Below are 144,179 nucleotides of genomic sequence, written 5' to 3'. Positions count from 1 at the left end.
GTTCAGTTAAACAGAAGCTACATTGAAATGAATATTTCATAGCACCAATACAAACAGGTGTGCATAACCTTCCATAACTAATTTGTCAAATATAATTTATGTGATGGCCTTAAGCTAAAGTATAGCAGCCACCAGTAACATGCTTGCTTCTTTAAAAAGTGCTTGTTTTGTATGAAAAATTACTTTTCTTCTTTGTTGGCTTTGGCATTTATTTAACAAATCTTCCTTTCAAAATCCATCAAGTGCAGTACCTGCAGGAAATAAATTCAGTTCTTAGAACAACAACAGTATGGTCCTTGTATTGCATGTGTCTGTTCACATGCAAGTATTTCCATTTAGAATAGACTAGAGCAGAATATATCAGTTGGAAGGTACCTACAATCATCATCTACTCCCACTGCCTGACCAATTCCGGACTGACCAAAAGTTAAAGCATATTATTAAGGGCATTGTCCAAACGCCACTGACAGGCTTGGGGCATTGATCACCTCTCTAGGAAGCCTGTTCCAGGGTTTGACTGGCCTCTCGGTAAAGACATGCTTCCCAATGTCCAGTCCGAAGCTCTTCTGGTGCAGGTTTGAACCATTCCTAGGCATCCCATCACTGGGTACCAGGGAGAAGAGCTCGGCATCTCCTCTCCACTTTCCCTCCTCAGGAAGCTGCAGAGAGCAATGAGGTCACCCCTCAGCCTCCTTTTCTCCTAACTAAACAAACCCAAAGCCCTTAGCCGCCCCTCACAGGACATGTCTTCTGGCCCTTCCATCAGCTTTGTGGCCCTCTTCTGGTGCATTCAAGGACCTTCACATCTGTCTTAAACAGTGGGGCCCAGCACTGCATGCAGTATTCCAGTTGAGGTGACACCAATGCTGAATACAGCAGGATATTCCCCTCTTTTGACCGGCTGGTTACACTGTGTTTGATGGTCCCCAGGATGGGGTTTGCCCTCTTGGCTGCCAGCGCACACTGCTGGCTCATGTTGAGCTTAATGTCAACCAGCACCCCCAGATCCCTTTCTGCAGGGCTGCTCTCCAGCCACTCCTCTCCGAATTTATACATGTGCCTGGCATTCCTCTGTCCTAGGTGCAGAATCTGGCATTTCAACTTGTTAAATTTCATCCTGTTAAACATAGCCCAATGCTCCAATCTACCTAGATCCCTCTGCGAGGCCTTTTGTCCCTCAGGAGAATCAACAGCACCTGCTGGTTTGGTATCATCAGCAAATTTTCTAAGGGTGCATTCAATTCCTCCATCCAGATCATTGATTGAAATATCGAACAGAACTGGCCCTAGAATTGAGCCCTGAGGAACACCACTGCTGACCAGTCACCAGCCAGGTGTAGCCCCATTCACTATAACCCTTTGAGACCTGCGTTTCAGCCAGTTCTTCACCCAGCACATCATGAACCCACTCATCCCACAGTTGGACAACTTGTCCAGAAGGATGCTGTGAGGAACAGTATCAAAAGCCTGACTAAAATCCAGAACAACAACATCCACCACCTTCCTTTTATCCACTAGGCAGGTGACATTCTCATAGAATGGTATCAAATTAGTTAATCAGGACTTTCCCTTTGTAAGCCCATGTTGACTATGCCTGATGATTGCATTATTTTTTAAATGCCTTTCAGCAGTATGCAGTATAATCTTCTGCATAATTTTTCCAGGAACTAAGGTTAGACTAACAGGTCTGTAGTTCCCTGGGTCTTCCCTCACACTCTTCTTGTAGACTGGAATAACGCTGGCTAGCTTCCAGTCAGCGGGGACCTCCCTAGACTCCCAAGACCTTTGGTAGATGATGGAAAGGGGTCCTTCCATAACATCCACTAGTTCCTTCAGTATACTGGGATGAATTCCATTAGGCCCCATGGACTTGTGAACATTCAGCTGATACAGTTGGTACCTTACAATTTCCGTGTCCGCTAATGGAAAGTCACTGTTCCCACACTCATGGGGACTGGGCAGCCCAAGGACCATGCTACACAGGTGAGTGAACCATTTGACAGTAAAGCATGGAAAAAGTACTTCCATTAAGGTCTGAATACCTACAAACTGGCAGACCCCAGCAATAACTTTGTTGGCCCAATTAACTAGAAGAAGAAAACCTTTTCTTACTCTGACCTATGATATGTGACTGGGCCAAGAAGGAAGATGCAACTTCTTAATAGATGCAAGTTCACAGAAAATGTAAAGGTAAATGAGAACTTTTTTCTCCCCTGAAAACCATGTTGATTGCTTAAAAAACGTATGCAATCTACACTAAAATAAACAATCAATTAACCTACTACAATACTATGAACAAACATCCCTGTGGCATGCTGTAGGACAATGCCACAAGTCTTGAAGGAAAGCAATGTCACTGCAGTAGTTACCTAGTAGAAATTGCTTTCGGGAACTTCAGTAGTGCTTTAATGCTAAATACTTCCCTGTTTCCTGGGAAAGAAAAACTATGTATAAGCAAGGGCCTGGCACGGGAACTTACTGAGGAGCACTCCCATCTGTCACCTATTAGTTACAGAGGTCGTGTTTTGAGAGTGTAAGCATGCCACTGAACGCAACATGATCTGAGTCACGGCCATCATTGGAACCATGTTTAGTGATATATCATGTCAACTGACATTTTGTTTTCACACAGTGGTGGGAAACAGCTTCTCAGAATGGCCAGGCCATTCAAGTTAGATTGAAAGATCTGGAGCTGAACATTTACACAAACAGACTATGGCTCCAAATTAAAAGCTATTGCACTGAGTTGCTCTTTAACTTCCAGAATCTAAACCCAAGACCAATAGCTCTTATTTTCTTCTTCTTCAGCTCGTAAGAAAGAAAGAAAAAAAAGTTAGATAGCACCATACCAGAATTAATCTATGACTTCCTACCTATTAAATCCAAGCATGAAGCCTTTCCTGCTGCAACGGTCTGAACCCCTGAGTCTGCATGAATGTAACATATTTGCCACAGGTAACATAAATGCAGCATTAGACAACTATTGCAAATTAAGTGATGGAAAAAAATCAGGCATCATGAAAAAAAAGTTATTATTTATAACTGTAAATTACCAGGTTTCAAAAATATCAAGAGGGACTGCTGAAGTCACACCAGCTGTTTTAAACACATGAAGCTGGAGAAGGCTTGGTTAATAATTGATAAAGTACTAAAAAGAAGGAGAAGAGAGAAATCTGATGAATTAAATAACCAAAAGAGAGAAAAAGAAAAAAAAGAAGAGAGAGAGAGAGAAAAAAAAAGAGGAGGGAACCTATTTCCATAGAGGAATTTTTAAGTAAAAATGGCAGTTATTGCCATTTGACTCATTACAGAAGCCTGCCTGTTAACACAGGCAGACATAACAACTCCTAACATATTTATGCTGACCCAATAAATCTGCTGTCGTTTTCACTCTGGAGTCATGTATTACCAGCTTGCTTCAAGCAATTTGTTTTCAGCAGTCACTCAGTTCAGACATTCAGTACATTCAATTCAAGTCCAGCAAAATTTTGCAAATAAGTAAGGATTCCTTAAAAAACAAACAAAAAAAACCCCAAACTTTATTCATTTTGCTATTTACCTTTTAAACAACCTTCTGTGTGAGTCCATTTGGGCCCCCTCACCTATATGGAAAGACCCTTCAGGCAGCACAAATGCAACTGAAAAATATAAATCAGCTGTTTCTCAGTTGACACACACAAGAGAGGTAGGATTCAGGTCTTCTTGGCACCCTGATAAGGCACTCAAACATCCTTTGCTGATGAGGCAAGTGTTGGTGAACCGGGGGAGAAGAGCCAGTGCCTGGAGCTTCCCAGGCCAGATCTTCAATGCTGCAGAGCTGCCCTCTGCCACCTCTGCCACCAGCTCCCTCCACAGGTCTTACACTGGTGACTTAGTGACACCAGGAAGTCCTTAGATTAAGCTCTCTGCTTGCTTTCTTTAGACTTTATGCTTCTCATGTAGGTGTTTTCCCCTTGGATCATTGCACAGCTGATGATCCTGTTCCAACCACCCTCTCTCTGTAATCTTATCATCCTTATCTCTCTTACTTTCTGCTTATCCTCGTACCCTCTTAGTGGTATCGCTTCTGAGACTGGGCTGTGCAGCTGGGTGGGATCAGAGCTGGATCCTCATCTAGTAGGGTTCCCATCTCAGCAGCAAGGGTGACTGTGAGCCAGGGCTCCTCGTTCGAAGCAGGCACCTTTCCCCTAAACACAGCACACTTTTCTTACAAGTGCCAATGGATGCATATCCACATGTTTACTTCCAGAAATCCTGTCTCCAGTTTTCTTCACTAGCTCAGGGGAAGTCAAAGACTTGGGAGCAACATGTGAATCCCTTGGTAAGAGAATATGCAGTGACAGAAACCAGGCTGGACTGCACAATGTTCTTACTGAGACAGAAGGATGATACCAGTGTTTGAATTCAGGTTTTAGGAACTGCAAAATGAATGACCCAGAAAAAAAGGCAACATTTTTTTGCACAATACAATGGTATTATTTTCTTTACCTGGTAAGCAAGAATAATAATAAAAATTCAGAGCAGCTGTCTGTTTTACAGAGGTCAAATCTGTAGGAACAATACACAGTCGAAATGATTAGAGGTAGGTGTGGCTGTAGTTTCTTTCTACTGACTCATTTGGCCCTCTCAACTTCCTGATTCCTGATTTTGTTTTTTTTTTTTAATGCCTACACTGTCCCTTTTCCTGCATTGTGCATTCTGTTCTATAACAAGGCTCACAAGAAACTTAAATAAGCCAAGAGGAGAGAAGAAAATCAATCACCTGCTAAAGCTGAGATTTAAGAACAACGAACCCAAACAGGCACACTGGTGTAAAAACCTAAATGTGTGAAGAGAGTTCAATAAAGCTAAAGTGCTTCCATGAATTGGAGATGAACTTCCAGAACCTCAGAAGTTTATTTAGGCCTCTTATTACCCTTGAAATTAATGGGAAATCAGACCCTAAAAATTGCTCCATCCCTACATCTATACAAGGAAAGCAGGCTGGGCATAGATAGCAGTCTAAAACTGTAGAAAAATGTAGAAAATGGACCCATTGTTCAATATGATCCCAGGTGGGAGCTGCTGTTTTTTGGCTAGTGATCTCTGTGCTGTTTTAGTATTAATTAGGAAGACTTGCATAAACACAGATTCAAATCTTGCACACTAAAACCATCAAGGTGCATATGCAGACTGCCTGTGAAATCAGAGGCATGGTTTCTTTCTCTGCCAGTGCTGCTGCTCTGAAACGTAGTTAGAGACAGATAGATGCATTCACAAGGCAATGTTCAGGATGATTTCTGACTGTAAGGAAATGAGTAGGAAGCATCAATAGTTCCCTTTTCACAAGACTTTCAGATTCTTAAGGGGAAGGCACAGAAAAGCCTTCTTGGATAAAATAAACCCAGAAAATGAATTTTCTTGAGCTGAATTATCTCTTTCACCCCAGTGGAGATGTCTCAGATAAAGCACCTTAAATGGCACTGAACAGTTGTGCTTAATCAGCTCAGTTCCACCTGTATCTTTTTATCACTATTTTCTGCAGGGAAGTATATTTTTCCATGATTCAAAGGAAGGCAACTTCTTTAATTTGGGCCCAAGCTAGAAATTTCCAAAGCATTAAGACCTTCAGCTGAGAAAAGGAATAGAGGCTCAGGACAAAAAGTTGTACTGAATTTTATGAGAGTAAGAGAGCGACAGAGCAAATCCTTTTATGACCTCTTTTTCAAAAGCACAGTGCAGTAGCTAAGCATTAAATAACAGCTCAATAGGTTTTCATCAATGCAGCAAAATAATTATCTAGAAAAAGTTATATAACCTCCAACAAACAAGGTCAGAGATCATGATATTTTTATACATGGTCTGTAAGATTCTCTCCTGCATGAAATAATTTTTTTTGGATAGAAAGTACTCTTCGCCTTTACAGGACTGGACACAAATGGCCTATTATTTTAGCACCAATTAAGATTCCTCCATGCCAAGACTAATAGGGAAATTCATTATACAATCCCATTGGTTATTCTACTTCTCTGCAACAGGCATATCCGTAATTCCATCCTGAACAACCAAACTGCATCTTTCTTTATTTCAGGATCCAGTTTAAAAGAGTTACTTTTTGTTCTTTAGTCACCATGAGCCTATCCCAATCTGTTCTACTGACTTGTCTTTTCTCTTTTTCCTGGAATGTGTAATTACCACCTTTTTAACAGAAGGTTAAGATCCAGTTAGCAGCCAAAGATCCAGACATGAATTAAGGGCTGAACACCATGTCCTTGTAACAGCAGCTGTGAGTTTCAATTATTAACTCATCACAGATACTGCATTAAATAGATCGTTACTGTTCTCAGCAACCACAACCAAGTCACCATCACATGGCAATTTTAAGTTCACCTTATCTGAGGACAGCTGCTTACCTGGCTCTATATATGACACCTTCCGGGCAGGCACGGGAATAACTCTAGCACAACTTTCTATTCCTTTGGAGTGTCTCAGCTGAAGAGGTTTTATTTTCCTCTTGCTGGGACTCTGCAGTTTCTGACACTAAGTGATAGACTTCCTAGGCAAAACACTGCCTCTCTTAAAACCAGCCGGACTGTTGCAATCAGGTTCAGTGTGGTCAGGATTATTCTGCTGAGCTTTGGGGCTGCCCGTTCAAGTGTGTGCAGAGCAATAGGCGCTGTTGCATATCCCAGAGCTGAAGGACCTAGAAAAAGGGGTTTTTTCAGTCTTGCAGAAGGCCCTTGCCAGGTTTGGGACACCTCTGCAGGCTGCATGGATAATCCCAGTTTAAGTCTAGGGCTGTGAGCCGACTAAAAGAATGTTTGGCTGACATGTTTTGGATGCTGCTTTGACCATCATTTCCCACCACCTGCCTCCTAACCCTGAGGTCCTCACAAACAGGAGCCGCCCTTGGGCTGACAGTTTGGCCACATTGGTAAAGGGTAACATGAAAAATTCCCAAAAACATTCCCCTCCCCCCCTCAAATTTGTCTGTTCACTTGAAGCATAAGGCCAATTGGATTCAAGCTCAGTAACAGCTACAATGGATTTTTTAGCCTATATCTGTGATCCATTTTCCATGCCAGCCGTATCAAAGCCAAATACCATCTCAGTTTGTCAGCAGCTCTCCCAAATTCTTTGAGGACCCTAGATATGACCATCAATTTTTAAATTGTGCTTCAAATTTCCTTGAATATTTTGACATTTCTCTTGTGATGATATTTTCAAGACCAAATAAAACTTCCCTGATCAACTCTTATCAGATCCAGTATGTTGTTACAAACTTTTATATTCCCCCACTTGAATGCTTTTATTGAATCTCTGGTATTACAGCCTTTCTAGTCCTTTTTACTAATAATTTACTATGTAGAGGGGAGAACTGCATCCCCTTCCTCCACTGAGTATTTTACAATCGCTTATATCATTTAGATCCACTAAACAACTTATATAGTTTCATAATTTCCTCTTTTACATTAAGTGAAGCAATTAGTGAGCAACACAAGCAGTCTCACACTCTACAAGGTGACAGCCCAAAGAAAGTTTCGGTACTTTGCATAGTGTAGGACATCATATTCTTTGTCATTAAGGCAGCTGTGAGCTGGTACCTCCCCTGGTAAGTGCTCCAGTGGTGCTGTTGGTAAACAGCTTAGGGTCAGCCCTTTTCCTTACTGTGCTTGCATGTGTATTATGTGCTTGCCTTGAGGAAAATATTCAAGGTTTTAGATCCTGGAAGGACTGAGCTTCATAGTCTAAATGGGGTGAACGGTGACGTGAGGGGCAAGATCTAAGAAAGCAATTTGGTTAACTAGTGAAAGTGGCTAATTCATCTGAGAACTGTTTGTAAGCAATCTACTTGTGGGTGTTTGATTTTTCCTATATTTTTGTATAGAGACATATTGTAATCTCAGTGGACATACAGATAACAAAATATTTAGACTCCTGTGAGCCAAAGCTCTTTCAAGTTAAGAAAGTACCATTTCATATAAAATTTGTCTTTTATAACATTCTAAAATAAATAAGAGAGAGAGAGAGAGATCTCCAAGACATCTCTCAGGGAAACACTATACTGTGATAGTTTCTACAACCAAAATAGTTTTGGAGTTTCTTTGATCGCTTTGGCTGAACTAATTGTATCGTCTGTATTCTCTAGTGGTCACCTCTGTGTGGAAAGGATCTGCTTCTGTTGACGTCTTCCTGCACACCAACAATAACAAATGGTACGTTCTCCCTTGTCCATGATATATATGTTTTTTTGTCACCATTGTTTCTGAGAGGGCAAGGGGAGTGGGCCCTGAAGGCTAAGATCATCTTTACCCAGCTTTCTTTTCAACTCTACTCATAGGTCATCAGCCATTTCAACTCTGCTCACCAGCCACCAGCCATTTCTAGTCACTGCGTGGTAGCCTTCCAAGTCCGATGCCTCTGCTTGCAAGTCCTCTCTGGACAGGCTGTTCCGCAAGGTGGGAACCCCATGACACTGTGCAAGCTGCGTCTCATCTGCCGTGGCGTGCCTGATTCAGCCCTGCGCAGTTCAGCAGCCCCTTGCCATTTGACCTGCCTTTGCCCTTCTGCGCCATGCGATATGGAGCACCACGGGATGTGATCTCTGCTGACACCAAAAACAATTCCACTGATGGCAAACGTGCACCAGCGAATGGGCTAGACCAGTCCTGTTTCTGCAATCTGAGCTGTAATGCCTTGTGAACTGAGGCATCACACATTGTGCCTGGCAAGCAGAGGCTATTATCTGGACCTTTTCATTTCCCTAAAGCAAAAAGTATATACAGTATAGATTCTAGATTTTAAATTATAATTGTTGAGTTGTCACAGTGTGTTAAAATGCAACACTTGTATGCAGTGGAGTAAATAAAAATTATGTAATAAGACAAGATGGAGAATAGCTTTAATAACGTTCAAATATGTACCTGTGGCAGTGGAAAGGAAGCTATTAAAATAGCTCCTGAAAGCAAACACTTTGCAGATACTTCGAGTTGGGAGAAATTATTTAGAGGTTTGTAACAAGTCAGCGTGTGAGGACCATTTGACTTTAAAGCATTGTGAGAGCTAACTCACCCCTTTTGTGCTCAAGAGAGTTAATAATGAGACATTGCACTCTGCTTTATATGGCTTCATGTTTCTAAATATTGCATCCATCAGCAACCAGTTGAGGGTAAACACAATTAAAATAGTGTGTGTATATATGTACACACTTATATAAAATAGTATATATATTATATATGCTTTTGTATATATAGTGTATATATACCATTATATAGTATAATATACTATATGCACTCTATAGTATAGTCTACAGTATAGTATACTGTAATGTACATATAGCATATAGTGTGTATTTATACTATATATATTTATATATCTCTCATACCTCTGACTCAAAAATCTAATTCAGGATTTATATCCTACTACCTTAGAAGGACTGAAGTGAAAACACACTGTGGTGGGTTGACCCTGGCTGAGGGCCAGGTGCCCACCAGAGCCGCTCTATCACTCCCCTCTTTCATTAGACAGGGGAGAAAAGGTACAATGAAAGAAAACTTACGGGTCCAGATAAGGACAGGGAGAGATCATTCTCTAATTATCATCACGAGCAAAACAGACCGAACTTAGAGAGGGAATTCATCTTATTTATTACTAAGCAAAACAGAGCAGAGGAATGAGAAATAAAACCAAAATCTTAAAACACCTCCCCCCACCCCTCCCATCTTCCCGGGCTCAACTTCACTCCTGGCTTCAACTTCCGCCCCCCCCAGCGGCACAGGGGGACGGGGAGTGTGGGTTACGGTCAGTTCATCATGCGGTGTTTCTGCCGCTTCTTCATCCTCAGGGGGAGGACTCATCATTCCCCCGCTCCAGCGTGGGGTCCCTCTCACGGGAGACAGTCCTTCACGGCCTTCTCCAACGTGAGTCTCCTCCACGGGGTCCAGACCTTCAGGAGCAGACTGCTCCAGCGTGGGTCCCCCACGGGGTCACAAGTCCTGTCAGCAAACCTGCTCTGGCGTGGGCTCCTCTCTCCACGGATCCACAGGTCCTGCCAGGAGCTTGCTCCAGCGCGGGCTTCCCATGAGGCCACAGCCTCCTTCAGGTGTCTCCACCTGCTCTGGCATGGGGTCCTCCACGGGCTGCAGGTGGAATCTCTACACCCCCTCATCCTTCCTCCATGGGCTGCAGGGGAACAGCCTGCTTCACCATGGTCTTCACCACGGGCTGCAGGGGGATCTTGCTCCAGTGCCTGGAGCACCTCCTCCCCCTCCTTCTTCACTGACCTTGGTGTCTGCAGATGTTCTTACATCTTCTCCCTCCTCTCTCTGGCTGCAAAAGCGCTCTCTAACTGTTTTTCTCTTTCTTAAATATGTTATCACAGAGGCGCTGATTGGCTTGGCCTTGGCCAGCGCTGGGTCCATCTTGGAGCCGGCTGGCATTGGCTCTGTCAGACACAGGGGAAGCTTCTAGCAGCTTCTCACAGAAGCCACCCCTGTAGCCCCCCCGCTACCAAAACCTTGCCACGCAAAACCAACACACACACGTAGTAACCTGTGGTTTTGTGACCACTCACAGAGACAGAGCAGAGGCAAAACCGAAAATCTCTCCTCTTCCTACGACGTTTCCGTTAAATAAATGAAACATAAGATGGAACACCAGAAGCTACTGATCACAAAGGCAGCAATCTAGCAGCGATTGTTCCACTTCACTAGATCTTTCCTAAACTGTTCCAGCAGTGCCTCAGTAATATGTTCACAGCTAATCAGGGCGAAGTGACACACAGAGCTAACAACCCTTGAAAAACTAGCACTGCCATTTTCAGCAGCTGTTGAAAAGCACATAAAAGAAAGGAAGGGTAAGAAAGCCAAAATTCCTGTTAACCCAGCAGAGCCCACTGGCCCTCGTCCCACGTATCTGCAGTTATGATCTGTGAAACGCTGCCCTGCATCAGGGAGCAGAGCCCATTGTGTGAGCAGGAAGCGAAACCCAGAGCGTGGCGGGGCCGGGGCCACGCTGGAGCGCAGCGCTTGGAAAGCCCTCTTGCCTGAGAGCTGCACAGTGCTGTTCCCTCCCGGAGAAACACACTGCGTTTCAGGCTTCAGCAGCATTGACATCTGCACTACTTCTATCCACTGTGGGCAAAATAACGCTGCTCGCTTCATCTGCCTGAACCCTCTTGGTCATTTCTTCACTACCTCTGACTTTCTGGCTAGAGCAGGTAGTATTGATTTCAATCCACAAAGCTCTAAATAAAATTTGGGCTTTGCTAATTTTACAATTGTTCCTCCCTTTAGCACTGCAGCTTTCCTGGTGCAGAAGACAGGCAAGTGCACCTTTCCAAAAGAAGTTCTACATTATAATCTTGCACGTGAACCTCGTTCCCTGTACAGTCCTTAAATAAGCTAGAATCATTGTTGGACTCAGTGTAACTGGTAAGAAGTATAGGTCCTAGGTCCAATTCAAAGAGAAGGTGGCTGTCTTTAGCAAAGAGCCAGGAATGACACTTCCCAGATGCTGTTTATGATTCGTCACAGTGGCTTAATACATTAAGCTGAGGACTAATTTGTGAAACTGCAGTGGCCAAGTAGTAACTTGGAGAGACAGACTCTACATGTTGTAGAGATGTATATTTCGATGGCAGTTCCTGAAAGCCGTCTAATATTTCCTTCCTAAAACACGTGCAAAGAAAAAGGATTCACTTTTTTATGGCTGTAATACATGGAAGCATCTATGTTGAGGACAGGACTAAAACACATGCTTAAATCCCATCACTCAGATGCTGTTCTGTATAAGAATGTATAAGAATGTGTAACTAAGCCACAGCACATTTCCTCCCTATTTGCCCTCTTACATGTAAACACGTTCACTGTGTCCTTCATCTGAAACAGGTTAGACGGGGACCTCAAGTGAACGCTACCTCTCTTTATCAAGGCACAGGTATCACAATAAAAATCTGTTAGTTAAAATATTTTATAAAAGTTATCAACAGCTTTGATTGCTAACAACCACCTTATATCATCAAAACTTTATTTCAAGTATACATATTTTTGTCTGGATTTCTCTGCATTAGCACTTACTTTGTATCAGAAGTTTAGTCCTAAAGTATGTCTTTGACCATACTAATTCACCTCATGTAGTGGATCACCCAAACAACACCTTTTGGAGGAGACTGAAGCTGAAGCTGTGCCACAAGAGCAGTCAGCTGAAGGAGTCACAGGAGAATTAGTCCGGAATATCTACACTGAAAAATAAATAAGATGGATATCAGGTCTTCAGAAACAATAGTTCCACTCTACAGATTCATTTCTTTGGAAACATGTACTTTGTAAATGCAGTCTCCAATTTACTTGCATCCTATTGGAGTGCTTTTCCAAATCTCCTGGAATAATCAAGTCATAACTGAACGACGTTGTGGCAGGAAGATCTCAGCAAAGTCAAGCCATTGGAATACACTGAACTGGTAGCTTGCCGATACTTAACTGTATGACTTCCCTCAGGATGATACCTGAAACCTCTCTCAAAACTGAAATAAAGTCCTGAATTACATCACATAATCTGGAACAGCAGCCAGTCCTTAATGTATGGTAAGACTTTTCTGGCAATTTACATCCTATTTGTCCCAGAAAAATGAAAGTATTTAGGAAGGATTTTCTTTGTATTCTATTAGGGTATTTGAACAAGTTTCTTCATAAAGTTTATAAATTTATACCTTTAATGGGTGGGATCATGTAGCTGGATTCACATCACAACTACACTTTGGCTTAAAAACACATTTGGATGGAAAATGGGCACTTGTTCTGGCTCCTTGAAGGTGAGGGAGCCCTGATGCCCTCACCCACTGGACCGATCACCCCTTAAAGCATTTGGACCATTTGTCAATTATTTGTCCATAACAGTAGTTCCAAAGGAAGTTTGCACCACTGCTGGAAACTTTCATTGAGCAGATGGTGAGGGGAATGATATTTTTAGCTCGCTTGGCTACAAGGTAAATTTATGCTTTACAAATCTGACTCAGATCTGCCCTGCTTAATTTAATCACTAATGCAAAGCCAGCTGCTTACTATAGCTGCCTTAACTCCAGTTACAGGTTTTATCTGCTGAAGTAGTAATTATAGGTCTTTGGAAAAAGCAAGGAGGAAAACAACAATTATACAGATGGAGAAGGAAGACTTTCCAGCTGGAATTCATATTTATTTTCCCACATCACCTAGCTTAGGAGGTGTATGCAATGCATACACTACTTCTCTCTAGACCTGAGCTTGGCTTTAAACACTAGCCATCTTTCACACTGTATGCTGCTTGCTTTCAGCTCGCCTCATCTCGTCTGAATGCCACAGCATAGCCTGAAGACAGTTTCTTGGGGTAACTGCACTTTGCCAAAAAAACCCGTCCTTTTGTTTTATTTTGGTGGTGTCCCGCCTAAATCTTAACTGAGCTGTAGGGATCAAAATGCACAAATCTGAATCTCTGGCCTGTCTGTAAGATGTGTGGAAGACAAAGGTTGCTGTTTAAGGAAAACACAAAGGAGATTGCTTAGCAGATCTCCCCACTGACTCTTAAATGACAGAGCACAATGTGCCCAGACTACCTGTGGTCAGCAGAAATTCCTAGGCAGGAAATTTCTCGATATCTCGGAGGCTAGCCTTGCTGAGGTACACAGCGAGCACTAGCAGAATGATTGCCAGAAAGGCAATGCCAAGGCTTCCTGCACCTCTCCTGAGACAGGATAGCATAGCGAATGGCTCCTGAAGTTTTCGATCAGATACTTTTGCTCATCCTCACTTTCTGAGTTGTCAGTTACCACACTTACCACCACTTATGCAGTATTTTACCATCTGTCTTTCACACAGTTTCACCCTGGCTTTTTGGGAACCACATGGGTTGTTGACAAGGATTCTGCCTTTTCCAGCTTCCATCTCCCTCCTGCCAAGCACATTTTCCTAATTAAATAATACTGGGCAGTGTACACAAGCAAACAATTACTCACACAGTTTTGATGTAAGCAAGTTTAAGACCACATCCATAGTGGAGAGGAAGCTGGATTTAATCATCACTACTAAAATGTGTGAAGTGTGGGTTCCAAAATTGGTTTTGGTCAACAAACCACAAGCTTTTATTGTGTGGTTGGCTTTCCTGGGCCAGGGCTTGAGTCTAGCTCAATCTTTAATAAAAGGCACAGCTTTTGTGACAAAATGGAAGGCCATCTCCCTATTTCGGACCCACCTTCCTTGCTCTGATCCTTGCTCACAGATGAAGATTGCGTTACCCATCATTTTGACACTGCATTGAAGACACAGCCTCAAAGACAGCCTTAGCTGTCTCTGGGGACTCAATACAATTAACAAGGAGGATGTGTGACTTCCCAAAGACTCAGCAGCAAATAGGTGAAGGAAAATAAATTTGACCCTCCAGCTCTTACGTTGTTTTGTATTCTGTTGCTTCTGATCTTGCACATGCATCATTCTCGCCTGGCCTTGGCACTTCACCCAGCAGCTGGCCACTGCAATCCCCTTGACTAAACTTTTAGCTACAGCAGTGTTTCTGGGATTTTGATTAATAGTTAATTCCCGTGGCAAAAAGTGAATCAAGGAAAAATTTCCCCATAGCGATTAAAGAAGCAGTCCTGCGTGTAAGTGAAGTCACACCCAATGCTAATGGAACAGCATTTGAAACCAAAGGGGGAACCAAATGCCTCAGGCCATTTTATCATCTGAGGTACACAGGTGTAAATATGAAAGGTCTCTGATGTAGATTAATAGGCATCACAGGTATGTAAATGACCTCTGAATTTGGCACATTATGGAACTTACTTGTTCTTAGATCTTAAAATATCCTAAAGGATGACTTTATAACACAGAAAAAACTGATTCCCTATAAAAAAAATACATGTCCTTTTAAAATAAATTTAATTGGAAGAGAAACCTTGGAAATACTTCAAAATTAGTATTAAAGATCAGAGGTTACTTACTCTGAAAAATTCTTACTTCAAGTTTCACTACTTATAAGAAATACTATTTTAAAAAAGAAAGAAAAATAACTAAAGCACCAGACTGTCTTCTCATTTTTCCTAGGCTGCACTGGTGCAATCCTACAGCTCTCAGGAGTGGTAGTCTGGTTTACCTAGGAATGTCTGTCTGGCTTGTTTTTCCTCTTGCAGTACCTGCAGGTCCTTCACAAAGAATAGCATCCAACGGCACATACTTTTTACAACACCTGGCTAGAATTGTACTATGGCAACTGAACTAAATTTTACCACATGTAATAAGCTAAATGCATTCTGTCTTTTGCCCAAGTATGTGTGTTGCATCCCTTTCCCTTTACTTAGGAAGCTTCCCAGCTCAGACCACATGTGGGCTTCTGGGCAGAACCTCACTACTCCTCTAAACTTATGTGAAAAAGATCCTCAGTGCATTGACAGCAGATTCACAAAACAAGGACTCTTCCCCCAAAAGAGCTATTGAATTACATAACTTCTGGTCTGCAAGACAGACCATCCCCTCTCCTCGCAAGGAAAAAACAAAACACCGAAACAGCCAAGATGCTGCAGAAAGGTTTCTGTGATTCCACCATATCTAAAAGTTGTTTATACACACAGAGGTTTTACATCTCTCTTGGCCTTTTCACTTTCCAGCTGCAAGTTAATGGGTGTGAGAACAATGTCAACATGTGCCACTTTGAGAACAATCTTTTATGTAACCCAGATTAAAATTTAACTGGCCTGTTTCACTATTCAGTATGTGCAGCCTTTTCAACGGGATCTGATAAAGATCAGTTTTGCTGGAACTTGTTTTCAAAGCACTTACAAAAAACAGCTTCCCTATCACTGGCACTTGGAGCAAAACAAATCACAGAACAAACTCTGTAAAATCCACTGCATTTGAGAATGAAGTACAGCAGTACTCTGGACAGGCTTAGTACAGTTTTATACGTGCAATAAATAAATAAGGCCAAAAAGAGGCTGGAAGGATTTGTGGTACAATGTCAGTCGCTAATCTTGCTTTAGCTGCACTGTTAATGCTAGTTCCACTTCCAGTCCTGTAAGTAACCTCTTCACTGGCCTGCTAACTGCAAATAGCTGTCCACTAGTAAAGGATGCCTGAAACAGGCTGTAAGTGTGATTGACAAACCTTGCTCAGCTCTATGCTCGCATAATTGACTCTTATCACCAAGGAAGTTCAGCCCTCCAAGCTGCAGCTGAGGGACTAGCGTGGGAGTGAAAAGAAGGGCTGCAAAATCTTCATTTAAATTGTGGAGAAACAGATGATCAGCCTTCAGTGCTGTTAAATCTCTTATCTTCTTTAAACATATGCCTCTCACATACTGGTGGGAAAAGGTGAATTTCTATAGAAAGCTGGTAGGTAATGATATTCTGGATGTACTGTATGTGTAAGCAAGCCTCAAAGATAGCCCATGCATCTCTTAATAACAGGCTGTCATTTCTGCAACAAACAGCTTACTGGCTGAAGGAGTCCACACATACATCAGCCCAGTCTACTGGGAGTTCCTGCGAGCTTCTATCAGCCAAGACTACAGTCCTTGACGTTTCTGTACCTAAGATGAAGTATGCCTATAGCAAATAAGCCTCAGCACAGGTGCATATTTTGATATCAGTCTGTTTAATGTACTTTAGAAGCAAGCCACAAGAGCCAGATACCCTGAGCTGATTATGAATCTGTCCTTCAAGACAAGCATTTAGGTGACATTATTCCAGGAGTTCAAGACCTTCGAACTTCAAATTTTAGATCCTTGCCAAAAACTCTTGAGACATGTTATCAAAGTGGGATGTGGAATTTGGGTATAAAACCCCTGTTAATAAATAATAGAATTTGTGATCACCTACACAGTATTTTGAAACCAAAGTCAGGAATGCACTTTTCAGAGGAGATTATCAAGTTTTTTACCTTGCATGGCACCATGCATACCTGTGTATATTCCTCAGGATTGGCATAAAACTTTACGAATGTGCAGATCAAGAGTACTTACATGCATTAAGCATGTGGTTTGCAAGAGGAGTGCAAAACCTGTGAAAATGCACAGCACATGCAGGCAGTAACCCGTGCCTTTCTCTTATGACCTTTTTGCATCTCCTAATGCCCTGAGAAAGAACTTCATAAAGGGCTTCTTGAAAGGTTATCAGTAAATAAGCAGAAGTTGTACCTTTATTGCTTTTCATAGCAGAGCTTAAAAACATCAGTTCTTGGCTTCTCACAGAGATAGTCAGGAATGATTTCTTCCTTACCTTAAATTCTTCTTGGAAAGCTAAAGATGCCAAATAATTTTGCAAGATAGTGTAAACTTCCATAAAGTGTCAGGTATAGATGACTTTTTAACCTCTCTGCAAATGAGCTCTCTTGAGGAAGGCATAATTTTGGGAAGCATATATCCCTATGGATATTTTTGGAGGTGCTTTTTTACTTCAATTTTAAAGTGTTCATTTTGTGATGTTCAGCATGAAACATTTTGGATTTAATGCACATTTTGTTGAAGCTTGTGGCCTTCAATAAAGATGAAAAGTATTAAAAAAGACGGCTAGAATAAGGTAACTGTTCTTGCTACTTTTTTGCTTGGGAATACATCGGACTAGACATTTTAAATACACCGGAAGTTAAAAATAACTTTATCCTGATTGAATAATTTCCATTAGGCAGCCGATCAGAGCTGAACACCGACCACAGACTCCAGTGGCCGTTAGGTTTGGAGTGCTCGAGTTCGTTTAAATCTGCATCCCTCGCTGTTTGAGACTTACCTTGATTCTCTAGTGCTATCTAGCGGCAAATACGGAAAATGATAAATGCGTAGAAATGCAGCTGCACAGAAGTCAGCACCAAAGGACAAATCCAGGTCCCTCTTCTATGGCCAGTCTGATTTCAAGATGTATGTGTGTGAGCTGGGTACCACAGACCGAGAGCCTCTTCCACAAAGCTTCAGCACCCCCCAGGCTCCCAGGCTAAGTGCCCACGCTGAAACCAGCAGCTGACTGCATAAACACTTCTTTTTAATCTTGAAATACCAAAGAAACACTCATGCAGGCAGTGTTATCTTGATTGCTGGTGGCTACCTCCAGGCCTATTTGTCCCTAAATGGGTAAGCACTTCCCCTTTCCTGTTCCCATTCACTTTTAAACTGGAAGTTCAGAATACAGCAGTTCCAGCCACGTTTCACTATAGAGAAAAGCAGACAGACTGCCAGGTGCCAGCATATACCTTTGTCTCCTTGCTGCTTGTTGCCCTAGATTTTTTTTGCAGAAACATAGAATGGTTTGGGTTGGAAGCAACCTCAAAGCCCATCTAGTTCCAACCCCGCTGCCATGGGCAGGGACATCCTCCACTAGACCAGGTTGCCCAAAGCCCCGTCCAACCCGGCCTTGAACACTTCCAAGGAGGGGGCAGCCACAGCTTCTCTGGGCAACTTGTTCCAGTGCCTCACCACCCTCACAGCAAAGAATTTCTTCCTAACATCTAATCTAAATCTACTTTCAGTTTAAAACCATTACCTCTCATCCTATCTCTACATGTCCTTGTAAACAGTCCCTCTCCATCTTTCTTGTAGGTCCTCTTCAGGTACTGGAAGGGTTCATCTTTATTGGTTCATGTTCTCCTTGACATTGAGAAGGAAACCAATCTAATTAAGGGTTGTCACTTTTGAGCTTGGTCAAAGAGGTTTGCTAGCTTGGACAACAGATTTAAGGTTTAAGCTCAAGTCTGAGTGTCAATAATATACACAGGTACATGAATTCAAACTATCAACTAAGTAAAATTGAGTATAGTTCCTATGTATAAGGAACAGTCCTATGAGCATGAGATCTTGCCATGGGCCTATATAAAAAGCTTTTAGCAGTGAGGAAGTCTGGAGTGTATTCATACTTCATGAGGTGCTCTTAGCCCCACAAACACTGTATCACTATCCCAGACCCAAACATTTGTCATCTTCAAATAGGATTTCATTGTCCTGAAAGCACAAACCAGAATGTACTCCATTCTTAAACATACCAGGGTAATAGAAAAGATGTACACTCACATTAGAAAAACATTAATCAGGAATCACGATGATCACAATCTAATGGAGAAGAAACAGATTATTGGTCTGCTGCAGTTTTTCCTAACATTAATATACATCAAATATTTATTCCCTTTTTAAAAATCCTTTGAGACCTATGGATAAAAAAGGGTTAGAGTGCCTATTATAATTTCTTCCATGAAAAGAAAATTTATGCCTGAAGGAAGGATCTGCAGGCTAGTAATTAGCACTTACACAGTACTATTCCCCAAACTACACATGCATACATAGACGTGCGCACACATACACACACACAAAGCCTCTGACATCCTCCCCTCACACATAACACACACACCCCTCCCCAACACACACACAAATCAAAAGAAATGGGAGCAGGGGAAGTGCAGACAGGAATGGTTTGGCTGCTGGCAAAATAGCTAGCTTTGAAGAGTCTCTGACTTCTTAGGGTGGAAAGAAGAGGATGCCACATGAGAGCAAACAGTAAACTGTTAATGAGTAATTTCTACTAAATGCTAATACTCCATAAATCTGCACTTAAAGACAAAGGTCCAGTTGTATTTTTCTTCCACCTCTAGTGACTGCAATAGGAAAAGTAAAGGCCTTTTTCCAGATGGCAAGAGACAATATACACAGAATTCTGATGGTCAGCTGCCATTTGAAATGAACAAAAGCCAAGCTGTTCCTAGGGACATAAGGCACAGATTTAAAAGGGAGCATGCTTAGTCCTAATAGAAAGTTCAGCTCAGTCCAGGAGGTTCCCACCTTGACTTGAGCAATTCCCTTTCCTGGCCAGGACAGATTTATACTTATTGCAAAGGCTTTGTAAGGCATGCAATTTAACACAAAGGCAATCACTGTTGTTGTTCATAGTTGTGAAAGGGGCTGTAAATGCTTCATTAAGAGACTGTGTCCACAAACATGTTTGTGAAGTAATTAACACGTTTGGTTAGAACAACCTCTGACTCTACATTAACAACAAATTTGAGTGGATTACTTCTCCTTATATATATGCTTAAAAATGGAATTATATGATAGAACTGAAGATAAAAGTAGAACAAATGCAGGTCCTCTGCATAATCTTTAAATTAAAGCCAAGACATTCAAGGCTAGATCTTTAAAAAAACAACCCCACAACCAACCAAAAAACACCTGACTTCTAGGACTCCAAGTGAAGCTCCTGAGATTTGTGGTACACACCAATATGGCAACTGAGGAGAGCCGAGGACGCATCAATCCCATCAGGGAGTGCCCTGGAGCCTGCTTCTCCCAGGGTTTGGTTTCTAACCACCACATCTCTCAGAGGGAGAATACATCAGCAACAGCATCAGAGCTTTTGTCTGCCCAGGACCTAACACTCAGAATTTCTCATACAGACAGAAACTTACAGTTATTATTTCAAAATCTGCTGGACCTTATTTTCCATTAAATCATGACTTACAAGGGAAACTCTGGCAGAGCCCACAGGGTTGTGCTAAGCAGCACAGACTCTAGTGGGAGGCCTGTAGCTAGAGGTGTGCCCCAGGGGTCAGTGTTTGGTCCGGTCTTATTCAACATATACATCAATGACCTGGACGAGGGGACAGAGCGTACCCTCAGCCAGTTTGCTGACGATACAGAACTGGGAGAAGTGGCCGACACACCAGGAGGCTGCGCTGCCATGAGGTGAGACCTGGACAGGCTGGAGAATTGGGTAAAGAGGAACCATATGAAATTCAACAGGGGCAAGTGTAGGGTCCTGCACCTGGGGAGGAATAACCCCAGGCACAAGTACAGGTTAGAGGTTGACCTGCTGGGAAGCAGCGCTGCAGAGAAGGACCTGGGAGTTCTGGTGGACAACAAGCTCTCCATGAGCCAGCAGTGTGCCCTCGTGGCCAAGGTGGCCAATGGTATCCTGGGCTGCATTAAGGAGAGGATGGCCACTAGGTTGAGGGAGGTTATCCTCCCCCTCTGCTCTACCCTGGTGAGGCCACATCTGGAGTTGTGTGTCCAGTTCTGTTGTCCTCAGTTCAAGAAAGACAGGGAACTCCTGGAGAGAGTCCAGCAGAGGGCTACAAGGATGATTAAGGGACTGGAGCATCTCTTGTGTGAGGAAAGGCTGAGAGAGCTGGGTCTGTTTAGCCTGGAGAAGACTGAGAGGGGATCTCATCAATGCTTATAAATATCTAGAGGGTGGGCGTCAAGAGGAAGGGGCCAGACTCTTGTCAGTGGTGCCCAGTGACAGGACAAGGGGCAACGGTCACAAACTGGAACACAGGAAGTTCCGTCTCAATATGAGGAAAAACTTTGAGGGTGACCGAGCACTGAACAGGCTGCCCAGAGAGGTGGTGGAGTCTCCTTCTCCAGAGATACTCAAAACCTGCCTGGACATGATCCTGCGCAACATGGTCTAGGTGATCGTGCTTTAGCAGGGGGGTTGGACTAGATGATCTCCAGAGGTCCCTTCCAACGCCTACCAGTCTGTGATTCTGTGAAATGGTGGAGCCTAAGCCTTCTCTTTACAGGAACTTTTCCAGGACACAGGAATTCAAGCAGTGAACATTCTAGGTACATGCAAAAAGAAGAAGCTGCAGATGCACCTCCTATTATCCAGCATTTAAGATCACCACGAAACAACACTAATTTACTACATTAAATGTGTCACTTGTCCTACCTAAAATTCCCAACTACCAAAAATGAAGTCTCCGGCCCAGACACTAGGTTTAGAGTTGCTTGGATTCCCGAAGAGAATTCTAACATTATGAGCGACATTTTCCTTCACTGCCTGTATTTGTATACGTTCATCAATACCAAGAAAAATGACATAACTGAAACAATGACTGAGTCATTTTTTTAATTCCATTTAATTTCATTTAAATCAGAAGAATAACACCTTATTAACTTTTTGCAGGCACTTTACACTTGGGAAAATGTATAAAATATTGGAAAAAGAGTTCATGTGAAATTACTAAAAAAGCATGACAAAAATATGAACATTATCACTTCTAACCATCTTCTAGTTTTGGTGACAGTAACAAAGGTTAATGCTTTCCCCATATGACAATCTTTATTATCGTCTGTCCTCAGTGGTTTCTGTCACAAACAAGACTTTCCGGTGAAGCTTTGCTGCTTTAACCATTAGGATTATATTGGTATTTATATAACTCATCTGCAACACAGACCTTTCTACTCCTATCATCAGACATATTCACATTTAACACTGAGTAATGAATAAATTTTTTTCAAGGCATAACAAAATGTGTATGTCTTTGACAGTTGCAAAGATTCTCCAAAAACAGAGAACAATCCATTTCCTATTAACTACCCAAGATGCTGCTCCCATTGCTTTTTATAAAATCCCCAATAATGTGAAACTCTGAAGTGCTTGGTGCCCTTAAGTGTTTGGCATCCCTGAGATGACAAAGTACTAGAAAGTTACAGCCTGCAGAGACTTCTAATGTGCCTCAGGATGTGCCCAACAAGAAACTCAGGCTCCCTTATTTCTGGCTGGTGTGCAGCAGTGGAAACCTGACAAAGCATCCTGAAAATGTACCCTGGGGTCTTAGTCCTCACAGTCCTGGTACCATGCACTCTTCTGTAGCTATGAACAGTGAGGAGCATAAATAAATATTACGAAAACACATCAAACTATGACACTCTGTTGCTGACCGGTGCTGAGAGTCTGAAAAAAGGTATGCCCATCCCACAGAGACACTCGTGAAGAGCCATCACACCCTTTCAGTTATAATGCATGCCTTGCTCAAAGTGTACTCTTAACTGAACTGAGCTTAACAAAGTGTAATCTTAACTAATGAACTGCCAAAGGCTGAAATACCAGAAAACATTAACAAATGCTGACAAATTCAAAGCCTCCCATCTTAGACAAAAACCTTTCACTTGTCTATCTATGGGTAACCTGGACATCTAACTGCAAGCACTTAAAATATCCAATATAGCATCCTCAGCTAAGAACACAGGTAAGAATTATTGTGCTCCCTTTATGTAATTATTAAAAAAGTTATATATTTAAACTGCGTATCTGAAGATCAAAAAAATGGACTGACCAGAAAGTAGTTTGATGAGAAAGACGGACTGAAAGCCTGCTTAGTTCACTTTCTAGAAACAATTTGCTACTGCAACTTCACAAAAAAATAGAGTTAAAATTAATAATCCAGTTTGGATAATTCTGTTACCTTCAAGAGAGATGTATACAGCTTTCAGGATTAGTAGTTTATCAGAAATTTTTCTCCTCTTCTACTGAAAAAGGAGAAGCAACACCTTTTTTCTTTTTTTTTCTTTTCCTGCCCATTTCACATGGCCATTTTCAATGGGAGTAGAAAGTTCAATAATACTGTGGAAGATTTTACCACAGGAGAATGAAAACACATGGCAAAAAATTAGGAACCTTGATCTATTTAGGCATCATCTTCCATCAGTAAGTATACTGTTCTCAAATGTTTGAAATGGCTCAGTCTAACCTGACATTGTTAGCATTTTCCCATCATCTGCGGCACGATTTCACAAGCTAACGCATAATCCTGCAACAGTGGCTTTGAACTAAAAGGCATTAAAATCAAGATCTACACAGCTGTTGAGAAAGATGCATGATCTCCAATTCAGAAATAAAAAGGACTTGTATATACTGCAGGTGTTGAATGTGCTATGGACAACAGTGTTCACAGTTTTAATAGTGTTTGTAAAGGAAGTGAAAATTTTTGTGTGTTCTTAGCAATTTCAAGTGATGCCTAAGACAGAAGTGCTCCCTACACATGAATATTTCAGATGTTTTAACCTTGTCTAGTCCCATAGTGAACACAGTCACACAGAAAAAAACACAACCAGAACCAGGAGACTTGGTAGAACTGGGGCCATATGCCCAGCACCTTACAGGACTAACCCCTGTGTTATGAAGGTTGCACTGAATACCAAATGATAAAGAAAACCAAACCTTTTAAGCCTATAAAGTTTGTTACACCTCACGGTCCAGTGCATGGCAGCAACTAATCAGCAGTCACGCAACAGTTTCCCTGGTGTGGGGCTCAGGGGAGATCCTGTGCTTTGAAGCAGCAGCGTGGGTCACAGATAAAAGCAAAGTCACAGACTCCATGGCTCACTGTTTTTACCTCCCCGCACACCTGAAAGAATGCTTTTTAAATAGGCTGAACAATTCAAAAAAGCAAGGCAGCTTCATTATTAATTCCTAGATAGTTTTGGTATCTGGTCTCATGGATTTGCTAAGAGTTTGCAAGGGAAGATAAAATCTTAAAATCCAAAGAAAGCAATTTTTAGCAGATGCTTCAAGGTTAACATAAAGAATAATGCCATTTGGTTTTGTTGTTTATTTTATTTTAATTAATTTTTCACAATGGAACGAATAGTGCAAGCATGCCATTGTAAAGAAACCAGAAATATATCCGCTACTTTGTTTCTTCATCTTGACAGTTTGGAATTTATTCACTTAAATCCTCCACTTAGACACAACAACAGTAATAAAATATCTGTACACTACTTCTGTTACAAATATAGACACTATTTAGAAAGACTTCACATACTCTGATGTAGGCATTTCTCACTCTAACCAAGAAGTATAGAGGAAGAGCAATTCAGTCACATCATCCAGTAACGGTACCGTATGTTTGCTTTCATTTTAGCCTATCACTGTATAACTTCTAGAATAGTTAAAGAGATAAAGAGAGTGGGGTTTTTAGTTAATTCACTTAGACCTAAGTATCAATTTGTTAATCCTGTTTCACAGATATTTCTAATACTGGTTTTGTGTCTCACTAAAACAAATGCTAGTTTTTGTCTCTTACCCTAATAATGGCTTGAACATTGCCTGCATTTTCAGTACAGATTTCTTTTAAATGACAATTGATGTGGTGGGCTTCTTGCCACAATTTTTTTTGCTAATTCACACAAAAGGTCCTGCTGCTAATTAGCATGCCAATTAGCTAGGTATTTTTCTCCCTCAAAAGACTTGATGAATCAGCTAAGGGTTTCAGTGAGTGCAGTTTTTTAATAAAGTTTTAGTGAGGATCCCAACTTCGGAAACTGAGAATGTTGATAAATGTATGGACCACACTACTGCCCAAAGAACAGATCCATGGTTGCATCATGCTTACTAGACACTGTCTTGTGTTTGTGCCTCTAAAATTAATAAACCCAAATCAGTATTTGTGGCCCTCAAATTTCCTCTTATGATGAATGCTGATGCAGAAAGACGTTCACTGCTGTCTTACTACTCACCTCTACTCAGCCTTTTACCCACCCTCAACTCCTAGTTTTAACCTCTTCAGTCTAAGGAGGACTCTACCTTTGCTGCTACTGCTAGTGGCAGCAACACCGTAACATCAGCTTCTTCCATCTCAGTCCCTGTCTGCAGCTAAGTAAACCTGCCCTGCACAGTTTGTTCACAGCTCTGATTCAAGCAGCTCACAGAAAGGTCTGCACTAAGCCTGTACTTAAATTTTGTGCATTGAAAGAGGACAACCTTTGCTTACACACATTTCATATTGTGACTGTTGCTTTCACACCCATGTAGGCTAGAAAATATTATCATCATAAAAGAAAAATCTAGTTCTAATACTGCAGCTGCTGGGCACTCACATTCACCAGCAGTAGTTTCCACTAGCAAATGGACTTTTCAGCCCTGAGCACAAGTCCTCTCCTTTCAAAACAAACACATGCACTCCCCTGCCTCAAAAGGAAAAACCCCAAACCCTCAAACCTAAGCCAAACTAAACCACAGGTTTTATTTTTTTTTGATACACCATGACTTTGGAAATTTAAACACACAAACAGACAAGCAAAAATACTCAGCCAAGTTACCCTCCTGGTTTCTTCGACTTGGGCATTGTGGAATACAAATAACCATCTAAGTCCATTAATCATCTGCCCCCAGATTACATACTTCTCCTTTTCTCAAAAAGTCCGTATTTTGTTAATACTTTCTTTGTTCAATAACCTTATTTCTGTTTTCTGACTACTGCTGCCCATGCCACCCCCTTGTTGACCTGGTGATTTTATAATTTTTCCAACATATTTCAAACATCCAAAGCCTCTTAGCAAAACACTCCAGTTTTGTTGTGTGGTCATTAATGCAAACATTCCTTTCTTTTTTTTTTTTTTTTTGGTGGCTTACAAGCATTCATTACAATACTAATAGCAAAAATATCCATGTCTTTCCATAGTTGACGTAACTCCATCCCAGTGGTTTGACAGTAAGAGAAATATTTCTATTGTATACAAAAATATGGTTAGATGTTATTTTTCTTCAGTATTGTAACATAATCCTATGAAGCTGGAAGAGGAAGAAGACTATATAAACACTTGCATTCTCTTTGCTATGTGGAATGTAAATAATATAGTCTTATTAACCCTAATCCTTTGGGCAGCAAATTCATGACAAAACAGTCAAAGTGACTGTTCCTTTTGTCTTTTTCAGAATAGCAACCGCTTCCTCATGGGTCACCCCTTCTAAACTCTGCCCATTCACAGCAATGATTTGATCCCCTCTCTTCAGGCGTCCATCTTCTGCTGCTGCACCCTGAAACGATACAACACGTAACTGCAGACTCATCCATTTCTTTCTCACCCTGCCACATTGTCCTTATGGTCTGAATAAGATGGGTTCAGTGCATGAAATCCCCTAAAACTGTTTTGATTTTCAATGATTTAACTACAGTCAACTGTAGTACAGCTTGCTAGTGCTGGACTATGCTGTGCCCTAAGTTTCACAACATCTAGAAATCCGATCTACAGATTTTTATATTCTATTAACCCTGTTCATCCAGCTAGTATAACATTTAAACTTTACTATAGAAGTAAGATCTTCAAGACCTGACGAAGTTTTCAGCAACTCGCATAAGAAATTAAGTAAACAAAACCCAGCTCTGTGCTTTGCTTTACCATAAAAGTTTGGGATTCTGGATTCCAGTTTTTTCTGACTCAGGGCTGTTTCCCATGGTAGTCCAAACTATCAAATCCAGGTCAGTACCTAAACTTCTCCTAAGGTTTAGACTGAGTTCAATTATTTTATCTTGGTCTACCTTTCAGACTCTCAGTCAAAATAAATAAACCAGTCCCTTCTACTACCTGAAGAAAAGACACTTTAAACATAAAGCAAGGGGGCTGTTTTTCTAAATAGGTGCACAATTCTAGTTTTCAGAGTTGAAGAAGACTCTGCCATACGCAGAGTCACATGCATTTGGAAAATCTGACTCTTTCTAAGACTACAGACTTCAAATGCTGCAAGCACATTTTGACCAGCATTTGCACTAGGTAAGAAAAGCTGTGAGAAACTGTATCAATCCTTTGGCTTCAAACTCAGGCCATGATTTAAGATAGCAGCTGCTGTGAACTAACTAATAAATGGATTGACTGAACAAATTTACACTTACCTTTGCAAACACCGTCTTTACATAAATGGGTAGGTCTCCATGGGGACTGCCATAACCACCCACAATACTAAAGCCTAGACCATCTGGTCCTCTATCCAGAGTAATAGTCTTGTACTGAGGAGGTCTAAGAAAAGGAAAAAGGGTACTGTGATGTTGTCTGAACTTATAATTTAACATGTAGAATATTCACCAAGAAACATTTTTCCTTTCAAGCTAAGTAATACGTTTCCCTTTCCACTATAACTACAAATGCTTTTATTATAATGAACTGGCTATTTCAGTTCATGTAAAACACTATAATTGTCTAATGCCCTCATTCTTACTTAACGGTAGCTATTTCAAACACCTCTTCCACACAGCTCAGGGCACAGTTACAGCTGCAATGTCCCACTAACAGTGCTTACTAGCGAAGCAGAGATGCAATACCGCTACTTCAAATCTCCATAACAAAAGTCTACTTTAAAAATCCTGTAACCCATTACACCTCCTAAAACACATCTAAAATTAGCCCAAACAGTAAGGTTTAATTGCTTGTCTCCTCCTTTAATATATGACTGTGTATTTGTATGTATGCATTTATAGAGACAATTTATAGGTATATTTCCTCATGTATACTTTGAGTATTAGGAATTTTGAAGTTCCATCTTTTGAGGTAGATCTGTGTGGCTAAGGAGCCCCATTCTCTCTTTTCGTGTTCCTAGAAGAAAAATGCCTCAGATTTATGACAGGAGTTTGAGGCAAAACTTGTTTACATAGCTGTACCTTGCAGCATACCAGAAGCAGTATACCTTGTATACCAGAAAAGTTGGATGCTCTTGATAGCCCAGTGCTAGAAAGCACATTATGGAAACACAGGTACCACTGTGGAAAGGGCCTTGCTAATTAAGTCTGAGGAAAAACATTTTGGGTGTATCAATTAATCCCAGCTACCAAGGCTCAGTGAAACAAACGAGGCTGCATTTACAGAAAAGAAATCAAATCACGTCATAGCTCTATAGAGGGGTAAAATAAAGCAGCACAGCAAATCACATCATGAAAGACTCAGAAGAGGACCTATGGCCTACAGGTCCCATGTATACTAAATGTGTAAGTCATGATTAAGTCAAACAATTCATCCATTATTTGCTAGAATTTCTAAGTTTTTTAGGTTGAGTTGCATCTAAAATAACAGGCTGCAGACTTTGTATATTCTATAGTTACTGACCCTAAATCATCCTGAAAAATGCTGGTTGAAGTTAGTCCCACAAATGAAAGATTGGACGTAGGTGGATCCTGCTGCTGACCAGTTATGACACTTACTTCTCCTCCAGCTACAACCTAGGAACAGAGTTTGTAAAACAGTAAAATGAGAATGCTGACACTAAAATAATTAATTGTAGCAGCTGGCAAAATAGTATTCAGAAAATATTCCAAATGTCACTGCAGATTTTTTTTACCTGCAACTCAATAGTCCCTGAAGCACTTTTTAAGAGACTAACAGCTTGGGAGTGAGTCATGCCCTCAGCAGATGTTCCACAGATGCTAACAATCCTGTCCCCAACCTGCAGAAGAAAATGTAGAAAATCCAACTAGCAATAAGTTTAGTTACTTTCTTTCAACAATAGCATATCTGTGTATTTGCATTTAGCCAGATTTTATCAGTGATACAGAGCAGGAAAAAAGACATTAGCACCTGTTCATGGTCCCTTTTCTCTCAAAGGCAAACCATCTTTGAACTACATAATGACCTCAAAGGTAGAAAATTCAACACAGAATCATAGAATGGTTTGGGTTGGAATGGAACTTTAAAGATCATCTAGTTCCAACCCCCCTCCTGCAAGCAGGGACACCCTCCACTAGACCAGGTTGCCCAAAGCCCCATCCAACCTGGCCTTGAACACTTCCAGGGATGAGGCATCCACAACCTCCCTGGGCAACCTGTTCCAGTGCCTCAGCACCCTCACAGTGAAGAATTTCTTTCTAACATCTAATCTAAATCTACCCTCCTTCAGCTTAAACCCATTACCCCTTGTCCTATCACTACATGCCCTTGTAAACAGTCCCTCTCCAGCTTTCCTGTAGGCCCCCTTCAGGTACTGGAAGGCTGCTAGAAGGTGTCCCCGGAGCCTTCTCTTCTCCAGGCTGAACAACCCCAACTCTCTCAGCCTGTCCTCATAGGAGAGGTGCTCCAGCCCTCCGATCAGCTTCGTGGCCCTCCTCTGGACTCACTCCAACAGCTCCATATCTCTCCTGTACTGGCACCCCCAGAACTGGATGCAGTACTCCAGGTGAGGTCTCACAAGAGCAGAGTAGAGGGGCAGGATCACCTCCCTTGACCTGCTGGTCACACCTCTTTTGATGCAGCCCAGGACACAGTTGACTTTCCGGGCTGCAAGCGCACATTGCCAGCTCATGTTGAGCTCTTCATCAATCAATACCCCAAAGTCCTTCTCCTCTGGGCTGCTCTCAATCCATTTCCTGCCCAGCCTGTAGATGTGCTTGGGATTGCGCCAACCCACGTACAGGATCTTGCACTTGGCCTTGTTGAACTTCATACGGTTTGCATGGGCCCACCTCTCCAGCCTGTCAAGGTCCCTCTGGATGGCATTCCTTCCCTCCAGTGTGTCGACCACACCACACAGCTTGGTGTCTTTGGCAAACTTGCTGAGGATGCACTCGATCCCGCTGTCCATGTCACTGACCAAGGTGCCGGTCCCAGTACTGACCCCTGAGGAATGCCACTTGTCACTGTTCTCCAACTGGACATTGAGCCGTTGACTGCAACTCTTTCAGTGCGACCAGCCAGCCAATTCCTTGTCCACCGAGTGGTCCATCCATTGAATCCATGTCTCTCCAATTTAGAGACAAGGATGTCGTGCGGGACAGCATCAAATGCTTTGCACAAGTCCAGGCAGATGACGTCAGTCGGTCTTCCCTTATCCACCAACACTGTAACCTCATCACAGAAGGCCACCAAATTTGTCAGACATGATTTGCCCTTAGTGAAGTCACGTTGGCTGTCAACAATCACCTCCTTATTCTCCATGTGCCTTGCATTAGCAGATTACAGCGGTTTACTGTATTCAGTGTAAAAAGATAATGATGCTTTATAGAACTGATCCTAGTACTGCTGAAATATACAGCATGTAAAAAAAGAGGTGCATTTTGCATGTTACCTGAAGACAGACAGACTGAAGTAGTAAATTGTCATCAAAGATTAGATGTTGGAATGCATCCTGAAATAACACTGTCCATTTTCCAAGGAGCGTTGAGTCAAATTTAACCACCTCTGGTACAGACTGGATACAGTTTGCACGTAAGTGCTGTATCAGATATGACCTCCCACTTTAACTCAGAACCTAAAAAGTACTATCTCTATCCTAACACAGATAATCGTAGAAAATATGAGAGATAAAACAGACTGCACACATATGGCTGCAGGAATGACCACCATGCTCATCAGTGGAGCTCACCTACAGAATCCATCATTCTGAATCATTCTCTTTACTTTTAATTTTCACAAGCTGACTACCTCTATGATCCCAGATTGCTTTCACACTTCCTTCCCAAAGTTAGTATCTTTCAGCAATTACTTTTTACCATACTACCAACCTGAGTTACTGTTTTGTCAATCCAAACTGCAAAAATTCCTGTCACAGTCAGAAGCATTTATGACTGTATAATCCAACTGCTAATTTATTGCCTGCCTAGAGTAATTACTGTGCATTATCCATGCAATCTTTACAACCTTCTTAACAATTAACTTACTCTGAGTTTCTGAGTCTGAGCTGCAACTCCATTTGGATGCATCATGGCAATAAATATAGGAACATCTCCAAGAGGACTTCCTACACCTCCAGCAATGCTCACTCCTAGTGAATCTGCAGGGGCCTGTTATTGTAATAAAAAAAGATTAGATTTTTCTGGAAAGAAAAACACATACAAAGAATTGTAGGCTTATCTCAAAAAATTACTAAAGCCTGTGTCTTATGAAAATCAGAATTCCTATGTCTCAAGCCATTTTTTAAGCTAATACACTTTGCATCATCTTGAGAAAGTGCAGAGAGCATGATATATGTTGTTTCTTCCTATCAGTGGTAGGTCACCATTTCCTGACATAGTTGTATGTTTTATCTTAACCAAACTAAATATGGAATTCAGCATCAGACCCTTAATGTCAGTGTAGAAAGTCTGGGCAAGGAAAACTGGACAGATGGGACTGATTGTCCCTAATATTATCTATAACCATCTCCTATTATGAACTGCCAAAGACGAGAATTAATCTTTATGCTCCCCCTAGTGTCCTATTGTTGAAGAACAAAACTAGCTGTTTACTACTGTACAACATGCTACTACCTAACTGCAAAAACTGCTATGTAAACTGGCGTTTGCAGACTTTACTGTAGAAAGAGAATGGCTAAACACAATCCATGTAATTATGTGAACTACAGGCAAGGCAAAGTCAAATAGATACAAATATTCTAGACAATCAGAAGCAGTCTGTGACTCAGATCTCATGCTCCTGTAAATAAGGAAGTCAATTGAATTTCACAGTTGAAAAGATGGCAGCTGTCATCTAAGAGCCTACCCATTAAAAATATGTGTGAAGAAAGATATTAAATATGAAAAAATGTGCTTGCAACTTTAGTACAGTTCCCCTGACTTCATTAAAGCTGAATCTGGATTTAACTCAGTCTGATAACAGTAAAACTAGGTTCCATTATCTCTTACTAATCCTTCCTCCTTTTGCTTTCAAAACAGGTCACAAAATGTGATAGCATAAATCAAACTGATTTTACATAAAAATACAGGCAGTGGAGATCGTACAGTCTTGACCTGAAAAGGCAGGCAAATTAATTAGCTATTGCCACATCAATTCCCCTCTCAAAATTACTAACATGGCCAGACTTCTTTTCTGTAAACACAACTATTGATGACATCTACAAAACCGGTTCCTGATATATACCACTTTATGCTGTAACTTACCTTTTTTATTTCAACTGTTCTTAGTCCCTGTATTTCAGAAGCTGCTGCCAAATTAATAAAAAAAAAAAAAAAAAAAAAAAGAAAAGTTGAACTAGTATTTTTAGGAAACTTTTCCATTAAAGTTATCCACACAACTATGATGATTCTAACTTTCTGCTGGATTATTACAGACATACGTTTTAAGAAGATTTTGAAAGTGGCTGTCATTGAATTAATAGGATTAAAATACTTCTAGAATGGGCAGAAAAGTAATTCATTCTCTCCATTTAAATAACTTCTGGAATAAAACTGCTAAGCATGCTCAAATAGAATAGAAAAAAATCTACTATATGCTAGCAATACTTTGGTCAGAAATAACTTTGATCTAAATTTGAGCACAAGGCAGCTATTCCACATCTATTCTAATTTAGCTATACAGTATCTAGACTTCTATGAATGAGAGCTTGACTGAAGATGCATTTAGGATTAAACAGAAAATTATGGCTCAATTTAGAGTCTCAATATCTAAACTGCTGGTATAACAAGCTGCTAGTTTCTTTTATAAAAGGCTATCCAAACATATATATGATATACTGTACAATAACCACCCTGTAGAGTTTTAATGACAATGGAATTGCTTTCAGGCCTATAGTACATAATGACATTTTAGAGAAAGTGAAAGATCTCAGCTACGGTTCACACGTATAAAATACTGAAAGCACCAAAGAAACCTTACCAGTATTCTTCTTCAGACCACTTTCAAAGACTTCAGGTGCACTGGACCCAGAAACTGGAAAACCGAACGATGAGAGACTGCCACTTCCTTCGCTGACCTAAATACAATTTTAGACTGGGATTAGAGAGCAGCTTCAGACACCCAATTGATAAAACTAACCCACAGTATTCAGTGGATTTTGCTGTATTTTACTTTTTCTGTGCCCAGTTAAAGCTGATACAGTGAACCTCCACGTATTTCCTTGTCACTCTAGAGGGCTCCTTGTTTGAAACATCATTAGACCAACAAAGATTGCACGCCTACGACCCCACACAATGCTTTGGAGCACTGCTTCTGAGGGCCAGACTGTGTTCTTACATTTGCACCTTCTATCACCTCACAGAGATCTTCTGGTGCAAATGTTAGCCACAATTATCAAAGTAGGGACAGAATACAAAAGACAGATCTCTATACATACATCCTCATGTGTACACTCATATTCACCCACTCCATCAGCTAAAACTAAGATTAGGCTCTACACTCAGCTTCATTTGCACAATTTCCAGAAAGATTTTCACTATACCCGCAGGGCAATGTAAAGGAACAACATGGCTCCCAGTGAGACTAGTTTGCTGACTGTTACAGACTCTTCACAGAAAACATTCAACATTGTGAATTACTTCTTACTTAAGAACTTAGATTAAGTCTGCCTAGAGCCTGCACATTTTTGTCTTTTTTTGGCATTACCCATTTTGAAGAGAGAATAACATTTCAGTCTTATCCAGTTTTAATCTGTTCACTTGAAACTGTTTAATTATGATTTGTCTTAAAACTATTTATCTTCAGTACTTGATGATCTGCATACCCAGTTTAAAACCAGAGAAAGTTCTAAGGTAATTTGTGAGGTGTCAGAAATATAGTTCCTACTAGAAAGAATCAGAATTCAAATGCGGCAACTGATGCAAGTTTGTAACACTCCACCATCAGACCAACAATAAAATAAATAAACATGAGAAAAGCCAGATGGAAAAGGTACAGGTTTCCTGCTTCTGATGACCAAGACTACAGTAAGAAGTAAGGAGTGGATAAATTCATTAAATTTACTGAAACAAAACTCCACTGCATGCCTAGCACTGCTAAAGTAACAACAAGGTTTAAAATTCACTCCAACTTCTTCTGGTACCGATGAGAAAGAATCAGAGGTCTCCCTGCTTCCAAGGCTGCAGCCATGAAAACCAGACTAGGAAACACAGCAAAGCCATTTCTGGAACACATTTTTGGCTGGATCAGGTCTTTAATAGATAAAACATGCTACAGTGAACATATAAAATGGTTATCAAAAGCTGCAAAGTACTTTTCTTCATCTTGGATCAAGTATGTGGAAAATCATTGTCATCATAAAACCAATTCTTTTTATTTGTTTTCATTATTTAACCACATTTTATTTCTTTCAGACTAAACGGTTTTACAGTTACGCACCTGGCTGCTCTGGGATGTTCTCCTCTCAGAGTGGAATGGACCAGCTTTTATTCTTCCGACCTCTAGTCTTACTGTACCTAATGAACACTAAAGAACCAGTCATTTATAACATATTTCTTCTGTCTACAAGATTAAAGCATATGACAATATTTAAGTCACTTATTGGATGGTGGGAAAAAAAATATGGACAGAGAGGAAAATAATGGGCTAACAACCCTGCAATGAGCACCGAGCAGACAGAGCTCATGGCAGGATCAGAGCCACACAAACCAAGTACACACCATGATATTCAATACTGAGAAGGCTACTTTTTGGATTAACCAGTATTACAATACAGATACGAAAATTCACAAGACTCATTCTTTTACTTTTCACTTAACAGAGTTAAGCAGTTTTGGCTCCTTAACTGTAATGTCAACATACATTTTCAAGATGGCATTTTTCAAGGAACAGTGAAATACACTATTTTCACCATAAGCACTAAAAATAGTCTAACACCTCAAAGTATTAATCATTATTTCTGTTGATATGACTGACAACACGATACTTAAACTGGTAGTTACTCATCTCTTGAAATTATCTGTTACTCTGGATGCATACCAACCTAACTAAAGAAATTTTGGGCAGGAGTTTTTCCAAGCATGTATCTATAGTTTAAGACATCTTTCTGCATCTGACTCCCAACAGGAAGCTGGGTGATATGGACTGTTTGCACATTGGAAAATCATTCTACTACTCTTTAAGCTTTTAATTACACTAATAAGTATTTACACGTCTGCATAAAATGCATGTATTGGAAAAACATTCACCCTGCAATCAAATATTTAGAAAAAAAGACATTAGGCTGATTTTGGAAACAGATAAGCTATCATCACAAACAACATTTAGAAAACTTGACTTCCGAAATAATACAAGTAGTGTCAAATCAACGTATTCAAATTAGAAATTTCAAAATTTTGTTGCTATTTTGGTTTTCCTTCTGTCTTCCACTGGGAAGTTGTTAGTATGAACTCCTGTATCCAAAGAACTTAATATTACATAAGTTTGCCTTTATTTATCATGCTTTAGCTGTATTACCCTAAGAGAGGTTCATTTATTTGTCAGAAAATTCACAGTAAGAAATAAACTAATGTATCTAAACTAACAGCAGGACATACCCATTCAAATAGGGTTTCCATACCTCATATCCTGTTGCTATTCTCTTAAGGGTGACACTAAAAGAGATATTCCTAAACTGCTTTTTAGTTTTTAAATAATGTTGACTTCTCTATGTCCTGGGGAAGACTTGATCACATCTCAGGCAAAACCATCCTTTCCTGCTTCTATGAATTGACTCGTATTAAACCATATGGACAACTCTTACCCAAAATGGAAAATTTAGGAAGTAAGTCTATGTACCTAAAATTACCACATCCTCACATAAAATGCAAACCCACAAATGAGATTTAAAAATTGTAAGGTGTGAAAGTGGGAGTTAATTCTTTCCAACTGAACTTGTGAATAAATCAATTCACATTTACTTTTATTACAGCTTTCTCTCTTTTCCTGAATTCTTGCATTTGATAAATCTGTACATCAAATGAGGGGAAAAAATGATCAGCTTTTCACATTTTTAGGGATACTTAAAAAGAAACTGCAAGAGCAGGCAGAATTCTCAGCCTGACAACACATTCTAGGTCTCATGCTACTTAAAATACATTGGGATCTTCCAAAGATTATAAATAATTTTCTAGCAAAATATGTTTCAGACAGTTTCAGACAGTTCAAGACAATTTGCTCCTAAATCTTACTCTCAGAACTGATACCTGAACTAAGACTGCTGACTGCCTACATGTGAGTGATCGTGCTTTATTCCATTTATACTGCATGAACCAAACAAAATCGTTAACAATAACATATCTGAGGTATTTTAAAAGCCTTATTTCTTAGGACTAGGACAATTAATGACAAGCACTAGTGAGTGGGATGAAGTACTTCAAACAGGACTATATGAATGGTAAGTGGGAACTAAGAATCTTCAATTAGATACTCCACAATGCTTGCCAAAATAAAAGAAACTTTCCACATAAAATGGCATTTTAATTTAGAAGAGATGTTGAAGTCCAGCATTTGAAGAAGAAACACACTGTCTTTACATAAAACAAAGTATCAGGTGAGAGAGGAAAAGAACTACTATCCCAGAAGAGTATATTAATGAGTTCACTACCAGAACACAGACCCAGTTCTGGCATTCTCACTTACTGGCACATGCTAAAAATAGAGAGAAAGTGCTCCTACCTCCCCATTCTACACTCCCTCCCCCCCCAAAAAAAAAAGGAAAAAAAAGCTCGAGAAACTGTTCAAAACCTGGAAAAATATACCTTTGCATGTGAGTGCAAAGAAGCATGGTCGTGTGACTATGTATCCAAGAGTCAGCTATGAGTAGTGGCTGTTAATTTTTTTCCAGTGGAATGGTTTTCCATTGGAAAATGCTGACTTGATGGAATCCTCACCATGCAGCAGGAATGTCTCAAAACCCTGGATGGAAAACAGACAAGCTGGCTGACCACTTGGACTTCCTGCCAGACCACAGGAAATGTGTATCTGACTTCATTCTGATTTGGAAATAGGGGGAGGACATCAGAAGGACAAAATTTATCAAGAACAGAATTTCTGGTTCCAAGAGCTGCAGATAGGAGTTTACTTTGTCAGAAATATCTTTGTGAGAAATCAATTTCTTTTACTAGCTGCCTTGGTCACTGGAAAACGCATTATAGTATATAATGGCTGTAAGGTGACATTAGACATACACAGAGAAAAAAAAAAAGATTAACATTATCAGCTGTGAAAGTAATTACTTTTTGGCACAACTGCTCTGATGAATTCTCCATCATTTAAAGTCAGTTCTGCATATCTTCCCAAAAATGTGAGATAGTTATCAGTTTGTTGGAGAAAATACAATGTTAAGTTTTACGTTGTTCTAGGTAATGGTCTTCTAGTGCCCTATAAACATATTGCACTCTGCACCACCACTACTCCCATTTTGCCCCACCACTACTCCCATTTTCATCAGGCAAAGTACCAAAATCTGAATGCTCTAGGCTTCAGGAAGCTTACATTTGGGTCCACAGCTCGTTCTCACTGACATCTGAGTAACAGTCTGAACTCACTCTGAATAGAACTAAAGCCTTCAAAAAATCTGGATCTCAATTCTTCACTTTTATGCACTTTTTTAATACCTTTAGCAAAGCTGCAACAGCCTCCTGGTTAGCATTTCGAACATCTTCTCCATTCACTGTCAATATCTGGTCTCCTTGCATCAATCTCCCATCTGTATCTGCTATTCCTCCTTTGACGATGTCTGACACAAACACCCCTGTATCATTTCTGCAAACACACACATGGATTTTTGCATTACGATATTGTTTGAGGGCCATTTTTATAGCTTGCTGTTGGGAACACAATAAACTTTGTCTCATTTTTCTGTTGAGTAACACGGGGCAAGCTCCTCCTGGAATGGCCAATTAGCTTAAGCACAAAAATGACATGCACAGTCTTCAAGCCCACAGGATCTGAGCACCAGACTCCAACAGAAACATGTGCATGCCCAGCAAGTCCCAGACATTGACTCTGCAGGTACATTCATACCTTTTCCCAACAATACTCAGTCCAAGGCCTTTTCCAGGCTTCTTTTGGAGCTCTATATTGAGTACATCATACATGTCTTCTTCCTTGTACTGGGCCTCATCTCTGTACACAGTCAGACGAACTTTCTGGGGAGTCTGTCGGAGGACATTTATTGCTTCATCATGTGTGGCATTCCTGAGATCAAGCCCATTCACCTGCAATGAAAGCATACCATGATAAAGAGTGCAGGACCTTCCAGTAGACAAACAGAAGATGCCCACCTAGCAAATGACAATAAAAGTGACCAAAGAAACCACCACACCTCTAATATCTGATCCCCAGCCCACAGTCTCCCATCTTTAGATGCTGCTCCTTCTTCATATACTTCATGGATAATGATTGCTCCCTGTGGATAAATAAAACAAAAATAAATTGCATGTTGAAAGAGCATGCCCTTATTTTGAGCCAAGAGCAACCGAAAATTTCTACAATAATTCATCAGTGATAAAAAAAACAATCAGATGTATGATGAGCAAATTATCAAAATATTTAAGAAGTTTATTCATATTTTCCATTTTAAAAGTGCTTTTTTTTTTTTTTTTCCCCTGAACTGGTATGTTTGGTATCTTTTTATAAATGCTACAGAAACAAATGAAGTAAAAATCTCTTCTACCAGACATTTTAATTTCATTATTGTTATCTCACTTGAGTGACACACGTATTTTTCCAACCAACCAGCAAAGTGTCTGCTCCTCCAACAATGCTCAGACCAAGACCAGTCCGCCCTTTGGAGATATCAATGGTTGTTTCACATCCAGGAATGATGGGACAAGTAGCTGGGTCAGAAGCTAATGTGGCTGGAGTTGAACATCTGCTTGTGTCTAAAACAACAATTAGAGGAAGAGGAGTCAATATTGGAAGTGACTTTAAAACAGCATTTTGAGAGTGCATCGACAGCTCTACAGAAACAGCTGAGCAGCTGACCTATAAAGAATGATGCTGCCAACTCTCCCTTCCCCTCAGACAACTACTATTCTGTAGTTTTAATCCAGTTGTCCTCTTTTTATACCATCAAGTAGGTGGATCACAGCCTGGAAAGCCAAAGAAGCTATTGTATAAAACAGATTCTATTCGGGATAGAATTTAATTTAAACATCTATACCAGCAACTCTGCAATGTAGATCAGAGATAAAGGAAGTACATAGTATGTATTAAACACACAGATTCAAGGATGTCAACCCTGCACTTTCACAACGGGTCAAGTCAAGGTCCATCTAACTAAATATTCCATCTCAGACTCAGATCTGTACCATGAGAAAGAATGTTGAGTATGAATCAAATGTAGTGATACTTCACAAGATCAGCAATTCATGGTCAAGTCAAAGGTTTTATACACTGTATTATATTTAGTGGCCCTCAAAAAGACCTTTTTTACACCAATCTAACTTTTAACTGGCCACTGACACAGCTTTTGGAATCAGTAACTTTCATGGTGTAAATGTATATTGTCACAGTGTAAATACATACGGCATCCTTATGTAGCAATTTACCTGTATATTCAGGATCTTTGGTATGTCACAAATGGATATTTACTTCAGTATTTTACTCAGTTCTGTATCCTTCGAAGAAAAAAAACCCTAAAAATACTAGGAGGGGATATTGCATAGCAACTAAAGGAAAAACTCAGAAACCTAACTGTTCAGATTATCACTTATGTCCTCTGTGCTTTAAAAAAACACCAAAATTACATTTTTTCCAAAAGTTAAAAACAGGGATCTAAATCCTTTTGAGGCACTTTGAGAGGGCATTGATTAAAAGAACTTCCACTGAAACTAACAGAGGACTTGACCATTCATAAATATGCATTTATGTTAGACAAATACTTAGGTAAAGCATGAGCAGTAGGTCCTGCAGGAACAGCAAGCCTCAAACCTAATCTTGGCCTCTGAAAGGAACCAGAAGGGCAATTAAGATTTTTTAAGGGTAAAGATTTTGTGTGAGTAGAGAACAGGTTACTCAACTGCTCTGTTATGCAAGTTCTTCATGTGTACGATGAGCAACTACTCAAGCTTAGTTGGACATAAGTAGGGTAGTCAAGGCTTAAGTATAATAATTCTGTCCAGAAGGTATAAAATGTACATGAAATATATGAACTGAAGAATTGGAAGGGAGTCTTGGTATGCAAAGTTGACCGCATCTAGATAGCTGCATCAGTATTGGGCCAGAAATTGCCTACATAGTACCGCCGGAAACATTGAAGTTGGGTAGAAATCAGGCCAATAGGGAAAAAGTAGGTAGGGATGGGTTGCTTATTTGGAAGGAGTCTGTGCAGAGCAAACAAGGGGCAGGCGCAGCAAAAAGATGGGCTTGGTAAAAGAAAGCTGGGGAATTAAAATAGAAAATCGGGTGGAGAAACAAGAGGAGGGAGATCTTCCAATAACTGGGTTGTGAATCCCTGTAAGTGGTAGTGAAGCCAAGCTGCAATCACAAATCCCCAGGATGCTGCAGGGAGCACTGCTGAAATCTCCATCAGGAGACTTGCTGTGGCAGGGTGGAGATGGAAGGGATAGACTTGGACAAAGCAATAGATTTTACCCTAAAACTAAATGCAGAAGGGAAAACAACAGAAATACCACCTAGTAGGTTCTCTGTGTGTTTCTTAAGATTTCTTTATAGTAGTATAATTGTGTATCAATACTACTGCTAGTAATAACCAATAGAAACATGACTCAGTAATAACTGCAGTGATGTACATATAAATTAACTGTGATGTGCGCATTAGTCAATTATTAGTTTCTTAGCAGTGTGTTGCTTAACCATCATCAATCAGTTGCATCTCGACTCTCCACTCTAAAGAGAGAGAGTCAAACGTGGCCAGTAATAAATGGCAAGACAGTCTCAACCGTTCCTCTCTTCTAGAAAAGATGACATGACTTTTCTCCCTCATTTAAAGGAATGCCTCCTCTAGACATCCATGACAGAAGCACCTGCTGCACAGCCTTTGGGAGGAAGGAGGAAATCCCTCCATCCTCCTGCCTCTACAACAGGCCAGTGGGAAGGCAAGAGGTAGGTCTTTGGTGTGGAGCCTTACTGCTTTATTTAGATGGAAGTACAAGAAAATGCAACTCAGAAGACACCTGAATGTGTACAAAAAGAGAAAAATTGTTTACAAGCTGTGTCTTCATTTTTATGTCACAACCCCAGTGAAGACAGACACACAAGGAGAATCTTACTTTTGGTGGCTTCTGGTTCTGGTGAGCTGGAAGAGGGGATAGCTGCTGGTGCCTGCAGATTCCTCCTCTCTGCCAGGGCAGTGCTGGAAGGGACTGGTGCTGCAGTCAGGCTATCCATCTCGGCAGAGTTGACTGTAAGCCTCACCGCAGTTTTGGATGCCTTCAGGAGACTAATAAACTAAATGATAAAGAGAAAAACTGGTGAAGAGTGTAACTGGACTGTTCAGTTGTGAAACAAAAATAAAACAGAAGAACCATTCTGCAAACTGGAGCTACAAGTCACAATTCTGCAGGTTTTCTTGGTAATGAACAAGAACAAATATCCGTATTTTCGTAAGAAACAGCAGTAGAGTTTCTGTAGGCCAGACCTGGCTGATTTTAATCAAGTAGCTTCCATGCAACTTCACCAAACTATACCAGATTAGAATATGGCACTCTTTCAATGGCTTCTCTGGACAAAAGTCTATGTTTACAGCAATTATTAAAAAAATCAGGAAAGTAGTATTATCTTTTAATGCTTGAGTGGAGCCCAATTCTGATCCCACAGAAGTCAATGCCAAAACATCTACTGATTTAAATAAATGTGCTACTGTGATCCTAGTTCCTCAATCGGATACACAGCTGGAATGAAAATCTGAAAATATTACCTGAACTACAGGATGGCAAGAAGAACACTAGAGTGTAATGCAAAACTTAGTTTAAAGGGATACTGAAAAACCTTCAAAATTAATTGCCGTCTCACAGAAGAGACACCAAATCCTCCTGAGACTTTACATTTCAGTAGAAGTATTTTCAGAAATTACTTATTCAATCTCTGTCTCTTCTTCCAAAGACTACCGACTTCCTTGCCGACAACTTCACTATCTCTTACTCATTTACAGCTTCAGAGATAGCAGCATATCAAAGAGTAAGATGGACGCTCTCCTAATTGCCCTTTAACAAACAGAAAGTGATCTTCTCATGCCTAAAGAATCACTTCTCTTGGTAGCAAGGCAGATGCTAGAAAAAAGCCCTCATTGATTCATTACAGAACCTAAATTGAGTTTGGAGAGCTAGGAGTTAGAAACAAATCTAACTGTCTTGTTATTTAGGAATGGAGACAGTTTTCTGCAAAGGGCTGAAATACAAGACTTGGAATATAATGAGGCCATTATTATAGACACTCCCCAGGTATAAGTACAGTTCATGACCTGATTTACCACTGATGCAACTCATCCATGTAAATTTACACATATTAATTTTATTGGTTCTAATGCTTTTAAAGTATGAAGTCATTATTGAGAGATAGTTCATGACTTTTAACCCATAATTAAGTGCCTCTCAGCCATCAGATCTGAACAACAACAACAACAAAATCGTATCTGTAGCATGGAGATAGATGATTCATGTAAAATAGCAGCTGAGCTTTAAATTCAGGCTTTATCTTTTTCTGCAGTAGTTTCCTTATCCAAACAATGCCTGTGGATATTTGGTTCTTTAAGCCAGCTTTGAAAATGAAGTCAAAGTATAGTCATGAAAACCTCACTGGTTTGTTTACGACACAATCATCTCCTGACACTTCAGAAGCACCTTTTCTACTGGATATCCCACAACAATTTCATCATCCACTGCCAGGATCTGATCTCCAACTTTGATTCGTCCATCCTGGAAACAACATAGAATAAAAAATATGAGCTCTGGATGCTACTCCAAAAAACATTTTTCATTCCCTATTTGGATTTTAAATGTTCTCACACCTTTGCTGCTGCACCATGATCTGTTAAGCTCTTAATAATTACTCCATTACTTGTGTCTTCTTCACTAATGGCAATTCCCAAGCCTCCTTGATCCTGGGGCAAACAGAAAAATGCAAATGGTTAGGTAGTGTTTATCAAAATGTTGGAATACATTCACTAAAGACTAGTGAAGCCTGCAGACCTAACAAAAGTTTGGGTTTTCACAGTGCATCAATATTTTTGTTTTAAACTAATCTATTTCTGAAATAGATTTTGCCAACCTACAAACAGCACATTGGCTACCAAGATAAATCTGAAACACTTCTAAATTCACATCTACTCCTTTGAAACTTAAAAGGTCAGTTGTGATTCAGTCCTTAAATTCATAAATAGGAGTAAGAAACACAAAATATTTGGAAACTACGAACTGATGGAAATAAAACTTGATGATCGAGCTTTAGTTCATTATTTGAAACCACATAAAAATACACATAAGAGTGGAAAATACAGAGGGTGGAAAATGTATGCTCTTCCTGTGAAATTAGTAAATGTTTGTGGCAGAGTGAAATTTCCCTAATGCTTTCACCTAGAATTAAATCATCCAGATACTATCATCTGTAAGATATTCTCCTGGCTAATAATGGAAGGCTAGATGCTTTCCAAGGAGAAAAAATTACCAGCAGTCTGCAAGTCTCTATCCTTATGTTCACTGAATGCAACTGTCTTCTCCATGTCAATAAGCAGGAGCAGCATTTTTCTGCCCTCAGTTGGCAGCTTCACAGGCACAGAACAGCTGGCCATTTTCTCCCAGCTGCACAATTTCCACTAAGTATGTACGTTGTTGCGGGGATTTGGTGTTTATACTCTGCTAATTCATTTACTCTGAACAACTAAGGCAATGATTTTACCTGAGGCATCACCATCAGCTGGTTACCACAAGTTTTCCAAGTAGGACAAGATGTGACATCTTCCAGAGACGCAGAACAATTGGCAAATTTACGTGACGTTAAAGTGACTGACTCATGAGGTTGCCAACAACAGTCATTACCTCAGGAAAACTTTGGCAAGCATTTACAAATAGGAAGAGAAGACCTCTAGAAATCTCTATTCTGACTTCCAGTAAGCAAGAGACTAAGTTTCTTTGCCATAAGAGGGACTCCAATACAAAAAAGCAAGCTAGTGAATACAAATGTAGCTAATGTAAATTTCATTTTCAGCACATACCTTAGGGAGTTCCACATACTGAATGTTTTTACATGAACTGAAGTCAGAACAAGCACTGGAGTTTGTAGTACTGATGTCAATCTAATAGAAAATGAAAACATAGCTGTGAGCAACTATATTCAATATTTTGCATCAAAATAAAGCAGCGCACAAACATTTAAAGTGTGTCCGATCACTTTCTGGATTCATTTAAACTGCTATAACCCTATTCATGGGAATGTTAGATTTACTTCATAGTTTAGATGAACATAAAACAGAATTGAGCACAGCTGTACTAAATTTAGCAGCTTTACTAAAATCTGATTTGTTTTTACATTGGATTTCTTTTTCTTTTGTAGCGTTTGCTAAGCAGACCTGGCACTCCTCTATCCAGACCAATGTAAGTATCTCATTCAAATGAGAGGAACAAAAATTTACTTTACCTCTTGATGTTGAAGAGTCCCTGAAGTACACTGTGACACCTCTACTGACTTTGCAGGGCAAACGGCCATCTGATTTACTGCATCTTTATTTCTACAATAGATCCAGTTCAAGAATGTAGTAAGAAAGTAGTAACACAGCACCATAGTTCTTAGAACAAGTTTAAGTCTAGCGCTTCCTGTTACCTTATTTCTGGCACTAACAATGCAAATATCAAAATACAAAACTCAAGACATATTTAACAACTACTAAGAACTGGGCTCAAAAGCACATCTACCAAAATTAAAACAGAAACAGCCGGTAAAAACATGAGCATATTAAAAATAAACCTGTTTAGACAAATCTTTAACCAGAACTTACCTGATAAAGATTATTTTTACTTTAGATGGTGCACATTTGATTATTGAGGAAGCATTCTGATGAGTCCTTCCATAGAGTATTTGCCCATTTATCTATATAAAGGAAGGTAGCAATTATTTCTCAAAGTATTTTCATTCTCTTAAACTAATTTTTAAGCCTGAAAAAAATCCATTATCCCACATCACTGGCTAATGCAGCAATTGTATTAAAATAAGAGTATTTTGTGTCCTGCTTTTGCTCCCTCTTCCAGTAAAAAATTCCTTATAGTTTGATTTCAGACTAACACCGTAACACTGTAATTCTGTGAGTTTTACTGGGTTGACTTGGCACATCATCTATTTCCACTTGCCATTGATCACCCCATGACTGATATGATGAGGAAGCAGGGCCATGGGAAATTCTAACCATAACAAATAAATGAATCGCCTATATCCAGCAACAAGATTGCTATTATTTATCAAATCTCAGCTCTGATCTAGCCACTTTATACACAGGAGTCTGAACACTGGTGCATTTACAATCTGAAGATCTGACCTGACAATCATTGTCTTCATTTGGCTGAGTAGACTCACTGAAACCCCTTGAAGCTCCTATGTTTCAGATATGATTGGAGGTATCAGTGTGAATTTGCAGAAAATGGCCATTATTAGCTCACATTTTATTAGTTGCATTTGTTCTTGGAAATGGAAAACTACAGTGCAGAAGTTCATTCTAAGAAAGGGGAAATGATTGGAAAAGGACAGCTTGGGCCTGCACAAAGGGAAAATACTACAACACATGCTGAGGCAATACTAATAGAAGCAGAGAAGCAGAAAAGCAGTGAACAGTGTGCAACAGTCGCAAGACACTGAACTGAGGGTTGAGCCTAACAGCAACCACTGAGCTCCCATAGAGGCTGCGTCCACCAAGCACGGTCACAGGGATGCTGAGCCCTGACATTTACACTGGACGTGACAATCCAGATGCGGCACTGCTTTCCACATTTTCCATGGGCTTGTGAAGAACCACAGACAGGCTGTTAGCTGGGGGACGGGGCATGGCCTGCCATAGCTGATGGACAGCTAATGGGAACATAAGGAGCAAGCTCAGATGTCTCCTCTTAGAAGAGGTTGAGACAATCTCTTGGCATCAGTTTGCAGGTTTACAGCGTGGACAGTAAGCAAGAAATCTGAGCAGACTCAGACAGATGTTTCAATGTGTTCTGAGGATACTCAGCATCTGAAACATCAAGGTTTTAAAAACAGACATTTTAACTGATTCAAGAGAATCATCTAGTAAGTAACATTGGACTCTGCAACTAACAGGTCCCTCCATAAGACTAGGTGCACAGCGACACAAATCCCTTAGTTTCTCTCCTAGCCTGCAACTGCCATCCTACATTGTTTACTCTCTCAGTGTCTCCCTCAAGCTTTGTTCAGTCTCATCATTCCCTCCCTGAACCATCTCTCCAGTGCATCCTCAAACACTTCCACATACGGTTTTGAAGTTACACAAAGCCTTTCTGTGAGGGTAATGCTACCTACTGCTATCAGAAAGAATGAGAAAAGCTATAGCAGAGAATATATCTGCAAGTATCCTCAACTGAACTGTGATAATACAAACATATACTTTATGATCATATACATATAGGGAATGTTAGCTGCACATTCAGTGGTTGGGTCTCTCCACAAAGCCATCAGGATACAGCCTGAATGTGTCAAGAGACAGAAGTTCATAATACAAATGGATCTGATCCTGTTTCCCCAACTTAATTCCCATTTTATATGTTACACAACATAAAAATACTCTGATACTGTCACACTTCCAATAGACAGAGAAGTAATTAGAAAGTCTGGAGCGCTCCACAGATTGATGGACTAAAGGATTTCAGTATTTTCCATCGTCTGCAATGCATTGCCTTTCCATGCATCTCCACAACCCAGAAACTGCTGTCATCCCCCATTTTTATCCATTTTAAACACTTTACTTAGTGCTACTACAACCAGGAAAAAAAATCCCAGCTGCCACTATCTGGCATACAACAGAATGAAAATCTACCAATATAATGTCAACTTGGATAACTTGGGGATTTCGAAGTACACTGAAGAACACCTATATTGCAGCAAGAATCTAATATTTTAGTGCATTTTAAGTCAGTATGTTTTGATTTCAGTATAAATTGCAAAAACTCACCTCTAGTAACTCATCTGCAATCTGTAACCTGCCATCTTTGCCAGCTGCTCCATTTGGATCAATTCCCACTATGAAGACACTCATCCTGGATCGGTCTTTGTTACCAGCAAGACTAAGTCCCAGACCTGTCCTTCCTTTTTCCAGCTCAATCATGTGTAGTTCCCCCAGTAGATTTCCATAGCGCTGCATGATCTTTTCTAAATGTGAAAGTGCAGGAAGCAGACGTTGGATTTACATTAGAAAGTTTCACAAGTCACCTACAGAGTCAAGATCAGTGTCCACTGGGCAGTATCTGACAGAAAAATCCCAAACTGGATGAGAGAATTTTAAGTGTACACAATGCTTAAGCTAAGCCTTAGGTGATTTATAACTGTATTTCTAGTTCCTTGTTTTCCTTCTAACTTCGCAAAACGTTTAAACTTCTCTTAAAAAAAGACTTTTCACACATAAAAGCAATAATCTCCCATCTAGTAACACCTTCAGGTAACAGAAGCTATCACATCAATCACTGCCATCAGTTACCTAGAGTACACTGAAATTCTTCAAGTTGTCCTACATGTGAAACAGTGAATTTGAACCACGGAGAAGAGATTGAAGTGCAATGAAGAAGAACAAATTAGTTTTATATTTCACCATGTGAATCTGACCAAGCACACCTGAAAGCTGACAGTAACACTTAACACCTAAACCATGAAGCACATGTAAACAAAGTAGTTCAAACTGCCCCCCCCATAACTTATGCTACGGTGCTATTTCAACACTGAATATTTCAAATATTATCACAAAAGATAAACTTACTCCAGCTGTAACCAAACTCATCCTCCTGCTCCACATCCTCTGGGACCCTGGTAGATGACTGTGCAACACCACAAGTCATTTCTGAAAATGCTGAAGGAGGAGACAGAGACAAGTTCCAAAGTGAAGTCTTTTCTGGCTCTGCATCAGACTGACCAAATGCCTGTGGAGAGTAAGAAAAATGCAATGGCTAAGCAGATGCAGACTCTGTGTAGGGCAAATTAGTACACAAAAATGTTGAAATGGCAATAACTATGGCTTTGAAGTTTAAATACCAAGCAGCTGGAATTCTAAATGAGTTACACAGCACAGAAAGGCTGCAAGAGATCAAAGACACAAACAACCACCAGGCAAGGTAAAAGATAACATCACTCCAAAATGTATTCGGAAGCAAACAGAACTCATAATAAAAGCCCAATTCAGTAAAGTTTTATGTGCCACTTTACACTTCAGAAAAAGTCTCGTACAAAGACTCAAGTGATTTTTTTTAATGCCATATTTGTAAAAGACTTCTACTTCATTTTATTTTTAAGAACCACCGCATATAATTTCTTCCCATGATATGCTTTGGAAGCCAAATAGGAGGAAAGGGAAAGTTAAAAAAGAACTTTGTGCTTTCAAAAATGCCTCCAGAAAAAAGAAAGTAACTGGTCTATTAACTGAAAGGACAATTTAAAAACAAAATGAAACTGACTATAATGCAAGAAATCCACAGTAACTGGACTTTTTCAGTCTTATTTACTGGTTTCCTATAAGCTGCACAGGCAAGATCAAATAAAGGAGCATACAGACTAAATCACAAAAGAGAAAAATACTTTTGGTCGTGATGTATGTGGTCTATTCATATTCACCAAAAGTTAAAACTATAAACAGATGACTACTGCAATATAATGGTTAAACGCCCAAATCCACAATCTGGCAAGCCTCCGTTCAAGTCAGTTTCCCTGAGGAATACGGACTTTGATCAGGGATTTGGCTAAGTGTTTGTAATGTATATAATTTTGCCTTGCTCAAAGTAAACATGTACGCAATAAACTTGTGTCTGAATATCACCATTCTGAAGCTTATGCATGCCCAAGAGACTTTGAAACCTGGTACATCAGATGTTGATGTCAACTACAAAAACTTTAGATAAAAACCAAGTATTTTTCCAACACTAGGATTTTTAGGTGTTGTTATAGCTTCATAATCCTGCTCTCATCATTTCTGCTTTCATTATCTCCATCAGCAAAAATCTGAACACAGTATCTCAGATGGTGTCTATGGGTAACAAAACCACTGAGACAATTTCTTCATCAGAGGCACCAGTGAAATGGATAATAACATACACCTTAGAAGACTTTAATCCTGTAAACTGAGGATGTTGAAAAAAACAGACAGCTACCAATTTAGTCATCCTGAGATTTAAGGAAGGTCCCATGAGTTACCTTCATTCTCTTTATACTCCAAAGATTTAAAGAAAATGCAAATGCCCTACTTCAGTTCCCTCATTCTGCTTCTGCTTGAAAGAGATTCTCCTTTCATTCAGGAACTTGTTCTAGGAGCTTAACTAAGAAGTCATTAAATGTCAAAAGTGTGGGAAGTTTTAATATGGCACACAAGCCAAACATTTATCTAAAAAATGCCATATAAATGCCATATGATATTTTGTTATATGAGCCACATTGATGTGTGCTTCAAATCTAAGACAATGCCATCCCGCTGAGATAACTTGCATCGCTAAACTTCATGGAGGAATTATTAATAGTTTATGCAAATTATACTTGAAAACATGCTAACAGTTACTGGGCGGACATAAATCTCAACTGAAGCAGCAAAATGCTAGCAAAGACATTGTTACCCATCAGAATCAGAGTAGGGTGGAAACACTACTTAATAACATTCAAAGTGATTTTTAATAATTAAAAATTCAGGTATCCACCATGGAGAAAAGCTGGTGACAGACCTCTACCTCAAGGAGTGAAGGAGAGAGCAGTTCTAGAAACACTAATTTTTCAGAATGCTTCCTAGAGTTTTAGCTAGAAAGCTACATAACATACTGAAAAAATGAGGAAATACAGTGTGAGAGCAGACCAGATCAGCAGACCTTACAGTAGTCTCTGTGTTTTAAAACCAAAATTAACATATCACTTTAGTGGTATTCTTGGTAAATGACAGCATCCAAGACCTTTGCACAATTAAAGAAAACATGACCAAAAAAAAGGACAAAAAATTGCTGTCATGGTCCTCTAGAAGATCTATAAGGTATAGGTGTATGGCTGCATCCTGACAGATTAGCACTTATGAACTGCAGCCACCATAACCTGATTGACAAAAAAAATGCTTCTTTCTGTATTTCTGTGCATTTGTACATAAATCTGAACATGTCTGACGTTTAAGGAAATGCTGAAATGAAAGTAAGAGCAAGGTTCCTTTGTGAGAAGGGTGAAAGGGGGGTTACAATGCCATTTGGGCAGAGGCGACCACGTCCTACCTCCAGAACTGTCTGCCACACGTGCACTGCCAGCAGCAGCAGCTGTCCCACGCAGTTTACACACACATAAGACTTTTGCTCCCTGAATCGGGCCACACAGAAAAAACCTAAAATGCTTTAACTCATGAAATACTTTCAGTATGCCACAGCACAGTATTTCATTTAAAATGCAAAGCATCAGACAGTGCATGAACCCATCTGGCTACCAGGGTCACTCTGATCACAGCCAAGCAAGTATTAAAAATGGCAGCAAGTTTGGAGCAGTATCACTTTCAACAAAGGAGGCACACGCAGAGGAAGAAGCAGTACTCTGGAAAGTATCACAGGCTATGTACAAAGGTACAGCACACATAAGGTAGGACCCACTCACTGGAATCAAGACAAACCTTGAATGGTGTGGGAGCAAAAGGGTTAGTTGGGGAACAACGGAAGGTAACCCTAATTGGATTCGATACCTCCTACAGTAACAGAAAACAGCAATCCACATATTACAGCACCTTTGGCAATACACAGCATTATAATAACTCATTTTTGATTACCGATTCATTTTGCTAACTGCAGCAACTTTATTATTAACTCCGTTTATAAATGGACTAAAGTATTTAAGGAATTATTAAGGACTCTGATTCAGCAAAGTTTCTTACTGTACATGAACCTTAGTTCAGCAGAAGCGGACAGAAATGACAAGAGGCCATTCTTAACTCATTGTTAAAAAAGGAATTATTCAGAAACTGCAAAAAACATTAGGTTTTCTCTAAAAATTTGTGCAATCTTTTTCAGAAATACTTTTGAAACTATAGAAAATACAAGCCACCATTTATGTTATGCTCCCTTTCCTCAGAACTGTAACAAACACAAAGACAGATTTCAAAAAACACACATGCAATTATACACCTCATATCATAAATGCTTGTTGTACATTCAATGCATTTGACAACATGGGAAAACAGACAAAGGGCACAATCACTCCCAAGATGTATAACAGCTAGAAATTATTTTATTAAATCAGAAATGCATGCACATAAGAATTAAGCCTTTATTTATTATTGTGTTAGAGATTAACTCTGTTCCCAATATGAATAACATGCAGTAAGCACTAACCACAAAAGACAGAATCTAACTTTTTTCATATTTCCAAAGATGTCAGCATCCTGTTCATGGTGCATTAGAAGAATTTTCAAGAAGCAGAGAGAAAATATTTTCAGCATCATAAAATAAAAGCTGAAAATGGGTGGTTTTTTCATGCAAAAAGAAAAAAAAGAGATATCAAAGCTGGAAAGTCCTAACCACATAAAAAGAAAATTAAGTACATAGCAGCAAAACACCTCACACTGATGAGAGAGTTATGCGCAGGTGGATATTCTAATATACACCACAGGGACTGATTTTGTAATTGAGAACCTACTCCTTTGGTAGCTCTGATTGGATCAGATTTAGTGGTTATGATTAATGGAGCTGGCGTTTTTTTAACTTCTTCAAAACTTTTCTAAATGCATGTGTGTCTGTCTTTTTAATTCACTATACAAAATTTCCACTCTCATCAACACAATATTTTACCCAAATTAGTATACAGGAATTTAAATCCAGACAGACAGTAACAGCAAAGAAGCACACATATAATGTTTGGTGAATCAAAAGCAGTGTGTCATCATCCAACCTTGTCAGTGTTGAACTGAGAAGAATCAGCAAATGGGTTAGTGCTGCTGAAGACAGTTGACCTACAGAAAAGACTGGTCTGCAGGAAAGGCAGGGAAGGGTTCTAAAAGGAAAACATAATAGAAACTAAGCAAAAACATATTTAAACGAACCCTTTGTGACTCATGAAACAAACATTTTTTATCAGTTTGTGCTAACCAAACAAGGTCCGCTTCCTGCACTTTTCTACAGACATGTGAAGGTAAGCAAAACTGTATTTGCCCTGTGTTTGTATCAGCTATGTCACAGAGCACTGAGGAAAAGCACTGACCCTCTGTTCTACCCCACAAACTGCATAAAGTGCAGAATTCAGCAGCATGAACACCAGAAAATTTACTTGCTGTGCTAATTGTACAATTTTGCACAAGCATCTCAGCATTGGGGATACTCTTACACACTAGTTAATTACAAAATTGTGGGTTTCTGGATTAGAATAAACACAGTTCTTTGTAATAATGCAGTAGGTTTAGTTTTACTTTAAAAACCATAGATTAATTGTCATAACCTGATTTACCTCTTGTAGTAACACACTCACAGTGTATTTCACAAAACAGGAGGCTTAGTAATATTAGGCATCTCTAAACAGACTGTATATCTAACAATAACTTTTACAGATCACTTTGTATGCATCTGTAATTTTCTGAATTTATAGTTCAATTAAATTCTCTGCTCTTAAACAATACAAGGTACTTTACTATTATTTAATATCAAAAAAAAGTTTTCATATTTAAACAAATTTAAAGGGTATAATTTGACTACTTATATTCCTTATGCAGCTTTTGTACTGTACCCTATTTTGAGATCAGAACCTGTTTAATAAAGAGGGGACAGCTCTGATTTTGCATACTATGTTGGAAATACTGTTCAATGTATACTTAAAAGTAATTTCTACACTAGGTGTATCCATCTGGCAATTGCCTATGTGTCTTAGGGCTGTAAGTTTAATACTGCTGGAAAGGAAGATGCATAATAAGTGGAAAGGAATGTGAAAGGCTTGCAGCATCAACGGATACATTTTTATCATGGTAATTTAATCCAGATATATGTTGCTGTTTAAACATTTTCTTAAAGAATCTTGGTTTTTTAAATGTTCTGAAAATAAAAAATGCAGCCCTAAACATTTATTCTCAAATATCATTTTGCAAGACAAAGAGTAATGTAATTTGGTAAGACAACATATGTCTTAGTTCTACAGTGTCTTCAGCAATGAGAAAATCGAGCTGTGCATGAACAAGGTTTCTTCACTGGTGAGTCACCCAAATTCAACAGGCAGTTTCCGTATAGTACAAGATTTTCTGTTTCCACATGCGATTCACATTTGATTTTGTCTTTTATGAAGAGAATTTTGGGAAAAGTAATTTGCCAGTTCAATGACCCTATTCACTTTAACCATTACATTTGTCATCTGCACAAATCTTTAAATTGTATCTTGATGAAATTTCAAGCAACTAATATAATCATCACATTTTTGATATAAACAGTGAAATCCTAATAAAAAAGGAAACAGAAATTCAGCCATAGTAATTCAAAATCTTGTCTTTTGTATTTTGTCATGATGGCATAGCAGTTAAAATACTACTGCTAGCTCTAATTCTTATCTATGCAACAGCATTGTATTAATATGGACTGACCACCGTGATAAAATACGGAGCATATGAATTTGCCTAAACAGTTAGGTTTTAAGCAACATGCATGAACCATGCTTTCTTGCACAGTCTAGAACAAGAAAACAAAATACTAAAATAAAGAGTATTCTTCCTTTTACTGTTTTTTTTTTTTTTGCAAAACAAAACGTAAAATAATAGGATTTACTTTACCTTTTTTCCTTTTTTTTAGTTTTTTTTCAACAAACTTGTGTTCAGCATTTTATTAATGTGTCCAGGATGCTAAGGTATCAGAAACTAGCTAGCATTTCATATAGCATAATGCTGTAACCCTACAAATTACCTGGGACCATAACTGGAACAGGTTGCCCAGAGAAGCTGTGGCTGCCCCATCCCTGGAAGTGTTCAAGGCCAGGCTGGATGGGGCTTTGGGCAACCTGGTCTAGTGGAGGGTGTCCCTGCCCATGGCAGGGGGGTTGGAACTAGATGGTCTTTGAGGTCCTTTCCAACTCAAACCATTCTATGATTCTATGATCTTATAACCATGCTGACAAATTAATTCTTAATCAGAAATACCCAGAGCAGTAACAGTATGAAATGCAGATCTGATGTGTAACTGCTTGCTAGCAAAACTATCAACTAGCTTTTCACAGCCTATTTGCATTATTTGGGCTATTCTGGAGTACAGTTAGGCTCTCTAACTACTAAAGCAGCTGGAATGAAGAAAAAAAAGGGGAAGAAACTCACTCATTAGCAACATATCACTTGAAACTGACTGCCGTTCTAAATACATAGTGTTCCCATATTAAATACAGCTACTGTGTGCAGGCAGCTATCTGAGTGACCGCACATGAATGAAGGCAGGAAATTCCCTTACAAGATCTTATTATAAAATACAGATACAAGTTTCAAAAGATGAAGACAATAAATAAAATGCCGTTTACAAAGACCACAACATAAAGCATGTGTACAGTAAGAGCATTTGCAATGTTCCCACTTACAGAGAAACAAGGGTTTGTTAACAATCAATCAAGAAATAACCAACAAGCTGCTTAATTGGGAAATAAAGAGAACAAAGAACTACAATTAAAAATAGCAAAGGAGCATTCTCTAAATAAAAGTAAGTTGTGATAAAGTAATGGCATCATTCCCATCCCAAACTGGCCTAAATATTCAGCAGTGGCAATTTTGTTCACATCACAGCAAATGCGAAAGCCTTACTTTAGGAGCTTGAGTATCAATCACCAACACTCAATAGAACTTTTTCATGCAACTTTACCTTAGATGACTGGCGATAAAATGGGTTAGTAGTTTTCTGCCCACAGGGAGCAGAAGCTGAAGAAGGGCTATAAAGAGACTCTGGCTGGGGAACAAGAGTTACGAGACAACTAGTAAATAAACATGCAGCTTACACAGACTCTACAATGAGGAAGTTTAGTTTCTAGTGATGCAAGCAACTTATATTAAAGCTCAGTAGCTTTTGTCTGCAATGTCCATGCAGCTTAGTGACGGAAAACTTCCGTGTACTTCTAGGTCCTTTCATTAATGTCCAATGAATTTTTTAACAGGTGCTGTATTTCTGCATGCGCTCCTCAGACATGCTGTCAATCTCTAAGAGTTGGTTTTAGTTAAGACTCCTACTCTGCCCCCCAAAAAATTATCTTTCTTGAGGCTTTTCAAAATAGTTTGAGGACGGCGTGCTGGAGGGTAATTCCAAATCCAAATCGATTTCATTCTAAATGGAAATAATACTTAAATCAAATCTTTGTTTCTAAAATAGCTGAGATGGAACTTTCAGGATTAAATATCCCATGCCCAAACACCACCACCTTGAACATTTGTTTCATCTGTTACTATGTATTACATCTCTTCTCATATTCTTTATGCTTACCCTTGGTTTGTTTATAATGCTCTGTACCATAAAGACTACAGGATTGCCTGCCCTCCGTATGGCTTCCACAGCTTGTTCGTGACTGGCATCTCTGAGGTCAACTCCATCCACCTGTAATTGGAAGGCCTCATCTTAACATTGCAAGAAGCTACAAGAATCATGAGTCAGCTTTGGGTTTTGCTTAGGGAACTTCTACTAAAAATCTAAGCCCAAACCTCCGTTACTGGTGGAAAGGTTTCTACTGACTTAGCCTGAGGTCCCTCACACACAGGTTTGAGATTTCCAAGAGCACTGAAAGGACATCAAATAAATATTCTCCATGGTTTTAAAAACAGGTTTTTCAACATTCTTGGTTCAGGCTCCATACGTTTTCCCATAGACAACGTAATAGAAGAGATATGATAATAAGAAGAGATAAGATAATCTGAAGGGAGTAGTAGTGTTTGCCAAATACCCCTTCCTGTAAATACTATCTTGGAATAACCTACCTCACAGGACTTTATGAGGATTACAAACTGAAACTTTTCAGGTGCTGGAGGGTCTTTCATTATGGGTTATTATGTCAGTACACTGTACTTTCTTTATTTTTTTTATTTTTTTTAATACAAGCAAGATAAGACCAATTTCAGCTACTAGGCACTCTCCCAGAAGTTAATTTTTTAGGCTAGAGTTGAAAAGCTTTCTCTCTTCTAGAAGAAAGCATTTACAAAGGATGGCTAAGGACAATTTTTTTGCCTGGCTGCTTTTCCTTATGTCTTTGTATGTATTGGTGTGTAAAACGGTTTGTCTTGTGATGCAGGTAAGAACCATGTTATGGTGAGGTTAGCATCAGTAAAACATTCTCACAATGACACAACAGAAGCTAGAAGCTAACAAAGAAAGGTTATTTGTTAGTGGCAATTCTTGCACACAAAGTTATGTTATGAGGATTACCCCTATCTTTTTAATTGCCTAACCCTCCCTTAAACTTAACCATCCAATGTAAATAAAAAGAAATAAAGAAAACAATCTTGAGAGACAAAATTCTAAACCCATGAGGAACTGAGCAATAACGCTAAGGCTCTCCAACTCCCCATGTCTGAAATACTGTATGCACTAGTAGAGACAAAAGCCTAGATACACCACAGCTTGAGAAACTGAAATAATCCATTCAGAAGCAGTCACATTAACACAACATTAGTTACTTAATTTCACTCACGGACTTCAACTTCTGCAAGCATCACTGTCATTCATAAGAATCATCACCACTGCATTCATAAAAACCCAGGGATGAATGTTTTTTAACTCTATGGCCATCTAGCAAAATTCCACCTTCCAGCTTGTTATACACTGGATACTCTTCCATCCTGTGTAGAAAGTGCTACCTATACGAAGGTATTAATTCAAGATCCTTTATATGGATCTTGCAGCAGACGGTAAATGGCAGTTTAAGTATCATCATGTAAAGCAAGCCCAGTCTGATCCAGAGGAAGCATCACCATCTCCATCACCCTGCCTGTTATGTTCTTACTGATGGACAGTCAGCTAAGTACATGCAGCAGGGTGAAGAGAAGTGCAGTTCCTAATGGCCTGACACTGGAGATGGGGTAATGTCTGACATTGATAATCACCACAGGAAAGACACACTCCTATCAGTATGTTCGGTCTTCAGTATCATTAAGCAAGAAAGTAGAAGTGGCTGCACGACCACAGGATTGGCTAAGCAGCAGAGAAATCTAGATAAATTCCTCTCAGCAACACCACTGGCTACCCTGTCCTCAGGTATGAGCACAATGCTTTTAACTTCCTCTGTATCAAATCCAGTTTTATTCATGTCAGGAAAAAACATCTGTCTCCCTTAATTCCTGCACAAGATGCACAAGAATTATGTGATCTAATTAAGATTTAAGAGGGAAATAAGTTTGCCATTTATTTGCATGATTTGCTATTCACTGGCTATTTCTGTTGCTATCCAATATGCAAAGGTAAAACCTTTTAGCTTCACCAAACTTAAGTTTTTTCCTACACATGCTGGCTTTAAAACAGGCAGGTAGAACTGCTGCCTTTGTAGACCCCTGCTCACAGTCAGTCATCTATGCTTAGGCTGTATATTGAACTTAAACATCACAGATGGTACTGCACACAAACATCAGCAGATGGCACTACACTCTATATGGCTCAAGTGGTGCCAGCTGGAGCAATTACACAGCTGTCAGCCCAGGACCACGCATCCATCTCAGCGGCTCTCGAGATGCTGGGGGTATAGCAAGCAAAAGGCACTCGGCTGGTACCTCCACAATCCGATCTCCGGTTTTCAGTGTTTCATTTTTGCTGGCTGGGCTGTCTTCCAGGATGTGCTTGATAAAGATCCCTCTCATCATTTCTCCATTACTCAGGCGACTCCCCATCCCTCGTCCTCCAACAATGCTGATCCCCAGTGACTTGTTAGGCTCTCTCCAGAGTTCAACCCTGTTGTGATAAAGCAAGGACTAAAATAAACGAAACTCTGTTGTGATTATGATAATGCTGCACACTGAAGACACCTGGATTTGCACAATGGTTTAAAAACATTCAGGAATAACTCCTCCTTGGAAAGTTTTGTCAGGACTTATCTACTGAATTGCTCAGAAAGTCTGTAATTAGATCTAGCATTGTTCGCTTTATTTTGGATTCTAATCAAAACTTCAAAGCCTTCTCTTCATCTCTTCTTACTGGCTCCCAGAGAGTCAGCCTATAAATATAAATTACTAAAGCAATCAAGAAACTGCTAGATTGCAGGTATTTAGCCCAATGGCAGTAAAAATCAACAGTGAATTACTCCTGCAATGCGCAATATACGTAAGTGCAGCAATTCTGTTGTTTTCTTATTCCTCTTAAAATATATTACACGTTTCAAATTTTTTTAATTTCAGATAAGATTTTATACTGTGCAACTAAATCTGCACTTACTTTCTGGGCTGGTTCCAGTTACTGAAAGCTGCATTTTGAAGTTCACTTTCTTCTCCCTCCCCCTCTTCACGTTCTGGAAGCTCTGGGAGTTCCCTGCTGATGAACAGGAATATGCAATTCAGTTTTAAAGAACTCACATAAACCCTAGATTTCACTGCAAAATTTCATATATTGATTCACCCTGCCAGCGTTAGAATTTGTAAACAGGATTCATATAAGGAGCTTCTTTTTCAGGTGTCTGTTAGAATACATATTGTATTTGAGGATTCCCTGTCCACTTGTTTCCACAATTAGGTTGCTATCCACTGACGACCACAGAAGAAAAGACTGCACTTTGGAACTAGAACCAAATCAAAGCTGAAGGTAATTACTTATTTTTTCCAGAATGGAAAAAGCAGCATGCTTTTGGAGATGAATTTCAAGAAAACAAAAACTATTAATCACTTTGAATATTCTGGCCTATAACTGTAATGAATTTTTGAAACTTAAGGAAAAGGACAGCATAGTTCATTCTTTCTAGTATACATTCCGGAAAGACCATGATGCCAAATTCTCATGTTGGAAGCACCTAGTATTTGTGGCAATACTACATCAAATTGCACGGTATTTAAGAGAAGTTTGGGATGAGGCAGTATTCAATTTCCTTTCTGGGTAGATCAAACACCTATAACACAGCCTTGTAAAAATGTCAGAAAAATTTGCTAGCCAAAGCAAAAATTGTATTCTGAACAGCTTTTTATTATAATGGCTGCTGGTGTAAAGAAAATCGTCCATTTTTCAGCTCTTCTAACATAAAACTTCTCTTCCTGAACTGTGCAAAGTGTATGGAAGGAGTTACATCAGAGCCCTCTGGAGAAAATAGTAAGTCTTTTGACTCACCTGACAGTATGTGAAGGAAAAAATTCAAGTGGCACAGGTCCCTCTGTCTGTTGTCCCAAACTGGCCCTGTACTCGTCTAAATTTTCTGCTGGCACATACGTAATACTGCAATAAAATGGGACATGATTAAAGTAGTGTGAGGACTGCTGGTCCTGCCTTTGGTGGGTGTGAGAATGGATATGAGGAAGCTGCCCAAGACTACTTCGTATGGTCATTGACTTCAAAGCCACAATGCTGCTACACTGGGAATACGGAGTTACACGAATCCTTTGTGACTTTGCAACAAATATGCATTTATGGTCAAAACAAGTAGCTGAACAGCACCTAATTTTCTGAGGGCTGGCCATACCATTTTAAGTAAATGTTGTTTCAATAGCAACATGAGTGTAATAGAGACAATCCAGCTTCACTCAAAACAGAGATTCCTCATGCAAAGACAAACACTGAAGGATCTGTGAGGTGTGAAACACCATTACCATCCTAAATGCTGGCTGAAAATGCTTCTAAAAGTTGCCTTGCAGGAGGTTTTGTGCTTTCCCGGGCAGTTTTATATCTATTTTAGGTTTTTATTCTTTTGGTGAAAAATATCGCACGGGTTTGGACATACAAATATGTTACAGCACACTACCAATGCCACAGGGAGCAATGCACTGCTCAACTCCTTCCTCCACCCCTTCATGCACTTCCAGCCAGCTTGGGACAGTCAGTCAGTCATGTTTCACCAGCCAAATGGCATGCAGACTCCTGAAGCCCTGGTGTAACCCAATCATGTTTGAATGCCAGAAACAGAAATGGCCCAATAGACTGGGGAGGGGGAAACAAAGAGAAGGAAAAAAGATTAAGGTATGAAGAGTATTTCCTTAAAAACTTCCCTCTACAGGCAAAAGGACACCATGATCTAAGCAGGGCTACTTAGATGGCTCTCCTTCAACAATGCTTTGTCTTCTTGAAAACCTTTAGCTGTTTGATAAGCAGCTTAGCTAACAGATCCAAGTGTGCCAAGAAATAAGGCTGATGGAAAAAGAACACACAAAAAAAGGCTTTCCTCCCATCCATGAGATGGTTAAAAGAAATATGAACTTACTTCCCCACAGAATGGGACGGCAAAAAAAAAAAAAAAATCAAAATCTTGACCTCTTCACAATGCCATGTAAGCTGCTGAGAAGAGACTCCTTCAGCTCCAAGTCTCTCACTTACTTGAAGCCCTCTCCTACCCGTCACTCCCTGATTGGAGTCCTCTTCTGTTTCTCACTCCCTGACTGCCACTGATTACCCCTCTCATTGCTTTTCTGATGAATGCCCCAAGCAGCAGAAGGCAGAGCAAATGAAATTTTGTATGACTAATGCTGTCTGTCCCAAACACTCTGCCAAAATTATCATAAAGATCATCTTTGTCTTTGGCTGTGCCCAAGCATGTTCACTACCTCCTCTCACATCTACCATATCTAGAAAAGTGCAGAAGATGGTCATTAAGGAGGTGCCTACGGTGCTGAACAGAAGAAACTCTCCAGTTCTTTTAATGGAAATTTCTAAATTCTAATTCTAAATAATCTAAATATTATCACCAGCTTCTTTTCTCTTCCTTAAATCTCCTTCCTCTTCTGCTTTGGCCTTTTTTTCAAACACACAAGTGTTATGTGCTTGACACAGGGTGTTCATTCTGAAGTGCTGAGGAGCTAACATGCACTAGGGAACAAACAGCAGAAGGTCACTGACTCTTATCTGTCTTCCTGAGTGCATTCCAGCACTGGGCAACACGCAAGACACTCAGCAGTTATTCTGTGAAACCCTAGCAGTGAAAAAGAGAGAAGAAAGAGGGAAAAGAGTTTTTGAAAATAATCACTATTAATTCTCAGCCATCTCCAACTCCAAATGCATTGAACTATAGCAAAGTGCTAGCATGATGGTCACAAAACTCTCATGGGCCAAATGCTGCTGCAAAGCACCACCCAGTAAGCCCATAAGAATACCTTGCCTCTACAAAACCTAAGAGATGAGCAAGCTGCGTTTCAATGAAAGATGTGTCGTTCATCTAGTTACATCCATCGGTTTCATTCCAATCAAATTCATGAATTTTCACCCTATAAAAATAAGTAGGAAATAATGTATTTTCCCTTGAAAGACAGCTGCTGTGAAGAAACCAGAATTGCAAGCAATATTTCTGCTGGCTAGAAGGCTTGGACAATCTCCTTTATGCTAAACTGCAGCTGGAAGCTGTTGTTCGAAGTATGAAAAGGAGAACAGCAGGCTCCTAAAAAGGAAACAGACATGCCCAGATTCAGCCTGGATGCAGACAGTACAGTGTGATCGCTGACAGCAGAGTGTCCAAAATCTCTCAACTTGTCGTCCTTTTGGAGCACACGCCAAACAATTATGCAGGGTCCCAACGTCCAACGGTAGTAGCAGTCCTTACCTCATACATCTATGCAACATCAGCAACAAAGATCAGCTAAGGGGGAGGCAAACCATATGCACTCCAACTACTAGCATACCGTCTCTCTTAATTATATGAATGAGTAACTGACATTGTACTGCGACATTCAAAAGGTATGGCTCAAAGGATCATAGAATCCTAAAATCATAGAATGGTCTGGGTTGGAAGGGACCTCAAAGATCACCTAGTTCCAACCCCCCCGCTGCGGGCAGGGACACCCTCCACTAGACCAGGTTGCCCAAAGCCCCATCCAACCTGGCCTTGAACACTTCCAGGGAGGGGGCAGCCACAACCTCTCTGGGCAACCTGTTCCACCCTCACAGTAAAGAATTGCTTCTATATATCTAATCTAAATCTACCCTCCTTCATCTTAAACCCATTACCCCTTGTCCAATCACTACATGCCCTTGTAAAAGTCCCTCTCTAGCTTTCCTGTAGGCCCCTTCAGGTACTGGAAGGCTGCTAGAAGGTGTCCCCGGAGCCTTCTGTTCCCCAGGCTGAACAACCCCAACTCTCTCAGCCTGTCCTTACAGGAGAGGTGCTCTGATTATCTTTGCAGCCCTCCCCTGGGCTCGCTCCAAAAACTCCATGTCCTTCTTAAGTTGGGGGCTCCAAAGCTGGACGCAGTACTCCAGGTGGGGTCTCATGAGAGCTGAGTGGAGGGGCAGAATCACCTCCCTCGACCTGCTGGTCACACTTCTTTTGATGCAGCCCAGGACACGGTTGGCTTTCTGGGCTGCAAGCACACACTGCCAGCTCATGTTGAGCTCTTCATCAATCAATACCCTCAAGTCCTTCTCCTCTGGGCTGCTCTCAACCCATTCCCCGCCCAGCCTGTAGTTGTGCTTGGGATTGCACCGACCCACGTGCAGGACCTTGGACTTGGCCTTGTTGAATTTCATCCGGTTCGCACAGGCCCACCTCTCCAGCCTGTCAAGGTCCCTCTGGATGGCATTCCTTCCCTCCAGTGTGTCGACCACACCACATAGCTTGGTGTCGTCGGCAAAGTTGCTGAGGGTGCACTCGATCCCACTGTCCATGTCGCTGACAAAGATGTTGAACAGTGCCGGTCCCAGTACCGACTCCTGAGGAATGCCACTCGCCACTGTTCTCCACTTGGACATTGAGCCGTTGACCACAACTCTTTCAGTGCGACCAGCCAGCCAATTCCTTATCCATCGAGCGGTCCATCCATCGAAACCATGTCTCTCCCAATTTAGAGACAAGGATGTTACGCAGGACAGTGTCAAATGCCTTGCACAAGTCCAGGTAGATGACGTCAGTTGCTCTTCCCTTGTCCACCAACGCTGTAACCTCATCATAGAAGTCCACCAAATTTGTCAGGGAAGATTTGCCCTTAGTGAAGCCATGTTGGCTGTCACCAATCACCTCCTTATTTTCCATGTGACCTCCTCTTTAGTGGGATACATCACTCCTGAGCTTGGAAGAGGTGACCCTTGAATATTAGCCAGCTGTCTTGGGCCCCTCTTCCCTCCAGGTCTTTGTTCCATTGTACTCTACCAAGCAGATCCCTGAAGTGGCCAAAGTCTGCTCTCCTGAACTCCCCCACTACTGCAGCCAAGGCTATCCCTGATGCTCTCAAACAGCCTTATAGGCTCCTTACAAACATGTCCCAAAACCTATCTTAGGTTGGTAAGCTTCCCTTTCTGCCTTTCCGTGTACAGCACAGGAACCGAGAAGAAAAGAGGCTCACTGCATCATATTTAAAAATGCACCTAAAATTGAGCAACTGAATTACCTAAATAATACCTTTATTTCCACAGATGGAGTCAAATTTAGACAATATCACCAGGAGCTGTTATATATTAGCTCTTTGGAAAATTGCATGATTTCTATTCTAGTGCTTAACTACAGTTCTAATTGCTTAATTTTAAGCACTCAAAGGAACATTCAGTATGTTTTTAACTGTTCATTCTTATCTATAACTAAACTCCAATAATGCTTCAGCTACTTCATAAATAAAACCAGAACACTTACTTGAACTTAGCAAAAAATAGCATAGAAAAGAAAACTAAATTACATAGATCAAATGCATGAAAAGGTATATTCTGTGTAGGAGTTCACCTTTGTTTCTTGCTCCTGATTTCCAAAGTTCAGTTAATTGCAAAGGTTTCCCTAGCTGCTCTTATTAGCTATGCTGTATTACTTTTGTATGACTGTTGTCCTCCTCTCCATCCTTTGCATGTTATTATTGAAATGAAGTGTTACAAAAAACCCTAGCTCTGCTGACAATTACAGTTTTAGGAGACATGTATACCAGAAAGTCATCTTTGCTAAGTGGCTGTCTGTCCTGTTCCTGCCTTCTGTGACACACAGCAAGGTCAAATTGTACTAAAGATCTTGGATTTATATCTGCCAGGACTTTTTTCCCTGTTTAGTAGTGCATGGGCAGACATCCCACAGCTATCAAATCCATCACTTGCTGAATTGCTACTGTAGCTCCCTTCTTGGAGGTCACAGTGAGGTCTGAAGACATTCAGCATCATCCTGAACAGCTCAGCATGTGACTGGGGTGATGAGAAGCCCAGAACAAGAAGGATGTTGGGCTCCTCTGGTCAACTCTGTTGACCCTTGTGCTGTAAAGTGGAAATAAAAATCCACCCAGGCACCTGAATGGTTCATCTGCAACATGAGCTGATGATTACCTTAACATGGTCACAGGGAACAGAGTAAGAGAAACGAGCACCAGGAAATAGGGATGAAGACACAAAAAAAACAGTAAACAAGTAAATGTCTGGTCTACTATTCCGTTGCATTTCTTATCTGCAAGAGAAGTTAGAGTTCAATAATTTCAAGGGAAAGTGTATGCAGGGTTTAATCACTTCCTCTTTTTCATAGCTGTGCAGCTTCAAGGAGAAAGTGATTTGGTCTCCTTTCTTGAGAGCTACAACCACCCTCCTCCCCCCAGAGATATGCACTAGCAATGAAAGCAGCGACAATGGAAACACCAAAGAGTACACATATGAAAATATCTTGTAAACACAACACCACATGCAGTGCAGAGGAACATTTATCACATGCTTGACTGAACAGCCACACAAAACCTTGAAACACCAACAAACCAAATAACGAAGTATGGAAAATGTTCAGGACAAATTACTGTCATTAACGCTTAAGGTCTAATTTGAACCTTTTTATACATGAAGTAAGTAAAATGTAAGTGCCACAGAAAATATGACACTGAGATTAATCCAGATATCAGTACATCATACTCATGTCAATTCAAGCAGTGAACCCTATACACACACACACATACACACATGTACATGTGCTCTGAGCACATCTGGGGTGGCTGTCATAGACGAAATTTAAAAATATTAGCAATATTTTTTTAGAATACAGGTGTTTTCATTCCAGTCTTAGGAAGTATGCTCCAATCCTCAAGTTTAAAGCTACATATACATACACATACACACACACGCACTCTCATCCCTTTTTTGAAAATATATATATACATACCCATATGTGCAGCCCCACAGGCATGCACAGACACAGAGAAAGAGAGAGAGAGAGAGAATATGTACCTATATCTGGATATATCCCTGACATTACTATGGATGTCATAAAAGCATGGAATGATTTTACAGACAAGTTGCAACACAGAGCCATAATGAGTTTGTGAATCGCCAATACTCACACATAAAAGAGGGCCTGATCATCAGCAGGTGCTGGAGAAGATCTAGAATGTGAAGCATACGATGCAGCATCTTTTTACAATGATGTTAACAAATATCAGTCTCATGTTGAATGCGAGAGGCATACTTATGGAGTTAAAAGTGTGAGCTGCTTTTTTTTTTTATTTTTCCTTTTTTTTTTCCTGTTTCACCTCTGCTTCATATGCAACCCCCTAGCAAGCATCTGCTCTTTATTGTCTATAGCAGTGAGTATTAACAAGCATGGAAAATGGAATTGCAATCTATCTTTTATTTCTTGATCAGGAATTCATCCACACACTTTAGGCAGGTGAATTCTGATTCAGCTCTGTAATTATCTGACAGATGTTACAAGCAGCTGCTGCTGAGCACAAAACCCTGGCTATTATTACAGAAATATAAGAGCTCCTGGCAAGGTGGAGTCAGAAGTGAAACAGAATGTATTCTGGTAAGGCCACACATCTGGTTTTCCACACACAAAGGGGAAAAAAATTAAATACCTAAGTCTGAAACTCAGATTGCTGGTTCCTGAACTATTCAAAATCAAATTTCCTTTAATAAAATAAAGCAAAGCCTTTATGTGGCAAGTAAGAACAGCTTTATGTTTTCTCAGCAAATAATATTTGCCACTGAAACACAGCTTTGAAATTAAATGCTTCGCTTAATCACTTCTTGGGGACACCCTGCTACCCAAAAAAACCCTCAATCTCAAAGGTGCCAGCTTTGCAGCCCTGTATGGATAATGAGGAATGATATCAAGAAGGCCACACCTGAGTGCTTGTGCACCCTTGTTTCCTGAGTAAGACACCAAAGAGATTCAACTTGCTTATTTGAATGCTGGCCCTTAAATCACAGATCCTGCACGGTGGTAGATGACATTGGCTCTGAAATGACATCTATATAGCTGTGTATTCCTCTCAGCAAACAGGAAGAACTATCATGAAATAATGCTCCATATCTCAAAATTTCTGATTTGGGACATTACCCACATGTTTGTATCATAATATTTTTTCTGGGATCCTGTATTGCTCCTGAAAGTACAAATTACAGAAAAGTTTAATTATGTTGAATAGTTTTGTATCAAAACTATGTAGGCCCAAAAATATGGTCCTTATTCTTGCAAGACTCCTTTAGAACCTAACAAAGGATTTAGTCTTTCAGTTCTTTGAAGTGCAGAAGCTGGTTTCACTTTAAACCCTTACCATGGGAATGCACCGAAGAGCATAAATATAAAATGAAAGACAAAAATCTTAAGTAAGAATATGAATAGCAACTGCCCCTTTACTGTGAGATCTTTCAGAAAGAGAATGCACTTTTCTCTCGAAAATTTGAATATCCATGTCTAAGACAAGACTTTAGTATTTCCGATATATCTGCAAAAGACTAAAACTACAAAACAAAACTTATAGACACATAGTGTAAAATGCAGCAGCTATAAAAAGATAAGCACAAATAATGAACACATCTGTGTTTGATCATGTAAATACAGCACTAATAAAAGATTCCTCACAGAAGAATGGAGCTGTAGCATTTGTGTATCTAAGCAGACATACACACACATGCATGCACACATACCAACTGATTTCAGTCCTGGCAGTCGGAATTATAACACAGTTTGAAAGCCTACAATCATAATCAATGTTACATTTTATCAACACTGACTCGCTCATATTCATGACAGCATTGACAATAATGTAATTCATTATATGAGCATATCCTATTATTTAAACAAGCTTGCATTAACTCATAATCCTAAATGCATGACAGCTATGAGGCAGACAATTAAACCTACCACCCACAGTGAAGACGCTTTGCCTACCTGTTCCCAAAATGCCAGGTGTCTTCAAAGTTAGAATACTTCTGGGGGAGAACGGAATGCCCTGCAGTCCCTTTTGAACTGACAGAAACCACAGTTACCTACAACCACACTGGGACTGAACTGATCCCTTTCAAGGCCACTCTCTTGAGTAAGTAGAGGCTTCTATTACCAACAGCTCCGTTAATCCCATTTACAGATCTGACCCAATCCATGTTACCACAGGTTTGAGAAAAACAGCTACCAGATTTTTAGAGCTGTAAACAGCATTGGTGTGTCTAGAGCACCGTCCATAAGCTTAGAAACAGCCTTGATTCTAGATGGTGCATGTTAGCTCCACAACGACAACAGCTAGAAAGAATTGTACTTTAAGGGAAAGTTAAAATTCTGTAAATTGAGTGAACTTGAGAAGAAGAAACTTGCTCATCAAGCAAGTGGATGTTTCAAAACTTGTATTAATTACTGGAAGTTTAAAGTGGTACTCCCAAAAGCAGATATTTACGCACTAGAGCAACAGCTCCTTCGTATGTACTAAAAAAACTTGGAAGTGACTTCACAAAACAGACTGTTCCTGCTGTTTGTCACAGATGTACTGAAAATGTTTTAAGTATTACTTCTCTGCATTAACATCATATGTCACACTTTCTGTCTGGCAGTCAAAACCAAAATCTATTATAAAGACCTCCATTAAATGAAGTCACTTGTGCAATGGCCAGGACAGTCCACCTTTGAGAAGAAACACAAACACCTTGAGGAAATCCTTACTTTCTTTAGAAGAGTCATACTAAGAATGCAAAACTCTGACTAATCTCATTCCTTCAATAAAACCAGGCAGGGCAGAAATGATGATGGTTAGTAACAACAGTAACAACTTTTCTAAGAACACCCAAAGCCTCTCACACAAGTGATTTTATCTTTCAAACCCATGAAGCTGTAATCTGAAGGTGAATCTGAAACTGTAACTTAAAGGTAAGTTCATGTTGTAAAAAATCTTCATTTAGAATACTTGCACAACAACTCAAATTTTGATTATTAGCCTCTTCCTACCACAATTCATCATCTAGCTTTACTTACTGTATATCTGGTCCAATGAGTGAATGCCTCCTTAGCATAGCCCGGGCTTGTGCATTGGTTAAGTCAGTGGTTGCTTCTTCATTAATGGACAAGATGCAGTCCCCCACACTAATTCGTCCATCACGACTTATTGAGCCTCCATGGATGATGCTGCGGACTATCATTCCTGAGCTATCCTTATTGGAACTTACCGTCATCCCTATAGTGAAAAACACATGAAACAGTTAATAATAACATCTTTGAGCCTCAGCTCTGAGTGCCAAGAAAAAGAAATGTAACCTGGGGCAGGGAAGGCAAAAGCCAGTCAGCCAACCTGTCAATGTCAGCAAACCTATAAATGTTGCTCTTATTCTCCCTTGCATTTCCTTCTTTCCACGAAGAGACAGCAGTTACAAATCACAATCACAGTATCTTTACTTTACCTTGTGTCATTTCACATACCAGACCCAATATTAAAAAACTAAGACAGTGGAAAATTTAAGCAGAAAATAAACAAAAGAAGGTAATGAAATTGCTTCTGAAACAGCCAAATTTACCACTCTTCTGGATGGTTCACTAGTTTATACACCACATTGTAGTTTTTAGCTTATGATGGTTCTTTTTGGAAAGGAGGTGAAATGATTAAACAGTGAATTAGGAGCATAGGGCCAATACAGCCACAGACTTATTTTCAGCAGAAAGCCTGAATCAGATCCCACTGAGATACTGGCTGCTTTCCTGCTCTCCTAGGTGGGCCATCGCTTAGGTTCATTAGAGCATCCTGACTTCTGTGAAAGCCTGCGAACTCCTGATGGATACAGCCCACTACTTGAGTTACACCAGGATCCTACCTGTGGCACTGCAGGATACTACTTCTCAATGTTCATACACGCCATTTAACTCCACTTCCTTTTTACTAACGGGAAATGAGACAAAGATGTTCTTCCTCCTCCTCCCCCATGGGGAGCCTATGGGGACTTATTTGTGGTGCTGGACTTCACATGTCTTTGTGACTGTTCTTTTACTGTTACTTTCAGGGCACTTGGTGCTCATGAAATCAACCCTGATGACAGCTTCAGGAAAAACTGATCTTCACTAAGGAAATGGAAAGGTAGCTGAAGGGCCAGCATCCTGGATTTCCACTATCTTAATACTGCCAAACTTGTTTGTATTCTTTTTTGTGCACTAACATGGAAGCTTTACTAACAAGATGAAGCCACTTAAGTAAAGAGTGTCTTATAGAGGAATATCTATTGGAGAAGGAGGCAGTGACTACCCCATTACACGTTCTCCGGGTTTTGCATGTAAACATCAGGCTAGCAAGCACTGGGAGTGCAGTTGTGTGTCTGCATGCCCCTACCTTATTGTCCAGACTGTGAGTGGAAGGACGATAGCTACCCAGAGCAAAACCTCCAAGGATACTGAATGAAAAAATCCTAACCATTTCTATACAAACATGGCTACAGAAGGCAGAGACTGAACACTTTACTCTGTGACCTTAGACTTTGGGAGACAGACTGGCTGAACAGAGTTTATAAGGCATCTGTAAGCCTCAGGGTACCCAGACTCAATCATACAAATATCTGCTACATATCCATCTCAGAGAAAAAAATACTGTAACCATTCAAAGAACAACACTAATCTGGATATTAATTTGTGCTTTTTAAGACTCCTTCCAGAAAAAAAAATCTCTTAGTGTTGGCTCCTCACACCCACTTGTAGCTGAGATCAACACAGCTGTCTAAAGTATCAGAAGGTGGCCCTGACTAGCAAGAAACTGCCCAATTTTTAGACACAGGAATACATGTAGCACTCTACCTTGGTATGTGGAAGTCAAGGTTTACCTTTTGGAAAAACTGCAAAATCTATCTTCTTGATGGCACTTTATATTGAACTGATGAAAGAATATAATGTTACCATTGAATGGAGATTTACATTTATGATTTGCTAGTTAATGATGTCAGCTGTGGTCAGGCGTAATTTAAATATGGGTGTATCAGACTTGTGATACAGACACACAATGCCACTGATTTATTGCCTTGCTATTAGAAAAAGCAGAGGTAAACTGCCTGTCACCTACCCCTTAGATTAGTAATGTTAAGCACATCACAGATGGCGTTTACAGGTGCCGCCCGCCCTGGGGTGGTTCCGCCAGCATTTACACTCACATACTCCTTCCAACAACCATCTCTTGACAGATCTGCTCGCAAGGGTTAGTCACTCAGATCTGAATGTAAACACAACTCTGCAATAGACTGGTCTCCATCAGACCACAGGCAATGTACACAGAAAAACAAACTGCCCAGGAAACAGCTGAAATGTGGTTTGAAATTCTGAACCTAACTTTGCTACTTGGCTAAGCCAGTAACAAGCAACAGTGTTACTGAGGCTAGTGTAATAGCACTTTAGAAAAACATCACCCTCAGTTTTTATGCTGACATCCTCATTACAACATATATGAAAGGCTGATGTCACACTTTGAACAGCTACAGTTTCAGGTTCAAAATGCAAATACCACTGGAGAGTTGCCAAATGAATCACACAGGACAATGGCACCTCAGATTTCTTGTTCGTGGGTGCTCCATCCTCTTACCTTTTAAAAATCACAATCAAAAGGTTAGAGCTCCAGCTGTGGCTGGATTTGAAGAGCTGTTGCAAGCTATGGGTGACACCATTTAAAAGGAAAAAAAGAAGGGCCATTTCTCAATTGAAATAATTGATGCAGCTGCAGCTTTCAACATCATTCACAGCTCTTGATTTAGCTCCTTTTGTAAAAATGAAAGTTAAAAGCAGTGCAGCCGTATGTGTAAATTGGTCACTGTACCCAGGCAGCTTCCTAGGCCAGAGCACATACAGACTAGAAGAAAAAGACTACAGTCAAAAGCCAGGAGAAAGCATTATTCACATTCATACTATGTATACATGACAGGCCAGTATTACTTTTCCCGCATGTAGTGTCTGCAAATGTGCATCCTGCCCCAAGTCTGAAATTTGTTTTAGACGTTCACTGCACTTAAAATACTCATATACATACCTGAAAAGCACTGCTCCATTGAGTATCGCAAAAACTTTTAAAACAAAATCCAAATGCCTGGAACTGCACTATGACCTGCACTTTACAAAGCCTGGAAATGAGGTCCGTAAAGGCATTAATTACCCAAGCACCTCATACCAACCAAAATCAAAACTTACACCCACATCAGCCTTGCCTACAGCTTTAAATTTTGGGGAGGCTGATTTTGAACCATATCAGTTCCCGATCCAATTTGGAGGCTGGTTGTATCACGAAGGAGAAGGTGATGTGAAGCAGACTGAGCATCCAGCCTTCAGAGGGCAGTTTATTCCAGGCAGAAGTGCCCACTGAATTACAGCATCACAGCACGGCACCCACCTCTGCACAGCAAGGGAGTCCTGAGTGTTGGCTGTCTATTAACAAGGGGCCCATGGGCTGCTTTGAGGGTTCCTTCTGTGGCAAAGCATTTGTGGAGACACTGCAAACTGCCAGTGCCCATACAAACTCCTGCCCTACCAACACCAGAGAGTCTGAAAGGACATTGCAGTTGGCCAAAAGAAATGGCTCCACCATCCTAAACCAAGGCAAATGAACACACTGGCCATGAACAGGAGGGGAATACCTCTACCTCCCACCACAAAGGCTCCTCCACGCCAGCTCTGGGAACTAGCCTGGGAGGACGCTATCCTTGTGCTCCCCCTCACACTGCCCAGGTCTGCACCAGATACCAAGAGAGGACACTGAAAAATGTTCGCATCTGTTGTGCCTGTTCGCTCCAAAATGTGCTTCTAGTCGGTATGCTCAGAAATACTGAGGCACTTAAGATAAAAATACAAATAGGTAGCAAGGAAGTGAACAGTTTGTTTAGATCCTTTTGATCATCCTCAGAAAGAAAGATCATTTTGTGTTTACATACATTTGAAAGTCTAGCCGGCAATTCTTTGACCAAAGTGTTCTTCTACATCATTCTCACATATTTTTTCCACTATATATGGAATGTATAGACATTAAAAAACAATTTATTAAAGCTGTTCTGTCAACACTTAGGAATGGTTAAATTCCTTTATAAAAAAAAAAATTCTCTCAGTGAGACTGGACACTTTACTTTTGTGTTCACGGTGACAGTAAATAGATCTATTGCCATCACAGCCAAACAGGGCAAGAGCAGCAAAGAACAAGTATCTTGTCATGCTTTCCCCACTAAAAGGAAAATGTTTAGTCTTTACTAATAAAACTGGAAACATGTGAAAAAACAGAAAGCTATGTTCCTGACCAGGTTATAAAAAAAGCTAGCTGCCTTACCTAGACTTGAATTGCCTTTTGCAATAGTGATAGTCTTCTCATACATGTTTTTGACTGAATTTGGAGTTGTGCAACTTCCCTCCAAAGATACTGGGCATCTCTTTTGCGTTAAAAGCGCTTGATCCTAACACAAGGGAAAATAACACCAGTTCAGAATACAGATAAAAATATGATTGGACATACTGACCTCTACTCACCTTATATGAATGCTAGGCACACAATTAATACAGATTCCTTATACAGACATTGGAAAAGCCAGTCCAAAGATCAAACTGCCATATGTGAGGTTTTTGTTTTCATTCAGGTAATATAGCAAATCTACCACAAAGTATGCTTTTAATTTATGAACATCAGTTACACTCTTAAAATTAGTGGGATGAATTCAAGGGCTCTCCAACTCATTCACCACAGATGTCTGACAATCTGCCAGCACTGAAGTAACAAATCTTGTAAGAAATTCCAGCTCTTTTAAGAATTTCTTAATAAATCACAGAAGAAAAAAGAAACACATGTCACGGTGACTGTCATATAAAGGAATATTATGTTTGTGCACTGTGTCATCACAGGCCAGTCTGTGAGCTGAACTACGCAGGCTTGTGCGTGCACCAGGATGCAAGCCTTTCACACCACTCCCTCTTGGCCTCGCAGGCCTGGTTTCCAGTTGTGCACCTCCCCCTTGTGCCCATGCCTCTGGAGAGGTTAACAGGGCATAAAAAAAGCCCCCTGCCCTGCCCATGCATATGCTGTGGTCCAGCAGTGTCTACTGCTGTGAGGTATGAGCATGCTTTTATATATCCCTGTATCACCAGTCTCCAGATGACTATCTTGACACCATAAATTATCTCCTGTTTTGGTTAGGTCTAAATCTCTAAGTTTTGATGTGAGCTACCACATCTGATGGACATTTAAAATCAAAGAACTATACATGGCTGTTGGCCAGTGTCAATTTCTCTAGCAGACTCTATGGTTTAATATAGCCTTTCCATAGTTTTTTTTAATTATTATTTAAAAAAACCCCAAACCAACAAACTTTACTTTTCCAGTGGGATCAAGCTGTGTGGTAGTAGCGAGGCCTGTACTTAGTGCAGTTTCTGCTGTTGTCTGAGATCCAGTCCATGTTGCTTTGTTTTCACCTTCATTTTGGTTGCTATCTGAAACATCCAAAGGCAGAAGATCCTTTTTCATAAACCCAGCTGCAGTTTCCAGGCTATTGCTCACTACAGACTTTTCCTCTTTCAGACTCTGATTCTGATCCATGTTGTACGGATTCTCATCCAATACCTGGAAAACATGTGTAGCATGTAAACATTCCTCTCCAACAGACTGTTAAACACAGGAGATAATGAACAATCAACATTCTTTTGCAGTATAATTAAAAACTACATTTCATGCTAAAATCTTAAACAGAAATTAATCTCACAGAATTTAAACATATTTCTTATAACATCAGTGTCTTTAGTAGATGCCTACCAGCATTTTACTCTAAAATTTAATTGATTCCTCACTTTCTTGTTTTAAAATACCAGAAAGCAATGAAAATAAAATTACTGCTGAAGGACAATTTCTAATTTGGTACCCATCAATAAATCTCCTTTAACTTGAGCAAAGTAACCTCCATTCATACATTCTCAAACTAGACATAACTCCAGCAAGTTATAAAAATTAAAGCCTACATCCAATTGTCTTTCTCAGGTAGGAGAACTCTGCAACACCAAGGTCTTTACTTTCAAAATATTTAGCAAGCAAAGAGCAATTTCAAGCAGCTCAGACAATAAGCATGCAATCTAATCATCAATTTAATCATCCAGAGCAGAAACATATTTAGATATCCTTTCCATACAAAGAAGGAAAACCAAATACTCGGTCAAATCTCAGCAAAAAATGAACATGGAGTTTTAAACTGTGGCAACAATGATATATGATGGTGCAGTTACAGAAGCTTAGCAGTTAGTGCTTTATTGCAAACGTATCCTGTGGTACTAGGATTAAGTTTTCAACATAAAATTTGTTCAGACTTTCAATATTCCAATGTACTGCATTTCAAATATTTTAAGGCATTTCAATAGTCACAACCTTCTGGAAAAAATTTTTCAAATATTCTCTAGCTGAGCTTTCAAAATAAGTAATTTAAAAAACATGTAGGCCATTAGATATTAGAAAGATATATCAAGGACGTAGAGGTTGGACTTACAGGCCCTGTATCAGTATTAGGGATTTTTCTCTGACATGTAATAAATATAGACACAAGAACGTCTACCTCTATCTGTCTTAGCTTTTACCCACCAGTCCTACTAATTCTTCTATTACTTTTCCAAAAAGTGGGGAAAACATGTTTCCTAGGATTTTAGGATATTTTGCAACATTTTGTATCAAGGGCCTTAGAATTAGTTTTTCTCATCTTTCATGAAGTACATACGTGCTTGCACTGTCCCCAGTCATCAAAAAAGGTTCACTCGTAAATAATTGGTTTAAGTAACACATGAGAAGATAAGTGACCAAAGCCTAAATACAACTAATCTGCATGACGTAATCAATGAAATAATTTCCTACCTTTTGGAGAACAGAACACCAGGACTATAATTTATTTAAATTATTTCATTAGGTTTCAAAGAAACCTGTGACATCTACTTTTAAGTCTGTTTGCATCCATTACCAAACCAGTAAAAACAAGACCTAGATCTTACTCAACATTATGCCATATGGCATATATACATATTAGAGTTGCAGCATGTGCCCATTTTTGGTTTTGTTTCGCTTAAATAAAATACAATGCTGTAATTTTTTAAGACAAACACTATTTCAGGAATTTTTAATGACAGCAGCATGTGGCCTCATTAGAGGATTTAAATATTTTTTTCATCACTTGTTTTAAAAGTGACACCAAAGGTATTCAGAACATGTCAAACACCCTGCAGTCAGAAATAACTGAAATACCTCTGCATTCCTCATAGCATCTAATAGCAATTTTTAATTTTTACTGCATTTCACTTGCTTCAAAAGTCTTTTATGAACAGATTTTCTCACTATGTTTACTTTGTGAAGTCACTCAAAACTGCAGAGTATAAAACGTTACGTGATGAGAACTTAATACTCACTCTATAGTGGTGCATAGAGAGGAACACTGAAAAGTCAGGACCATAATCTTTAAACAAGCATCCAAACTGAAGCCATCTTTAAGTCACTGCTGAAAATAACTTAAGACTTTCTAGAGCCTCAATGTGACATATATAATGTAAATCCAGCCTCTATCTCATAAAATGCTTCTCAGTATGCAAAATGCATAATCCATTTAAGTAACAATTACAGAGTTAAACAATGCAATCTGTCCCACTGGCACAGCAGAGATGTGGTCTTCTGTGGATTAGGAGAAAACATTAGAAGATGAATATAGCTTTCCAACCAGTGCCTCATAAGGGCTCAATGTATTCCAGAAGGGATAAAGGGAGTTACAGCAGCTCAGGTGTGGAAGAAAAAGCAGCAGCTACTCTATTCTAAAGACCACAGACTGCAAAATCTGGAAGAAATCCCTACAATGTTGCTTTCAAAGACGACTGCTAGGAGAAGTGACGTGGAAGATTCTGAATTAGCAAAATAAATCTATAGATTACCAAGAAAAAGGAGCATGAAAAACCATGGAGAGAAACTAAACACCAACTCTGATACAAACAATCAAGTCATTATGGGTATGTGACCGCAAGAAATAAGATACTGATCTTTGTAATACTCTTAAAGAACTTACTTTCATTTACTGACTTTAAATAGAAATTGTAAGTAATCAGATGTTTGATAGATAAATATTTACTTTTAATTACAGTAGCAATATGAACATTTCATTCAAGAATAAAGTAAATGAATTAGCAAACATACCAACTACAAAGCATAAAAGCAAAGCTTAGGATGAAAACTTACTCTAGCTTTTCATACCTACAACACTGTAGAATAATGCAGTTATTTTGTGTCACCACTCTTTACTATGCTCTAATGTAATAGCAAGTTTTTGTAGCAGACTGCTCACCACAGCTTTAACACTACAAACATCTTACCAAACTTCTTCTGGCTATACAAAACGCAATTCCAAGCTTTTAACCTTCTAGCTGCATCTCTCTTCAACACAGATGTCTGAAAGACATCAGCATAATCCTAAGCAAAACCGCACTTCAATCTGGTAACAAATAGTATGGTTTGAACCAAGATGACATAAAGCATTTATATCTAGTAATACAGTCTTCCCACACTTATAATTAAAGTTTTTCATCAATAAAACCATCCTCCTTTTTACCTTGGGAGTTGACAATTGAAGACAGGTGTAGGTCAGCTCATCACTACAGGCAGTGCTATGCAGACCTACCATTGAAGACTGAAAGACGTCATCCTCTAGAGAATACTGTGATTCAAATGTGAACTCATCCGACTGATCTGCCTCGCTGGAGTCCACCTAACAACAAAAGCAATTCAATCAGACAGGCTATTTGTTACCTTCACACCACATAAGCCCTGAACACATGCACCTCATCTGCTACATACTGACTGGCACTTTCCTTCTTATTTTTTTTTTCTTTCTCCTTCCATGTTTTACATTGAAGTTATATTTACACAGCACAGTAGGAAAAATTTCTGTTTCCAGTTAGAATTCATGTCGCTACATCTTCAGAGGTTGCAAAGAATATCTGAAGTAAAAGGAGAGTCTCAACTGGAATGAGTTGCAGGGCTGAAGCAGGCTGATGCCTGTTAATAGAAGTACGAGGTGTTGGGAGAATTCTGCTGTACTCCCTAGCATCAAAATTTTTATTTGTTTAGGGTTTTGTTTGTTTGGGTTTTTTTTAATTTTCTTTTACAAGAATTAGCACTGAAGAAATAATGAGCTTCAATTACTGCCACCTGTCAGGAATGTTCCCTCCACGCAACTTCTCATGTTTGGTTATTTTTAAAAGGGTACCAAAAATAATCTTCAGGAAACTGCAGTGCTTTCCAATACATTTATAAGAAACATTTATGACATGATATTTTACAATTTCCAAAATATTTCACATGGGATAACAAGATTAATATGGACAATTGTCCTGTCTTACAAGAGAAATAAAATTTTAAAAAGAGTTCCAGATATGGAGATGGGCAGTAATTTTTTGCTTTTTTTTTCTTAAATGAAACATATTTTTTCAAGACTCATCTACTTTCAAATACTAGAATAAGATTAAGTCCTAAAAGAGGACTTTCACATACTACATTTTTACTGTAATTGCATCTCCTCTGGCAGAGCTCAAGAAAGCAGTGTATGCTAACAAAAATGATCAGTGAGTTCAGAGCCATGACCATACCATGAACTTGTACTGAAGCAGCCAAATGCACCCATCTGCAGAGACGGGATCTAAGTGTTGTTTTTCAGTCTTTGTGGTTAATCATACTATGAATTCATTATGTCAGATTCATAATAGCAACAATCTGCAGTGATTCACCATACTGTTCCTTTTCGGGGTACAAATGATCCATTTTTTATTGTATAAACCTTGAAGACTTAATAGCTAATTCAAACTGTTCCTTTAGTGTATCTTACTCTCAGCCTGTCTTCTGGAAAATGCAGACTAGTGTTACCAAAGCTATGCCCTAAAAAAAAATTGTGAAAAACAGGAACAGACCTGTAGAACCTGAGTGTAGATTTATCTATGATAAACAGTATCTCATGAGTGTACTCTGCAAACACATCTTCAACTGGGTGATTGCATATTCCTTTTTTGCACATTTAATTAGACAGTTGACAGAGTTGACAATTTGACCATATTATTATCTGCCATATATTTTCATTCTTCATAATTTTTTTTGTATAAATCACAGATAGAAGTCCAATTTTTAAATACTTAGGTTTTAATCTGATATTTTCAACACATCTTTAATTACAAGATATTTACAACATATAACCTGGCTTCTTCATACTTCCTTTCAATGAACAGAATAAGGCAAATCCTATTATTAGTACTTACTGTACCACCAAGGTAACAAAGTGCAGGAGAAAAAATAGGCAATCTTATTTCAAAGAAAGTTATTAAAACCAGCTTGTCATTGGCAAATCTGAAAAAATAGCAAACATACTGGATGGAATCAGTAATTCAGAGATTTTTGCCTTGGAAGAATCGATTTCAGGTTTCTGTTTGGTTTTGGGTTTTTTCTAATGAATTAAGTTCTGATGTTTAGTAGAAACTGCTTCCCTACTAATGTCCCTAGAAAATGAGGGCCAAACAATTTCAGTATCAGGCCCAGATAAGTACAAATAACCATGAGAACAAATACTGAGAATATATTTATATTTTGGTTTTGGATGTTTTGTGCAAACCACATTGTTTGCACAAGTGAACAGCTTTTGACCTTGCAAATCTCATAATCACTGATTGATGCTGAAGGCTAAAGAATACTATTAAGAGTAAGCATTGATAGCTTTTGAAGACAGACAACATTCCTCTTAAGGCTGGCTTACATGCAAAAAGAGAGTTCCAAAAACTTTTCAAGGTAGAGAAGTGATGTATTATGCTATATAGGTGAAGAGATTTATTACAAAATAAGCACATGAACATTTCTCTACACAAGGTGAGATTTTCAAAGGGATACTCAGTGCGTGCAAGGAGAAGCGGGTAGCCATGCACTTTTGAAAATCCCAGCAAAATACTTTCCTTTTACCCCAGCAACCAAAATTTCACAGGCCAGATTCACAGTTCATGCAAACAGCCAAAATCTCCAGATGCCAGTTTCTACCACGTGGGGATCCGCCCCAACTATGGTGGATGAGTAATGTGGTGACAGTAAACACTAAAAAATAAGCATGAACAGTGAAAAAACCACCCCTCTCATTACAAAATGCAAAGACTTAAGAAATCTTTGGTAAGTTGGGCCACTAACCAGAGCCAGCTCAGCATGGAAGAGGGCTGCATCAGCTGGCCCCTCCTCAAGTGACTGGGCAGTGTAGAAAAAGCAATCTTCCTTAGCAGAGACATAGCCCTCCTCTGGTGAAAGCTGCAGAAAGAACGAAGCTCTGAGTTGGATGAATGGGCAGGACACAGGGCGTGCAGAGTGCATTATGTGTGGGGGTTTAGAGAGGCAAATGAATTCCAAATGCAGCAAAGAGTTCATTTCAATCACAGTCACGGTGTTGGGTTGGTAAAGAGATAATTATTAATTTTTTTTCAAATTTACCTGAATTGATTCAGCTTCATATCTCATTTTACATTCCCAAGTAATGAAAAAGGCCTATCCAGCTATACCACTGTAGCGGACCGCTACTGTATGCAGTTTGTCTCGACATTGCCGTCGCATCACCATTTCCCTGCACTGACGTCCTGCCTCAGAAGGCACAGCCCCCCCATCGCGGTCTGTGGACGAGCGCCACCATGCGCGTGTGCCACCATGCGCGTGCGTGAGAGCCAGGGCGCGAAAAGGCTTCCTGAAGCAGCATGTACCGTACAATGGGTGCTGCCATGCGCATGCGCAAGAGCCAGGGTGCGAAAAGGCTTCCCGAGGAGGCCACACGTACTGCACGTGCCGCGTGAACAGCACGTACGCAGCCGCAATCTGCGTGGGACCCCATATAAAGGAGCGCATGTGCTCCGGTAAGCGGCGGGGCTTTTTCTCCTTCTTCCTCTTCTCCTCGTGCATCTTCCAGAACCTGCTTCGACAAAACCTGCGACGCTTGGACACCGTAGAGGGAGGTAACGGAACTTCACTGGACTCGGAGTGGTGGTAATTAGTCTCATCCCCGACTTGGTCCCTTCCCCTCTCTATCTCTCTACCTCTCTATCTCACTACCTCTCTATTTCTCTACCTCCCTATCTCTCTCTCTCTCTCTCTCCCCGTCTTTGCCCTTCCCCGCTCTCCCGGTTGTCTCTTCATATACAGTCCTTATCCCCCTGTTCATAAAAAAAATAAAGCTAAAAGGTTGTACGACATCTGACCTCGTTTGTGTCTTAGTCTCGCTCTTGGGATCGTATCGAACCTTCCCCGATATCGGATCGGGACAACCACAGAGCCCTCAGCTTAGTCTAAACTCACTTTCAACTTCTGCTCTTATTAAACATATACTAAAACTCTCGTCAGAGCTGCCACCAGGGAAAGACCCCAACAGCAGAGGCCTTTACAGCCTTGCTAGCCGCAGAGCAATCTTGTTAGCAGGCAGAAAGTCTGCATCCCCTGTCTGTGTTTTAAGATTGTATCTGCTGGGTGGAACAGCTTCAAGAGGACAAGCCATAATTCTGACTATAAACCAGTATTTTTTTCCAATGTAATTTCATTGCAAAGTGCAGTCATCCAGTACTGCAAAACAGCCAGTGATTATTCAAAATGTTTCATTAATTGGCAAGCATAATACATGAAATATTAAAGTGCAAATGCTGAATGTTTACAAAACGCTGGGAACAGAAACAAACTCCCCATGCATTTTCTCTTTTAGAGTAACATCTTCTTAAGTATGAAAATGTTGATTTGCAAGACCTTTTAGGGTGTAACACAGTCTCCACTACAAAAAAAGAATTTAACAAAGCAAGTTAGAAAAGTACCCTATTATTATGAAAAGGAAAGTTTGTAGTAACTTAAACATCAGCCATTCCCTTCAACCCTCTTCACAAAGACCCATGAAGAACAAAAATTTGTTATCTGCATCCACAAGGATTACAAGATTATCATTTCATGAAAAGCAGAAGTGAACCCTAAAGATTGCACTTTGGCTCACAAATACAGTGAAAGGTATCTTCTTTGTATGTATCTACCGATGCCATTCTACTATCTGAATTTTACAGACCAGGGACACGAGTCCACTAGCATCCTTACTGACACACTACCTTGGTAACCCTAAGTCTCTTTCAACCTCATTCTTCTCGTTGTTACAGACTACCTTCTAAAGTCAAGCCTGAAATTATTTATGGCTATACTAAAATAACGAGTTTTAGGTACATGAACTGCAGACTACTCACCATACTTTGAGCATAAAGTGCACAGTCTAAATACAAAGACTGCGTATGTACTATACCTTGCAAAGCAAAGGCATAGGCAAATTCGAGGCAAAGCACAAAAAACTGACTTTATGTCACCATCTCACACATTCAGAGAACCTTGTAAAGTATACCAAATTATGCCTGGCAACATGTAGCCCTGAAAGACTCTACTGGTTGCAAGATGCTTTGCTGTTTTCTCAGCTGCAAGACAGGTGTGCTAGGTCCTGCAATGACTCCACCAGTCATACTACACAGGCCACTCCTACATACAAGGAGATACATGACTATTACAGACAGTTTCTGCATGTTTTGAGCCACCTGGTTGTACCCCAAAGCACACAAAGTGTACGCAGAAGTCAGGATCATCATGTACCAGCTTAAAGGACAAGAAAAGTATCCATTGAATTCCCAAATCCTTACAGGCAGTGGTTTGGCAACTCCTATTTTAACTGTTCCTGCTGGGGCTCCTTTCAGTGCTTGTACCGCTTCCTCCAGGCTGCCATTCTCCAAGTTGATATCATTGACAAACATAAGCCGATCTCCAGGAAGAAGTCTCCCATCTTGCTCGGCCACGCCCCCAGGAACTAATGAGCGAATCACAATCACGGTGTTTGCTGGATCAACAGGATCCTAATTAAATAAAAGGAAGAAAAATATTTCATTTTATTTACCGTTTCATGTTTTGCGAAGCTAATTTTTATGCAGTTGGGTTACTAAAAATTGGAGCTCTGCTCCAGATAAACCCTCAGCAGGAACATACCCTCCTGTCCATGCTGCCTGTATGTTCAAACTTCCACCTATTTTTAATTCTTAAATATGAAAATTATTACTCCTTTCTAGGTGATGTCCCATCATACATCTTCAGCATAAAATACTGCTAAATTGCAGAGTGCTGTTCATACTGTAAGGAGTAATTAGACACCAGAAATTCAAATACTTCCTACTGCAATGACAGTGTTGCAGACTTCATCCTGCCTTACACTATGTGGTCTGGGAATACAGATGGGCAGTGCAGCTTGGGGCAAAGTTAACACGTGCACTCTGGCAGAACAAAGGGCTTATTTTCAATAACTCTCTTATACTTCATGGCACCAGACCGTGCTCAGCTGAGAAAGCACTTTTTAAGAGGCAAGTCTGTGTGTGTGCCTAATTAAATACTTTATGGGAAAATACTAATACAGCAAGCTAATCAACAAGACACAACAAAGTGGCATTTGCTTTAAAAAAAGAAAACTGTTTTGAAGTCCCCATCCTTCAACATACTGATTTTTATAAAAACACTAGCATCAAACACTCAGAACAGCATGTGTGCACACACTTACGTGATACTTACAGAATTACATTCACAAGGAACATCATTACATGTTAATACTTCCAACACGTGGCAATTCATTTGAGTGCACACACAGAAAAAAAATGAGCAATGTAAGAATGTACCAGCTTTACTGATAGGAAAACGAAGAGAAAAGCAAACATCTACATACTCGCGTGCAACCGTAACAAGTTTCCATGCCAAGATGTACATCTAAAAGGACATACACTATCAAGGCAGCAACCAAAACCACTTGGACTTGGAGACTGATGAAATCTAGTGTGAGAGAGGGGCATTGAGGGAGGGAGGGAAGGACACCAAGATGACCCTAACACTTACTGCAGTTAATGCAGTAAGAATGCCACAGAGCAATAAAACATTTCACAAGTTTTCAAAAAACAGATACTTGACTATGCCTTCATTCTTCAGATTATTACACTACACTGCTCTTCACCTTTGTCAGTGTGCAAATGCAAAATACTACTGAGGTACAGATTAATTCTAAGCAGTGCCCTGTGGGGATAACTTCCACCTGGAATGCATATACTCTTAGGGATAAGATCCAGCAGAGACCTGGGAGGAGACTGGGTCCTGCAGCACCACCAAACAGTTGGGCAAAAGTCTACACTGACCACAGGGAGAAATTACTTGACTTCGAACAGATTAAAAATTATCCACTGTGACAACTGTGAACAGGAGGAACATTTGTTCTCGGATGCTGACCAAGTGCAGGCAGGAGACAGACAGTGAGCTGTTCATCAGGACACACCAAAAATCAAAGCTTGACATATCCAGGAATTTTGAAGTCAAATACAAAATGAATGGGGTCTTTAGACACATCCTGGACAGACAGAAGCTAAGCAAGTGATTTCAGAATTCAGTTCTGGATTTTAGTAAATCCTGCTTTAAGCACCTAAGTCCTTTATTGGCTCTTGCCCTAAGCACTTCACTGCAGGTGCAAAATACATGGCTAAATGCCTGAATATTCTGACTGCATCATTCACTGCCTCTGGGGCACCAGCAGACGAGCTTTCTGAAGACTCTAGTATATTATGGATTATCTCTTTTTCTGGACCAGTATTACCATTATCATTAGAACCTGTAGTCTTAATACAGTAAGAAGAATAAGTAATGTAACTAGTGGGATGCCTACCAGTAGTGACATCCATTTAGCTTTACTGTATTGCTTCGTTTCCATTAACATTTACCCTTAAAATACATATTTAGATCATATTGCGAGATCCAAACAATACCAAGTATTTTGTCCTTTACTCAAATAAAGGAGTGCAGAAGTTACCTGGTAGTCCAATATGCTAAATCCAAGTCCTGTACTCCCTTTCTCCAACTCAATGTGCTGTACTTCTGTTTCCCACATCGCCAAAGATGAGCTTTGCTCCTCTCCCTTATGATGACCCTCAGCAGCTATTTCCAAAGATGCTCCTTCCGTGTCCGAGGAGCTAATGAATCCAAGTTCTACATGAGCCTGAGAAAAACAGTGAATTATCACCAATAAAATTTAAATATTTGTGAATCTGCAGAGATAAAATTCTGTGCACAAAGAATTTAAAAACAAAATTAATTTTCTCCTAATACAGAAAGTGCAAACACTCAGCAGAGTTAACAAATGAGTCTGATAAACCTAGCACAGAATTCACATTTCCTTGTAACAAAATAGCTATGCTGCAAGTATACAAAATTCCTCACTGGAAAAAACTGTACAAAATGGAGTTTCTGTCAGACTAAATACTTCAGAAAATTTCATTAATTCATGTATTCAAATATACAGGAAATATCTGTTATTAAACGGTATGTCTAAAAATATGCCTTGCTCTAAACATAGTAGCACTGTTAGGAGTCAGAACATTTAAAAAAAGAAATAGATACACACACATACATACACATGCATATATGTTTTCCTCTTCCCTTGGTTTCATAGAAAAGCTTAGCAACAATAAGCTGAATTTGGTGCCTTGCCCAGAACCCAGAATTAATTGCGTCTCTTTTCACAGAAATGCTATTGCTTTGTATACTATATGGCAGACCACTCCTACACGTTTAGCACATCAGGCTGCCCGGAGCTTTGCACTTACGAGTAACAGAAGTGTGTCTCCAGTGAATGCACACGCAGTTCCGCACAATGCAAACCCAGAAAGCAAAGTTCTAAACTAGATTAAATATATTCGGATTCTAAAGAACATGCAGTTTGCCATAACCCCACAGCCCACCTGCAGAACAGGTGTATAGACCTGTGTCCCAGAATATTTCTGCCCATGACCTACCAGGATTGACATCTTCTGGTTGGCCTAAAGTATGGTTAATGAGTATAATTTACCTCTATTTATCTGGTTCCAAGTCCTGAAATATTAAAATGTATTTCTAACCTTGTACACGAACTTTATATGGCTTTTTTCTCTAGTAAAAGGTCATTTTCTCAGCAATTTTTTTAAGACAAAATACCTTTTCTGTGAGCTGAACCTCAGACAGACTTAGACTCTCCAGTACTTCTGGGTGAGTGATGGGGGGAGCTACTGGACGACAGCACACCATCGTCACCTTAATAGGCAGTTCTTTCAAGATATTGACCACATCCTTGTGGTTTTCTCCAAGCAAAGAGATCTCATTCACCTCAATAAATAAAGAATACATAGTGTTTAGAAGTACGATGAACAAAAATGGGTAAAATAAGAAGCCCAACCCACTAATCGCCTGATTTAAAAACAAAAAACAAAACCAACTAGCAAATGGACATTGTAAACTCTTAATTTCTACTCAATTTGCTGCTCAGAATCAGCACCAAGATAAGTTTTGAACTGAATGGATAGTCTCATAAATTGCATGACACCACCCTACAAACATCACATACTATGTCACTTCACGTTTCTTGCATTCATGTGAATGCAATTCACATTTTAATTCTAAGAAAATGATTTAGAAACGTAAACAGGTGTTTAGTCCCTTCACTGTGTAGGGATATTCTTATGAAATCTCAATGCTTTTGCTAGGTATTCTTTTTTTGTGACTTTGAACCATATCTGAAAAATAGCTATCAGTTGAGAAATGCATGTAAGCATATGTATTCACATAAATATGTGTAAGTACATATGAAGTGACTGCTCAAGCACTTCTGGTTACAGCTGGTATGCAGTTAAGATATGCTACAATCCCAAGTTATAACCTGTAAGAAGCAAGTCATTGCTCAAAAATCTTATTGAATGCAGACTAAGATAACGTAGTATTTTTTCTTACTTCCAGGAGCTCATCTCCACTGAACAGCTTGCCGCTTCGTCCAACTGGCCCCTCCGGTAAGATAGATCTGATGAAATGATGTCCCACTGTAGCTTCAAGACTTATGCCTAACCCACTGCTTTCACTAAATTTGTTAACTACAGCTACCTAAAATAAGATTAAGAAATGGTTAGTTTTGACAGATTTACAGATGTACCTGTTACTTTCCATTTCAATTTACATACAATGAGGTGAATATTCCAGAAATGAGAAACCAGAAATACTGTCATGTGTAATACAGACTTTTAGACTGCAAAAGCATCCAAAGCTTAGGATTTTCAACAATACTGAGGGAAATAACAACTGCAGCTTAAAAGAAAGAATCCAACTTTAACTTCCCAGTAAGATGAAAAGCACTGAGAAGGGAAAACAAATACCAGATAAAAACTAAAATCTGCAGGCCACCTTTAGTGAAAGTTATACAATCACAAAATAGTAAACTAGTCTGGAAACTACCATTACAGATTCACAAAGTGTTATTCAGGAACCACAACAGACCAAACACCCTGACAGAAGTAACACGACTATGTTGCCTCAGGGATGCGGATAGGAAGTCAGTATCACAGACCTATTCTTTTACCTGCCTTTACGTGGTGCTTCAGACTCCCATGCAAGAACAAAAAGAAAAGCCTCTTAAGCACAGAAACTGAAACACAGCCCAATCCAACATGATCTATGCCAGACAGCAGGGAGGCTCAGCATTGCATTTGTGTAAAAATGTGACAAATGCTTGGATCAGGACACAGTCAGGTAAAAACTGAAACTCTTATCACATACCATTCCAGCATAAACATGTGGGAACTGTGTATGACAACAGTATATCTAACAACATATACTTTTGCAGAGACTTCAGCTCTGGCATATAATTTTGAAATAATGTCCTAAACTCAGATACTGCTTTTCAACTCTACAGTAGATATCCCATGCATTATTTAGATCATTATATCAAACAATTCATTCAGCATGCAGAATAGGTAGGACATTTCAAGCACTAGCTTCAAATTCTGGCTAATGAAGGGAGCTTTGAAGTTCACCTTAAATATTATTTTCTCTGATACAAATTTATCCTCTTGAAGGTAAGAAATTTGTTAAACAATACTCATAGGCACAATAACCTAAGAAGCCTGTGATTATTTTGCTAAAATCAATACAGAAAAATAGATTGCTATATTTAAAATTCATCATAAAAATAAAATAATGTCAACAAATTAAGAAGCATATGTATGATTTTTAGAAACAAAGGAACAAATTCAATACAAACATATTTATATCTGTATGTTAGCAACATAATAGGTAGACACATCAAAGGGCATTGAGTAATATTAATCAAAGTTTACCTACCACTATTTCATAATTTGAACCCATAATCCTCTGCCACTTTGCCTTTGTAGCTGCTTCTTCTGTAGAAGTTAGCTGGAAATCTGAAAGTAATGTCTGAGATTACTGTGACAACAAGTAAAACATCCTGGCTACTACTATAACTGATAAAGTATACGGACCATGCAAGACTACATAACCATCCTGTGATGCCAGAACTCTCCTAAATATGACTAAAAACTTGACATGATTTGTCTCACCAGGTTTGGGTTTACCAGAGGAAAAACTTGCAAAATAGTATTAGATCCCACCCCCACAAAACTAACTCTGTATTTTGAAAGACATGAAATTCAGTCAAAAAGTTTGGTGTGCATAGCTGGGAAGAAAGGACAAAAATTTAAACCAGCCTCAGCGTTGAGTAAATTTAATACAACTTTACAAAATAATGGGCACAAAGCAAATTAAAAAGTACACACATGCCCCAGGCATTTGTCAAATCAGACTGTATGTGGGCTGATCAGATGGATTCAGGGGGATGGCTGATACATGATACCATATACTGATCCTTTTGGACAGATCCTGCATTTTACAGAATGTGTCCAAGGACAGTTTTCAAACAAAATTTGGAGGTTTTGTACTTTCAAAACTATGAGCACAACTGCAAAAGATTTATTGAAACTGTAGGCCCTAGAGGGCAGTGAGACAATTTAAGTCCTAGTTCTTTTTTTTTTTTTTTTTTTGTTCACATACTTGCACACATAGAATGAGAAATAATCCTAACAGTCAAAGAGCAGAAAAGAAATTGGAAGGGAAAGAGGGGAGGAAAGTAATGATGCTGTTAAAAATACAATGATAGGCTAAGCAGCAAACTGCAGCAACTCTTAACTTGATTGAAAGTTTATCTGCAGACTGAAAAAACAAAGAAATGCTTTCCTCCTGCTCATTTTCCCCTCATTCACACTGTTTAGATTCTAGAGCAGGAAACAATAAAAATCAGTATTTAGAGACAACAATCAGCAAACACAGGACCCTACATATTAAAGATCCATGGCCTGTGCTGTGCCCACATTAAGTTTCAAAATAAACTCTTCAGATCTGAATGCTCATCACAAGCGAACACTAGTCTTCGTTACAAGATTAAGGTCCCAGCTCTCACTGATTTTTAGTAATGTCCTGGTTTCAGCTGAGATAGAGTTAATTTTCTTCATAGTAACTAGTAGGGGGCTATGATTTGTGCTGAAAACAGTGCTGACAATATAGAGATGTCTCTGTTATACAGAGGTGCTTTTGTTGTTGTTGAGCAGTGCTTGCACAGAGCCAAGGCCTTTCCTGCTTCTCACACCACCCCACCAGCAGCAGGCTGGGGGTGCACAAGGAGTTGGGACAGAACACAGACAGGACAGCTGACCCCAACTGACCAAAGGGACATTCCGTACCATATGACGTGGTGTTCAGCATATAAGGGGCTGGGGGAAGAGGAAGGAAGGGGGGGACATTTCGAGTGATGGCGTTTGTCTTGCCAAGTAACCGTTACGCGTGATGGAGCCCTGCTGTCCTGGAGATGGCTGAACACCTGCCTGCCCATGGGAAGTGGGGAATGAATTCCTTGCTTTGCTTTGCTTTTTGTGTGCGTGGCTTTTGCTTTACCTATTAAACTGTCTTTATCTCGACCCACAAGTTTTCTCACTTTCACTGTTCTGACTCTCTACCCCATCCCACCGCGGGGGCGGGGAGCGAGCGAGCTGTTGTGTGGGGCTCAGCTGCCGGCTGGGGTAAAACCACAATGAGTAACAATTTAAAGTGACTAACAGCCTCGGACAGTGTTTTAAGTCTAACTCAGAGACATTACTAAAAGCAAAGCCAGGTGTTCCGTGGCATTCAAATATGACAATACTTTCCCCAAAGCACAGACTTTGCAGTATCTGAAGGAAAGGTGTTTAAAAAGAAATTCTTCAGCTGTCCAGGATAATGGAAAGCACGACTTATGAAAAGATACATATTACAGAACTCATATGGGAGATGCTTTTCAGTTCCCCTCTAGCTCTGGAAGCAGGAAAATGTTAGAAAGCATATCAAGTGCTGTCTCAATCTGGAAAACATATCATCACATAGGACTTCTGAAATGCAACACAGTGCCCTAACAGCTCAGAGGGAAAGGAAAATATCCATTAGAAAATAAGAATTTCCAGAAAGACTGTGGGAAACAATCAGAGCATATCAGTACACTGGAACTGACTGAATTTCAAACATTATCAGACTTAAATGAATACAAGCTCGGGAATTTGTGAAAACAAAATTTATCAGAAGAGGAAGAAGTTCTTAAGTGCAATTGTGCAGCTGGGCAGCTGCAGGTAGCTTAGAAAGATAAACCATGTTGGGGAATGAGGAGGGAAAAAGTTTAATACACAACACACTAAAAAGAGTAGAAATACAAAACTAGACTAAAAAGAGGACTTAGCATGTACCAAAAGCAGAGTGCTTCATGTGACATCTTTGACACATAATTATTTTCAGAGACATACAGTAGTCAATGATCTTACAGCACTCAAGAGTACATGCTTACATATGTGATTACTTTCACCTTCTAGCTGTACCTCAGCTACGCAGCACATGGGAGATGGAAAGGCACACAAAATACCTGATCTTTGTGTAAGCACACCCAAGTGCATTTTCACAGAATAAAATATTAAATGTTGCAAACCTGTTTCCTGTTGTTTCACATCCTCTCCAGTATTTACCACACTGGCACTGCAGGGCAGCGATGGAGAACCCTGTTCTGTTTCACTGTTATCTGAAAAAAAGAAGCAGCAGCCTTTTCAGCTTTTTTATGTGTTGTAATATTCATCAAGATCACAGGCATGCCTCAGGGCACTGACTCTCTCTTCCCCTGGACTTCAGAGGATTCATATTTGGCAAATGAAATCTGGCATAATAGGCCCAGAAGAAATGCCATATTTTGAAGACATTTTGTCTTCTGCTCATGTTTTGCCTTCTACAGTCAATTTTTCAGTGAAACAAGAAAAAAAATCACAACTATCAGTAGCTGCGCATCTATGATTGAATGAAAAGCAACTGGAAAACATGTAACTTTCTTTAGCACCCTTGTATTACCTTTTTTTTTTCCCTTCTCCCACTTCTTTCCCTTGTGCAATTCAGGAAGCTGACCCTGAAAAATGAAAATGCTACAGAATTGGAGACCTGCATACCCCACAGGCTTTTCACTTGTAGAAAGCCTCGCCTGCCACAGAGTTCTTTTAGGTACGTTGCTGGCTGTCAGCTGTCTTGAATACCAACAGGCTGGAGAAACAGCACTTTCTGAGCATTTCCTCTGTAATTTTTGGTAAAGGTGGGAACGAGAGGATGCCACACAGATAACATACTACTGGGTCTTTCAAAGTCTTGTGTGAGGTGGGGATGATGCCTCCATCAATGAGTTGTGACATACTTCTGCTGACACCAACCTATAACACAAGTAGCTGAAAAACATCTGAGCACCCAGCCTCTGTGCAGATACTCTGTTCAAACACACTGACTTTCAAGATCTGGCACATATACTTCAAGATGTGCGCAGTATAAGATTAAGCTTCACTAATCTCATCTTGGCAGCCACAAAATTAATATTGGTCATCGGCTTCTGAACTTTGTACACATATATAGTTAATGCTTTATCAGATTATTTATAACCTCTAGATATAGACCACTCCTCTCATACCTTGAGCTTGTGACACTGACACACAAGGGTGAAATGAACTGAGACTTGCTTTTGCTCATTGTGGAGAGTATCTCTTTGCTGGCTCTTGAATGCAGCTCTCACTCTACAGCACTGTGTTGCATGGCAAGGTTTTGGTAGCAGGGGGGGGCTACAGGGGTGGCTTCTGTGAGAAGCTGCTAGAAGCTTCCCCTGTGTCTGACAGAGCCAATGCCAGCCGGCTCCAAGACGGACCCGCTGCTGGCCAAGGCCAAGCCAATCAGCGCCTCTGTGATAACATATTTAAGAAAGAGAAAAACAGTTAGAGAGCGCTTTTGCAGCCAGAGAGAGGAGTGAGAAGATGTAAGAATATCTGCAGACACCAAGGTCAGTGAAGAAGGAGGGGGAGGAGGTGCTCCAGGCGCCGGAGCAAGATTCCCCTGCAGCCCGTGGTGAAGACCATGGTGAAGCAGGCTGTCCCCCTGCAGCCCATGGAGGGAGGATGAGGGGGTGTAGCGATTCCACCTGCAGCCCGTGGAGGACCCCATGCCAGAGCAGGTGGAGACACCTGAAGGAGGCTGTGACCCCGTGGGAAGCCCGCGCTGGAGCAAGCTCCTGGCAGGACCTGTGGATCCGTGGAGAGAGGAGCCCACGCCAGAGCAGGTTTGCTGACAGGACTTGTGACCCCGTGGGGGACCCACGCTGGAGCAGTTTGCTCCTGAAGGTCTGCACCCCGTGGAGGAGACTCACGTTGGAGAAGGCCGTGAAGGACTGTCTCCCGTGAGAGGGACCCCACGCTGGAGCGGGGGAACAATGAGTCCTCCCCCTGAGGATGAAGAAGCGGCAAAAACACCGCGTGATGAACTGACCGTAACCCCCACTCCCCGTCCCCCTGTGCCGCTGGGGGGGGCGGAAGTTGAAGCCGGGAGTGAAGTTGAGCCCGGGAAGATGGGAGGGGTGGGGGGAGGTGTTTTTAAGATTTGGTTTTATTTCTCATTCCTCTACTCTGTTTTGCTTAGTAATAAATAAGATGAATTCCCTCTCTAAGTTCGGTCTGTTTTGCTCGTGATGATAATTAGAGAATGATCTCTCCCTGTCCTTATCTCGACCCGTAAGTTTTTTTTCATTGTACCTTTTCTCCCCTGTCTAATGAAAGAGGGGAGTGATAGAGCGGCTCTGGTGGGCATCTGGCCCTCAGCCAGGGTCAACCCACCACAGTGAGTGATCTCTCCCTGTCCTTATCTCAACCCATAAGCTTTTCATTGTACTTTTTCTCCCCTGTCTAGTGAATGAGGGGAGTGACAGAGCAGCTCTGGTGGGCACGTGGCCCCCAGCCAGGGTCAACCCACCACAAGCACGAATAAAATATTTACTGCCTTCTTACCATTTGAAGATTTGCAGGATCAAAGTCTTGAAGCAATTCAGCCAGAAGTGCAATGCAGTGCAGAGCTTTCAACATTCACTTTGAAAATATAGCAAATAATACCATTGTGTCTAAAAGATCAATCAAACCATAGTAGACCAAATTCTCCCCTCATGTACAGAGCTCCACCACCAGTAATAGCTACCCAGAATAAATCTGGTCCATTTTATTTCCAGATTGCAATTGAGAAGAAAAATATTACAAGCCATCTTTAAAGCAAAGCCAGTTTTAATTACCTTTGGTTGTGCTACTATCCATTGTGTGGAACAGTAAGTCCTTTTCAACAGCAGCACTGAAGTCCTCCTGAGGCTGAATATGAGTTTCCTGCTTAAACCCTCTTCTGATCAAAGTGAGCTGAACTGTTTGTCCCGTGTGCCGCAAAACATCAACTGCTTGCTGATTAGTAAAACCTTGAAGATTTGTTCCATCCACCTACATGATTAAGAAGCTTTTCAGCCCACAAGACAACATCCGGAAAAAAAAAAAATGTCCAGGGGAACATAATACGCTGAGTTCAGCATCTGTTAGCCTAAGCACAAAGCAAGTGAAAGGACATGAACAAAAACCTGGACGACTTAGCAACGTCAGATATACTAAGCACTTTCACTGCAGTACCCCACAGCTACATAACCACCAGTACCACAGCAACGTGGGGAGAAGTGCTTTGTGTGCCCACCACGGTGGGGCCAGGCAGATCTGCTCTGCGAGGTGGGAGAAGACACAGCACATGCTGTGCAGGCTGCCTGCTTGACCTCTCCAGCCATCCCCACCTCCGAGGAGAAAATAGTGGGTGCATAAACCAACACAGACATGGCCAAGAGAGCTGGGGAGGGGAGGGTGAGGAGAGACACATCTGTGCACTGTGGTAGGAAGAACTACAGAGCACAGCTGTTCTGAGGCCAAATAACACCAGACACAGTGAAGTCTACTACTGAACACCATGAAGTCCAATTTCCCAATCAAACATTGTCCCAGCCAGCCAGGTGTTATCTCTGGTCCATCATTTTCGTATTTTAAAGAACAAGATTTTGGCCCCTTCCATTTGAAGCTTCCCTATTACCTCATTAACTCAGGGTTTTTTCTGAAACTCAAGACTTTGGTATTGCCCAATTTCATCCTGTTGTCCCTAGTACACACCACCTTTTATTCCTCTTCTCCCCACAAACTCCGTATTATCCTACTCTTTCTCCATCTTGCCCCTCAGTACTTTTAATTTCTAAAATACGTCTAACAATGCCTTGGCCCCTGTAGTTGTTTCAGTCTGTCTATACAACACACATATTCCATTATTTTAATTTCTCCTGCATGAAGAATGACTCCCCCTGGACCCTTAATCATTTTTTTGCCCTTCTCTGAACTTCTTCCAACTCTGGCGCTCTTCTAAATATAAAGTAATTAAAAAATGAGCTGGGGTTATTTAATTTTTCCTGCACACTTCAGCAAACCATATTGTAACAATGTTTATTATTCTTCTGTCCCAGGTCACTCAAATCTTTTTTTCTCCTTCTGCATCTGCAGTAGAAGAAGAAATTGAACTTTGGAATAATCATTTGTACTCAGCATTTAAATCATAAAAATCATATACACTTCTCCATACAAACATGCAGACACATTTGTACTTGGAGAGAGACCATAACTTGTTCTTAGTGCTGCCTTCACACAATGCAAGATCAGATCTATGACAGACACAAAAACAGGGTTCCAGCATTTATGACCTGATTTTCATCATACAACTAGCATTTTATGCATGAAAATATTTTCTTCTTTCTCTGAGCATCTAAAACCTTAACGACATACCTTTAAAAATAATTTTCAACACAGATGCTTAATTTCAATCAAACTTTAAAACTTGGCCTTTACTAAGCAGTCTCAAAGCTCTTACTGATAAGATACAGACACACAACACTTTTTCTTAAGAAAAACAAGTTATACACACACAGATAATGAGATAGGTGTGACTGAATACTCAGTCAAAAAAAGGACTCACCATTTCAACACCAATCCTAAATGTTTTAAACAAGCACTAATTCTTTACAAGTGAAAGAAGCAGAGTTTTGCCGACAAGTGATCTAATTTCTTTTTGTTTACTTACAACTATAATTTGATCTCCCACATGGATTCTGCCATCATGTTCAACCGCACTGCCTTTTGTAATACTTTTCACAAAGATACCAGAAGGTTCTGGGATGAAAAAACAGAGAAAATTAAATTATTAAGAAATAACTTAAATAATGCTACAATCTCCAACTAATGCCACCAGCCAAAGGGAGGAAAAGAAAGAAAACACAATCTCCAGGTAAGATAAGGAAAGAATCATCAAGAAAGTATATGCTTTAAGTAAAACATGGTATATGCTTTAAGTAAAACATACATATTACTATTTTTTCTAAAGGATAACCCTGATTAATGTCAGCTTGCATTGGATAAGACTTGATTCAAAATCTTACAATGCCGAATTCCCAATTCTTGCTGCAAAAGAATTTTAACTTACTTTAATCTAAATTTTGAAACCAACATCGACAAAAAATGTATCTCTGACTCTTGGCCAGATTTAAAACTGCAAGACAGAAAATTCACTAACCTGGTAAATTCTGTATTTTCTACGTACTTAATTAAGAAAACTCATGCTTGGATAACCAAATGCAGAAAATTATAAGCAAAGAGAACTACAACTCACGTATGAACCAGCTTTTAACTACAGCTGTAAGTCAGTATTTGATCCAATATAAAAAAAAGAAGCAGAAAAGAAAGAAAAAATCCAACCCCAAACCAAAAAACATTTTAAACAGTTACAGACTTTGAATCATAAGGAAAAGCCTTATACATAAAACATCTAGAGAAGGGATGTTTTACAAAAAGAGATCTATTTCAGGAAAAACACACTGGAATTTGAAACAACTTCAACAGCTCAGTAAAGTGAAAATCTATGGAGCTCCTATATGCACATTTTATATAGTACACATGAAATCGAGAAAAATACTAGTATGAACCAGAATGAAATCAGGTCTGACAGTCACAGGCCTATAACGTTGGTATCAGAAAACTTAACAGAATCTACTTTCTCACAACAAGTTCCAACTCTGTTAAATAAATACATTCAATGGGAAGATAATCCACTATGAGTTTTAACAGCTGTCAAGACAACCCAGTGCCTTTGCAGACCTGAAACTCATCTTTTACTGAGCCTCAATATGGCATAAGTTAGCAGAAAGGAGGGCAAAATCTATGTTTTGCTCTAGTGATTATATTCAGCTTAGAAAAAAATAAGACTACAAATATATTTAAGTCATGACATTGACAATTCTTTTCTGTTTTTTCTTAATTTGCTGTTCTCCCAGGTTTTGTGAATAATTGAATGACTGGTCCTACTAATTTCCAAGTGGTTTTATATCCTGTAACAGCTGCACCATAACATGACAAGTTGCTATTTGTCATTCATGAAAGATTCAGCCATGGAACATGTTGCCCAGTAGTTTTATTGCTGCTTCTTCGGCAGCGAAGTTGTTCTTTAACTAAGCGTTAAGTCACAAAATTAAGTGACATACCCAATTAGTTCCTAAGGCAAGAATAATTTCTAATGGAGTTACATGCAGCACAATAATTTAAAATCAAAGGTTGGTGATACTCCAACACTAAATCAGTTAAAATATGGTATCAATCAGATCTATCACATGTGCTACAATTTAATTTGCCTTTTAAAGATTCAACTGGAAGTTGCTAAAGAGCAGACTCACAGAAACTGTGATCATCCTATGCTGCGAAACAGACTTAAAATTAAGTCCAGCTTCTCAAAGCCCACAAATTATATCTATAGACTGCCAATAATGTGGGTTATATCTGTCCATACATTTTGCTAACAATATATAACATGGGTAAAAGTCAAAGAGGTCTTTGAGAAGTCTTCCAACATATTCAGCAACTGTCTCTTCCTAGCAGCACTGCATTTGCCAAATCCCCTCTTGGGAGGCCTAACAAGAGTTCTAGATCATTTTTCTGAAAAATGTAGTGGAAATTACAGAGTAAAAATACTCAACTGTACATGAACACTGTTGCATTTATTTATTTAAATTAACTTATTTATTGGCTGCAACAGCCCAGAGGTCAACAAACATTCACTGTATTCAGAAGTCACGAAGGAATTCTTCATCTGCTAGCAGTACTATACACATTGTTTAAAAAATAACAACTCCTAAAAAAAAATCTCATAAAACTACTCAGAAAACTAATACATTATCTTGTAAGAACCTTTTAAAAATGAAAATGTAACATAAAAAGCCAAGCCAGTTCTAACAAAAAAGGCTCAGTCTATTTTAGAATTGTTTCACAAAAACATACAAGCACAAGCTTTAGCTTGAATTTTTAAAATTCATTTAAAAATACTGAGGTGGAATTTTATAATAAAACTCATTGCTTCTAATCTGAATGTCCTTCTCACAAAAGGAAAAAAATTCCTTTTTCTTTACAAACTTAAAAAAGATTTTAGATGGTCAAGGTTTTATTTCAGATATGCTATATCAAAACCAAAATTAAGTCTTTGATGCACACACACCACAGTACATAACAGATTATCATTACCTGATGTTTTGTCTCCAATGTAACCAGCAATAGTTATTCCTAACCCCTGAATGTTTTTAGTGAGTTCAACATTAAATTTCTCCCCATCTTCACAGCTATCAACAGAAGCATCTACCTAATAAGAAAAGTGTGATTAGAAAGGAAGCTTTTTCTCCTTTAAAGTTTCTTTTACGTCATTAACATGTAAAATTAGACACAAATGTAAAAAAGAAAGTACCAACTCTGCTCCTGCTCTTATTTGGTATTCAGCAAAGAAACTAGACATAGGTAACATTCCTCACTGCAAAGTAATGCAGGTCATGCCCTCCCCGCCCCCTTCCCCTGGGATACTACCCTCTAACCTATAAAATCATTATTTGATGACAAAAATGACTGGTGAAATTTGTACAAATTGAACAATGAACCTCTTGAACAGTAAACCATGCTTAAATGTTAGAATATGTAGCTTGCTTCCTTTCTGGGACTTCCTCAGAACTAGCTTTAGACTGCTATGTTATTTAGAAGCAGAAAAAAAAAAGATCAAAATTATACTTTGTATTCTATTTGTTTAAATTCCTTTTCAATAACTGTAACTATTTCTTGCTATGCATGCCAAGTTTAAAACAATCGAAGCTATTTCTACTGAGGCAATTATGTTTCTCATTTTTGAAAGACTTAAAAAAACCGTTTTAGAAAGTAGCAATTATACTTCCAGCTAGTTAAATAATTACAATCAATGCTAATACCTACTACAACCCTCTGAATTTCATTACCCCAAAAATTCTTTGTTACTGAATTCATTTATTTGTTGTTAATCAAAGTATTATACTTACTAAAATCCCATTCCAACAATATTGCTTTCATATTAAAATAAATCAACTTATAAAACTTAATTTCAACTTTTAAAAAAGGGATTTTTTTAAATTTTTCATCCTTCAGCTGTTGAAAACAGATACTTAATAGCCACTTCCATGGATGATATATATCAGTGTATGATTACATATACTAGGTTTCAATTTCATTGTATTTGTACGATATATTTATGCACATAATAATGCAAATAATCAATATTTATGCACATATTTAAAATGGGAATTCATAAATATAGTATAAATCTATCAAGATCCTGCTATACTCCTATTTTATTCTGTCTCTTCTGCATGACAAATAGCAACTAATATTTTTTAAAGTGCCAATACAGCAACCAGGCAGATACTAACTAAACCCAGTTTGACTGGATGAGGATGCATGTGCTAAAAAAAAAAGACTTCAGGAGAGCTATGATGCTACTTGCCAAAAGAGAATCTGATTTCAGTTCTTTACCTGAACAATTCCACCCAAAACCACAATGAAACACAAGAAAAATAAATTTCTCCTGCTTTAACTACCTCTCTGCTTCATAATACAGGATTATTTTGGCCACAGGTAATGCTACTAAAAACCTGCTCCAATTTCCATAACCTCATGAATTTTTACAGGATATGCATCTACAGGGGACACGATGAGAAGTGCTCATTTTGAAAAGCCATTCTGGTCCCCCTAACAGCTTTAAGAGCATCATAAAGTCTTCACCCACCCTGTATTTGCCAGGAAGATATAGACAAACCAAGCTGTTTCCATCATTATCTTCACTCCACACCCAAATTACTAAGGCCTGCAGCACTATTAACTAGGTGTTCCCTCCAAGAACAAGATTTTGTGCTGGCAGAAGCAAGTTAAAAATAGCCTGCCTCCTGCCAGGTGAGATGTACCAGGCATGAGGTAGTGAAAAGGATGGAAAAGGAGAGGAAGATGGCAAAAAACTCAAATTTTGCTACTTGGTGGCTTCGAGGTATTTCCTCAGTACTGGCAATCCTATATATCCTGCAGCTGCAGATATAGCCTTCAACATTGCATCATATAATCTCAGAAAGGCAAATACTGAATAAATATACACAGATGAAATTATCAAATACATATTTTGAGACTGCTGCTTTTCAGATAAATAATATTTGGACTAAATATTGATGCCTTTATCTAAAATGCAGCCAGGTTTTCATGCCTCTGAGTGCTTTAGAGACACAAAAGTCTGTCTCCTCTTAGATGCTCGGAAGATGGTCCATGTTAAGATTAACTTTCTTTGCATTACAGCCACAACAAAGGGGATGAATATATGTTTGCATTCCACAGATACCACTACAATGGACAGAGGCAAAATAATGGTAATCATGCAAAAATTAAGGCTTTTTCTTCTTCCAAAGTGACCTATCTGAAATGTAATTTGTAACTGGGAAGAAAATATCTAGAAAAACAACACGGGAAAGTAAAATAAAAATTTCTTTTTCAGGTGTAAATTCTATCTAGTTGTAGGCTCAAAACCACGTTTTTCTTCTCTCATTCACTTACTCCGCATATTCACATTTAAATATATCTGGTCATAACTGTATGTGACAAAACACTACTGTTCCTGGCTCTCACAAAACCAGGCTTTGCTGCAAATATGCAAATGACCTATTTTGTAGAGGTTTAGAGCTGACAGGACATGATAGTATTTACAGCACTGTTTAAGGGGCTGACGGTTGCAGCGGAGTAACAGCATAGAGAGTACAATCATCAGCAGGGGAATAAGGGTAGCAGCTGGCTGACTTTTTTTGGAAGACATCTAGCAAACGAGCAATGCCAGGTGATGTAGGAAAGAAGGAGCATCTGTGTGCTGGCTGGCACAGGGAGGAACTGTCTGATGGATGGCTGCAATGATATGGAAAAAAGAAATGTTCCTGGAGAGGAAAAGGACAGGCAGCCGTAGAAATGCTCCAGAGCCAGCTGGAGAAAAGACTTCATGGCTTCAATTGTTCCCAGTGTATTACTGCACAATCACAAGCAACCCAGAACCAGAAGTTATTCAGATCATACTTATACTAGCCCTAAGCCTTGATCCCAAAAGGCTTTGCACATATAATTCCTTGCATTGTGGACTCATTTAAATTCTCCCAGACTGTCAGCTGAGAACATTGCTACCTGGAAAGAAAATCCTGGCTTTTGAGAACATAAGCATGAAAGATATTCAAATAGCAGTTAAAAAAAAAGGGAGTTTGAAGTACAAGTTTGCCATGAGTTCAAGTATATTCACTGTTGCTTACCTGTTTCTCTGTTGTGGAGACAGGTATTGGTGTACCTGGAGGGACTGCTGGTGGAGGTGGCTCCTCAACAGGACCTCTTGCAATAACCAGTTTCACTCGATTTCCACACTGCCTCAGAACTTGTGCCACCTGCTCGCTGCTCATTCCAGCCAGGTCTGTATCACCAATTTTCAAGATGTGGTCTCCACTACACAATCTCCCATGCTGGATGAAGAATGATGATGAAAAAAAATAATCTGTTAACATCCTGCCATTTTTCCCATGTACCACACAATTAGAAAAAGACTGCACACCTTTAATCACCTTTAAGACATATGAACCAGGTGACTTTTTTTGAGTCCCAAGTCAATATCCTGATAACATGGAGAAGAAAAGTAGTTTGCCTAATGGCACACTAATTTTACTAGAAATTTCCCCAGAAATATCCAGGACATCCTTTTTCAAGCAGTCGGTCACCCAAGTGCAGAAAAAAAAAATCATATAATTATGGTTAGTACCACTGGTATTTAACAACTGCATGTAGATTAGAGAACTTCAGGTTTCATTTCCACACTTCCAAAAGACAGCACACAAACATATATTCAGCTTTGCACTTCTACTTAAAAACTGGTCCTCAGGATTAACCGTAACTTCAAAATAAAATACATTTCTTCCTTACTGTGATCCAGTTATTTATATTGCTTCACACTGGCTTACTCTTCTAACGATTTAATTTTAACGAATAAAAAAGCTTCACATCAATTTATCCCACGTGAAAAGCATTAAAGAGACAGGTCTGCAAAAAGAACCCATCCACCTGCTCAGGGAAAGAGTGCAGCAGTAAATCCTGCCCATGCATCTGCAGGCCCTGCTACCAGGCCACCGCTTCTGTGGTCAGAAGACAGACCAGTCTCTGTGCCCATTCAATCCTTGACCATCTTCAATGCAACCCTAGATACTTGTCTAACGGACAATCTCGAAATGGGCTGTGATCACCAATTTAAATTCTCATTAGCCTTTCAGGCAGGAGCAGAGCCCATGTCCTGAAGTGGATGCACAATGCCACATACGTGCTCCCACCTTCAGTAACCCCAGCAAAGAGAAGAAGATGTTCTTAGCTGTCCGAGCAGAGCAAGTAAGTTCTTGGTGTCCCCCCCACCCCTGGATTACAACCAATATATTCATGAAAGAATTAGGAGTCTAAATACATCTGCACCAAACATGCATAACGTAACAGGTTTGAAAATGTGATTTACAGCCTAATCCAGCTTTTACATTGAAATGCACAGATCCCCTGCAGTAAACACACCTTTACCAAGGATAAATTTCACCACTTGCACTCTCTTTTTTACATTTATGAGGAAAGAAGCTACCATTACTTAGCATGATTATAAAAGTAAAGAGTAACTTCACACCTTACTGAATGGTAAACGGAAGGGGAAGTTGAATTTACCTGATCAGCCACCCCTCCTGGGAGGATGGTTTTAACAATCACTCCAGTTGACTTTCCTCCCACTATCCCAAATCCCAAACCTGAGCCGTCGTTCACCAGCTCAATGGTCTCCACATGCTGCCAATGAACCTAAAAGGAATAAATATCAGCTTGCAAATGATTAAAATAAGGACATATGTATTAAAGCTTGCAAAATAGTTTCTCTTATTTCTTGGGTATGTTTTTGAATAAAGGAAGGTGGGAGGAAGGTGGAAATATGGGACCTTTCAAATAAATACTGTTAGGTATAAGATTACATAACATTTAGCAATAAATCGCTCATTCTGTAACAGCTGGAATTTCTCTAGTACCAGCCAGACCTGGGTAATGGGTCAGGCCTGCCAAAACTTCCTGAATAAATTTAAGCAGGAACCTAGGATTGTCCATCTCCATGCCCCATTGCAGTCAGTGAGAAAAATACTGCTGCTTGGAAATCTCAAAAGACTGGAAATTGAAGTCCTCAGGGAAGTGCATGTTCACACTGGTCACTGTAACAAAGCACAGGAGAAAGCATAAACCCCATTCAGAGGTTAAGGCTGACAGCAGCACCAGGCATTGTGAGGTACGCATTAGCAGAATTGCCTCCTGTGTAATGAATGAAGATTTCCGAGTTGTCTGACGTCAACAGCACTGGAATGAGGTAGCTCTGACGGCAGGCTTCATGTTCTGACAGAGCAAAACTGCTCTGAAAGACAAAGGCTAGCTCACTCGCACAGGGTGGTACTGAAGCGACCACTGGGGAGCTCCTGGTATTCTTTCGCCTGAAGAACAAACCATACCGTAAACTCATCTGAAATTTAAAACCACAGCTGGTGCTCTACCAGGTAGGATCTTGAAAATAAGCAGGAATTGTGGAATAATCAAGGTACTGCAAATTCAAAGCCCTATAGTACCTGTTTGAGTATCCACAGTCTTAACATAAAGCTTGAAGGAAAAAGAATGGCTCCAGATAAGCTGCTTTCCCCCAGCATTTGAAAGCAAAGGGAACACAAGGACTGGGAAAGGCATGCATAAAAAAAACAGAAGGAGCTGCAGCAGGTCTGAAAGGAACAGTTTTTCAATGAATGGAAGCTGTTCAGAGAATGCGGAGGTAATCATCCAGAGAAAGAAATGTAGGAATACTGGAATATACTACAAGAATACTGGAAGAGAGCAGGCCTCTCCTATGCAGTGACAGGAAAAGTTAGGCCAATCAGCTTTATTCATGCACACAGAAGAAAGTAACACTTCTGAAACTTCTTCACTAAAAGTTTTATGCTAAACACTAAAATAGCTGCTTTTTCCAGACTGATTGCTTCATATACTTCTGATTATCAATTCCCTTAAAGAAGAGCCACAGATGACTAAACAGTGAAACCTACACTGGCCATTTCATCCCACGACAAGCCACTACATCAGGAAGATACCAGGAAGAGAAAGTGTAGTTAATATCACCATCTGTTTGCTCAAGCAGAAGGGAAAGAGAAAAAAAGATCCTGTTTACTGCTACCTCAAAATAAAGCTTCATAAAGTAAGGTAAACACGATGTATTTGCATTGATGGATACAGAGAGTTTGGCAGATGGGAAGAAGAAACAGAGCCAAGATAAATATCCTCCCCTCCACCCCCACAGCAAGCCTGAGTATTTTCTACTCTTTGCATGGGAAAAGGTACAACAAAGATAAATAGAAGAAAAACCTCCGGAACTGTGAAGGAAATGTACATACAAGTTACAAGAAAAAGGTCTCAAAATACTAGACGCAATAAGCTCACACATGCCCAGAACTGAATACACAGATGTTTGGGGTATACTCACCGGGTTGGAATGGGCTGAAACTGTGCTAGCAGCAGACGGAGACCGGGAAACTACAGGACTGATCAGCTGAGGGAACGTGCCCCTGGCCACAACCAGCTGGACATTATCTTTTGCTTTCTGTAGGATGCTGATAGCCTGTTGATGTGTAATTGTCTGATCAAGGGCTTGTCCGTTAATAGCAAGGATTTGATCTGCTTCTTTCAGCTTTCCATCTCTGTCATGTATGCATAAACAGGGAAGGGGGACGACAAAATAAACAAACAAGAAAAAACAAAGAAGTGTTGCCACAGGAATTACAATATTTTGACAATTTTCCAGTATTTTTAATAGCCTTTTCTCTATTCCCCCCACTTTTTAATCTCTCCCTGCAGTTCTGCTGAAAGGAGCTGATGCGGTACCCTGGTGATCACTTCCTTTGAAGCTAATCCCACTGCCACTCTCCCCTGGCTACTACCCCTTAGCTAGCTTTCTTCTCCCTGTACCCCCATCCGAGACTAAGCATATTAGATCTCAGTTGCTCCCAATCATAGCCTGGGAACTTATGTTTATTCTTGACTTTGAGCCTCTTGCTTAACAGACCAAGTGCTCCATTTTGTTCATTGAGCCGATTCTGAATATTCATCAAACCATGGAGTGGAACATACTTTCATCAAGATGTTATGGAAACAAATTTATTTTTGCACAAAACCAAGGGAAAAAAAAAAGAAAAAAGGAAGGCAAGGCAGAGAGAGAAACAGAAAGAAAATTATAAAACAGATCCCTTTTAAATGAGAGGGGAAAAAACCCCTGAACAAATTAAAAAATAACTCTTCACTTTCTGACAAAGGAAGCACTACTGTAAAATTACATACTGAGTCCTTCCTCAGACCTACTTCAGAGGAAGCCTACACAGAAGAGTTACCCTCTGCCTCCTCCACTACCACTACTGCTTTTACAAAAAAACAGCAAAAACTCTGGAGTCTTGTCTTCAACATCCCAAAGTGGCAATGCTTTGAAAACAAAGGGCAGCAATGAAAACACCAGCTTTACACCATCTTCTGTGAGCAACTACAGTGTAGAAGCCAAAGGTACTCAACAGCATTCAGGATAAACACTACTTAGCTTCAATCCATTTCACTTGTGAGTTTGAACTGTTTTTCAGAGTGCTCTCAAAGACTTATTACTGCCAGGGCCTTTCTGATTTATCAGCCCTGTAACAGTTGTTCAATGTTTCTCTTCTCACCACTGAATCAGGTCAATTCAGTTAAGGGCATTCAGTAAAGACACATTTCAACTCCATGGAGCAAGAGAAGTAAAAGGAAAGATCTCTTGAAGGGGAAGGAAAAAAAAGAAAAAGTGAATTTAGGCAGATTAAACAATATTGTAATGATATAAAGCATGCCACTTTTCGTAACTGAATTAACTCTGCAGGTCAAGCTCTACCCTCTGTTAAAAGGGCGGTGTTCAGATCACAAATAATCAGAAAACTTCTCCCTGCAGCACAGTGAGAAATAGCACTGAGATGATTCAGCCATACCACACAAGCAGCTCTGGTGGGGATCCTGATCAGCAAATCCTGATACACCCCACCAGCCTGCAGTGAACCACTGCTGCTGCCATTCACCAGCAAGTTCGTTTGCTCCCTTGGGCTGTTCTTACAGCAGAAATCCATTTCTCTCAACAGTACTTGTGGAATCAGGATTAAAGTCTACAGCATAGGTTCAGCAAACTATTATTACTGCTGAGTTTCTGGTAACATTAGTTGAATATGTCCAAAAACTTCAGGTCAAGCCTTTCTTGACCTTAAAGCTGGGCTTCACACCTGCCCAGTGGGAACCTACCTAACAAACAACCCTGCTAGTTACAACTGGTTTTTTTGCACCAAATTGTTTTTCAGAGCATGCATGGATGGCAAAATCTCTATTTCCGCTTTAAAAGCCATCACACAGAATGGTACCCTCCTCATTTTCACTGCCGGAAAGGAGATATAAACAAACCGCAGAGAAACTACATCTTTAGTTTCTGGAAATTCAGAATAGATCATATGCTGACCTGTTCCAACATTACATTAAATTTTAGTGATGACTAATTTTAAATCTGTTATGATACATGGCTTAGAATACGAGAGAAAAGTTTCCTTGCACCACAAAAAAACCCCAAACAACAGCAATAACACAATTAAATTGCAGTATTGTGTTAACACTTGGTACAGTAACGTATTCCAGTAGTAATCTTACCTATGTGCCACACTTCCCTCCTGGATTTCTTGCACAAATATTCCTAGTTCTCCCCTGTTTTCACTCTTGAGTCCCACAACACTGAAGCCCAGACCACCACTTAAAGGTTTAATAAGCTCAATAGTCTCCACAAGACGACCCTGTTCAGTAGAAGAAAAAAGGGTACAAATGTTAAAAATGTTGAAAAGCGGCATTAATGAAGGTGGTAAACAACTTGGAAATGATTTTCTAATTGCACAGCAATTAGCTGGACAAGGCTAATTTCAGTTCCAATTTCTCCCTATCATACAGAAAAGTGACAATTATGAAAGATTTGAGAAATAAAGATTATTATGGCCCAGAAGAGCAAAATCAGGAAACAACAGCTAAATATACAGACTTTAGGCTTAGTGGTGACTAAACTACAATATATGCATCTATAAAATTTTAGAGGGTACAGGCCAACACTCAAGCAGAACTAGAAAAAAGAGGACGAATTTCAGGAAGAGGGAAGAAGCAGGACTGTGCAAAAGGCTCTCCAGGAAAAAGAGTGGCAGACTTCCCCTATCTGGCTTTATTACAGGTTAATTGGAAAAATGCTAGAACATATGCCTGGCCATTTTCAGTTCCAGCCACTGAAGGGACTCATACACCATTTCTGCCTACCACAGGAAAGCAGTAAGATTACAGAACAATGTGTAGCAAGGCCAAAAAGGAATTTTCCATCTTATTTCCAAGCAAGTCACAGAACTAGCTTTCATTAGTTATGCATACAAGACCATGCTCTGACAAAGCATCTCCCTCAAGCACAGTGCTGCAGTCCTACAATGAGCACGGGAAGAAAATGGTATGCTGATCTGTGAGAGGCACACTGCCCAGCTAAGGACAATAACTCAGCAGTGACAATGTCAAGGCTACTTTTGCAACTGTTTTCTCATCAACCAATTGGTCCTTAAATTAAAAGGTTATTTTTGTTTTATACAGCAAGTGAGCTCTGGTTTGCTTAATAACTTAATTTCTTTTAAATAAACATACATGTATTTTAATCTTCCAGATAATCAGTGATCCACGTTTTGTGGTTACTAGATGACATGCTTACCTGAGACATATTTCTGATCAGCTGGTCAAAGTCATCACTAGAGGACCTCCCATTAATCTGAGGCGTAATGGATCTCATCGATGCTTCCAGCATGTTAGCTGTGCTGCCATTCTGCTGAGTCAACAAATGTGACTCATTATGTGGCACATTCACACCATGATGGAGAAGCTGGGGGAATTCACCAGTGGAATGTACGGAAGGTGTAATATTTACCTGTAAAAGATTGGCAACATAGATTTACAGACACAGCAGAAACCTTCTCCTTATCAAAGAGCATTATGATAGGCCAATTGCTTGTTAAAAACACTTGAAATCCCAATTTGCAATTTTAAAAAGACATTTTAAAAAGAAAATTAATGTTTAATATTTATAATTGGTGTAAAACTGTGAATTATCAGCATAAAACATAAAGAAATTGATGAAAATAATCTAAAATTATTTTCCATACTCTGCCTGTAATTATTTTGTTCATACCAGCACAGCAGCATGAAGCACTCCAACACAATGGTAGAGGTAAACAACTGTGAACAAACTTTTTCTACAGTACCAGTATTTTTAAAAACAAATTTATCAATTACTTTAAAAGGATCTGGTTTTGGCTGGGATAAAGTTAATTTTCTTTCTAGTAGCTGGTATAGTGCTGTGCTTCGGGTTTAGTACGAGAATAATATTGGTAACACACTGATGTTTTTAGTTGTTAGGTAGTTGTAGTGTCTACACCAAGTCAAGGACTTTTCAGCTTCTCACGCCCTGCCAGGTGCACAAGAAGCTGGGAGAGCACAGCCAGGACAGCTGAGCCACACTGGTCACAGGACTATTCCCTATCATATAATGTCAGGCTCCATATAGAACTGGGGAAGCTAGCCGGGAGGTGGGATCGCTGCTCAGAAATAGACTGGGCTTTTTTTTTTCCGCAGGTGGTGAGCAATTGCATTTGTCCATCATCATCATCATCATCATCATTATTAGTAGTAGTAGTATTAGTATTAGTATTATTTTGTTGTTGTTATCTTCCTTTGTTATCCTATTAAACTGTCTGTCCTGGTTTCAGCTGAGAGGATTGATTTTTCTTCATAGTAGCTAGTGTGGGGATACGTTTTGGATTTGTGCTGGAGACAGCATTGATAATATAGAGATGTTTTTGTTCTATGGACTTATTGTTGAGCAGTGTTTACATGGGGCCAAGGCCTTTTCTGCTTCTTGCACTGCCCGGCCAGTGGGATGGCTGGGGGTGCACAAGAAGTTGGGAGGAGACACAGACAGGACAGGTGACCCAAACTGACCAAAGGGATATTCCACACTATATGACGTCATGCTCAGTTTATAAGGAGCTTGGGGGAAGAGGGGGGGGGGGGGGGCAGCGGCATTCGGAGCAATGGCATTTGTCTTCCCAAGTAACGTTACGCGTGACAGAGCCCTGCTGTCCTGGAGATGGCTGAACACCTGCCTGCCCATGGGAAGTGGGGAATGAATTCCTTGCTTTGCTTTTTGTGCGTGCGGCTTTTGCTTTACCTATTAAACTGTCTTTATCTCAACCCACGAGTTTTCTCACTTTAACTTTTCCAATTCTCTCCCCCATCCCGATGCGGGGGGAGTGAACGAGTGGCTGCGTGGTGCTCAGCTGCCGGCTGGGGTAAAACCACAACACTGTCTTTATCTCAACCCACGAGGACTTTTTTCCATTCTCTTCCCCATTCCACTGGGGGGGTGGGTGTGCAAGCAGCTGTGTGGTGCTTAGTTACCGGCTAGGGTTAAATCATGACAACAAGAAAATTAGAAAAAAAGAAAAAGTATGTATTTTGACAAAAAAAGAGAGAAACCTCACTGGCTGCCTCACTGGTCAGGGTTCCTCCATCACTAAGCACTACGGCTGCCAATGTGACTCTCTACATGAGCTAGAATTAAATACAAAATTACTGAACAAGTCTAAAATCACCAGGCTGATCTAAAAAACACAGTGGTACCTTGACAATACACTTCTCTTAGAGCAGAAAACATAAGAACATTCTCGACTTTGCCCAGCCATAGTAAATTACCTACTTTCAAGCAGGTCTCGGACAACCAATCTAATGAACGGCTGGGGGGACAAGGAGGGGGAATGGAGACACCACTTTATACAAATGTATAAAGTTCAGGTGAAACAGAAGCCCTTACCTGGCTGCTGTCCCACTTGACTGTCAACAAGCACTGTCTTACTCCACATCGATCTGTCTCACACTTGCCTGGCATGCTAACGACAATGTAGGACCGCAATATTGTGGCCTCAAATACTTTTCATACTTTTACAGTGTAAATTTTCTAGCATTCTGCATCACAGTACAAAAGACTGGGATTCCCCTTCCTCGAAGCCTTATTTTTAAACTGCAAGTATCAAAAAAAAATTTTAAAACTGTAACTGTATTCTACTACACCAGCCTCAACTGTTCAAGCATGCTACTTCCATTAGGTTTATCGCATCATTCTCCGAATAGTCCAGTCATGAAAATGTCAGCACCATTCTCCATCACACAATTCCTTTTCATCTGGGTGCTTTAGGAAAATATAATAGAACAAACATCATTTGTTGAACACCTTATGTGCCTGGGAAGAACCTCAAGTTACAGAAAAAATACCACAAGACAGCACTGGAAAGAAAAGTCCTCAACAGCACTTTGCCTGCTCTGCCATAAAAAACTGGAAAGAAAAACTAGGATGTTTAGAACTCAGTGATTTCCATCACACAGTGATTAAATTCTGTTTGTGAGGAATTACTTGGATTATGTTTCAAACAAATCATAATGCCTAAAATGTGCACACATGCACTGTCTTTAATCACATACAGTCCTTTCAGCAAGCCTATAAGGCACAGGTAGATAAGCCTTGTTTCACAGTTCATTACATGTAACGACACCCAGAGACATAATCAAATTCTGCCCTTCCATGTACACAAGACTTCCCCTTACATTGTATGCATAGATTTGAAACTAATAAAGCCTATGCTTTTCTGATCTGCAAGAGTCCATACAATAGGTTAATTCACCTCCACTTTCCCAATGTCATCCATTTCAATGTATTAAAATGTATCACTGAACTCGGACAATTAATTTGCTTCATTTCTTGTTCTCCACCTTCAAATCTTTCTACACGTCCTGCTGTCATGCTCCTTCCTGCAAAAAACTGTCATGGGTCAAATTATTTTTTGTAAGAGTATCTAACACCACTGTAATTAGTCAGTCTTGCCCTGCTTCTACTTAAAAACATTTTTACATTTCCACAGCAAGATAAAGCAACATAAGAGTATATAAGATGCAAATCCAAACTGTTTCTCATTTGCACTCAAATGCCATAGTATATGGGTCTGATATCACAAATGTTACCAAGACATGGATACACATTAATTTTCTAAACTGCAGTGCTCATTGTAGAAAATAGCACTGAACCGCCCTTCCTGCTGCAGGTTACCATCCTCAGAGCTCGCCTGGTGAAAGCAGTCACTACAGAAATTATCACCTGCTCAGACAAAGCCAGCAAAGTCAGCCTAAACAAGCAACAGCATAGTATGAGCAAAACCTACCGATTTTGCCCAATGCAGATTAGCGAGAGCTCACATAACCTCTTCGGTGCAGCCTTCGGAGTGGTAACCTCAAACTAAATAGGCAAGGCTCAGCAGCTCAGAGTGGTAATGACTCCAGTCAATATGATTAAAACTAGAGAAAAATAGATGAAATGCGTTCAATTTTATTTAGCACTGTTCTTAGCACAGCATTAGTCTGTCTTGGGACCCTTTTAATGTGGCAGGAGCTTCCTGAGGTTTCATCCTTCAGGATGGCAGAAGGGGAAGGGTCACTGGTATTACTGATAGTGCTATAAAACCCAACTGAGCGTGAATTCCCTGCTTTGAACGGAGCGTGCAGTCATCTTCTGAGACAAAAGAAGGAAAAGAAGGAAAATCCTACAATAATGCTAAGAGCCAAATTTGGGACTATATACAGAAAGCTAGTACCCTTTCCACTTTAGAAAGAAAAAGTCATGCAGGCAAAATAGGACAGAAACAGAATTTTAAGGCACAGAAACTGACTGTAGCTGAGGAACTGCTGCTGTGCCCACCTCATTGTCTATTTCCCTTCCATCTTCCTTCATGAATTTTACTTGAAGCTTTTTCCATGTTACCACATGATGCGCAGACTGCTAACATAGACACAATCCCAGTCTGTGAAACCTCTCTCTGGACAGAAAGTCAGTGTCTTTCCTGTATCTAGAGCACTCCTTTACAGAGAAATGCATAGGGAGCAAGTTGCAACACTGGAAAAATCATGCAATGCACAAAAAAAATTAGATTGGGCAAGCCAGAGTAATCCTAAGATATGACAATTTTAGAACATTATGAATGATACAAATGGTGTTTACATCATGCTGTTGTTTTTCTCTAATATACAATAAAACACTTTCCTGTATGCACAAACAGCAAATAAAAAAAATGGAGCTACACATGAAAAATAAAAAGTTATTGAGTATGACACATTGCCCTTATTATGAATTGTATTATATGTCTTCTCTGAATCTAAAATCCTTCTTGTACCATTCAATATCCCATACAGCACAACCTTCATTATGCAGAGGAGCTCCATGCCCATCCTGCACTAAGTTCTGTACATGTTCTGCTTAACAGAGCATTGCTTTAGGCAGCTCATTTCACTGTTTGTAATGTTCAAACAGCAGGAAATCTATGACGGGCACTCAAACTTCCACCTGAACATTTGCCCAGTATCACCATTTTCTTTTCTAGGTAAGTTTGAAGGTGTGCTTCAATTAAGATACAACAGTATCCTTAGGGATTTATGTTTTCCTCTCTGGTAGAAAACCAACACAACTGCATGCTTAAACAGAAGTAGCACCAGGCCGATTCATATTTTAGTTTTACACTGTTACGTTTTCATACACCAAATCCTGTTCAGTCTGGCAATGTAAGGCCCACCTTCTCAGTCTCACATTTCATCCCTTCTATGTACTTGTATGAGCTGGGACATGACCTATGACTACAAACATAAAAGAATTGACTGATCTATCATATTCCTTCTGCCTTCCAAACCAGAAGATGGAAGTTGTTCATGCTTTTCTAAAATATTTTCCATAACTAATTATTACCTCTATTATTCTGAAGACTCTGGATGCTTTTTATTTGCATGATGGTTGAAATACCACTGAAAAGAACTGCTGCACACTATATACAGCAGGAAAAGGCAAAAATAACCCTCCAATCCACATCAGTTTAACTAGAACTTTAAAAAGCTTCACCTCGAATCTTTAGTACAATTGTGATTACAGCTCAGCTACAACGCAGTATCAAGCACCACCACCTCCTCAGTAACAATTGATAGCAACACCTCATTTTCATCACATCTTTTTAAACAAACACAACTACCCTTTCAGTGAAGGATGTGCTTAACACGGGCAATCTAACTCACATAAAGTGGCTTCTGACTTGTGAAACTCCTAAGAAAAAAAAGAAACTCTAAGAAAATGTCAAACTGTTGACACAATAAAGTTTGGTGCATGTGTGTGTGCAATTTCAGAATGTCTCCTCTCTTGAAACACAGACACACACCTACACTTTAGAAACATTTCTGGTTTATGATAACATTGATAATGAACCTAAAAGTAGAAGTTCAGAATCCCCAGAAAAATTACAAGCAGAAACGTCATGACCACTCTCTTCCCTGTTCCCCCCCCTGCAAAATACAGGCTTACGGCATGTAAAGGTTGAGAAGATCTGGTGTATATTCTTGCTAACCACAGAAGTATAGGTCATTCCAGGGGGAGCAATAAACCACAAGTGGAAATCTTAGAAAGATGATGCTTTTGTGGCTGCATGAAGTATGTTTCATAACATATAAATTGCAATACTTTGCAGTAATATCATAGCATTTCCATCAAGACGTAGCTTTATAGCACTGTGATTGTCTAAGTGCTGTATGGAAGAATATTGCTTTGTTTTATAATTTGGCTTATGCTAATTTTCCTTGACTGGCTTCCTCCTTACTGTATGTAACATGTGCGATGTGGACATAATCTGGTGTAAAACAAACAGAAAAATTCACAAATACCACTGAGTATGATAAAACTGATGCTACGGTTTGACAGACAGACCAAATGCAATCAAACAGTGCTCATATGTATGTCCTGGTTTTGTCTGGGATAGACTTAATTTTCTTCTAGTAGCTAGTATAGCGCTGTGTTTTGGATTTAGGATGAGAATAATGTTGATATCACACTGATGTCAATGCTAGGCAATGTTTACACTAAGTCAAGGACTTTTCAGCTTCTCATACTCCCCTGCCAGCGAGGAGGCTGGGGGTGCAAAAGAAGCTGGGAGGGGACACAGCCAGGACAGCTGACCCAAACTGGTCAGAGGGATATTCTATACCATATCATGTCATATGCTAAGTGCATAATTTGAGGAAGCTGGCCAGGGGCTTAGACCAATGCTCAGGAACTAGCTGAGCACCCACAGGTGGTCTGCAGGTAGTGAGCAATTGTGCTGTGCACCAGTTGTTTTGTATATTCTTTTGTTAGTAGTAGTGGTGGTGGTGGTGTTATTACTACTTTTTTATTCTCTTCCTTTTCTGTCATATTAAACTTTATGTCAGTCCATGAGTTTTACCCTTTTTCCCCCCGATTCTCTCCCACATCCCACAGGTGGGGGGGACTGAGCAAACAGTTGTGTAGTTGTTTTAGCTGCCTGCCAGGTTAAACCACAACAATATAGTTGTTCAAAATATTTTTTTAACAAAAAAGGAGCCATTCAAGCCATATCTGCAGCGTATCAAAGCAATGTAATCAGCACTGCTATATCTCAATAGGACAAGAATGAATTCTTGGTGTTTCTAGGCTCCAGTCATTGAGCCCCAATCTTTGGAGACCCAAAGCTGCACAGGGCAGTACTTCAGCGGACTGCAAGTGTCTTGAGCAGTAAATAGGTCAGCTGCAACAGCGACAGCACTAGAAGTGAGGAAGAGGAAGCCAGCAGCCCTGCATGCCCCACAGGGAGGCAGCAGGGAGGACCGGGCTCCCCGCAGGCAGGCTGCCCGCGCCGGGGCCAGAGCCCCCAGGCTCCCCAGGAACCGGCACTGGCACCAGCACTGCGGCAGCACCGCCCTGCTGGCTGCTCCTTTATGTCTCTGTTTCAGGGCGGGTGAAGCAGATCCCAAATTAGCATTTCTTATAAGCATTTTGTTTCAAAACACAGAGTAAACAGCGTTGTTGCAGAAAGGGGTTCAGGATAGCAACTAAAGGTCTCCTCTGGTTGCACCAACCAGAGAGTTAAGCGACTGTTCACAGGCAACATGAAAAGACGCAGTTTCTCCGCTTCTTCCCTATATCTGCTCTAGCACTGACACCCGGCTACCCTGGGTATCCCGGTATGTGCAGCACTGCAGGATGACTCTTCACCACTACTACACTGTAAACAAAAAACTATGGTCACACTTGCAAGCAAAAAATATCTGAGGAATGCGTCCCAGCCAAGGGAAGGGTATTTTGGTCAGGCAGAGCCCTGAGTGGAGTGGAGGCATGAGGAGGACGGGAAGAGGAGGTAAACAAGGGAGAGACAAAAAGGCAAGGACGAGAAGCAGGAGAGGAGCGCCAGCACAGTCTGAGTATTTTAAAATATTTTATAAAAAAAAATGTTATTGAAAAGTCCAAAACATCACAATCTCTGTTTTTCTTTTCTGTCACTCCCTTATCTTCAAACAATGAGACTGCTCTTCAGCATGAGAAAACAAGCATTCACTGAAGAATAAAGATACAAAGAGGCAGAAGAAAAGCCTGGTTCCTTCAGTGCTCCTCAGTTCAAGTGACTAGTGAAGTCAGGACACTAATTCTCAAAAAAACATCCCTTTGCTGTCCCACCCCAGTTCTTAACTTCACAAGGACAGATTTGTAGTGCAAACAAATCCTGCCTGCTCATTTAAGAAAAAAAAAAAAAAAAACCAACAACAAAACTTTAAAGCACCTACCAGTAAGCACCAAAGCATCAGTTTTGCTGACTTTAGCATCATGCCTCATCATTCAGATGAAGCAACATACCACTCAGTCCACACCAGTACTGCACGTAACAAAATGTAAACTCAAGTGGTTCTTGTTAAGCACACACCAACAATGAAGGGGATCAATTTCCAATTAACACACAGAAGCTTGAAGTAAATGGGACAGGAAATCTGAAACACCTCCACATATGCAGAAACACACACTTTTTCAGATGTTCTTTTACTGCTTAAAAGATCACTTATCTCTAGGGGAAAAAAAAAAGGAAGTCTACTATTTTACCATAAAAAGAGGTAGTAACTCTCACTGGAATGCAAGTCTGATAAATCTGTGTATTTGCCTCCTATTTTGTGCTAGGAAAACATGACAGATGTTTACAAGATTTGCCAGCTCATTTTCCAGACTCACTGCACAAACAGAAGGCCGGGCTCTCACTATCATCTCTATGCCTTCCAGACACAGTGCGTCAAGACAGGAACACATCCTACCCTCAGATTTACTGAAGCCACTACAGGCCCACAAGTAGGTCTCATTTAGTGACCTACTTTTGCTGGGGTGCTTGCAAAGAATCAGTTTGTCTTAGAAAGTAAATTGCCATTATTGCTTCTCTGCTCCCATCCTCTTTCAACCTATACTTCTGATAGCCTTCTCCTGAGAATTTTGCAACAGTCTTGTAGCTCTTTAAAAACTCATAAATTAAAAACATATGAGCAGTTTAACGGACTGTCACTTACACTTAACCTTGAGTAGAAACAGACCACCATTCAACTTTCAGTGCAGCTCATCGTGAAACATTTAAAAAATATACCCGTCTTAGTCCCAAATGGGTTGTGATTGCAACACCTAGCCACCCTACAGATCAGTACTGCTTGTTATCCCCTCTGAAACATAGTTCTAACCGCAAGTGCTTGGGAAACAACTTGTCTCCTTCCTCTGTCTGGCATGGCTTGGCTGAAAAGCCTAGTCACTATTCACCTGCCTTGCAGTTTTCACCAACCTGTAGTTTAAGAGTTTCAAGAGCACAGTTTCCTAGCCATAAAAAGAAAACTAAAGGATGTCCTTTGAACAAAACTGAGTCTTTGAAAATACCAAGAAATATAATTTTTTTAACATGACTGCCTATTTCATGATTTTATTCTTTGTCTGTCTCAATATGCTTTATAAACATTTAAATAAAGGAAAGAAAAGACAGACAATCTCACATTGTATTGTAGGGAAGACATGATTCTATACAGAAAATACAGGATACTTTCTGAAGACCTGACAAACCTAAGAACAGCTAGAAACAGACATTTGCATGGGTGAGTGTTCGTATAAGCCCTTATCAAGAAGGGAATTCACACCCAAGTAGCTCCCCTGTCAACTAGACTGGGTATGTACCACGCAACATGCACAGGCCACTGAAGTTACTGCACAGATAAACCTGCAGGGTTAGGGCAGAAGGTAAAATTATTACTTGCTACTTAAAAAATACACGTCTGATATTACCCATCTGTAGTATCAGCCTCTTCATTTTACCAATTTAGGTGACTGCATTTAAAAAGAGAAGCATCCTCTAATTTCACAGCTAAGGTCTGGAAGTGAAAATTTAATTTGCCTTTTCACCAAATTCCCATTAATGTAATGCTTCAGGCAGACTTTCATTTCTCACTGCATGATCCCAGAGTCATCACCACATAATTCACGTAACTTCTGGATGTCACTGTTAAATTCTCCTTTTCAAATAGCAGAGCAAACCAACTCTCAGAACAGCTTCTTTTCCCAGATCTTTTTTTAAATCACTCCAATGTCATCAAGTCTCTACATACCAAACATGCAAAATTTGAAAAACATGGTCATGTATAGCAATGCAGACACCATTTTAAGTTATTTCTTGTCTGTGCAAAATACCATCAAAATGAAGCAACAAAGGGCCAAATTGTGCTCTTCTGTCACACAGCTGTAGTAGCAGAAAGACCATGAGGACTCCTCACCAGCCGCAGTTCTGTCACAGACTAGATGCAGCTCCAAGATCCACTGACCATGATAAGGTCAGTATGCAGGGGCTGCATCCTTCCACTTTGGCATTTCTGCATACCAGCCACAGAGCCATGCATCTTGCAGGAGTCAACAGAACTATTTGCAAAGCCAGATACAGTTATTGAAGTACTTTTTATATTCTTCAACTTCTTATTCTGCTGATAAGGAAATTAAATTATAAATGATCAAGTCAATATAGCCAAGTTGCTGCCCATTTTACTCCTATACACAAAAAAAAATCTTCATTTCCTTATGGAGTCAACATTCCACAGCTTGCCTTATATATTCTTATTTTACCAGACTAAGACACAAAAGAGGAATAAAAGGCTCCTAGGAAAAAAATGCAAAGATCTCATTTGAAACATGTCCCTTTTGAAGGTCAGAGACAGAAAGCCTTACGTTAACTTCCCACCCAGTATCAGCATTTCCCTACCATGCACATCTTAAGTAACAAGCAGATACATAAAAAATGCACAAACTATGGGCCTCCACAAAGCCCAGAAAAGTCAATGGGTATGTCCCCCTCAGTTTCCTGAAGCTTTGGATTAGGCAGTTAATTTAGGCTACTGGATTTCACTATTCAACATGAAGAGACACACACATTTTTGTACCTTCTTAGAAAATTTTTCTCTTGCGCCTGGGAGGCTGCTTTTCCTACCTGATCTCTCAGTTGTTGAACAGAAGTCTGAAGGTTGAGAATTTGGTTAAAGAGAGGACTCTGCAGTACTGATTTTAATAAGCTCAGTTTCTCTTCATTTGCAATGTCACCTCGATCCCGAAGTTTTGCCTGTAAGCGCTCCATGGCCTGGAGAGCCCGATGTGTATCTGCAGCGATAAACATTCCTAGTCAGCAGCAGTTTAGAGACAGCCACATACAAGCAGGTAAGAGGTTTAAAGGTATTCCTCTCTACTGCTCAAACTACAGAGGACTTGAATGGTCCAGTTCTGAACAAAAATCCTAACCCAAACATGTCTAATGAATCAGGAAGTCAGTGGCAAAGCACAAAACAGAAGCCAGCAAAAATTACATTTTTGTCCATCAAGAACTGGGTTACAGAAATGAAAGAGCCTTTACTAAAATTCAGTTGCATGAACTGTAGCTACAAACCACTGTACATAAGTAGTGACAAAACCAGCCATACTAGAAAACATACATCTTTTTCACACAAACTTTTTTAATTCTAGTAAAGATTAAAGCAATGAAATCAACAGGCTAAAAATTAAATACGCTAAACAAATGATGGTACACCTTTTGTTTCCAATTAATACAAAAACCCAAATACATCATGTATTTCTAAGCACAATAGGTATTTTTACAAAACCTCTCCCAGCAGTCTATATCAATGTCCTAAATCTATTATGTACACTTGATTTGGCCACATAAATACAGAGATACAAATAAAATGATTACCAATTGTTTCCAACATGTTTTCTGCTTCTCAGCTTCTATTCCAACAATAGTAAGAGGCAGCAAATACAAAATCTCCCTGAAAAATAACAGAAAAGGAAGAGAGTCACATTTGTAGAAGTACTAAGCTCTGAAGGAGAAGAAAAAAGCTTGACTTCTGAAAACAAGAAACAACGCTACAAAGTAACAATCCACAAAGAATATATCTCCTTCAATAATTAAAATAACCTCAGAGGTGACCATATTCTGAGCCAGTTTGGAGCTTAAAACCCGTCTGAAAATTGCTTTTAGGAATATACTTTGTACTATTTTTGCATTTCCATATCAAAGCTGCTGTCTGCATACTGTTGCACAACAACTCCTCTATTGCTTTAATCAGAAGCTATGAATCATAGCTGTCAATGATACTTTACACAGTTTCACTGCTTTCCTTTTCAGTGATTCACAAAAAACATTCCCTGCAGGATCAGTTTTTAAGCTTTGTGTTGACAATTTCAGGTGCATGAGGCATAGCACATTTTTTAAAGTCACCTTTTAAAAAGAAAAGTCACAAAAGTCACAAAGTCTTCATGCTACGCAGGCTTGCAGCACTCTCACACTACAGCCTCCACTATTAAACCCTGCTGGAAACGAGACCAGGATCTGGATGATGGCTGGGTTTTTCCCAGTCTGGGCTTCTAGGCAGTAAATTCTACACTGGGGGGAAGAAATTCTCAAATTGCTTTGTTTATTCTTTTTTGTTGCTTTTTGGGGTGTTTTTGTGTTTTTTTTCCTCAACAGTGTGTCTGCAATTGCTCAGAAATTTGTAGTGATGGAGTAAGTTTGATGGAGATGGATAGCTGAGGAGAAGTGAGGAGTTCAAATATCATTGCAGGTGTATGAACTGGCCTGTGCATTTCATCGTCTTACCTTTCACAATGGTGCCTTTGTTTTCTTGATAATAGGAAAGCACTTCAGTCTAGCACCCCGACTTGAATCTGGTGAGCTTACCAATACACAGACAGCTGTGATCTCTAAGCACTCAGGAAAAATGAGTTTTTCTTGAAACTTTGGAGAAAAATAGAGAAAGAAATGGTGTTGAGAGATCTCTGGGTAAGAAAGCCTAACTAAAATTCAATAGGACCATTAGTTATTGACCCTGAGCAGAATAAGCATGAATCGACCCTCACAATAAAAGCAAGGAAACAGCTGTTAACATAGATTCACTTAGAAGGAAGCCAGCATGGACATTTTGAAAAGCCTTTATTATTTGAAGTTTGTACAGAAAGCCCAAATCAAGTGGATTTAAAACGGTTTCAAGTTCGACCACCAAGACTTTCCTAGTTTCAATATGCCTGAGACTTCACATCAGTTTGTTTTATTGCATTTGAATTTGCCAATACATTGGTATATAATCGCTGACCATTCCTTTTAGGACACAGTACCATTTAGGGACAGACACTCAAATCCTTTGAATGTGACTTTGTCAAAGTAACCTTATTCCATGATCCAAATTATGCATATCAGTAATAAATAAAAACAAGTCTTTATGAATTTGTTTTTTGCACTTGGCAAGACAAATCCCTGCACATGATTACCAGATCTGAAAACCAAACCAAATACTTTGTGTTTTCACCATGTCACCCTACAAAAACAAGACAAAAAATGTCTATTTTATGTGGGAAGGGATGGATGAGATTTAAACATTATGAAGGAAGCTGGCTTCCCCAAACCTTAATCACTCATAGCTTTTGCTTCCAGATTAACAAACTACTATCACTTCTATTCATGGCCCCTATTTACAAATAGAGGCATTTGTGTCACATTCACAGGTGTTTTTCTCAGCAGCAATGCCAATCAAAGCAGTTCTTTCCTGTTTCACCATTCCAGTCCTTCCTCTACTCTTGGGGCTGTGTTGTGAATGCAACCAGAGAACTGCACACACAGGAAAAAAAAAAAAAAAGCGAAGTATTTTTCAGTCGTTTCAGTGCCATGATTCTGTTTATCACAGTACTATATGCACAAGCACATCGCATTGTATGTTCAACCCACATCTTCTGAGGAAACTAATCAGAAAAAACACAGGGCTATTCTTCTGTTTTAGCTCCCTGAGAATCGCAAGAAGACATGCAGCTTTAAAAAGTCCATATCTTTTGGAGTAGCTGGATATTGCTTTATATTATGATTCAACTTGCCTAAATCTAATTCTTGGTGTGCTGTGAAAGGCATGTTTTATAAGTGACAGAATAGACAAGGTCAGGACTGTGTTCATACAATCCCAGAGGTACAAACTCCGATGATTTACAATGGAAACTTTCTAAAAGCAGACACAAATCCTAAATATATTCTATAAATGGAGATGATCCTATCTAATTTGCAATGAAAGTAAGTCCTTAGTTCTGCTAAGACACTTATGATATACTTCCTATTTACTTCATGCTTTAAAGATAGGAATACTGCTCCAGAGCAATTTTAGTGTCAGCAAATCCAGTTTTAACTCTCAGTTTAATTGTCTTTATTTTGTGTTTATATTAGCAGGGAATCCCTCCTCAGCTGGCCAGCTTAATGCTTTTGTTGATCGTGGCACTAAGCAGGAGCAAGACCAAAACTGCCATCAGGATGTTTCCCTTCAGGACGTTTCCTCTGACACAGAAGCAATGCATAGAGGTACACCAGCATTTCTACATGTTGCAGTCCAAGATGACCCCCGTTCACTCTGCCCGCGCTCTGAAATGGCGAAAAGCCACGTGACTGTGCTCCTGCTGTGCCATGTCCATGCTAACAAGTGGGATCTGTCAGCACCAGCTTAGTGGCACATTAACATAGCTGAAGTACAGCAGAAGCAAGCACACATCTGTCCAAAATGCACCACGGACACATACCCATAACCACCACCACCCACTACACCTCCCACTCCTGGCCTTTAAACCAGCTCGCCTCTAGGTATTTCAACATTAATGCACTGGGGAGAAGTATGGAGGCACACATGATTATTTGTTGAAAGGCCTAAGTCTATCATTTGCTATAGCAAATATTTTTATAATGCCATCACAGACTTCTAGATGCACAAATGGGAAGTTGAGTTCTGATTGTCTCATTTTTCATACTCCTGGCAGTCTGTATCACAGGAGTCCAAAGCCAAAACCAGCCCTTCTATACATGATACAAATGCTGTTCATGCCTCAAACAGCTTACTAGCTTAGCTCAAAGTAGATTTAACTATTTTTGTATTTCAGTGTTAAAGTTCGTTAATCTCTTCACAGTAGTAAGAACACAGACTGACTGAGTTAGACTTTTTTATTGGCAACTTGAAGAAATACTGTTAAATGAATAGCAAGTTAAATTCACATATAAGTTTTTAAAGGCACAGGTACATGTACCTTTTTTGTTTGGTTTTTTGGGGGTTTTTTTGAGAAAAAAAAGCACTTCTCTTTTTCCTCCTGCTTTATTCAGGAATGTAGAAAACACAAGTAATTTTAGACAGGTACATGGTGAGAAACTGCCATCTCCTACTCGGCACGCACAAAAGTTAAAGATGATCTCTTTCAAAATTCCACTTCTGCAATTTGATTCTTCCCATGCTAACAAACAAAAATGTGTTATATACACATTTCTCCACTCTTTATGCTGCCATTCTTCTGTAAGTTCAGTTGCAAAAAAACAGCTGGCATGCTAGAGCTCTGGTTTCTTTGTGCCCACTCCTAAAACACTAAAATCCACAGGTGTCAAAATTTCAAAAAACAGACATGAAATTTAGGTTGATCGCCTCCTTTCCACTGCAATCACACAAGCCACTTAGCTAAACAGCCAAAAGATTCAAGAAAAAGGAAAGATGACCCACTTCCAGTGATAACTCTTTCACACTTAATCATGTAGTTACTACAAGGAAACGTACTCTATTTCATTGACAGATACTACATCTACTGTATCACAAAGCCATTTCAGATAATACCCTGGAAACTAATGCTCATAGCAGTGGATTAGCAAACATGCAATGCCAAAGATAGACAACACAGTAATAGGCTTTGCCCTGTAGCTCCTGCAATACTTGAAGTGCTCTGAGGATACAGAGGAGGATACAGAGGAAATGCCTATCTTAAGAGTGATCTCTAGGCCCAAACTTTGGCTAGGAGTTGCTTGAGATTAAAATTAAATCTGTTCCAATTAAACAGCACAGTAATCACAACATGCGTTTTATAGCTGCTAAAAAGAGTATTTCAAAACTTCTAGTCCAAATTTCAAGACCTGGGCCTGGATCTGGCTGAGCTAGAGATACCCCTTCATACCTGATCTTCATCCCATGTTGCTTCCCTCCCCTACTTTCTGGCTATCCCTCAAACAGGCATGCTGTGTTAGCACTGTCTGGCACGGGAACGGAAACAAAACCACACAGGAAGTGGAAGACACTAATTACTGCTAAACCTTCTGCTTTGCCTGCAATTTCCAGGAGCTATTCCATTTCACACAATGACCTCCCGCATGCTGGTTACCAACCCTGGGATTCTCAGATTCCTTGGGGGGAGTTTTGTCAATCTAAAGGCAGCTGAAACCATTGAAAAGATTGAAAATTGAAATTTGTATATTGAAAGATCCCATGATTTTCTATGTATTCTTCCACTGTCGGAAAGGCGATTTTGCTGTTGCATACAGCACATCCTAGGATTACGAGCAATATTACAAGGAGTTGATAACATTAGGCTGACTGGTATAGCCTTCGCTACTCGTAATGAAAGTGATACACGTACTTGAGCATGCAGCGTAAGGATGTGGAAGTAAATGCAGGAGAGCAGTGACCAAAAGGGAAAGGAGGATAAACAAAAAAGCGGAAAGGAAGAAAGAAGGTGAAAAAAGGCTAGCCTACCGTTTTACTGGCAGGACATCAGCTTGCCAAATTAGCATCAACCACCTGGTTTCATCAGCCAAGAGACCCTGGACTGCACGCTTCTGGATGACAAAAGAGAGAACTGATTCACATTAAGGATTTAATATGAGCAAAATTAACGCGCACTGTTCCACAAGGAACAAAGCAGATTTCCACTGACTACTTGGAATGTAACAGGCAAGCAGGAAGCCTGAAATTTACATTTAAAAGTTATGCTAATGAAAAATTGTTCTGAAACATTCAAAGCAGAAATAAAAAGGCAGTTCAGAAACTCACAGCCTATATTAAGACTATAAGCAGTTTTGTTTGAAAAGTGACATTACTATCCCCTTCAAATTTAGCACAACACTGAATGCATCAAAAAGATGCAAAAAGATGATAGTAGTGGCTCTGTATGTTAAAGTACTGTGATAGAGCTGAACAACATTATGTATTTTGAAGCAACTATGAAAACAGAATTTTGAATATTCAGCTATTTTTAAGCTTCTGTACACATCACACTAATGCATTAAGAAAACCTACAATGCCTTTGGATGAACAAGCAATCTGTTCACTTCTGTTTAATTAATAATGTTCTGTTACACAGTAAGGAGCCCAACATGAGCTTAATATCGAGGTTAGCTGATGTGCAAATTATAATTGCAACTTGGAAATGGGCCTGAACTATACTTAATGCTTTCACCTACTGACAACCATGTGTGATATAGGGTATTCAAAGTAATTTGTAAAAAGTATTGCAAAAACAACCACATAGCAGGGGAACTTCTTCTGGTGGGGTTTTTCGCTTAAGGAAACTAACAGATCATCTGTTTACAAAAAAAATCTTTCAGTAACTATTTTAAATTGAGATTAATTGGCATTACTTTCTTCTAACTTTTGGAATACAGGATTAACTTCAGAAACTTAAAAGTAACTTTTTAGTATATGCAGAATATATGTGACACTACATACACTGAATTAATGTATGAAACCCAGGCATGGCTAATATTGCCTCTTTATGTTTTCAGCATAGGCAATTGATTACCATATTCATTAAACTCAGTTAAACTTGATGAAATATAGCTCCTACAACAGTTGCACCTCTTAATGTATACTGGATTCTTCACAGAGGCAACAACAGCATACATAAATGAATAAATAAGAAGCCCCACTGAACAGTTGCCAGTAAGCTTCAACGAAGAGTTGTCGTTTTCCTTACAAACTGAAAACACAAACTTCTCATTGCACATTGTGACAATAACGGGTGAGTAATGCAGAAAACCATTACAGCATGTAATAAGACTACCATGCGAGGTGTCTCAAACGCAAGGACAGGGTCTGAAAAGCCTACAAAAGAAATACTCCAATACTGCCTAGGCCAATTATTCCATAAGCAGCAACCAACACTCCTCCACTCCTGCAAAGCAATTTCTATGTGAAAATGTGGCACTGAAAACAAAAAGGCCTATTTTTATATTGACTTGCTGGGAATGCCAACAGTGAAACAAAACTGTCCTTACCAATGATGATACACTATACTGCCAGCATGGCATTGTATTGGCTTAAACTGCTTCAGCAGGGTGCTCAAATAGAAAGCCAAATAGAAAATCTACTGGATATGCTCCACAGAATTTTAAATATTCTTACATGAAACATGGAGCAGATGATTTAAAAGGTCTTTACAATGGTTCTCAATACACTTATTAAAGTGTTATCTATTTAAAAAAACCCAACATTTACAGCGATTTGCACAACTGAAGTTGTATGGCATTCCTCTCTGAAGGCTTCACAGACACAAAGCCAAATGGCATACAACGATCATCCATTAGTATGTAAGTAGTGCACTTCTCTTTTCCCTAGTGATACTGATCTAACCTTCCTAGTGCTCTGTTGTGCAAAGAGAGGGGAGAATGTATCCAGTTCCTGATGAAAAAGCTTCTGGAAAGCACAACTGATGCTATTAGAAACACCGTGCTGATCAGTAAATGGTACATGCATGTTACTGTTAACAAGATACCGATAAAAAATATGTATACTAAAAATGGGTAACACTTTTGAAAAGGAAAAAATAAGGTGAAGTCCGCTGTCACAAAAATGTTGCCAGTTAAGGTGGATATGTCCTTAAATACTTCCATTCTGTATTTTCTTCCAGTGTTACATTACTTTCCATTTCCACAGAAGCATCAAATAACATTTCCCAAAAATATTTCACCACTTTCCCGTTTTCCAGTTTAGCTTCTTCCCTCCTAGCAAGTTGCTGTTGTCTTGGGAAATTCAGTGCTGATATGGAAACCGCAAGGCGTTACACAATAGACTTCCACAACAGCAGAATTCAGACCTTTCAGCTCGACTACAGTAAATCACAGCTCTGCTCCTGCTACCCTTTCTGGCATCACAGTCAGTAATGACTTCTTCTGTTCAACAGCTTATACTAACAAAATCTTCTGCATGTGTTAAGCAGCAAAAATATAAAGGGATGAGGCAGTGTTTATAAAAGCAAAATAAAAGGAAAAGGAAAAAAAGAATACAACATTGTTCAGCCAAACGGCAAATCAAATCTGTTAAATGTGGTAGATGGAGTTCAAATGGTCGGCTTTGTGAGTTTTCTTCTTTTTCTTTCTACCTATCACTCTTTCCAGTAACGTAGGCAGGTACTGGCAGGAAAGGGGAACACCACACGAGAAACAAACCACCCCAAAAGCAGACCCACGAAAGGGCACAACCGAGGCTTGCGCCTCGTCCCTCCACCTCCACTTTGCCACAACGGTCACGTTTAAATGCAGCTCCCGGGGGGACGACAGAGCTATAACGGGGTCCGGACCTGCGAGAAGCGCCAACGCCAGCACGGCAACAGGTACCGGCACGGGCACCCGTGGACTCGCGGTGGCCGCTCCGCCAGGAGCCCGCACACCCGCCGCCGAGGAAACCGCCGGTCCCGCCCGGGCCTTTGGGCCGGCTTTGGCTCGGAGCGAGTCCCAACGCCGCCGACCGCAAAAGCTGGGCGAGGGCCGCTGCGCCCAGGGACCCTCCCGGGCCGCGACCGCCCGCAGGTCTCAGACACCTCCCCCGGCATGAAACACTCCCGCTGGGGTTAAAAAAAAGAAACGGGAAGGGGGAGAGGAGGGGGGCGAGCAGAGCTCCCTGCAGCAGCCCGGGGGAGGCTCGGCCTTTGTTTACGTGAGGACAACTCCCCGCCAGGCCGCCCGAGCCCGCCGACCGCCCGCAGGCCGGAGCCGCGGCCCGGCCCCCAGCGCCGCTCCCAGCCGCCCAAGGACAGCTCGGCCCGGGGCGGGAAGCAACAGGCTCAGCCTTCCCACGGCTCCCCGGCCTCTCTCCTCTTCCAACCGCGCCCGTGACCCCCGCAAAACCCGGCAGATCCACAGAACAATAATAAATAAAACTTTGCGAAATAAATACGTTTTAAAAGGCCGCTCAAAACTCCAGCGACACGGCGGGCCCCTCCCCGCCCTGCCCGCATCCCCGAAGGATGACACGGGCGGGCTCGCCCCGCACCCCGCCACCCTGCCCGGCGCCCCGCTTACCCCCGCGGCTCGGCGGGCCCCGTAGCCCAGCTCCGCTTTCCGCCTTCGCCCTTTCCGCCCCCAAGTAACGGCGCCGAGCCGCGCCGCGGGGGAAGCGCGCTCAGGCACGCCCCGGCGGCCTGAAACCTAATCCTGCTCCGCCGCCCCCCCGGCCCCGGCCTCGGCCCGGCGCGGCTCCCCCGCCAGTGGGTCTCCGGGCGCGGCGCCCTCCGGGCCGGGCTCAGGCGGCCGCCCGCTGCGCAAAGGGGACGGAGCGGGACTGCGGCCACAGCCCGACAAGGGGGGGGGCGGGGGTACCAAGGGGGCTGGGGGGGGGCTCGTTTGTGGTTTTCCCGTCCCGCTCCCTCCCCGGCGTGTCGCGTTGCAGCCCTTCCAGCAAAGTTTCTCTCCCCCCGGCTGATAGCGAGGCGGCGGAGCGCACGCCTTGCCGGGGGTGACACCGAGGAGCTGGGCTGCCCTGGTTTTCCCTCCGCGGCTTGCCGGGCTGACAGTTTGCCCGTGAAATGAAGGCGCTTTCGGTGGGTGCCGTGCCTCCTCCGGCTGGGCCTGGCCCTGCCGTGCGCGGAGGCGCTGTCCCGCTAGCCACCGGCTTTGCCCCGCCTGGTTCCACAAGATGAGCCCCGGCTGGAACGGAGGAAAATGGGAAATGTTTGGAAATGTTAAAAAAAAAAAAACAAAACAAACAAACAAACAAAACCAAAAAAACCCCCACACAACAAAGAACTCATGATGAAGTTAGACAAAATGATGAATAAAGTCATAGGGCTAATGAAAGGATGATTTTCCCTCTAAGCAACAGCTGTTTAGTGTCTTAACTAAAAGAAGATGCTGTGTACCTTTGACATATCTATATACATCGTAAGAATAAAGCACATAATGCAGGGGCTGTTTGCAATGACCGGGGGGGGGGGGGGGGGGGGAAACAGGTTCCTGCAAAAAGTGGGAGTATTTTGCTGTTTGTTAACTTTACTACACCTAGCAAACGTTACCAGGATCGCGGTCTCCCCTTTTCCTTGCCAAGCGAAAATTCCTTGTTGTCCTCTCCGCAGAGGTAACGCCCTGGGCAGGGCAGGGAGCCGCGGTGTTCCGCTGGGCAGCCCGGCCCTGGCTCTGCAGAGGCTCGCTGCGCCCTCCATCTGCTTGCCTTCTGGTCTGCTTTGCTTCTTTCTCCAAATGGATTTTAACTGTAAGCGTCATCATATTCCAGTGATAGTTGTTTTGGGTGGGTTTTGGTTTTGCGGGTTTTTTGTGCCACAAACAATTTAAAGAAAGTTACTGTTTTGGAGATAGAATGGAATACTGCCCTATTTATTTGAGAGAGGATCCATAAATGCCATCCCACTACAAACACTTTCACAAGGAGAATGTTTATCATGTAAACTTTAAGAAACGCAGCTCTTCGTGCATCAAAAGGACTTTATTTTTTTTTTATTTGAAAGATTAACTTCTGAAAAAAGTTGACCCTCCAGACAGTATTTCTCTTGCTTGTTACAGTTGGCAGATTGAAGAACGCCAAATGATTAGCTACCTTTTTGTCTGCTGTATATTAAAATATGCATGTAATTTACACCTATTTAGCAATCATTCTTTTACTTCTTAACTAAAAAAAAAATAATTTTCAAGATTTTATTCACAGGTTACATTTTATTCACAGACCCAGCATGTGCTAGTGAGCATATTGCTTTTTAGATCAAATATAAATACTCTGTTTGCTATAGCTAGGACATTGAATGCTCTGTAAATTGTCCCACTGGCTTTCTGTGTTACATGAGCCTTTATTGAATCCAGAATGAAATCTTAAAAATAAGGTACAATTTGTTTGCATGTATCATTGTTCAATAAATAAACTACAGTAGATTAGATAACTGCAAAATCAGAGAGCTATTGTTATTTTTTCTGTTGCTCAGGCTTTAATCATGGCATCCCACTGAAATAAAATACAGTGACTCTAGTAAGTTTATTTGGATCTAAAAACAGGTCATAATTAGGTGAAATGGTACTTTACTCCTAATGTATAACAACACCAGCTGTAGAATAGTTCTTTCCAGTACAATTTGTATTTGTGTGGGATATACTTTTCAGATAATTTTTTAACAGGCAAACTGCTATTCTCAAGTAGAATTGCATTTTCAATTATGTTTCAATTTTGTCAAGTCCCTTGAAGTATGTATTAAGTAGATTATACCTACTGAATTTCAAAATGTCATGCTACCTTAGGCGTTGCCTGTATTAAAAATATTTGCTTGGGTATAATTATGCTAACATAGCTGTACCCACAAACCTAACTCTCTTGGTAAACATACAACACTTTTGTGACAGGAATTTGCATCACAGTAACATGAGCTCATACGTACAGTAACTGATGACACTGATGAAGAGTCATGCAGACACAGTTCTAGTAAATAGCAAAGCAAACTATTAGGGGTTGGAGTACACTAGTGGTCTTGCGGATATACCTGCTAATAGGTTTACAAAGATAACTAGAAAGACATCAGCAATTAGTATTTATTCATTTCTTGGTTTTGCCAGAAGTCTTATAAAGTAGGACAAAAAGATAGTCATTTCACTGATTCCACAATGAGGAAACCATATTACCTCTCCAGCCCCTTCCCAGAAAAAGAGGGTCTCAACGTATTTACGATTCCCCAGGGTGGGTCAGATGATGTACAGTGACACACAATGTTTAAATTATGTCATGGCTTCGTTAGTGGAAGTAGTGTGGCCATTAATGTTGCGTAATTTTGAGAGATGCTGTCCTTAAAATGCCCTTGAAATGTGAGGAAAGAGAATCTACTTTGTATTTCAAGTCTAAATGTGTTTGCAAAATAAAAAAATAATTTATATACCTACATACATTTATTCATGTGATTTTAAATAAAAACTGTAAGCAGTTTTTTTAAAACATAAGCTTTCTTCAAAAGACCATTATGACCACAAAATCCATAATATAATATTCTGTTAGAAAGGACTCTTAAGGAGATGATGAAGGGGAACTAAAAAAAAAATTTTAAAAAAATTCTGTTCTCTAGTATTAATCTCCAGTAATATTTCATTTCTCAGGCCAATTTATAATATACTCATGGTAGAAGTATCAATATTGGATGAGATGTCTGCCTTCCTGATTTACTTACTGCTGGTAAAATAGCAGCGATTAATATTAATGATGTACTGCTTAGATTTATTAGAAAACATGAAGGAGAAGTAAACTCAGAAAAAAAAATCTTTACAAAAATAACAGGATCACCAAAACCAAGGCTATGTGTCCATTAAATCATTCATCAGACCACTGTTGGGAATGCAGTCTCTTAAAATAGTAATGGGAACAGGATCTAGCAAATGAAATGAGAGTGAGAGTCTAATCCTGCTCTGAGTCACAAACATTGACTTCACTGTGAGAAGGATATTGCCTGTGAAACACATTTGGCAACATGGCACAAGTCAATTTACTTCCTAACAAAAAAGATTCATTCACAATAGTAATTGTTTAGTTTCATCACTCTGGGTATTATATTTTGATATGGGCATTGGTATTGCATGGCCCACTGCAGAATGGGTAGAATATATATATTTTAGAGACCTAGAAGAATTCTGAGAGGAATGACTCAGAAATATTTATGCTTGAAAAATTCTATTTCTGAACTTAGAATAAAACATAGAAAGAGACCAATAAACCCTTTTCATAAGCACTACCTTAATTAAAAATTGAACACATTTCTGCTTTTATAACGTTACTCTTCAATATTACAGCATCATTTTGTTAATGTATATTCACGTGTATTTATGCATACATAGACACAATATTACACTTTTCAGCAGAGCATTAATTCAGATTTTAAGTTAAACACAACTAATAATAATCTTCCTTAGTATATATGATATATACTATAGATCTATAGTAGTTATAGATCAAATTTTATTCCCAGATGTGTAAACCAAGAGTAATCCATTGCATTAAGTGGAATTAAACTGTTGAAAACCCAATCTGAGATCAAAGGTAACTATGATCCTAAATGCTATACCCGCTAATCTAAATATATTAAGTATGTGGTTATGCATTCTATCCTTACCTATCCAAATAAGGTTGGATCACTATCTTTCTTCTTCTTTTTCATGGAGCTCTTTACAATACAATAGTTTTGCATGACATTTTCCAGAAGTTATACTAGCAGAAGTGTACAGTCAAATTGAATATAACACTCTTCTCCTCCATCACCTCAACATAAAAGTTACGCTTCAAAAAAGTAACTATGCAGTTGGAAGTAACACCATGCATGTTGTTATGCAGAGTTAAAATTAGGAACTTTCTCTTAACTTTGGTGCTTGGAATTTATTCAGGTTTTGGATTATTATGCTGGCAAGTACAGAATATTAGTTTCACTTACTGGAGCATACATGTTGGCAAGAATGGTGCATAGATTTACATTTTAAAGGTTTTTAGGGAAATTGTCTCCCCTGGGGACATACTTCATAGCTGTTATTATTGCTATTGGAGGTTACACATGTGCGTAGAAGAGAAAGTATGCCCCGTAAGGGAAAACAGAGTACAAAAAAATCATAAAAGGTATGTTAATTATTTATAACTACAAAACAAAATACTTGAAATTATGGCAAATTAAAAGGGCATTTATTTACACACAAACAGGATTGTTTAAAACCACAGGCCTTGCCCATAGCAGAGAAGTGAAGCCAAATAAGTGACAAAGCATATTACCCTTATCGTAGATTTTTCAGACACATAATACCTACAAGGAGAGTCTGGTTTTGTCAGATTAAAGTTTCTTCCCCCCCCCGCCCCCCACAAATGTGTTTTTCTGAAGATGGCCACATATTTGACAGACCCACTCTCAGAAAATCTAATTTAAAAGACTTTTTTCGGAAGTGCCTCAAGGGACACAGTCCAGAGCAACATGTGATCTGGGGTGCTTGTCAGTGCAACAGTTGTTCCAGTATTTCAAAAGACAAGATAATATCTCACTAATAAAGTTTGTGTTAAAAAAATTGATATGTCCTACATGAGATTTCCTTGAGTTTTAAAAAAACCAGAATGGGAGGAACTGACCTGACTAGTTCAGGATTTTGTATGGAGCTGATCATGTTAATGTTATGTATTGAAAATGATACCTCTTCCCTAAGTGTTGGCATATCAGAACAGTGATATAAATTTATCTGAAAAAAATACTGTGTAATTAACCAGTTTTACAGTCAGGTAAACTACAATACATTAGATGGGAGGAAGCCATGTTTATAGGAAAAAAAGGAAATATTTCTCTGGCAGGTTGATTTATTTTCAGAATATATCCTCCTGAAGATGAATTGGTGAAGCTAAAGTAAAGCAGAGCAGTATGTATAGATTAATTTGTCATACGGCTCTGCAGTTTATCACTGTCCAGATAGCTTGTATTTTCCTCTGCATGCACTATTTAGCTAATCAGTGTGTCTGAGATCCTGCCCTATACAGTGGATGAGGCAGACTAGCTTTAAGAGTATACATCATCTTCAATTCTTTGCTTCTGATCCAAAATGTGAAATTGGAGACATGTTTCTCTTTCAGCAGTTTTCAGAGTTAAAAGCTTAGGAAAAATACAGCTCTGCATTTGCAGTCTGGAGTTTTTTGTTCCCAGAAACAGTCATGATATTACCCATTTTGGATAAAGAGTTCCCTACCTTTTGGACCATCAAAATGGTATCTCCCAGTCCCAGACAAGGACCAGCATCAGTTTGTAATCTGTTTGAGAGGGCAAGGAAGATTTACAGATCACTTTGCCAAGTCATCGTGTGAACAGATACACCTTTCAAACAACACTTCTCCATGACCTCTCACAGATGCTTTTCCAAAGGGAGTGTTCCCATGTGGCTCTGTGTGATCTCTCTCAATTTTAAGTTATGTGTAGAGAAGAGGCCAAAATGTACATCTGTGTCCTTCTTTCACCTCACTTATGATGGAGCTGCACTTTGGTTTAGGACTAAAACTATTGGTATTACTAGTATTATTAATGTACAGTTCAGTTGAATACCTGATTATTACAGACTACAAATTCCCAAACACAGTGTTAGTGTTGGTGTTGGTGTCGGTATGGAGTTTTTGAGTCCAAAATTCATACATGCCAAGTACATATCCCTCTGTCTAGGAACCCAAAAACTACATATTGCTCATTCACATCAGTCCAGTCATTTGCAGGTTGCAGGTGACATCTCCAAACAAAATAGCTCTGATCTCTTGAAAAGACTACCCAAGAAAAAGGATTTATTAGCCATTATCCCTGTCATCCTATACCAACTTTGTCTATTTTGTCTGTCAAGATCAACACCTGTAAAAACAGGAAGAGTGGGAGGGAACTTTTCCTGTATTGAGAATATCTCCTATTCAGTGAGCTGGATGAGAGGAGGAAACTTCTGTTGCTTTGAGGTACAGACTGTTGGCCCAGATGTGAATGAGGATGTCCGTAACTGGCTGAGATTTTAAGGTCTCAGGCAGGTTCACTGACGTAAAAATCCTTAGTTTGCTTTGATTGGTGCCACACTTGACTTCTGTATGTGCTCGGACTCTGCAAAGGAGTTCACCGTTCCTACATGCCACCAAGAAATTACTAAGAAAAACTGAAAAAACACAGTGAGGAGTTTTGAACAGACTAAAAGACTTTGAAAGGTTGGTGTTTCTGGAATAAGCCAATTTATACAAGTATCTGGCAACTGAAAGCTCCCTTTTACTTAATTCTTAAGTAGGAATTCAGTACTAAGTGAAAATCACTTTAGCAAATGAAACAAATATAAGTTTAATTCAGCTGTGCTCTCACCAACATTGAGAAAGCTTTGTGAGAATGGGAAGCTGATTCAGTAAACCTCTTTCTGTTAAAGTGCACTTTAGTTCAGGTCAGCTGCTTTTCTTATAGATAGCGGTTCCTTCTCACAATGATACTGCCAAAATCAGCTCTTAAAGACTTTGATATGAAATGTGAAAATTTGCCCTTAGCTGTTCAGTAGTCGCCAGAAACTTCCATCATAAGTAAAAATAAGAATGAATATTCCATATAAAACCATGCAACTGTAGTAAGCAGAACCTTTCACTTTCAGCAGTAAAATGGTTGCCCATGTGTACTCACAACTTTGTATGCAGAAAACAGTTCATTTTGTAGCTAGATGGTGTTGCCCTGCCATTGGCTAATTCTCCATTTTTTTTCTCCAACCTTTTAAGGATTCATACAGTGTGCAGAGTACAGGACAAGATCTCAAGGCACTCATAAACTTCCTCCAGTTTTCTGGCTTGAGCCAACATTAAGTCTACAACCAGTCAGAATCTCAAAATGTGTTATGCAAAGACAGGCTCAGATGAGCTGCAATTTTTTTTTTCATCATATGGTTGCCTTTTAATTTTTGTTGCCAAGGGGACAAACCAAGAGGAAATGGATTTAACAACTGCAAAGTGATGAATTTTAAAGCTTCTGTTAATAATATTGGAACTCTGAATCTAATTTGTATGCAGAAGGAATGAAGAATAATAATGTCATTTCAGAAAATAAACAAAACCCAACTAAACAAAAATCACCCTTTCCCTCCTGAGCTCTTCTGTCTCGTCCATATCATTTGAGAACTTGAGCTTTGAAAAACAGAATTTTAAATGCCCAGGCAACTACAGAAACATGGCAAGATAAAGGGAACAAAAATATTGAACCAATTTTATCTCATAACCTTGTATTACATTAATATGCACAGATGTTCTTGAACATGAAGAAGGTCCAAAATGCACATCTGGTTTGTAAAATGCTGCTCTAACAGCAGGCAGGAGCTGTTGCAGAAAGCAAGAGACACGTTTCTATACCTCTCCCTCCCCCTTGAGTGTTTTCGAATAGGAAAGACTATACAAGAAAGACAGGAGGGAAGTCAGCAGCAGGGAAAGAAAACCAAACAACGAAAAACAAACCCTTGCAGTTTTTAGGAGTGCTCTTTGCATAAACTAGCTGGAACTAGCTGTATGCAAACTTAGACCACAGTTTGCCTACAGCCCCTTGCCCCGCAGCACAGAGCCCATCATCCTGCTCATGTGGCTACAAGCAGCCTTTCTCCTTCATTCTTCCAGATTATTGTGTGTGTTCTCCTTTTCTAGGACCTAATGCAGGACAACTCACGTGGACTTCAGTGCAGGAACATTGCTGGTGCCTTCAGACATCTGTGCCTGCAAGGTGACTCTCACTGCAGGCATCTTCTGCAGTTGCTTTTTCTAATAATGCCACTGTCTGTTCCTCTGTAGTGAAATAAATGTTGGACAGAATTTACTCAAGCTGGAGAGATCAAAAAGCCTTTCTCCAGATCTGTGTAAGTACTTAGAGAGGGCTACCAGTATCGTCACACCCAACACTCGACCCCATACAAGTCTGCTGCCTGGCTCATCACACCTTGAGATGGGTCAGCATTACGTTTGTGACATTCAATTTACCTAGATAACTCCATCTTTCTTTCCTGATACACTTTTGATTTACCAAAAGGCAAGCCCTGCTAGAATTCATAAACCAGACATTTTTCTACCTGATTTTGAGGACTGTACCTAGGCTTCTCTGTTAGAAGATACCTTCCTGTCCAGGTACCACAATGACCAAAGGGCACCCTGCTTCTTCAGTGTTTTTAAGGAAGAATTTCGTACTCAGGCAAATGAATTGAGATTCCTCTTGGAAGGGATTTAAACTCACATTTCTTGCAAAAATAACCTAGACTATCCTAGCTAATGTTATGCTGAGTTGGGCACAGTCCCAACTGTGGGACTGTTCCATCTCGCAGTCCTCATACATGGCATTATTGACGTTTGAAAGCAGAAGTCTTTAACCTAGCTTACTCCAGGAATGTCATAGTAATGTCCTTGATCAAGAAAGCCCTCAGTCCAAATAAAGGGAGGAATGAAAATTGAATCAGGGCCTGCTACACTCCCAGTGGAGAGTCTGTCCACTGAACTATTCCATGTATATGTGGACATCTCTACTCTGCTTTTGTTTCAGGTATCAACTACCCAGAGAACTTCATGATCCATAAACTTTACATGATAGGAAATTCCTCAGTCCAAGGAAGGAGAAAGATTTGAATACTCATGTCTATGTTCTTTCTTGCTAAGGCAGCTTTTGGCCCAGCATCATTTCGTAAGACAGCAAACGCTCTCTGCCCATATCTCAGTGCTTCAGTGAAGGATCTGAAAGCCATAGCAAGGAGTAGGCATGTAATATATTTGCAAGCATATACCAAGCTGGACTAATCACATTTTCTTTGGATCCAGGTCTGGATTTGTTGCCTTCTACTTTTTGTCTCAGGAAAATATCTAAACAGGTCTATTACTTCAAATAATGCTCTCAACTTTGGGAACATCTTTATTTGAATCCTTTTCTATGAATTGTAAAGGAAATGGTCAAAATAGTTTGAACAGGCAAATTTATCTTCTGAATAGCGTACTAAGACTTACTTTGCCTCTGCAATTTTATTCAGAAACAGTATGTTTATACTCAGTTATAAACAGTTTTGAGAAATTATATATATATATATACATACCAGTTTTGCCTTCTGACTTTCAGCTGCCTCAAGCTTTCATTAAGTCATGAGCATCAGCAGTCTGATAGGGGAGTGTGTATACCAAGTACAGCAGTGACAGTCATGCATTGTTTACAAGGGTATTTTCCTTACAAGTGTGACAGGGGATAAGTGATTTTTCAACCTTGATGGGATATTTGAGAAATCAAATTATCTGTGGGAACATAAACGCCTTGTAACCCATAGTTACTGAAGACACTCATTAAGACCAGGGGGGAATTGCAAACTCTAGAAATTATGGAATTTGAACATCTGTTAAAACTCACTAAGTGTTTCTCCAATGAGTAAAATAATAAATCTGATACAGACTTTCAGCATAGAAGCTTGCAGAGAATCAACAAAAGAGATTTATACTTCAAATTAATTTGGCAGATGGCTCAAAAAAGGATTTCTTAATTTCTCTTCAAAATTGTAAATAAATCAGTTGAACCCCCAAGAGAAACTAAGAGAAATTTAAGGACTAGGTTAAAGACTTACCAAATGTCAGATGAAGAGAGGCATATAGTGTAATCGAGTATCCGTCACTGCAACTTGCTGAACCTATTACTAGCTCATAAAGCAGGAAAGATGTCAGGTCCCTAGTAGTTTCTCTGCGGAGTTGGTCCCCAGGGTGGTTCAAGCTGCTACTGGAAGGAGTCCTGGCTTATTGTTGCTACCCTAGCACTTCAGATATGCCTACCTGGCATGATGCACTGCTGTGCAGAGACAGGCAACCTAGCTTCAGGTGTTCAAGAGATGGCTTAGGTACTGGAAACACTAGATCCATATTAGTGCAGTACCTTGACTCGGCTTGTTAGCTCTGGGCAACAGAGCATTTTAGTCCAGGTGGACAACTGTGCTAATGTAACCATCCTGCTCCTGGTGCTGATGTGGTTGCATTGTGTAGACACATGTAATTACCAAATATACACTACAGGGAATGAACAATCCACAATGCATGCAGACAATTAACATACCATAACTGTTTTACAATACAATAAAATACAGGCAATGTTTTTAGTGAAAATGGTTGACATCATTGAAGATGTAAAAATTAGTTGAGTGGTGCAACATCAAACATTTTTCCCCAACAGATGCCATATTAGCTGCTACAGTCTTTGCTTACAGGAAGCCAACACTGAGGGACACTGTAGAGCAGAAAATGCGACAGAGAGGGAAAATGGGAAACAAAATTTCATTGTCTCTTCCACTGCAAGTAATAGGAGGCCTCAAATTAAACTAAAAGTTACTAGTTAAAACAGAAGGGGATAATTTTTTGTGCAGCATGTGGAGCTCCTTGCCACAGGCCAGAAGTTTACATAGGATCAATACAAGTTTAGAAACAAATTATAGAAGTAAACCTATTAGAGACTTAAGTATGAAGACATGAAAAACAATGAGACAGAGATCAAGTATTCATTACATTTATGATCATAATTTGCTCTTACTCTTCATTTTAAACAGTCAGATGGTGAGTGCCTGGATGCCTTACTGGAAGAAGTGAGGTAGCTAACTACAAAGTATATTCTATTCAAATAAATACCAATAATCTTTGTACAAGAAGAGACAATATAAAGTAATAGAATTGTGGAATAGTTTCATTTGGAAGGGACCTTTGAAGATCAACTAGTCCAACTCCCCTGCCATGGGCAGGGGCATCTATCAATAGATTGGGTTGTTCAAAGCCCCATCCAACCTGGCCTTCAACACTTCCAGTGATGCAGCATCCACCACTTCTCTATGCAACTTGTTCCAGTGTCCCACCATCCTCATGGCAAATAATTTCTTCCTTTTGTCCAATCTAAACATAGCCTCTTTCAGTTTAAAACTGTTACCGCTTGTCCTGTCACTAGGCCCTGGTAAAAAGTGTCTCTCCACCTTTCTTATAAACCTCACTTTAAGTACTGGAAGACCGCGATGAGAGCCTTCTCTTCTCCAGGCTGAACAATCCCAACTCTCTCAGCCTGTCTTCACAGGAGAGATGCTCCAGCCCTCTGATAAATTGTGTGGCCTTCTTCTAGACCTGCTCCAACAGATCTAAAATCCGATGCCCCAGACTACAGAGGAAGTCAGGCTGGCTTGCCTAAAGTACCCTCATGGTCACAGCATCAGTGAATTGACGAATTCATGCTGGAACTCTTGGTTTGTTTAGTGACAGTCCTTCAAAGATGGGTGTCAAGTCTACTATCATAAAGTATGTGGTAGATTTGACCATAGGTGGCAAAGTTTTACAATACATAAGGCATATGATGGAAAATTTAGTCATACAGGCATTTAAGTATGACGTCTAATTACATGAAAAGTTTCTAAAAGCATCCATTACAACTTACCAATATCCTCACCTTTATCTCCTTTTACAAAGAACAAGCTTTATCACAATATTCTCATAGTTGGAAAATAAAAGATAAGTTCTAAGCCTGTTTAGGGGTACCAAATTTTCATTTTCAAATATTTAGATTTTCTAGTTACAGCAGCATTTCCATAATTTCTTAAATAAATTCACTATTTGCAGCCCTGAATGACATTTTAGATTTTCCATTACTAGAGCTTTAGGGATCATTGAATGATATGCAAGGATTATTTTGTATTGAAAAATACAAAAAAAATATGTAATTCTCATAAACTAGCACTGCAAAAGAACTGGGTTTTAACTAATATTTGTGCAAGACTCATTTGGAGGGATCCAGCTAAAAGCTGCTTTTCATATTGTACTATCTATAGTAACAATACATTAGTCTTTTAAATACCTTGTCAAATACTCTTTTAAATATATTGAAACCAATAGCCATTTATTCTAAATTAGTTTATATTCCTAATGCCTTGTTCTAATGCCACACTGAGAACATGTCGTGTCAAGATGGCTAGATTGGGCCAGATTGCCTGTGATTTGTTGTAGTTTTAGAAAGTTTCACATCAGTAAAGGGAAAGCACTTAACAGTTATTGGTCAGCAGTTTCTCTGAGCACGCTATCATGAGTCACGTATGCTTATAATGACTGAAGCATAAAAGGATTTATCTACTGTAATTATGATGTTTAATTTACAAAGAACATGAGATCTTCACATGTACAGAACATGCTTATGTCCAAAGCTACTGGTAATGAAGACACCTGTCAGTATTTTCACCTCCCAAATTAAGCATTTAATCACTTATCAAGACTACTGCTCCTCCATCTCAGACTTCATAATTTCTTATTGTTTTGATAAAGTCCAAAATCTGAGATAAAAAATATAATCACATTTAAGACGTGTATAAAACTGTAGTTCCTGTCAGACTGCAGGTAAAACATAAATCAACTGTTTCAAGGGTTGCTCTGTTCAACCTAGCACGGCCCTATGATGTGTTACGTGGTGTTTTGTGCATCTTGTTAATGAAGTAAATTTAGTGATGAGCATAGACAGAAATCAAGCAACAGCTGCTATACATACCCTGGAACTTTCATTATTAAATGGTCTATTCCACAGACCATTTCAAAGATCCTTTGAAAGAAAAAGCATACAAATTTCTTACTAAATCTCAGAGGATCTAATTAGTCTTTTTTCTCCATTCCTGAACTGGCACAGTACCCAGTGTGTCTCCCTCCTCTGGTCAGGATTAAAATATTGCTTTGTAGTCAGGGCGCTCAACCAAAATTAGAGAGAATATTCCCAACATTGGACTTTTTGTGAAATGTGACTTGAAATCTAGCAATGAAATTTTATTTAGAAGGTAGTACCTTAGTGTACCTTTTTCTTCCTCACGTTTTGAGGAAAAAACATCTAAAATACAGCACAAGTTATCTATTAGGACGTTACAGACTGATGTTTGAAAAAAGACTAACATAACCTGCTTCATGTGTTATATGGCTGAGGACACATTCCATTGGAAATTTTATTATATTTAAAAGTTGTGGTTTGTTTGTCTTTTTGTGTTTTAAAGACATGATTTGTGAAGAGCAGTAAATCACGTGTACTGTTCCCTGCCCATCAGCTTTTTAGCATGTTTATTTCTAATGGGATTCCATTCTGTTTCATGATGTGCTTGGCCAACTGTAAATTAAAAACTCTTCCAAGAAGTGTCAAAATAACTTCAGTCAGAGGTGATTGCAGGAGAGAGTTGGGCATCTTTCTATCCTCATGCAGATGCTGTGCTGCAGGGTGTCTGTACTATTGGAGTGATAATACAACAGTTCTGATGTAATATTAGGGCTATTTAAACTCTGACTCAGAAAACCTGTGCCTACCATTAAATTTGTGTTCTATCCCTTTTATGTCATTGCAATGACATTTGTTTAGTACCGAATTAGCCTATAGCATCCCCAGTCCCTTTCAATGCATGACCAGGGAGGGCTAAAAAACCAACCAAAATCAGCTGATATACCAACCAACCAAAATAGCAATCAAAATAACATTGCAACCCTGGCAATGGTATATTTCATTACAATGAAAATGCAGTTCCTGAAAATATATTCTATTATTAGCAAGATGTGAGCCCAACAGCATAATTGGTTGTTTTCATGAAAAAAAAAAAAAAAAAGTAAAATAAGTACTCGCAGGGAGTGATGTTTTCTTATACCACAACTAACAAGCTTGTAATTTTGTACCTCAAATATCACACATAACAGATAAAAATATTATTATACCAGTAGATGTCAGTACAATCATTAAACTCAACTACAATATAGCAGAGTATATTCTTCGTATTCACTGCTGCAAACAAATGAAAGTATACTGATGAAAATTAGTATATCATGTAACAGTCTGACAGTTTTGGAAAAGATTGAGTCTGGGGTTTTTTTTTGTTTTTTTTTTTTTTTAAATGGATACATTTATAGCATCAAGAGCTTGAGGAGATTTTCAGTGTTAAAAATTGCAAAGGTGTTTTCTAGGCATCTTCTTTACTTGCTGAACAGCAACTCTCATTTTCCATTTTCCTTCCAAAACCATTTGTTTTAACAATAATGAATTCATAGTGTTTACAGAAATAGGTATTGGGGCTTGGCTTTTTCCAACCAGAACCTGGCATTAGAAATCCATCCAAAGGCAACAACTTATCAAAGATAACTGTAGTTTACTCTGACCTTTCCAGGATGAGTCCAGAGCTGGAAGGACTACAACTCATGTTCCATTAAGCCTATATTACAAAACTTTCCTCTGACTTTCAAGGGGATAGGGAAGTTTGAATAAATCTTGACATAGTCAATAGGAAGAAACTCTGGAATTGGTTAACCCTCAAAGTAAAAAGGAGGTAGGAATGGCATGATGATAGCCTTAACAAGTGCAGAACTAGACTGTTTCTATGTCATATCTCTGCATAGGGGCATGGCAAACTCCCATTTATCAGCTCTGGTCTGGAAAGATTATATTCCCACAATATTATCATACTGTTTTACCTCCTCTTAATGCCTTTTTAAGATCTTGTTCTGTGGGTTGAAATCCTGACTTATCCCTATCCTCCGGGAATCCCGAAGAGCTGCAGAATTAACACCACGAGTAGCACCAAAAAAACAACAAAAAAAAATCTGTATTTCGGGCAGTATGCCATACTCACACCACCAGTTCTGATAGTCTAATAGCTACAACAGCATACAACCCAAAAAAGTGTCTTTTCCTAGGTATACAATGCTCACACATTCAGTGATGATACATGACCCTGTTGTTTAAAATAGGCTGGATCCTGGAAACAAACATTATCAATGTCAATACACTGAACACTGAATCCTTAACACAGCTTGGTTTTGCTTACCTTGGACCAAAACAGGCCAGTAGCATCCATCAAAATAAAGAATCAAAAATGAGATGTACCTTCTTGGTCAGCTGCTTTAGCTGCCACAAGCAGATGCTCCTTTTTCAAGGCCTTCAAGTGCCACCTAGACAAACTGATCGCTGGTCAGACACAGTAGATATTAATTCACACAATGTCAAATTCCAGCTTACTTTCATGTCTCGTACATTGCCCTTTTACCTTTGACATGTTTATCCTCACCACCCTCCACAGAGATGCTGAAATAAGCCCAAGGAAAGGAAAGTCGTGGCTCAGCTGACTTCCAGGTACCTGGATGTTGCTTGCTGTGGTTCCTTGCAAAGAAATTTTATTCATGCAAATAATGAGATCCAACCTAAGCAGAAAGAATTTGCTTTAGTTTGAACACCACTCACATATTTCACATTCCTGTTATACTTCTATACACACCTATCTTTTTTCACAAATATGCGTGTGTATGGTGGCTTATATAGGCAGTTAAGTCAGTGGGACCAGATATGTTGAATTGATAGGTGTATATCACATTAAAAAGTAAAATAGCTGATGGTGCTGTTCTTCCTTATTTTAAGTTTTCGTATGCCAAGACTGTGATTCTTTATTTTTTACTGCAACAGCTGACGATAGTCTGACACCTAAAGCAGAACACAAAATTAGATTCTCCATGATGATTTAGTGTTAGTGATGTCATTAGCTATGGGCAGATAAACACAAAATTCACTCCAAAACCCAAAGTCCATGGCTGTCATGCAGAATGAAATCAGTTGAGACATTTACCTGAAACCAAAGAAGAAGAGAGAAGAAAAAATGTCTATTAAATGACCCTTTTTAAGGAAACTCAAGACATACTACTATCAAGTTAAAGAAAGTCATTATGGGTGTGGTGGGTTGACCCTGGCTGAGGGCCAGGTGCCCACCAGAGCTGCTCTATCACTCCCCTCCTTCTCTAGACAGGGGAGAAAAGGCGCAACGAAAAGCTTATGGGTCAAGATAAGGACAGGGAGAGATCACTCACTAATTATCATCATGAGCAAAACAGACTGAACTTAGAGAGGGAATTAATCTAAATTATTACTAAGCAAAACAGAGTAGAGGAATAAGAAATAAAATCAACTCTTAAAACACCTCCCCCCATCCCTCCCATCTTCCCGGGCTCAACTTCACGCCCAGCTTCAACCTCCACCCCCCCAGCAGCACAGGGGGATGGGTAGTGGGGGTTACGGTCAGTCCATCACATGTTGTTTCTGCTGCTTCTTCATCCTCAGGGGAGGACTTCTCTCATCATTCCCCTGCTCCAGCGTGGAGTCTCTCCCACGGGAGACAGTCCTTCACGACCTTCTCCAACATGAGTCCTTCCCATGGGCTACAGTCCTTCACGAACTGCTCCAGCGTGGGTCCCTCCCATGGGGTGCAGACCTTCAGGAGCAAACTGCTCCAGCGTGGGGTCCCCCATGGGGTCACAAGTCCTGTCAGCAAACCTGCCCTGGCGTGGGCTCCTCTCTCCACGGGTCCACAGGTCCTGCCAGGAGCCTGCTCCAGTGTGGGCTTCCCACGGGGTCACAGCCTCCTTCAGGTGTCTCCACTGGCTGGCATTGGCTCTGTCAGACACAGGGGAAGCTTCTAGCAGCTTCTCACAGAAGCCACCCCTGTAGCCCCCCTGCTACCAAAACCTTGCCACGCAAAACCAACACAATGGGGAAATTGCTGTACTTGTTTAGGGTTTTAGAAACTCATGTGAGAACCCTCAAGGTGGAATGCAGATCAGAGTGCGCTGAAATGGAGGAATTACACCAAGGCACATGCTCCTGTCTCCTCCCTCTGACTCCTGTTATCTGTGTCTTGGCTCTGCACAAATATCAGTTTTCTGCAATGAAGTGGAATATTTCTTGAATGATTTGAGAAATGCACATTGTTCTTTAAAGACGCCAGGGTAATCAGCAACAGGTCTGTTCTTGACTAATATCCTTCTTGGCTTCATGAATCATAGAAAGTTTCACATCTCTTCGTCAAACTTAACAGACTGTATTATTTACAATCTCCACA

General features: G+C 39.9%; 1 protein-coding gene across 21 annotated transcripts; it reads right to left on the bottom strand.

The window, feature by feature from the left end:
• Positions 1–24,288: 24,288 nt before the first annotated feature.
• Positions 24,289–127,119, bottom strand: MPDZ (multiple PDZ domain crumbs cell polarity complex component). Of its 21 annotated transcripts, XM_075740975.1 has the most exons (49): positions 126,855–127,119; positions 123,313–123,395; positions 118,476–118,551; positions 117,723–117,889; positions 107,024–107,236; positions 105,946–106,085; positions 103,730–103,943; positions 101,896–102,024; positions 100,464–100,667; positions 97,366–97,480; positions 94,883–94,971; positions 93,027–93,222; positions 90,381–90,470; positions 87,704–87,783; positions 86,324–86,470; positions 85,535–85,702; positions 84,375–84,560; positions 82,186–82,395; positions 79,682–79,795; positions 77,076–77,231; positions 73,832–74,119; positions 72,797–72,920; positions 68,503–68,701; positions 65,597–65,638; positions 59,505–59,609; positions 58,626–58,721; positions 57,968–58,145; positions 55,698–55,808; positions 52,165–52,266; positions 48,038–48,197; positions 47,240–47,436; positions 45,068–45,159; positions 44,710–44,800; positions 44,288–44,368; positions 43,085–43,177; positions 42,918–42,992; positions 41,349–41,526; positions 38,851–38,996; positions 38,438–38,521; positions 38,137–38,330; positions 37,728–37,875; positions 34,510–34,596; positions 33,052–33,148; positions 32,337–32,380; positions 31,119–31,241; positions 28,808–28,912; positions 28,576–28,688; positions 27,372–27,495; positions 24,289–26,518 (listed from the first exon to the last, which is right to left on the bottom strand). In XM_075740975.1, exons 3-49 carry the CDS (start codon positions 118,489–118,491, stop codon positions 26,372–26,374), a joined length of 6,258 nt encoding a protein of 2,085 aa, XP_075597090.1. In that variant the 5' UTR covers positions 118,492–118,551; positions 123,313–123,395; positions 126,855–127,119; the 3' UTR covers positions 24,289–26,371. The 21 variants fall into 21 exon arrangements, with proteins under 21 accessions (XP_075597090.1, XP_075597091.1, XP_075597089.1 ...); XM_075740976.1 differs by lacking the exon at positions 123,313–123,395; XM_075740974.1 differs by lacking the exons at positions 123,313–123,395; positions 126,855–127,119 and adding an exon at positions 119,382–119,523.
• Between the last annotated feature and the right edge of the window lie 17,060 nt (positions 127,120–144,179).

The sequence above is a fragment of the Balearica regulorum genome, chromosome Z (assembly GCF_011004875.1).
Source record: "Balearica regulorum gibbericeps isolate bBalReg1 chromosome Z, bBalReg1.pri, whole genome shotgun sequence".
NCBI lineage: Eukaryota > Metazoa > Chordata > Aves > Gruiformes > Gruidae > Balearica > Balearica regulorum.
Note: the sequence above shows the minus strand (reverse complement) of the source record. Positions and strands in the feature narration are given on the sequence as shown.

Coding starts and splice junctions, on each gene's coding strand:
- MPDZ (XM_075740975.1), bottom strand. Junction 47,437..48,037: donor TGAGTTTGGTTACAGCTGGA/GTAAGTTTATCT, acceptor TTTCACATTTAG/AAAAGATCATGCAGCGCTAT. Junction 34,597..37,727: donor CTGTTGCAGCTTTGCTAAAG/GTATTAAAAAAG, acceptor CTGGTTCTTTAG/TGTTCATTAGGTACAGTAAG.